This window comes from Triticum urartu, chromosome 6 (genome assembly GCF_003073215.2).
Source record: "Triticum urartu cultivar G1812 chromosome 6, Tu2.1, whole genome shotgun sequence".
NCBI lineage: Eukaryota > Viridiplantae > Streptophyta > Magnoliopsida > Poales > Poaceae > Triticum > Triticum urartu.
The window spans coordinates 211,887,788-212,031,966 of NC_053027.1; the positions used below are offsets into that span (position 1 = coordinate 211,887,788).

Genomic DNA, 144,179 nt, shown 5'->3' on the forward strand with positions numbered 1-144,179 from the left:
GAGGCGCGAGCGGCGCGCAGTGGTGGCGGACGGGCGACGCAGCGGTGACGCTCGAGGAGAGGCGTGGTCGGGCGGCGCGCAGCTCGGCCCAGATCGGCCCGGGGCGGGCCGGCCTTGGGCCTCGGCGGGCCGCAGCGCGACGAGGAGAGAAGCGCGGCTGGGAGGCGACGTGGTGGCGCGCTAGTGGCTTCGGGTGGCAGCAGTGCTGAGTTGGCACGACGAGATTGGTGGGAGTGAGGTGGCTGGGTGCAGCGGACATGTCCGGCGGCGCGAAGAGGAAGTTTGCTAGGGTTGGACCCGAAATTTGGATGGGGAGGATATTTTTATACTTGAAAGGAGGTGGGAGTGTCCAAATAAGGTGCGGTTTTCGGCCACGCGATCGTGATCCGACGGCGGAGGACATGAAGATGGTTTAGAAGGGTTATTGGGCCATGTTGGAGGGGTGTTGGGCTGCAACACACACGAGGCCTTTACGGTTCCCCAGTTAACCGTTGGAGTATCAAATGGACTCCAAATGGCACGAAACTTGACAGGCGGTCTACCGGTGGTGTACCAAGGCCGCTTGGAAAATCTCGGTCCATTCCGAGAACGTTTAACACCCGCACACGAAAAGAGACAAAAGGGGGTGCCGGAGGACGTAGGAGTGTCAGATTGCAAAACGGACAATGGGGAAAATGCTCGTATGCACGAGATGAACATGTATGCAGATGACATGCACATGATGACATGATATGAAATGCATGACATGAATGAAATGCAAAACAAAGACAAAACCCAAAGCCGAAGGGAATCTCATAACTTAGAGCCGAAAATGGCAAGAGTCGGAGTACAAATATGGCAAGTTACAACCGGGGTGTTACAACTTCAGCGTCACTCTGCCGGCCTGCATTGGCCGAGCCGTGTCACTACCTCGGAGTGCCGAACTCCTTGCTCGGACACCTCGGGCTTGCAGGCTGGGACCTCGGCCATGCCGTGGACTATGAACCTTGTCGGATCTGTCACAGATTCATGGGCGTCTTCGTCCTGCCACAAGCCCAAATCGCGTCATCAACGCCGAGCACATTAACCGGTAAAGTCGCTTTCATGCTCAAAAACTTTCAGTTTTAAATTTTGTTCGGTTCGACCAAGCATTATACTTTTTTCCAAAAAGTTGTTTGTGACAAAATTCCTTGTCAAAACTTTGTTTGTGACACACAAATTAAAATACCCCATTTATCTAGGGGCTTCCTTTATGAAGCCTTTCCTCTGGCATATGATCATACTTGTATGGCTTCGTTCCTTGTTCGTGTATTACGCCACAATATGCACCATGTTAACTTAAGTGTTTCGCAAGCTGGGTTGCCTGGCTCCTGTGCTTACCCCTACGTTCCCGATTGTTTGGCTAGGCGGTAAAGGGAGCACCTCTGTGATTGTTACTACCGGGTCATCTGAGTTAGTACCTCAGACTGGGTGAAGCCGAAAGCTAGCGCTCTTATTGTTTTAAATCATGGTCGGCACACAACGGAACTCACGAGTACAAAAAATCTATTGCACAAGTCTCATAGTAATAATGAGCAACCGAAGAAAGGTATCGGTGCGGCTACTATTTTCTTTGAATATGCTTCTTACACTTCGTTAGTAATATAGCATAAGTTCCCTGAGCGCGCTTTGTCTGTTACAGCCTTATGGCCTGATTGCCTGGTTATCGGAAACATCGTCGATATTCTCGACAGGTGGAGTACATAACACTTTTCGACCCTTGACCGAAGAGGGAGAAGCCGACGGTCAGTTAAGATGCGTTTAAAGTTCGGGTGAACACAGATATGATATAAGAACTTCGGTACATACAATCATTATACATAAAATTCTTTTACCCAAGTCACTTGGGGGCTCTTAAAAATTTTATGAGTTGTTTTATAGTAAATGTGTTTTCTTCTTGGTCGTCGCAAAGCCTTTTTCTACCGCTCCTTTTTTGACTCGAGTGTATGGTCAATAGCCGGATAGTCTGTCTTCTCTCTAGAAGCCACTCGAGTTTAGTTTGCTAAACTGACCTCGGAGAAGTACTCCGCCTTTGGGATAAGGAGCTTGAAGCCGTAGGTTAACCCGCGTGAAGTATTGAGATCGGATGTGTCATGTTAAAGCACGACAGAAGCACAATTGTTTTCCAACTTTCAAATTGGCACTGAACACTTAATCTTGTTCGAACGTCAAGTTTTTACTGACGTTTTTTGGTTTTCCAAGCTTATGGCACGTTTAAACTATTTGTGTGTTTCCAGCATAAGTCTCGCAGTGCAACGCCGGACACCTTTAGAGATTCGGCAAAAACAGAGTTATGAAGGCATCTTTGCGAGCTCGATTCACTCAACACAATGCATTGCATGACAAGATAAGCATACTACCAGCAAGAATACATGTTCATGAAGCTAACCATGGCAAGCACAATATCATAGCATGCATGGGTCAACTACAACAACCTTGGCAAAATTGATTAACATGTAAATAATCTGCCAGGAACATTTTATAGCAAAAGTAGAGCAAGATTAAGACATGCTAGGGCACTCCATAATTGCAAATAGGGACATGGATCGATAGAGCACAACCATATGTCCAAATCATCCTTACCGAAGATACTCAAAAAAGCATGGATCTCACTGTAGCAACAAGAATACGTGGCATAAAAATAACAGCAGAGCAAAGACTTAGTGAAAATCTAAGTCCCTGAAATCAGCAATATCACGAGGGCTACTTTGCATGCTTGTGCTAGTCACCACATTGATCACAAAAATACATGGCATACACCCCTGTAAAGATGGCATGGCATAGATCAAAACACATGTAGAGCTCATGCCCATATGCAGCACACAACAAATGAGACGAAAATGACAAATCCTCATACTCTGATAAGAATCAGCGCTAACAATTTATATCACTCTTGCATCAACGATTTGGGTGTCAAGATGGACTCAAACAAGCAGGTCACAATTGAATGAAATGAAGAGCACATCACGATGAACATTTTGATATATTATGCGCATGACACGGAGCTACGGAGATGAAGTTATGATGCGTTGAACAGAGAAATAAAGTATGAGGGGGGAAAGGACTTAGTGGAATTTTACCCTCGTGAGAACTCTACGCGGGACGAGGTGGTGCGGGATGAGAGGATCCGGGGTGCGGGGAGGCCGTTTGGTTTGGATCCCGATGGATCTCGTCCCACCTGGACAGATCTGACCGGATAGAGCTCCGGCGGACTCCGGGCGGATTCCGGTGATGAGAACTCCGGCGAGAGGCGAGGAGGGGCCGCGGACGACGGCGGCCTGCGAGTGCGGCGGCGGACGCCGGCGGGTGGCGGCGCGCCTGGCGATGCGGCGGCGGATGACGGGAGGCGGCGGGGCCGGCGAGCTGCGGCTCACGGCGGAGGGAGGCGCGGGCGGCGCGCCGTGGTGGCGGACGGGCAAGGCAGCGGCGACGCTCGAGGAGAGGCACGGTCGGGCGGTGCGCGGCTTGGCCCAGATCGGCCCGTGGCGGGCCGGCCTTGGGCCTCGGCGGGCCGTGGCGCGGCGAGGAGAGAGAGGCGCGGCCGGGAGGCGACGTGGCGGCGCGCTAGTGGCTCCGGGTGGCGGCGGTGTTGAGTTGGCACGACGAGATTGGTCGGGGTGAGGTGGCTGGGCGCGGCGGACATGTCCGGCGGTGCGAAGTGGAAGTTTGCTAGGGTTGGACCCGAAATTTGGACGGGGAGGACATTTTTATACCTGAAAGGAGGTGGGAGTGTCCAAATGAGGTGCGGTTTTCGGCCACGCGATTGTGATCCGACGGAGGAGGACATGGAGATGGTTTGGAAGGGTTATTGGGCCATTTGGGAGGGGTGTTAGGCTGCAACACACACGAGGCCTTTACGGTTCCCCGGTTAACCGTTGGAGTATCAAACGGACTCCAAATGGCACGAAATTTGTCAGGCGTTCTACCGGTGGTGTACCAAGGCCGCTTGGAAAATCTGGGTCCATTCCGACAACGTTTAACACCCGCACACTAAAAGAGACAAAAGGGGGGGCGGAGGACGTAGGAGTGTCGGATTGCAAAACGGACAAGGGGGAAAATGCTCGGATGCATGATACGAACATGTATGTAGATGAGATGCACATGATGACATGATATGAAATGCATGACATGAACGAAATGCAAAACGAAGACAAAACCCAACGACGAAGGGAATCTCATAACTTAGAGCCGAAAATGGCAAGAGTCGGAGTACAAATATGGCAAGTTATATCCGGGGTGTTACAACTTCGGCGTCACTCTGCCGGCCTGCATTGGACGAGCCGTGTCACTACCTCGGAGGGGTGAAATCCTTGCTCGGACACCTCGGGCTTGGAGGTTGGGACCTCGGCCATGCCAAGGACTACGAACCTTGTCGGATCTGTCATAGATCAATGGGCGTCTTCGTCCCTCCACAAGCCCGAATCGCGTCATCAACACTGAGCACATTAACCAGCTAAGTCGCTTTCAGACTCAAAAACTTTCAGTATTAAATTTTGTTCGGTTCGACCAAGCATTATACTTTTTGGCAAAAAGTTGTTTGTGACAAAATTCCTTGTCAAAACTTTGTTTGTGACACACAAATTCAAATACCCCGTTTATCTAGGGGCTTCCTTTATGAAGCCTTTCCTCCGGCATATGATTATACATGTATGGCTTTGTTCCTTGTTCGTATATTACGCCACAATATGCACCATGTTGGCTTAAGTGTTTCGCAAGCTGGGTTGCCTGGCTCCTGTGCTTACCCCTACGTTCCCGATTGTTCGGCTAGGCGGTAAAGGGAGCACCTCTCTGATTGTTACTACCGGGTCATCCGAGTTAGTACCTCAGACTGGGTGAAGCCGAAAGCTAGCGCTCTTATTGTTTTAAATCATGGTCGGCACACAACGGAACTCATGAGTACAAAAAATCAATTGCACAAGTCTCATAGTAGTAATGAGCAACCGAAGAAAGGTATCGGTGCGGGTACTATTTTCTTCGAAGATGCTTCTTACACTTCGTTAGTAATATAGCATAAGTTCCCTGAGCGCGCTTTGTCTGTTACAGCCTTATGGCCTGATTGCGTGGTTATCGGAAACACCGTTAATATTCTCAATGGGTGGAGTACATAACACTTTTCGGCCCTTAACCGAAGAGGGAGAAGCCGACGGTCAGTTAAGATGCATTTAAAGTTCGGGTGAACACATATATGATATAAGTACTTCGGTACATACAATCATTATACATAAAATTATTTTACCCAAGTCACTTAGGGGCTCTTAAAAATTTTATGAGTTGTTTTATAGTAAATGTGTTTTCTTCTCGGTCATCGCAAAGTCTTTTTCTACCGCTCCTTTTTTGACTCAACTGTATGGTCAATAGCCGAATAGTCTATCTTCTCTATAAAAGCCGCTCGAGTTTAGTTTGCTAAACTGACCTCGGAGAAGTAATCCGCCTTTGGGATAAGGAGCTTGAAGCCGTAGGCTGACCCACGTGAAGTCTTGAGATCGGATATGTCATGTCAAAGCACGACAAAAGCACAATTTTTTTTCCAATTTTCGGATTGGCACCGAACACTTGATCTTGTTCGAACGTCAAGTTTTTACCGACGTTTTTTGGTTTTCCAGGCTTGTGGCACTTTTAAACTATTTGTGTGTTTCCAGCATAAGTCTCGCACTGCAACGCTGGACACCTTTAGAGATTTGGCAAAAACATTCTCGGATGTTGCTATATATGCATTGGTTTCAAATTGTGTCTCCGGCCAAATAGTAGGGCTGCTTGGCTCCTATGCTTGCCTCCTACGTTCCGCTTTGTTCGGCTAGGTGTGCAAAGGGAGAACCACTGCAATTGTGCTTCCAGCTCGCATGGTTAAGCACCTCAGTGGAGAAAGCTAAAAACTGACTGTCACAATAAGTGTAAACTGGTCAGTGATCTGATGACTATATTAAATGACCGGCCGTTCATAACATTGGCCGAAGTATTTACGGCTTGACCTCGGCTGTCGCCGAACACTAACCGGGGGCTCGTAGCTAGTTTCCTTAGTTTAAAGCTCCTATGACTAAGTGAAAGTTATAAAGCCCGCATATCTGATTGCCTTGTTTCTACTAACACAACCGCCTTCGGGCACTGAGACGTCGGCTAAGGGTTGTCTTGTTATTGCGGAGACACACTGCGTAGTATCTATAAAGGGGTAGAAGCCGACAATGGGCCACTTTCAACTGATAAACGGTCACAACGGAGTCAAAATAAACATATCATCGTCATTCGTATTTAATATACAAGGGCTGCCTTCCGTAGTAATCGTTATAAAGACATATATATGCATCAATTTGACTTAAGATTTTTGCCAAGCTAGGTTGCCTGGCTCCTGTGCTTACCCCTACGTTCCCGATTGTTCGGCTAGGCGGTAAAGGGAGCACCTCTGTGATTGTCACTACCGGGTCATCCGAGTTAGTACCTCAAACTGGGTGAAGCCGAAAGCTAGCGATCTTAAAGGATCACATTGGTCAGCAATGACGGAAGTGAAAATTTTGGTTCATTAATACCATAGAGTTCGGGAACTTTCCCCGAACTAAATCGTCAATATTTTCCTGTCACATTGATCGGAGGTGAGGTTTCATGATCATGATAAGCATGACGACCCAAAGAAAGGAATCGATAGCAGGACTATTTTCCTTGGAAGATGTTTCTTACATTAAGTAATATAACATATCTCTCCGCGTACCTTTGTTTATCATATCGTATGACCAGATTGCCTTGTTTGTCATAAATCTTTGCTCTCATGAAGGCTTTATAAAGCAGGAAAAACACTCCCCGACTATTGGCCGAGGAGGTGGAAGCCGATGGTCGGTCAACAGAGTTTTGTACAATGCGGATCCGAGTATTAATGACGTAAAATACTTGGATACACAGGATCATAAATTGTGAGTAAATTTGATTTATTGCAGCTCATCTTTTAAAGATCAAGCGAGCAACTTACATAAAGCTCTCCTAAATCCCAACTGGCATCGATTTCCTATCTATTAAGCCCCTTGGGACCAACCTTGGCGTGCCCAGCTTTTGCTGTCTCTAGCTCCTTTAAGAGATCTTTATTCTCTTCTCGAGAAGTTTGTGTTAAACACAACAAAAAAAATTCACACAGATATCGATCCTTAATTCGGCCAACCGTGCCCACATTAAGGCTTGGGGGCTACTAGGCTTTGCGCTCATTATTTATAAATATTAAAGGGGCACATCGATCCCCTGATTTGGTGTTGCCACCCGACCAGTGTCTCGGGGGCTACTGTGTTGCCAGTTTAGTGTAGAAAATTCAAAGTGCTTAGTGTTGGGCTTGACCGAAATATGGGCAAACGCGTCTTTGGACAACAATAGGTACCATCTGGACCTATCTGGCGTCAACCTAATATATTGTGGCAACTTCTCAAAACCCTCTCTCAAGGGCCCGTTCGCCAATCACTATTATCTCTAATATATTACACTGCGTTTCTATCCCTACGTATGCTGCCGAGCTAGGAGTTGATTCTCAGGCCGATTTCGCAAATCGACCTGAGTCTCAGGGGCTACCAAGATCAGCAGTTCTATGTTTTCCTTCAGGTGCACCTCGGGTTTAGACCGACACACACCTTGAGGGATACTGGATATACATATACTGGCTATATATCTCGACAAAGAGTAAATTGCACCAATCAAAAATATTCACAAAAATCAGCCCGCGATCGGGGTGGTGCACCACCTCGTAAGCAGTCCGGCATAAAGCTCGGACCCCAGTGGCTAGCTCCATAGAGGGCATTTCCGGCATTAAGCTCGACTGAATTCATTCAATCTTTTAAAAGACTGAGGTAGTTTACGACACCTCGGACGCTGACCATCGTTGGAGCTCAGAAGTGGTCCGGCATAAAGCCCGGATTCGATCCTACAGAGTCTTCAACCTCTTTCACTATAAAGTGGCTGAAACTGTGGATGTGCGGTAAAATGAGACTAACGGCTCGCAAAGAGAGCACCTGCCAAATGTGCTAGATGAAGTCTCACCAAGTGAATCCATCAAGCTTGTGGGTACTAGAGAAATCATAACTTCAGAGGCACAGACTAAAGAAGAAATCATCATTTCTGCACCAAATCAACCCGAAGACATTGCTCAGCCTGAAGTCAATGCTGAAGATGAAGACAATGATCAGCAAGAGCAAAATCTTCATTGAGTTCATCCTCGTGTTGCAAATGAAGTACAGATTGAGAAGATAATTGATAGCATCAATGCACCTGGTCCACTGAATCGTTCAAGAGCAACATAGCTAGCAAATTTCTGTGGGCACTTTGCATTTCTCTCTATATCTGAACCCAAGAAAGTTGATGAAGCCTTCATGGAACCTGAATGGATACAAGCTATGCAAGAAGAGCTTCAACAGTTCGAGCTGAACAATGTTTGGGAACTAGTAAAGCGTCCTGATCCTCGCAAGCACAATATCATAGGCACCAAATGGATCTATCACAACAAACAAGATGAACATGGTCAAGTCGTCAGAAACAAGGCTCGTCTCGTTGCTCAAGGTTACACTCAAGTAGAAGGGATTGACTTCGATGAAACATTTGCTCCGGTGGCTAGGCTTGAAGCCATTCGCATACTACTAGCCTATGCCAACCATCACAACATCCTTCTGTATCAAATGGATGTAAAGAGTTCCTTTCTCAAAGGAAAAATTGAAGAAGTGTATGTTGCACAACCACCTGGTTTTGAAGATCCAAAGCATCCTGACAAGGTATACAAGCTCAACAAGGCACTGTATGGCCTCAAACAAGCCCCTCGCGCTTGGTATGACACACTCAAAGACTTCCTGAAGAGCAAAAACATCAAACCTAGTTCCCTGGATCCCACACTCTTCATGAAGACATATGATGGTGAATTGTTTTTGTGCCAAATCTATGTGGATGACATTATCTTCGGCTGCTGTCACAGCCCTAGAGTTTGACTGCAATTAGTTACATAAGCATCCTTGCATCATGTCTATATTTGTTGGAACTTGAAATGGGGATTGCCTAAACCCCTGGCATCAAAGGAATTCACTAGGTTCACCTAAAATATTTTCAGTAAATCCAAATGGCTTTCAAAAATGTTCATCATTTATGGAAAATGCTGTAAACAGTAACCAGAGGTTATGCACATTTTCCATGACCTATTTGGGCTCTGAATTAAATCATACTCTATTTTCATTTGGACATTTAAATGTCCAAATAATCATAAAATTAAATGTTTACTGTTGGATATATTCCAAACAGTGGGCTTGAGCAAGTTTCATGATTTTTAAGTGCCTAAGTATTTTTAATAAAGCCCTGACACTACAGAAGAAATAGAAAAACAAAAGAGAATTAGAAAGAGACACAGAGAGAGAGAGAGAGAACCCACCTCAGGTTACCTGCGTAGCCCACCTGGTGGCCCACTTACCTAGCCCAGCCCACCAGAGCCGCCACCGTCTCCCACCTCGCGCCAGAAGGACGCGAGGCGTGTGGTCACCGCGCACCGGCATGCGCCCGGCCACGTCCTCCCTCCCTGCCTGCATGCCTCCTCCTCGACGCGTCCGGACGATGCCACACGATCCCCAGAGCCGTCTGGCTCTTCCTCTCTCTCCCCCGAACGATCTCCCCCTCCTCTGTTCTCCTCACCGAACACGCCCGCCGCCGACGACGAGAAACACCGTGGCCACCGTCCACCCATCGCCTTGCCGAAGCACCCGGAAGGACCGGCGTTGTCTCCTTCATCTTCTACACCAGTCTGTTCGACCGCAGGAGCACCATATCGACGTTTCTGCCTTGTCTTCAACCTCGGGCACTCGAGCTCGCCTTCGGTCGATTCGGCGCCGCCAGGACCTCCCCGGGCTCGCTGACCTCCTCTTCGGCATAGCTGTGAGCTCCCGCTCCGAACCCCTCTCTTCCCCGCCTCTTTTGCACCGTGTAGCCCTAGTTTCACCGGAGCCGATAGCTGCTCGCCGCCGGCCATGCCGCCACCACGGCTATGGTCGTGCAAGCTCGCCTCCGAGCACGTCAACGCACTCAGGGAGTCTCCAGGAGCTCGAATCACCCGCCCGTTAGGCCTGCCCTGCACCGTAGCCGCAACCCCGTGCACACCCGAACTCCGGCCTCCGCCCAACTTGCTGTCGCCGCCGCCACAAACCACCCCAGGTCCAGCCACCACCACCATCGGATACACCCTGCTGCGGGCGTTCCAACACGCCCGGCCGTGCGACCTCTCGTCACCGGAGTTGGCCGGACGGGCAACCCCGCCGTGTCCCGATTAGCACCGGCGGCTAACCGCCGTTTTGGATGACGTGGACACGTCATTAGCGGCTAATTGACTCACTAACTAACCCCCTGGCTCGCTGACATGTGGGCCCCACTGCCTAACTAACTAGCTAACAAAAATAGTTTAAGTTTAATATAAACATAGTGGCCCCACACGTCGGTGTTGACCTCGCTGACGTGGCCGTTGACCGGACCCACCTGTCTGTGACACTAAATGTCATAGGGTCACTGACTAGTGGGTCCCACTGGTCAGGTTTGACCCCGACCGTGCCCCGTTGACCTGCTGACATCATGATGATGTTAGGCTGACGCAATAATCCTTCTCTGGAATTTAAATAAATCTTAAATGATTTGTATAATTCAGAAAATATCCAAAACTTTGAAAAATCATAGAAATTAATCTATATCTCCAAATGAAATAAGTTATATATGAAAAATTATCAGAAAAATTCAAGGAATCTGTTTATGGCATTTGCATGCATGTTTGAACAACCTAAGGTTGCTGTATATGGCAATTTGCATAATTGACATTTAAATAAGCACATATGGAGTTTGAATTTGAACCCTTGGTTCAAGCCAACTTCATTTAGTCTAGTTTCTAGTTGCATTAGCTCAAACCACATCATATTGCCATGTCATGATCATGCATCATATTGTGGCATTGCATTGATTGTGTTTCCTCTATGTTGCCAGTATTTGTCCCTCCTCGGTAGACGTTGTTCCGATGATGAGACCGATGACACCGATGGAGAACTATACTATCTTCAGAAGTGTCAGGCAAGCAAAACCCCCCTTGTTCATTCCGGTACAATCCCACTCTCTCGCTCCTGCTCTCTTTTACTGCATTAGGACAACAACGATTCAACTGTTACATGCTGCGGTAGTTGAACCCCTTTCCTCTGCATGACCTGTCATTGCCACAGTAAATAGATGAAACACACTAGCATGAGTAGGAGTTGTTTGAGCCCTGATGTGCCTACTCATTCATGCTTGTTGTCATACCTGCTACTGCTTAGAGTTGAGTCAGGTCTGATTCATCGGGGATGAATTGAAAGTTGTGAACATGTCCTATTGTTGAGAGCTAAGTGTGTGAACACGATTTGGTAAAGGTAGCGGTGGGAGGCCATGTAGGAGTACATGGTGGGTTGTCTCATTGTAGCCATCCTCAGGAACTGAGTTCTGTGTTTGTGATCCATGAACAGTTACTACCACACATTGGGTTCCAGTAACTCGACCCCTCTCGACTTATTAATCAACTCGATCTCTGTCCAGGAGTTGCAACTAGTTTCTGGTGTTTGTAGGTAATGTTAGTAGTCTACCAAGTGGCACCCGGTACAGGTGGACTTGGGACAGACTAGGCACAGTGGCGTGGTGTACCAAGTGGCACCCGGATGGTGGTCTTGGGAACCCTACTCACATCGTTTGGGGCCGTGAGCGACACCCCGGCCGGATCTCCTTGCGGATGGAACCCGAATAGGCGATAAACCTGGACTAGAGACTTGTCTGGTTAGTCAGGTCGAGGCCGACACCCTCACCCGGCTTCCTCTTGAAGGTTGTCGAGGTACACCCCTGCATGGTTATCATTATCTATTCGAATAGCCAGATTCCTCGGATATGGAAACTTGGACCCCTTGCATCGTTCATAGACAAGTGAAAGTGGATACTCTAAAACTCGCAAGATAAGCGTGAGTGCTATGGATGACCTTCTCGTAGGGATACGGGAGCGGATCCATAGTGGTGTATTGATATGGTGAATACGTGGACTCGTGTGCGCCACCTTAAAAGAGTTACTTGCGGTCATAGTTTAGGATAGCCACTGAGTCAAAGCTGGCTTGCTGCAGTCAAACTCCACCACCCCCTTTGTTGATACTGATGCATATGTAGCTAGTTCTGATGTAAGTCTTGCTGGGTATGATTGAAATGCATGGTATGTGTGGGTTCCAACAACCTAGTTGTTTATCCTTGGTAGCCTCTCTTATGGGGAAATGTAGTCTTGTGCTTCCATGAGCCATAGTGGTCCGCTACAGCCCGGTTCACCGGAGTCCTGCTAGCCCAGCACTACTGCTCCGGAACACTTGACTGGCCGGCATGTGATTCACTTTGTTCATGTGTCTGTCCCTTTGGGGAAATGTCATGCGGTGACATCCGGAGTCCTGCCTAGCCTGCTACAGCCTGGTTCACCGGAGTCCTGTTAGCATTGTGCTATAGCCCAGATTCACCCACTGCTGACCGACAAGCTTGATGTTGATTCATGTATGTCTTTCCCCGTAAGTTAGTGACACTTTGGGTTAACGACTAGTCATGTCGGCCCGGGTTCTCTGTCATATGGATGCTAGTGACACTATCATATATGTGAGCCAAAAAGCGCAAACGGTCCCGGGCCATGGTAACGGGACACCCGGTGGAATACCGTGCGTGAGGCCACAAAGTGATATGAGGTGTTACCGGCTAGATTGATGTGACTTGGAATCGGGGTCCTGACAGCATTGGTATCAAAGCCTGACTACCTGTAGGATTACCAAGCCAAACTAGTCAAAGTCGAGTCTAGAAATGTTTTAGTTATATAAGGGAATTGATTGTGGAAGGGAACATAAGGCTCTTTTTACTCCTTTACCTTATGCCCTTCTGATCTGAGTCATCTTCTTCCTTTCTACGGGGATTAAGAACTAGGCCTTCTCATCTATCTATCAGGATGGCGAGTTACTATGATAGAGACTTATAAAATTGATGGATTTAAGCCCTAGTTCAGTTTCTACTACTTCCGTGTGTTCATAGTTGGTCTCAGAACCTTGATATTGTGCTTCTGAGTGGTCATGCAACTATTTTGGAGGATGTCTCCAATATTTTTGAGCATGTACAGTCGTTATGCTGTTCGAGTCATCCCAGGTTTCTAGATAGTCTGATACATTTGCAAATTTCTTCTTTCCGTTTCCGATGTCCCTTTGGGCCAGTTCAACCACACTAATCGGTGAGTTGAGGTACTCTATTGCCTCTACATATATGTTGGAGCTATTATTATGACCCTAGGTGTTTTAGGGAGTCACCTAGTAATCTAGCCATGCTTTATATCCCCAGTGTGATGATTCTGCCCATTATTCCCGAAAGCATCCCGTGATGCCATTTAGTTAATATGCATTCTATTCTTGGGTTCTTGAAGCCGAGATTCATCCTACTTCATGTTGTTAGTATTTGCTAGTTCCTTCAGGATATTAGCAACCTTTGCGATAGTCCTCAAGGTCGATGGTATATCATTCTTCCAAATACCATGAACCATTCTTGGCAGGAGTTCTTTTGAACCAAAAGATCACAATCAGAATACTTTTGATGAGTTCTCCGTTCAATGTGACTCTGACAATCCTACCTCTCTGTACGGGTTATCCGGAAGAAACCTGTTGAACTTGATTCGACATACTAATCTATGCATCCACAACTCAGAAAGTTATATGTTCCTTTGAGTTGTCCCTCTTTAGTTGTATTCTGACCCTCGTCCATCAATTGATAGTCAGGAGTGGTTGTGCATTCATGTTATCGATGCTTATTATTCTTGTGCTCCGTCGAGCTGTTCTATTTTAGAATGACTAGGAGAAACAAACTCTAGTACCTCATACATATCTAGGATTGGGTCAAAGCAGTTGTATTCCGCAGATCAAAATGCCAATCCAGCTTTTGATTCTGTTCTACCCTGAAGTATTGCCCTCTTTATGTCAGGAATATCATAGGAATTGCAGAACCTCCTATGAACTCTTGATACAGTGATACTTCTCGCCATCATTATTCATTCCTCGGTTCCGTGTTGTTGTAACCGGATGCCGACAAATAAACTGTGATGTGTGAAATCAATACTCCTAGCAACCCCGTTGCTTGGTAGTTAATGGACAATAAACTCATTCTTAGCATATTGGTTATTGTTTTATCATTCTAAGATTGATCGTGCTTCCTAGTCCATATTTCTGGTGCACCCTTCGATTAATGAGTTAGGATTGTGTAGTCCATCACTCTCCTGATCACATCGTCTTGCCCTCAAAAGCAAGATTTTTCTCGATCTTAATAACATGTCGGTGGGTCGTGATTTTCAAAATATCTTCTTGGAAGTACCACCAGGTTGTCCCCTAACCGATATGTTCAATTTGTGATCAAGTTGGTTTTCCAATAAACCACTCTTTCTCCAAGAATCTGTGTTGCATACCCCTGAGCTAGTTGGTTAAGCCAAACAACAACTTGGAGAGTTGGAAGATAAAAGTTTGTCTGACTTAGTTCATGTTAGAGGATATCTTTTTTGTGTGTGTGTTGAAGAAAGATAATATCTTCATCGATTGGTCCTTGCAATCAGTTGTTGGACCTATTGTTGTATCAAAACTTTGATTTGAGTATGGTCTATCATCAAATCAAATCAGAACCAACGATGTTCATAATGTTGTCTTACTCGTGGTTGATCCCTCGAGCATACACCATTATATCTTTTGGGTATGACCAATGCTATCACTTGTTCACATAATTATGGAATTCCATCTCCATGGAAACTTGGATGAATTGTTGTTGAGCCCATCAGCAACACTGCTACCTTCTCCATGATTCGTGTTGAACATCCAGCTAGTATTGGAAACTTTATAAGCATTATCTTCGTGTTCTGTTCATGAAGCATATGTTTGGATGAAAGTAGAAACTTCCTCTAAATTTACGTGCAATCGATGCAAGTTGCCGCCGTGAATTTGAGAAAGCTTGTTTTTGCTTCCTCTGGAATCATCCCGAGTCATTCATGCATATGTGTGAAGTATCATGTTGTTTTGGAGACTTGCAACCTTCATTCCATATGTTCCCTAGCACCCCAAGCCACTGACTGACTTGTTCAAGGAAAAGAAGTCTAGCGCGTGTAAAGACTTCGAAATCCTTGGTGATGGATCCTAACCCGAACTCGATAGTGTTTTATTATAAGACTACTATGTGGTCATTCTTGTCTTGGGCAACATGTTCACATGTATGTAGCAGAACCAACTCATATTTTGGAGCTTGCTATCATAGTTCACTCCCCGAGAATCTCGCAACGTCATCTCATCGATTTGTGTTGCAAACTTTCATTTTTCTTTCTATACTTGATGAGTCTGGAATGTCCACCAACCAGATCTGAATCTCAGGAAGATATGATGGTTGGAACATTTCCGACATTTGCATTTTGTTCCCAGCTTGCACCGCCTTGTTCCAATCTCCCTTGGATTGCCCTTCTCAGCAATTGTTGTTCAGGATCATCTTCAGAGGTGGTCCTGCCATGGGTCCCATCCATCTCCGATGATAAGCAAAATCATCCATCGTGTTGTCTTCAACAAGGTAGTCCACATCATCCATTCGAATCCGAATATGCTATTCCTTTGAACTCCGCCAAACGATCGATTGTGATTGCCTTTGGCTGGTATAAAGAGTTTCAATGATCTAGACATCAAACGAAATTCTTTTTGCCATCTATGGGAATAACTCTACGAGTCACCTTCCCCAAGGTGCCCCGTTGTGGACTCATGGCAGTTAACTCCTCGCTACGTCGTGATCGAGCATGGATTTGTTGCCTACCTAGTGGACCTTCCTCATCTGTTACACCCCATCCCCCTCGAATGTATGTTTCGTGTCTAATCTCAAGAGATGTTTTATATCTCACCCTAAGAGTTGACCTTGAGTTGCCCGATCTTCCAGAAGATCGATTCCGGTAGAGTTCCTGTCCGTCGTCATCGTGTTGGATGAAGATCTTGAAAGGAAGGACGCCAAGATCAATCTGAAGCAATGGATCATGAAGATCATGTTAGCTTGTACCCCCTCTGTCTTCTTACTTCACGTCTTGAATCTCGGGACGAGATTCCTGTTTAGTGGGGGTGAGTTGTCACAGCCCTAGAGTTTGACTGCAATTAGTTTCATAAGCATCCTTGCATCATGTCTATATTTGTTTGAAACTTGAAATGGGGATTGCCTAAACCCTTGGCATCAAAGGAATTCACTAGGTTCACCTAAAATATTTTCAGTAAATCCAAATGGCTTTCAAAAATGTTCATCGTTTATGGAAAATGCTCTAAACAGTAACCAGAGGTGATGCACATTTTTCCATGACCTATTTGGGCTCTGAATTAAATCATACTCTATTTGCATTTGGACATTTAAATGCTATAAAATATTTTAAATGTCCAAATAATCATAAACTTAAATGTTTACTGTTGGATATATTCCAAACAGTGGGCTTGAGCAAGTTTCATGATTTTTGAGTGTGCCTAAGTATTTTTAATAAAGCCCTGACACTACAGAAGAAATAGAAAAATAGAAAAGAATTAGAAAAGGAGAGAGGGAAAACCCACCTGAGGTTACCTACGCATCCCACCTGGTGGCCCACTTACCTGGCCCAACCCACCAGACCCGCCACCGTCTCCCACCTCGCGCCAGAAGGACGCGAGGCGTGTGGCCACCACGCACCGGCACGCGCCCGGCCACCTCCTCCCTCCCTGCCTGCCTGGCTCCTCCTCGACGCGTCCGAATGACGCCACGCAACCCAGAGCCGTCTGGCTCTCCCTCTTTCTTCCCCGGACGGTTGAAATGCTTGGTATGTGTGGGATCCGACAACCTAGTTGTTTATCCTTGGTAGCTCTCTTATGGGGAAATGTAGTCTTGTGATTCCATGAGCCATAGTAGTCCACTACAGCCCGGTTCACCGGAGTCCTGCTAGCCCAGCACTACTGCTCCGGAACACTTGACTGGCCGACATGTGATTCACTTCATTCCTGTGTCTGTCCCTTCGGGGATATGTCACGCGGTGACATCCAGAGTCCTGCCTAGCCTACTACAGCCAGGTTCACCGGAGTCCTGTTAGCCTAGTGCTACAGCCCAGATTCGCATGCTGCTGACCGACATGCTCGATGTTGATTCATGTATGTCTTTCCCCGTAAGTTAGTGCAACTTTGGGTTCACGACTAGTCATGTCGGCCCGGGTTCTCTGTCATATGGATGCAAGCAACACTATCATATACATGAGCCAAAAAGTGCAAACAGTCCCGGGCCATGGTAAGGCGACACCCGTGGGAATACCGTGTGTGAGGCCGCAAAGTAATATGAGGTGTTACCGGCTAGATCAATGTGACTTGGAATCGGGGTCCTGACAGCTGCACTGACAAGAGATACAGTAATGAGTTTGGGCATATGATGCAAGAGCAATATCAGATGTCCATGATGGTTGAGCTGAAATTCTTCCTAGGTCTTCAAATCCGTCAGCAGAGTAATGGCATCTTCATATCACAAGAGAAATACATCAAAGATTGCCTGAAGAAGTTTGGAATGCAAGACTTCAAAGGGTACAGGACGCCAATGCCAACCAAAAGTCATCTGGGCCCCGACGACAATGGTAAATAGTTCGATCAAAAGGTATACTGCTCCATGATTGGTTCTTTGCTCTATTTATGTGCATCTAGGCTAGATATAATGCTTGACGTTTTCATATGTGCCCGATTCCAAGCGGCACCAAAGGAATCGCGACACTTAGCTGTCAAGCAAATTCTTTGATATTTGGCTTACACCCCAACTATAGAATTATGGTATCCAAAGGGCTCAGAGTTTGATCTAGTTGGATTCTCATATGCTGATTATGCTGGTGACAAGGTTGATCGCAAGTCCACATTAGGCACATGTCACTTTCTTGGACGATCTCTTGTTTGCTGGTCTTCTAAGAAGCAGAAATGTATCCCTCTCTACTACTGAATCTGAATAGATTGTTGTTCGATCTTGTTGCGCTCAGCTTCTATGGATGAAGCAAAATCTCAAGGACTATGGCATCCACCTAAACCAGATGCCACTCTACTGCAACAATGAAAGGGCCATCAAGATTGCCAACAACCCGGTTCAGCACTCGAAGACAAAGCACATTTAGACCCGTCATCACTTTCTCAGAGATCATGTCATGAAGATATTGATATCATACACGTCAACGCTGAAGAGCAACTGGCAGATATCTTCACAAAGGCCTTGGATCAGAAAAGGTTTTGCAAGTTGCGGTGTGAGCTAAATATCTTAGGATCCTAAAATGTCCTATAATTGGACACACATCCTAACACTTATGCATTGTCGCTGTCCTGGACTAGGGGTACTCACCACATCGTCTCCCGACCAGGTGGATCGGGCCGAGGACCCCCATGGCGGTTCACTCATGGGCCACTTCGGGCAGCCCATGCCGCATACAAGGAGTATTCCACTAGACTTGGTGATCAAGACAATGACTCCTCTCCACCAACATATTCGGCTAGGACCCTTGTTATCCTAGGCCTCTGGTGCATTATATAAGCCAAGGCCAAACTAGTACATAGATTATTATGATAATCATACAAGCTAGACTTCTAGGGTTGAGCCATTACTATCTCGTGGTAGATCAACTCTTGTAATACTCATATTCCTCAAGATCAATCAAGCAAGAAGTAGGGTATTACCTCCATAGAGAGGGCACAAACCTGGGTAAACATCGTGTCCCCTGTTTCCTGTTAGCATCGACCTTAGACGCATAGTTCGGGACCCCCTACCCGAGATCCGCCGGTTTTGACACCGACATTGGTGCTTTCATTGAGAGTTTCATTGTGTGATCGGCAAAGGATTGATGACTCGTTTGCAGATTAACTGCGACGTCGGCATCTTCGTCACCGGCTCGACTGGTCACCAATAGTCATGTTCGGATTAGGTCCTTCATAAACATCAACTCATATCTCTATCATGATTATGGAGGAATTATCCTCAGAGCTCGGGGGCTCAACGTCAACATTGCCCTCGGGCGACCGTGCTGTTTCTCCGAACAGCGAACTTCTATCCACTACCACCACCTCCTCGGGCATCACTTTCACAATTCCGTTGGTGGAATTGTGTGGAATTAAGTCTACAACAACCATGCAAAATTTTGTCGAGTTCCGATGGAGGAATCTCCGGCAATCTACGATATACCGGAGCCGTGTCAAATCTGGACGGGAATCTGGACGAGTTTAGGGTGTGGTCTCTAGAGCCAACATCGGAGGTCCTTTGGAAGATCCAACCATTCATCTGCTGCAGAATTCCCATATCTACCACCCCTCAAAATTTCATCTCGATCTGACGGTTCAAACTCCGGGTACTTTAGATGAGTGGACCAATTTTATAATCTGTTTTCTATGCGAGAACAAATCCGACCCAAGATCATCTTTTTTATGAACGGGATTTTAGACATCCTTTTTGAAGGAAGTTTTGTATGGGGTATTGTGTTCTGTTCTCAAACACATCCTGCTAATTTTAAATTCTTTTCCAATATGATCTTTGACGCATCGGTGTCAAACCAGCCTGACAACGTTGCTCCACGGCTGCCGACCTGCCCTAGACACATCGTCGCTTTGTTGAGCCGATCTCAACTTCTTCGGATCATCATCTGAGCAAGCCGAACAAGAGTTCGGCATCGCGAAGGATAAATCATCACCAACATCATCGCCCCACGGATTACACAGAGCGGGCACACCGGCATCGCCGCACGGTCACTTCATCAAGCCGGCATTGATTGCGTCACAAGTTACGACCTGCGCTGGCATGCCCGCACTATTGCTTTTTCAAGCCGACGTCCACCACGCCGAACTGCTTCAACACCTCGGCTGACACGGCAGCTGCAACGTCTCCTGACCGACCTGCTCCCTTCTTCAACCTACTCCGGAGACTTCAGCGTCGTTAGTCGACCAGCTTCGTCACATTAGCTGGACCGGGGGCTTTGCCTCGGCGAACCAACCTTTACCAGCATCGCCATACTGTCGCTTCACCGCCCAACAGGCAATGGGTGTGCGAATCGATTCCCAATTTTGGGGGTCACTTTTCTTCGGACTACTACAATAAATAAACAAGGTACTATTAATCCTAGCAACTTTTGCTTATTTCGATTTAATTTTCTCAAGGAATTATTACTCTAGTTTGTTCCATCATCGGTACACAGGTCTATTAAATGCCGGCCACATTAACGACGGTCGCGTGGTGGTTCGGTCAGTTTCCCTACGTAGTTCGGCGAACGCCGCATCCGGAACTCGGACCGACCTGTGAATTCAGGCTTTGCCACGCCTTTACCACATCACGTCGATGCCTTGCATCGACATTGACTTCAGCGCCAGGCCACATATTTTTAAATAAATTATCTTGCGTAAATTAATTATGCGAGGATTTTTATATATTTATATTATTATTGTCGGCCTACACTATTTTATATGTCCACGTAATCAACTTCGACTGTGTCATGTGGTCACTTCAGCAAGCCGACGACGTCGTCCCAATCGGCATAAATCAGCTCGCATGATCACCTAGTTGGTCGAATTGCCATACCGACATGCTCGGTTGCCTTGGGGACTTCGGCATCACTGAGAGAGCTCTACCTCATCGAGTCTTCCGCACACGAGCCATATTTCTTCTATTACTCACTTTGCACAAATTAGTAATTATGCAACGATTTTTATTTATTTATTATTATTACTATTATCTCCGGTTCGCACTATTTTCCGTGCACAGGTAAATGATCCGGGCAGGGTAGTGTTGTATCCTCGGCGTACTGACATACCACGTCACCTTGACTGGACTGAGGGCTTCGTCATCACTTCATTAACCCATGTTGGGGACTTCTGTAACACCCACAATGCGGCTATATCTCCCACATGTCAGGGCACGACTTAGAGGCATAACCGCATGGTAGGCATGTCGCAAGAGGGGTAATCTTTACACATCCCATGTACTGAATAAGGAAGGGATAAAGAGTTGGCTTACAATCGCCACTTCACACATTACATAATATAGCATACATCATCCAGAGTACAGTCAAGGTCCGACTACGGAACCAAAATAAAGAAAGACAACCCCAAATGCTAGATCCCCGATTGCCCCAACTGGGCTCCTCTACTGATCATCCGGAAAAGAAACATAGTAATGACCCGAATCCTCGTCGAACTCCCACTTGAGTTCGGTAGCATCCCCGGCACTGGCATCGTCAGCACCTGCATCTGTTTTGGAAGTATCTGTGAGTCACGGGGACTTAGCAATCTCACACCCTCACGATCAAGACTATTTAAGATTAAAGGTAGGACAGGGTAGTGAGGTGGAGCTGCAGCAAGCGCTAGCATGTCTGGTGGCTAACTTACGCAAAAGAGAGCGAGAAGAGAAGTAAAGCACGGTCCAGAAGCTAATAATGATCAAGAAGTGATCCTGAGACTACTTACGTCCAAGCATAACACAAGACCATGTTCCCTTCCCGGACTCCGCCGAAAAGACACCATCACGGCTACACACGCAGTTGATTCATTTTATTTAAGTTAAGTTTCAAGTTTACTACAAACGGACATTAACAAATTCCCATCTGCCCATAACCGCGGGCACGGCTTTCGAAAGTTCATAACCCTGCAGGGGTGTCCCAACTTAGCCCATCACAAGCTCTCATGGTCAACAAAGGATATTTCTTCGCCCAGGACGACCCGATCAGACTCAGAATCCCGGTTACAAGACATTTCAACAATGGTAAAACAAGACCAGCAAAGTTGCCCGATGTGCCGACAAATCCCAACAGGAGTCGCACGTATCTTGTTCTTAGGGCACACCGGATAGGTCAAGCTACGAGTAAAACCAACCCTCGATTTGCCCTGAGGTGGCCCCGCAGGCTGCCCGTTTCGGACCAACACTGAGAGGAGCACTAGCCCGGGGGGTTTAAAATAAAGATGACCCTTGAGTCTACAGAACCCAAGGGAAAGGGGTATATGGTGGTAGGTAGGCAAATGGTAAAACCAAGTTTGGGCCTTGCTGGAGGAGTTTTATTCAAAGCGAACTATCAAGGGGTTCCCATAACACCCAACCACGTAAGTCACGCAAAATCAAGGAACATAACACCGGTATGATGGAAACTAGGGCGGCAAGAGTGGAACAAAACAATAGGCATAAGGCCGAGCCTTCCATCCTTTACCAAGTATATAGGTGCATGAAAGTAAACAAGATATAATAATGATATCCCAACAATATCCATGTTCCAACATGGAACAAACTTCATCTCCACCTGCAACTAGCAACGCTATAAGAGGGGCTGAGCAAAGCGGTAACATAGCCAAACAACGGTTTGCTAGGAAAGGTGAGTTAGAGGCATGAAATGGCAATATGGGAGGCATGATATAGAAAGTAGTTGGTATCGCGGGATAGCAATAGAGCGTGCAACTAGCAAGCAAAGATAGAAGTGATTTCGAGGGTATGTTCATCTTGCCTGCAAAGTTCTCCGAGTTGACGAAAGCTTGATCCTCGTAAGCGTACTCAATAGGTTCCTCGATCATGAACTCATCTCCTGGCTCTACCCAAGGTAGGAACACAAGCAAAGGAAGCAACAATCAACCACGGTGCAATGCACAAACAACATGATGCAAAACATGGCATGACATGCGGGATGTGATATGCAATGCATATGCGTGCTTCGGAAGGAAAAGATTGATCAAGGCATCAACTTGGCAATCCAAGAGTGCCGCTGGAAAGATGAGATGATTTCGGTCGAAATCGATATAAAGATCACCGGAATTGGATGCACAGTTTGAAAATGGCAAGAAAAACAAGAATGGCATAATTCTGCGATTAACAGCACAATGCAATCTAGAATGCAACAAAAAACTAAGCTACTGCATTCCAACATAACATCAAAGTACATGGCAGTGATCTACTCAAGATGCTTGACAAAATATGAACACTGAGCTACGACTAATTCACAAAATAGAAGGTTCAAACAAACATGGAAAAAGTGCAAAATATATCAGCTTCACAGGCTTGGTGAAAATATCAACATGCCAGGAATTAACATCAGGAAGCCAGGTTTAGAGAAAGCAAACAACTTGCTACAGGAACATATCATAGCAAAACAAGGCATGGAATTAATCTACTCAAAGCATAGAACAAAAGTCCCTTACTGACCATGAGTCAAAAGTATCATAAGATATGATGGCACCCATGTAAACATAGCAAGTTTCGTTAACAGACTTAGCAGAAAACTGAGCCTGGCAAAACAGAGATATGAAGGCATCTTTGCGAGCTCGATTCATTCAACACAAGGCATTGCATGACAAGATAAGCATAGTACCAGCAATAAGACATGTTCATGAAGCTAACCATGGCAAGAACAATCTCGTAGCATGCATGGATCAACTACACAACCTTGGAAAAATTGATTAACATGTAAACAATCTGCCAGGAACATTTTATAGCAATCGTAGAGCAATATTAAGATATTCTAGGGCACTACATAATTGCAAACAGGGGCATAAATTGATAGAGCACAACCATATGTTCAAATCATCCTTACTGAAGATACTCAAACAAAGCATGGATCTCACTGTAGCAACATGAATACATGGCATAAAAATAACAGCAGAGCAAAGACTTGGTGAAATCTAAGTCCTTGAAATCAGCAATATCACGAGGGCTACTTTGCATGCTTGTGCTAGTCACCACATGTCACATCCCTAGCATCTGGTATGCACTAGGCTGGCTTCATGTGTGCATCATGTTAAGTTTCAAATGAACTTGAAATGGGGATTGTTTAAACCCTAGCATCAAAGGAATTCACTAGGTTCAACTAAAATATTCTCAGTGAATCCAAATGGCTTTCAAAAATGTTCATCATTTCTGGAAAATGCTAGAAGCAATAACCAGAGGTGTGGCACAATTTTCCATGACATATTTGGGCTCTGAATTAAATCATATAGTATTTGCATTTGGGCATATAAATGCTATTACATATTTTAAATGCTCAAATAATCATAAACTAAAATGTTTGCTGTTGGTTATATTCCAAACAGTGGCATTGAGCAGTTTCATGATTTTTGGATCTGTTTAAGTATTTTTTTAATAAAGCCCCAAACACTACAGAATAATAGAAAACAGAAACTAAAATAGGCAAAGCAGAGAGAGAGAGAGAAGATACCTTACCTGGCGTTTACCTGGCCTGGCCCAGCACGGCCCAGCCCACTGGCCTGGTGCCAGTGATCGCCTACCTCTACCAGTAGGCAGAGGAGGGACACCGCGACACGGCGAGCTCGCCACGCCTCCTCCTGCTTGCCGCCGACCGCCTGGAGCTGGCTGGAGACGCCATGCACCCCCCAGGCCCTCTCACTCCTCCCCCCGTCCTCATCTCCTCCCCTGTCCCTCTCACGCGCACCACCTGAGCGCAGCCGCAGCCGCCGCTCGCTGTAGCCATGGCCACCGGCCACCCCACACCTTGCCGACGCGCCCAGAAGCTCCGCCACTTCGTCCTCCACCCCCTCACCGAGCTAGGCCCCGCCGGAATCCCTGCAGCTTCGTCCCCGACCTCGTCTTCAACCTCTGACTGCCGGCGAACTCACCGGGGATTCGCGAGCTCCAGCCCCTCCCCGGCCTCGCCGTTGCCTCTAGTGGAATCGCCGTGAGCCCCTGCCCCTTTACCCTCTGTCCCCGTGCTCGTCCGCGCCTTCTAACCACCGTGGCCATTGGAGCCGATAGCTCCTCCCCGCCGGCCATGATGCCACCGCGGCCACGGCCGCGCAAGCACGCGTCCGAGCCCACCGCTGCACTAGCTGCACTCCCGCGGGTCGATCACGACCATCCACGGCTCCGGACATGGCTCGCAACGCACAAACCGCCATTGGCCGAACTCCGGCCGCCGCTGCGAGCTCGCTTCCTACGAGCTCGGTCCACCCAGCTTCTCCCGCTTGCCCCATTAGATGCGCGCGATCGTCAGCTCCCCGTAGAGCCTCTCGGTCGCTCATTTGGTCGCCTGAGCTACGGTTCCGAGCACCTCCGCCGTCTCTGGCGTCGCCGGCGACGAGCCGTGGACCAAGTGCAGCGAGGTTGACTCGTTTGACCTGGGGTTTGACCCCCCCCCCCCCTCCAGGGTCACTGACATGCGGGCCCGTCCCTGTTAATCTTTAGTTAGATTTAGATTAGTGCTAATTAACCCTGACAGTTAGTTTAGACACTGACCAGTGGGCCCAGGCGCTAATCAACCTAGGTTAGTACTAACATAACACCAACTACTCTGTTAGTTAGTTGTTACACTGACATGTGGGTCCCAGCCGTCAGGTTTGACCTGGGCTGGCGCCTTTGACCTGCTGACGTCACCCCGACGTCATGCTGACGCAGTTAACCTTTTTCTGGATTTATTCTTCTTTAGGAAATTCCAGAAAATAGCTAAAACTTCTAAAATTCGTAGAAATTAATCTGTAACTCGGAATGAAATAGGTTCTATGTGAAAAATGATCAAAATATCCAATCTATCCATCTGTACTGGTTTCATGCATGTTAGAACAACTTAACCTTGTTGTTTAGGTCAAACATGTTAATGCACTTGTATGAACCCATAACTTGAGTTTGTATTTGAATCTTTGGTTCAAATATGCTCAAAACCTTGTGGTTATAGTTGCATTATCCCAACACACTCATATTGCCATGTCATGATCATGCATCATGTTGTGCGTTGCATTGATTGTGTTTCCTCTCTGTTGCCGGTGGTTGTCCCGTCTCGATAGACGTATTTCGATGATGAGTTCGATGACACCGATGAAGAGCTATACTATCTTCATAAGTACCAGGCAAGCAAAACCCCCTTGTTCATTCCGATAAAATCCCACTCTCCCGCTCCTGCTCTCTTTTACTGCATTAGGACAACAACGATTCAACTGTTACATGATGTGGTAGCCGAACCCCTTACCCTCTGCAGGAACTGTCATTGCCACAGTAAATAGATGAAACCCACTAGCATGAGTAGGAGTTGTTTGAGCCCTGATGTGCCTACTCATTCATGATTTTTTGTCATGCCTGCTACTGCATAGAGTTGAGTCAGGTCTGATTCATCGGGGATGAATTGGAATGGTGATGAACATGTCCTACTGTGTGTGAGCTAGGTGTGTGAACACGATTTGGTAAAGGTAGCGGTGAGAGGCCATTTAGGAGTACATGGTGGGTTGTCTCATTGAAGCCGTTCTCAGGAACTGAGTTCTGTGTTTGTGATCCATGAACAGCTACTACCACTCATTGGGATCCTTAATTGACCCTCTCCACTTATTAACTGCCCTAGTCCTCTGTCCAGGAGTTGCAACTAGTTTATGGTGTTTATAGGATATGTGTTGGTGGCCGTGCGTAGCGCTGACCCTAGGGGTGGGCTATGATGCGGTAGATACACCGTGGCACAGTGTAACAGGCGCCCATTTGGTGTCTCGGGAACCCTGCACACATCGTTTGGGGCTGTGAGCGACACCCCGGACGGATCTCCTCGCGGATGGAACCCGAATAGGCGATAAACCTGGACTAGAGACTTGTGTGGTTAGTCGGGTCGTGGCCGACTCCCTCGCCAGGCTTCCGCTTGAAGGTTGCCGAGATACAACACGTGTACATGGTGGTAAGTGGCGAGAGCGTGTGTGAAGAAGTACACCCCTGCAGGGTTATAAATGATCTATTCGAATAGCCGTGTCCTCTGTAAAGGACTTCTGGGTTGCCTATAATAGTTCATAGACAAGTGGAAGTGGATACTCTAAAATGCGCAAGATAAGCGTGAGTGCTATGGATGGCGTTCTCGTAGGGAGACGGAAGAGGATCCATAGTGGTGTATTGATTTGGTGAATATGTGGACTCGTGTGCGCCACCTCAAAAGAGTTACTTGTAGTCGTAGTTTAGGATAGCCACTGAGTCAAAGCTGGCTTGCTGCAGTCAAACCCCACCACCCCCTTTGTTGATACTGATGCATATGTAGCTAGTTCTGATGTAAGTCTTGTTGGGTACATTTGTACTCACGTTTGCCTATTTTATGTTTTGAAGAGAGACGTCAGTCTCGCTAGTAGTTCTGTGTGGACTTCGATGTTTATCTTGATACCTCAGCTAGGATCTTGTGCCCTCAACAAGATCTGGTAGGTAGTCAGGCTTCTCAGCCTTTTTCATTTGTAGATGTCTGTACTTAGACATGTTAATCTTCCGCATGTGCTTTGACTTGTATGCTCTGAATGTTGGGTCATGAGACCCATGTTTGTAATATCTCGCTCCTCGGAGCCTAATGAATAAATATTTGGTATGTGTATGATTGAAATGCTTGGTATATGTGGGATCCGACAACCTAGTTGTTTATCCTTGGTAGCCTCTCTTATGGGGAAATGTAGTCTTGTGCTTCCGATACGTCAATTTTGCATCATGCTTTTATATCGATATTTATTGCATTATGGGCTGATATTACACATTACGTCATAATACTTATGCCTATTCTCTCTTATTTTACAAGGTTTACATAAAGAGGGAGAATGCCGGCAGCTGGGATTCTGGGCTGGAAAAGGAGCAAATATTAGAGACCTACTCTGCACAGCTCCAAAAGTCCTGAAACTCCACGGAAGATGTTTTCCAAATATATAAAAAATACTGAGAGCAAGAACTTCACCAGGGGGGCCACACCCTGCCCACGAGGGTGGGGGCGCGCCGTACCCCCCTGGATGCGCCCCCTACCACGTGGGCCCCCTGGTAGCCCTCCGGTGACCATCTTTTGCTATATGAAGTATTTCGATGGGAAAAAAATAATAAGCCATCTTCTCGGACGAAACTCCACCGCCACAAGGCGGAACCAATCTAGGGCTCTGGCGGAGCTGTTCTGCCGGGGAAACTTCCCTCCCGGAGGGGGAAATCATCGCCATCGTCATCACCAATGCTCCTCTCATCGGGAGAGGGCAATCTCCATCAACATCTTCATGAGCACCATCTCCTTTCAAAACCCTAGTTCATCTCTTGTATCCAATTCTTGTCTCCAAGTCTGGGTTTGGTGCTAGTAGGTTGCTAGTAGTGTTAATTACTCCTTGTAGTTGATGCTAGTTGGTTTAATTGGTGGAAGATCGTATGTTCAGATCCTATATGCATATTAATACCCCTCTGATTATGAACATGTTTATGCTTTGTGAGTAGTTACTTTTGTTCCAGAGGACATGGGAGAAGTCTTGCTATTAGTAGTCATGTGAATTTGGTATTTGTTTGATATTTTGATGAGATGTATGTTGTCTCTCCTCTAGTGGTGTTATGTGAACGTCGACTACATGACACTGCACCATTATTTGGGCCTAGAGGAAGGCATTGGGAAGTAATAAATAGATGATGGGTTGCTAGAGTGACAGAAGCTTAAACCCTAGTTTATGCGTTGCTTCGTAAGGGGCTGATTTGGATCCATATGTTTCATGCTATGGTTAGGTTTACCTTAATACTTTTGTTGCAGTTGCAGATGCTTGCAATAGAGGTTAATCATAAGTGGGATGTTTGTCCAAGTAAGGGCAGCACCCAAGCACCGGTCCACCCACATACCAAATTATCAAAGTACCGAACGCGAATCATGTGAGCATGATGAAAACTAGCTTGAGGATATTCCCATGTGTCCTCGGGAGCGCTTTTATCTATATAAGAGTTTGTCCAGGCTTATCCTTTGCTACAAAAAGGATTGGGCCACCTTGATGCACTTTATTTACTTTTGTTACTTGTTGCTTGTTACAAATTATCCTATCACAAAACTATCTGTCACCACTTACTTCAGTACTTGCAGAGAATACCTCGCTGGAAACCGCTTATCATTTCCTTCTGCTCCTCGTTGGGATCGACACTCTTACTTATCGAAAGGACTATGATAGATCCCCTATACTTGTGGGTCATCAAGACTCTTTCCTGGCGCCGTTGCCAGGGAGTGAAGCGCCTTTGGTAGGTGGATTTTGGTAAGGAAAAATTTATATAGTGTGCTGAAATTTACTGTCACTTGTTACTATGGAAAGTAATCCTCTGAGGGGCTTGTTCGGGGTATCTTCACCCCGATCAGTAGAGCAAAGAGTTGCTCCACAACCTACTCAACCTACTAAGAATGAAAATTAAAATGAAAATGTCTGCATTGAAATTCCTTCGGGTATGATAGAAAAACTACTAGCTAATCCTTTTTTAGGAGATGGAACAAAACATCCTCATGAGCATCTAATATATGTGGATGAAGTTTGTGAATTATTTAAGCTTGCAGGTGTACCCGGAGATGTTGTTAAGAAGAAGGTCATCCCTTTATCTTTGAAGGGAGACGCATCGACATGGTATAGGCTATGTGATGATATGGGGTCTTGGAATTACAAACGATTGGAATTGGAATTTCATCAGAAGTTTTATCCTATGCATCTTGTTCATCGTGATCGCAATTACAAATATAATTTTTGGCCTCACGAAGGAGAAAGCATCGCTCAAGCTTGGGGGAGGCATAAATCAATGTTATATTCATGCCCCAATCATGAGCTCTCAAGAAAAAATGATTATTCAAAATTTCTATGCTTGGCTTTCTGATAACAATCGCACCATGCTTGATACTTCTTGTGTAGGCTGTTTTATGATGAAGACTATTGAATTCAAATGGGATTTATTGGAAACAATTAAACGCAGCTCTGAAGATTGGGACCTCGACAAAGGTAAGGAGTCAGGTATAACACCTAGTTTTGATTGTGTTAAATCTTTTATGGATACCGATATTTTTCGTAAATTTAGCACTAAATATGGACTTGACTCTGAGATAGTAGCTTCTTTCTGTGAATCTTTTGCTACTTATGTTGATCTCCCCAAGGAGAAGTGGTTTAAATATCATCCTCCCATAGAAGTAAAAGTAGCTTCACCTATTAAAGTTGAAGAAAAGATTTTCACTTATAATGATCCTATTGTTCCTACTTCTTATGTTGAGAAACCACCTTTCCCAGTTAGGATAAAGGATCATGCTAAAGCTTCAACTGTAGTTCATAAAAGCAATATTAAAATGTATACACCTCCTGAGAAAGTTAAAGTTGAACCTAATATTGCTATTGTTAAAGATCTCTTGTCTGATAATATTGATGGGCATGTTATTTATTTCTGTGAAGAAACTGCTAGAATTGCTAAACCGTGTGCTAAAGACAAACCTAGACCTGTGGTAGGCATGCCTGTTATTTCTGTTAAAATAGGAGATCATTGTTATCATGGCTTATGTGATATGGGTGCTAGTGCTAGTGCAATACCTTATTCCTTATACAAAGAAGTTATGCATGATATTGCACCTGCTGAGATGGAAGATATTGATGTCACAATTAAACTTTCCAATAGAGATACTATTTCACCAATGGGAATTGTTAGAGATGTTGAAGTCTTGTGTGGTAAAACTAAATATCCTGCTGATTTTCTTGTTCTTGGTTCCCCACAAGATAGCTTTTGTCCCATTATATTTGGTAGACCCTTCTTGAACACTGTTAATGCTACCATAGATTGCAAAAGAGATGTTGTTACTATCAGTTTAGATGATATGACTCATGAATTTAATTTCTCTAAATTTAGTAGAAAACACCGTGAAGAAGAATTACCTAGTAAGGATGAAATTATTGGTCTTGCTTCTATTGTCGTACCTCCTAGTGATCCTTTAGAACAATATTTTCTAGACCATGAAAATGATATGTTTATGAATGAAAGAAGGGAAATAGATGAAGTATTCTTTAAACAGGAACCTATTCTAAAAAAAATTTACCTGTTGAAATCCTAGGGGATCCTCCTCCACCCAAGGGTGATCCCGTGTTTGAGCTTAAACTGTTACCTGATACTCTTAAATATGCTTATCTTGATGAGAAAAAGATATATCCTGTTATTATTAGTGCTGACCTTTCAAAGCATGAGGAAGAGAGATTATTGAAAACTCTGAAGAAGCATTGTGCTGCTATTAGGTATACTCTTGATGATCTTAAGGGCATTAGTCCCACTCTATGTCAACATAAAATTAATTTCGAAGAAGATGCTAAACCATTTCCTGACCATCAACGCCGGCTAAATTCTAAAATGAAAGAAGTGGTAAGAAAGGAAATACTAAAGCTCCTTGAGGCAGGTATAATCTATCCCGTTGCTGATAGTCAGTGGGTTACCCCTGTCCATTGTGTCCCTAAGAAGGGAGGTATTACTGTTGTTCCTAATGATAAAGATGAATTGATCCCTCAAAGAATTATTACAGGTTATAGGATGGTAATTGATTTCCGCAAATTAAATAAGGCTACTAAAAAGGATCATTACCCCTTACCTTTTATCGATAAAATGCTAGAAAGATTATCTAAACATACACATTTTTGCTTTCTAGATGGTTATTCTGGTTTCTCTCAAATACTTGTGTCAGCCAAAGATCAATGAAAGACTACTTTTACTTGCCCGTTTGGTACTTTTGCTTATAGACGTATGCCTTTTGGTTTACGTAATGCACCTACTACCTTTCGAAGATGCATCATGGCTATATTCTCTGAATTTTGTGAAAAGATTTGTGAGGTTTTCATGGATGACTTTTCCGTCTATGGATCTTCTTTTGATGATTGCTTGAGCAACCTTGATAGAGTTTTGCATAGATGTGAAGAAACTAATCTTGTCTTGAATTGGGAAAAGTGCCACTTTATGGTTAATGAAGGTATTGTCTTGGGGCATAAAGTTTCTGAAAGAGGTATTGAAGTTGATAAAGCCAAGGTTGATGCTATTGAAAAGATGCCATGTCCCAAGGACATCAAAGGTATAAGAAGTTTCCTTGGTCATGCCGGATTTTATAGGAGGTTTATTAAGGACTTCTCAAAAATCTCTCTGCCTCTAACCAATTTATTACAAAAAGATATACCATTTGTTTTTGATGATGATTGTGTAGAAGCATTTGAAGTACTTAAGAAAGCATTGATCTCTGCACCTATTGTTCAGCCTCCTGATTGGAATTTACCGTTTGAAATTATGTGTGATGCTAGTGATTATGCTGTAGGTGTTGTTCTAGGGCAAAGAGTTGATAAGAAATTAAATGTTATTCAATATGCTAGTAAAACCCTAGACAATGCTCAAAGAAATTATGCTACTACTGAAAAAGAATTCTTAGCAGTTGTATTTGCTTGTGATAAGTTCAGACCTTATATTGTTGATTCTAAAGTAACTATTCACACTGATCATGCTACTATTAAATATCTCATGGAAAATAAGGATGCTAAACCTAGACTTATTAGATGGGTTCTCTTGCTACAAGAATTTGATTTGCATATTGTTGATAGGAAGGGAGCTGAGAACCCCGTTGCAGACAACTTATCTAGGCTACAGAATGTTCTTGAGGACCCACTACCTATTGATGATAGTTTTCCTGATGAGCAATTAAATGTCATAAATGCTTCTCATACTACTCCATGGTATGCTGATTATGCTAATTACATTGTTGCTAAGTTTATACCACCTAGTTTCACATACCAGCAAAAGAAAAAGTTCTTCTATGATTTGAGGCATTACTTTTGGGATGACCCACATCTTTATAAACAAGGAGTAGATGGTGTTATTAGACGTTGTGTACCAGAGCATGAACAGGAACAGATCCTATGCAAGTGTCACTCCGATGCTTATGGAGGACACCATGTTGTAGATAGGACTGCACATAAGGTATTGCAATCTGGTTTTTATTGGCCTACTCTCTTCAAGGATGCCCGTAAGTTTGTCTTATCTTGTGATGAATGTCAAAGAATTGGTAATATTAGTAGACATCAAGAAATGCCTATGAATTATTCACTTGTTATCAAACCATTTGATGTTTGGGGCTTTGACTATATGGGACCTTTTCCTTCCTCTAATGGTTATACACACATTCTAGTTTCTGTTGATTACGTTACTAAGTGGGTAGAAGCTATTCCAACTAGTAGTGCTGATCATAACACTTCTATTAAAATTCTTCAAGAAGTTATTTTTCAAATATTTGGAGTCCCTAGATATTTAATGACTGATGGTGGTTCACATTTTATTCATGGTGCTTTCCGTAAAATGCTTACTAAATATGATGTTAATCATAGAATTGCATCCCCTTATCACCCTCAGTCTAGTTGTCAAGTAGAATTGTGTAATAGAGAACTCAAATTAATTTTGCAAAAGACTGTTAATAGGTCCAGAAAGAATTGGTCCAAGAAACTTAATGATGCATTATGGGCCTATAGAACTGCATATAAAAATCCTATGGGTATGTCTCCGTATAAAATGGTTTATGGAAAAGCATGTCACTTACCTCTCGAACTAGAACACAAGTCTTATTGGGCTATTAAAGAACTCAGTTATGATTTTAAACTTGCCGGTTAGAAGAGGTTATCTGATATTAGCTCACTTGATGAATGGAGAACCCAAGCCTACGAAAATGCCAAGTTGTTTAAAGAAAATGTTAAAAGATGGCATGACAAAAGGATACAAAAGCATGAGTTTAATGTAGGTGATTATGTATTGCTATACAACTCTCGTTTAAGATTTTTTGCAGGAAAACTTCTCTCTAAATGGGAAGGCCCTTACGTTATCGAGGAGGTCTATCGTTTCGGTGCCATAAAAATCAACAACTTCGACGGCACAAACCCGAAGGTGGTGAATGGTCAAAGAATCAAACACTATATCTCAGGTAATCCCATAAATGTTGAAACCAATGTTATTGAAACTGTAACCCCGGAGGAATACATAAGGGACACTTTCCGGAACGTTTCGGACCAAGAAAAGGAATAGGTATGTGGTACGGTAAGTAAACCGACTCCAAAACAGTTTTTAAGGAAATATTTCTCCGTTTTGGAATATTTAGAAAAATAAGAAGCAGTCTGGGAAGGACACGAGGCCTCCACGAGGGTGGAGGGCGCGCCCTACCCTACTGGGCGCGCCCCCCTACCTCGTGGGCACCTCGCGTGCTCTCCAGACTTCATTTTCGTACACGACACGTATTTTGGTCGGTAAAAATTCATTATATAATCTCCTGGGGGTTTTGACTCCCGTATCACACAAAAATCTCATGTCTTTGTTTCGAGCTGTTTTTCTGACAGATCTGGATTATCATGACGTCTCCAAGTGCTCCCAAGGACGAGGTCTTCGAGAAGGTCATCAACCCTTACCCTGCGGAGGTGCAGTGACACCCTCAAACCATTGAGATGCGTGATGGGTTGCTGCACATCTGTGATGCTGAGGGACCAAAGGGGACCGGGAGCATGGAGACGAGGCTCAAAGCAATGGAGCAACAAGTTTTCAAGTGTCAGGAGATGGTGGAGCCTGGACTCAACTCCAACCACATGATGATTGCAGAGTTCACCAACAAACACAAGCTGGATGCCAACAACATCGGGGAGACCATCTTCAAGCTTCACGAGAAAATCGAGCACCTTCCAGCTCAAATCTATGACCTGCAAAACCAAAATTGTGAGTATGAATATAGATTCAAAAGGATGAGTTTGGCTGCAGATTTGAGGATCCCAAAGACTCGGCATCCTTCTATGATGGTGAGCCTATGCCTTGGAAGAAGGACGACAAGCCTACGCCATCAACAGAATCACCACCGTCTCCATCTACAAAGAAGAATTGAGTATCTGGTATGGGCACTCCACTTGGCAACTGCCAAGCTTGGGGGGGTGCCCCGGTATCGTATCACCATCACTTTTATCTTTACCATTTTTTTTCTTAGTTCGATCCTTTTGGGTAATATCTTGATCTAGTAGAATAAAAGTTCTTAGTATGATCTAGTTGTGAGTTTTGCTTTATAAATCCTTCTATGTAATCGAGTCCTTGAGCTATATAATAAAGATTAGTGTTGAGTCAAGGGCTTGATTATTTTGCCATGATCCTAAGTGAATAAAAGAAAAGAGAAAGAAATAAAAAGAAACAAAGAGATCATGTGAGCCTTATGGAGAGTAATGAGCTCACATAGAAAAAGTATGATGAATAAAAGTTGTTGAGGGTTGACAAACATAGTTTTTGTCATCGCTGCAATTAATAGGAAGTAATAAAGAAAGAGAGGTCTTCACATATAGATATATTATCTTGGACATATTTTATGATTGTGAGCACTCATTAAAATATGACATGCTAAAGAGTTGACATTGGACAAGGAAGACAACGTAACGGGTTATGTTTTCTTACATCTGAGATAAATTATATTGTCATGGATTATCCAACATGGTTGAGCTTGCCTTTCCCCCTCATGCTAGCCAAATTCATCGCACCAAGTAGAGATACTACGTGTGCCTCCAAATACCCTTAAACCAGTTTTGCCATGAGAGTCCACTATACCTACCTATGGATTGAGTAAGACCCTCCAAGTAGGTTGTCATCGGTGCAAGCAATAATTTCTCTCTAAATATGTATGACTTATTAGTGTGGGAGAAAATAAGCTTTATATGATTGTGTGATATGGAAGAAATAAAAGCGACAGACTGCAAAATAATGGTCCATATCACAAGTGGCAATAGAAAGTGATTTTCTTTCGCATTAAGATTTTTTGCATCCAGCCATAAAAGCGCATGACAACCTCTGCTTCCCTCTGTGAAGGGCCTATCTTTTACTTTTATCTCCTACTTTGCATAAGAGTCATGGTGATCTTCACCCTTCCTTTTTACATTTTATCCTTTGGGAAGCACGGTATGTTGGAAAGATCCTGGTATATATGGCTAATTGGATGTGAGTTTTCATGAACTATTACTGTTGACATTACCCTTGAGGTAAAACGTTGAGAGGCAAAACTATAAGCCCCTATCTTTCTCTTTGTCTGACTAAAACTCCATACCCATAAGTATTGCATGAGTGTCAGCAATTGTGAAACACTATATGATAGTTGAGTATGTGGACTTGATGAAAAGCTCTTATACATTGACTCTTTCTTATGTTATGATAAATTGCAATTGCTCCAATGACTGAGATTATAGTTTGTTAGCTTTCAATGAAGTTTCCTATTCATACTTGAGACTGTGATTGAATTATTACTCTAGCATAAGAAATCATATGGCAAGAATTATATTAGTTGATGTTCTAAGAATGATCATGATGCCCTCATGTCCGTATTTTATTTTTATCAACACCTCTATCTCTAAACATGTGGACATATTTTTCGATTTCGGCTTTTTGCTTGAGGACAAGCGAGGTCTAAGCTTGGGGCAGTTGATACGTCCATTTTGCATCATGCTTTTATATCGATATTTATTACATTATGGGCTGATATTACACATTATGCACTACTAAAAAATACACTTCTGTGATGATACGTGTTTGTCACAGTAGGTCGCGTTTTCTGTCATGCATGTACATCCATGACAAATTTATGACGGAATCAAGATAGTCATACCTGTGTTGTCATAGAAGTGTTCCATGACATTGCCAAAATTATAATCACGGAAGTGTCCACTTCCATGACGATAAATCGCGCGTCACAGAAGTGCTTTCGTCAAGGGTGACCGACACGTGGCATCCACCGTAACGGAACACCGTTAAGCTATCGGGTCGGATTTTGGATCTGATAACCCGTTAACAGCCACGACCAATGCCGATTTTCCACGTGTAAAATTCTCATTGACGCCTCAGCTCCGAGTTGGCACAGGTGTCACTCATCCAACGGTCGACATGGGCCTATGATATGTTGACACGTGGACCGGCCCAAAAGTGGCCCACAAAGATTAAATGGGCCACCCCAACCGAAGGCCCATAAGATTTAGCAGACCATAATGGGCCGGCCCAGCTAAAGGCCCACAAAATTTAGCAGATCATAATGGGCTGGCCCAGCTAAAGGCCCACACGATTTTGCAGACCATAATGGGCCGGCCCAGCTAAAGGCCCACAAGATTTTGCGGACCACAATGGGCCGGCCCACCTAAAGGCCCACAAGATTCTGCCGACCATAATGGGCCGGCCCAGCTAAAGGCCCAACATTCTCTGTCAAATCGGCCCATCAACGGCCTATCCTAAACTTGTCATCAACGCGGCCCATGGTCACTTCTGGCCCGTTAACAGTCCGCTAAGTAATTGGGCCGAATTACGGCCCGGTGTATTTCCGGCCTGTTAAAGGCCCAGCTTCATTTGGGCCCATTTACAGGCCATCAAAACTTTCGGCCCATAAACGACCGTGAAGGATTTGGGTCATATTCGGCCATGTCTGACATTCGGCCTGTTAAAGGCCCACTATAGCTTTGGGCCACTTTCGGCCTGTTGTCATTTTCGGCCAGTTAACGCCGGACGTAAACCATGGGCCATATGTGGCCCAAAGTCATATTGGGCCCATTAACGGTCCATATAAAAATGACGATAATCTAGCCCGACCGAAGTTCCGGCCTGTTAAAGGCCCGTGTATTAGGTCGACGCATTTATGGCCTGTCCGAATTTTGGCCTGTTAAAGTCCAGTGGGTTATTTGGCACAATCAGGGCCCAATCTCACTTTCGGTCTATTAAAGGCCCATGTATTTTATGGGCTCGAGATATTTACACCAGTAAATGGCCTATTTTTACTGAGGGCCCAAATTATGTTTAGGCCTGTTAAAGGCCCACTATGGGCATAGGCCTACCAGAAAAATATGAAAGCTTATGCTGATTTAGGCCCAAATATTTTTAGTGGGCTACATGCCAATTTCGGCCCGTAATCGTTTTTAGCCCAATTGGAATGGTGCCAACGAATGTTGGCATGTTGGGCTCCTACGAAGCTTTCGGCTGAATACATTACTAAGATAAACCTACACTATACAAAAATAGCATCGTAATTACTACAGCCTGAGGCAGCATCATAAATGTTGTATCACAACAAAATAAATTCCAACCATACAACAAAATGCCTGTTGGCATAAAGTTTACAGTCCTTCCAGATAAAAGCACCATCAGATGTATAAAAGCACAAATCATTTGACCCGAGTGCTAATGTTTCAGGCTGTAGAATCTGATGGAGCAGCACGATCTCCACCTTTTTTCCGCCATTGCTCTTGAACAACGAAGCGAATGTCTAATAGTCTGGTTTCAAAACCATTCATATCTTGACAACATTTCTCAACCACTATTCTTGTTTCCGAAACAACGTCCATTGGGGATTGGACTTGTGTCTGGAGCACAGATATATCACTCTGTCTAGCAGGAAGATTTTGTTCAGTAGGCAATTTGGACGAGGTTACCTTGACAACCAACCCAGAATTACGCAGGAAGGTGCTTTTTGCACTGTTAGTGGAGAGATACTGACGCACTGCAGCAAGAGGTGACATTGTTCCTGTAGTAGCCTCGTCACCTTCAGGTGGTTGTGGTTGTTCAATCATTTGTTCCATAGCTTCCTGAAAGTTTGAACTTGTAGATTAGTGTACCAGATAAGTTACTAATGAGACAAAAACAAACAAAGTAGGTTAAACGTTTATACATAACTTATTTTGGTGAACTATTGTAATACATTAGCATGTATTGTAGTGCCAACTACATAATAAAATCACTTTCGGAACATATGTCCATGTAGCATGGCTACTGTATTGTCTATTTCCTCACATTCGTTGACATATAAGGATAAATAGACATGGTTTAAAGTAGGATGAACATAGTATGACATCATTCATATCATGGGCAAACAGATATAAAACAAATAGGCTATTTTATAATTGTGTGCGCACGTGAACATAACAACTAGATTGCAGATCAAGACCAAAAGAATATCCTTCATCTCTTTTAAACCATGTAAGGTGAAATGATACGTTAAGACAACTGTGAATAAAAGTGAACATAGTAACTGACATTGGCTGCAAACCAAGTAGTTAAATGAACACATCACAGTACCAATCAGTTCAAGGCAGGAGGAGTAAGGACTTACAACAGCGGCTTGAACTGGCGTGCTCATGCCCTTCATCTTGCTGGTGTGGCAATCCTTGAAGATTTGCACTGCATTCGGTTCAGGTTCTTTTTGGTCCGCACGGTATTTCCTCTGTATTTGGAACAAGTCAATATAGATACGATAATATGGCAAAAAAAGAAGGAAGTAGCAGCTATTTACAAGAGCCTCACGGTGTGCAATATAGCTATGAGATCATGTGGTCTGTTGGAATTTCACTTTAGAACGGTTGGTTTTGTCCTTCAAACAGTTAGCCTAGAAGAAGATACACTTGTAAGGCACATACATAAATACAAGTTCAATATGTTGTCTGATCTAATACATATAGCCTACCCGATACTTTGGATTAGACCAGTGTTTAATGAGGGTTGTCCAGTCTTCATCTGTAATATATTCCACTGGAGATGTTTGGGCGATTTCATTGTTAGCCTTGCCTTCAAAGTGATATTTTCTAAGGTGGTACCGATATTATCGCAGAGCAGACTGAAAAACATGAGTCCATGCTTGTCTAGTTGCATCATCTTTCGGATCCAACTTGAACCTCATCTGTTGAAAAAAGAATGTGAGTCTTATTAGGAGGAAGCTAGAAAGTATGGGACAGAGCAAGACAATATTACTAATTGCGATGAATAACATTACTTGTGGATAAATGGTCAAGGAAGGTGTTAAACTGGGTACTGTCTTTCTCATTTCTGTACTGGATCCACGTTGGGAGGATACGTGCATGACACCTAAAGGCAACGGCTGCCTCTGATACTAACTTGGCTGACTCTGTAGCATCACGTGGCCTTTTTAAACCTGCCTCAAAATGGATCTCCATTCTTCCTCCTTTAGATTTTGTTAATCTATCAAGCATTATCCCTGATGTCTGTTTCTGCTTGCGCCGTGGTGCTAGTTCAACAATGAATATGGAAAGTGTTAGTGTACATCAAACTGTGAGAGTACATATAAAGGAGCATGCAACTGTAACTTGACTCATTCAGGTACCGTCTTGGTGTTGATGCTCATGAGGTTCATCTGATCTTGCCAAGTCCTGTTGTGTCAGCAGTGCTTCGGAAGTAGTGTTAGGGTGAAGGCAGCTTGGGAACTGGCCAGTTCTGGAGCAAACGAACGAGTAACTGGTTGAGATGCTGGTACAGTTGAAGCGGATGTTGCAGCTGGTGGAGCAGGTGATATTGTGTTTGTAGATTTAGCCGGTGGACTTGGACCTTCTACTGCACTATAAGTACCAGCAGAATCTTGACGGCAGAACCTTTTCCGTTTCACCCGACGAGTAACAACACTCCCTATTATATTATTTTCCTTGCTCTTTTTTGACTTTGCCATGTCAAGTTGTACCCACAACACAAAAGAATAAAATCACTCTTCAGAACTCATTGATGCATGATACAGACAAGCAATACTTTGATGTAAGACAACCGTATGAGGATGGAATATGTAAGAAAAACAGGACGTCATGACATATTCATAGCTACGATGTGCAAACTAAGCAGAAGGATTTTCAAGAAAATAGAAGTAATGCAAGCTAGACACCATTTGAAAGATGCAACCAATATTACTCTGCCAAGTTAAAAGTGTCTTGTCATAAGTGGCAATTCGAAAAAATAGAAGCAGTACAACGTAGAAATCAATGCAAGATGCAACCACTATCAAACTGCCATGTTAAAAGCGTCCAATCATGAGTGACTGATGCGGGATACACAACAGCAGTACTTTGATGTAAGAACATGGTATGATAGATAGATGCAGTGTATTCTAGACACAGAAAGCCATGTCATATGCACATGTATAACATATAAAATGAGCAGGTGCAATTTAATCAAAATAGAAGGAATACAAGCTAGACAAATGCAACATGAAACCAATTATCTACCAACTTAGAGCAAGCACCTGTGATGGTGGAGTACGGGAGATGAACTCATCATGTAGACTTGGGACTTCAACTTCATTAGCAGTAGTAGTGGCAAATCTAGAGAGTCTCTGTTTGCGTCGATGCGGAGGACCACCAACATCCCCTAACTTACTCTTTTCCTTCCTATTTTCTGTTATTGCCTTATGAAGTCAAAACCACAAGAAGATGAATAAAAATAGCTCTGCATAACTGGTTGATGCATGATACATACGAACACTACTTTGATGTAAGGCAAGCGCAAAATAGGAGGATGGAATATATACAAAAAAAGACAGCGTTTCATATTCACACGTACGATAGGAGGATGGAATATGTATGAAAAAACAGTAAGCGGAATGCATTTCAACAAAATTAGAAGAAATGAAAGCTAGGCACCATATGAACATGCAACCAATATCACTCTATAAGGTAAAAAGTGTCTCGCGTAAGTGCCATTTCAAGAAATTAGAAGTAGTACAAGCTAAAAGACAATGCAAGATGCAACCTACATCACAGTCCCAAGTTAAATGTGTCTTATGGGTAAGTGATCGTTGTAGGTATAAGTTGTAAGCTACACAGATGCAATTCAACATAATCAGAAGCAATACAAACTAGACATCATACGGAAAACACAACCACGTATAACAGTTCCAAGTAAGAGCAAGCACCTGTGATGGTGGAGTAGGGGAGATGTGCTCATCATGTACACGTATGTTCTAGAAACAGGAACACGTGTCATATTCACAGGCATTATGTGTAAAGTAAGTATATGCAATTCAAGTTAGAAGCAATACAAGCTAGAAATCATATGCAACATGCAACCACATATAATAGTGTCAAGTTAGAGCAAGCACCTGTGATGGTGGAGTAGGGGAGATGTGCTCATCATCTACACAACTACGTTGACTGTCCAGCCTTGTGTTGTCTTGCGAATCTTTATGGGAGGATGGCGGAGTAGAATCTGTAGAGACCCCCTGTTTGAGTTGCTCCGAAGGACCACCATCATCCACTGTCGGACTAATTTCCTTCAGCTGTAATGATTTTGCATTGTGAAGTCAAACCGATAAGAAAAATGAATAAAATTCGCTCTTCAGAACTCATTCATGCATGATACTGACGAACGCTACTCGGATGAAAGGCAAACACAAGATGCGTGGATGGAATATGTATGAAAAACAGGATGGTGTGACATATTCACACCTATGATGTGGTAACTAAGTAGAAGGCATTTCAACAAATTAGAAGCACTGCAAGCTAGACACCATATGAAAGATGCGACCAATATCACTCTGCCAAGTTCAAACTGTATGGCGTTTCAACAAATTAGAAGCAGTACATGCTAGAAATCATATGCAAGACACAACCAATATCAAAGTGGCGACTTAAAGGTGCCTTATCATAAGATATAGTATGTACCAAAAACAGGAAAGTGTGTGATATTCACATGTATCATGTGTAAGCTAAGCAGATGCAGTTTACACTAATTAGGAGCAATACGAGCTAGACACCATATGCAACATGCAACCAGATATCACACTGCCAAGTTAGAGCAAGCACCTTGAATGGTGGAGTAGGGGAGCAGAAACTTGGACCTTGTAATGCACTATCAGTACAAGGAGAATCGGTACAGATGCTCCGTTTACATTGCTGTAGAGGACCACCATCATCGCCTTCCTTACTCTTTTCCTTCCTCTTTCTTGATTTTTCCTTGTCAAGTCGAACCCACAAGAAAAAAGGAATAAAATTTGCTCTTCAGAACTCATTGATGCATGAGACTGATGAACACTACATAACACACTACCAAGTAAGAGCAAGAACCTGCGATGGTGGTGTGGGGGAATTGCGGTGATCAACTAGAGAGCTACGTTGCCTATCTTCATTTAGCCTTGCTGTTTCTTGAGAATGATGTGGGGAGGATGACACTTCACTCTTTAAACGAGTATGGCGTCTCACAGAAACCCACCCGGGTGACTGTCTCATCATAAGTGATTGATGAGGGATACAAAAGAGCATTAGTTTGATGTACGAACATGGTTAATAGACATATGTAGTATGTATCAAAAACAAGAAGGCATGTCTTTATCAAAGGTATAATGTGTAAAGTAAGCAGATGCAATTTAACCAAATTGGAAGCAATACAAGCTAGACACCATATGCAACATGCAACCACATTTGATAGCACGAAGTTAAAGCAAGCACCTAGGATGGTTGTGTGTGGCAATTGAGATCATCAACTGCAGAGCTATATTTACTATCTCCAACTGCTGACACTGCACCCGTTAGAGTGGTAGAACGCTTAGTGCTTATCTTCGAATTACACTGGAGCGACTTCTGTCTTTTCTTTTCTGCATTCATCAACACTGCGTCAGAGTCTGAAATACCCATGCATAGAAAAACAATAGTGTGAGTATGGGTGAAGTGTGTGCACAATTATTACAATGTAAAGGTAGCAGATAGCAGGTCGGTGAGAAATAAATGACGGGAGACATATGATAGCTCTACAACATGCATGGCACACTAAATTACTACAGTATTCTATGAAAATAACAGTCGACTGAAAGCAAATAGGTCAGTCCATTTTTTCTGCACCGTTCGATGTACAAAGAACGGGCAGATCGCCTTCATCTACCTCCAGCGAGTCAGTGTTGACGATCTTCCTCGAAACGCCAGTGACCACCGGCCCAGTATTCCCCCCTGCCTGCGCCCTCCCCTCGACCTCACCGCACCACCGTGCTTGGCACCACCTCCCCGGCCATCCATTCATGCCCTGCCGACCTCCAGATCAGGCGCAAGCAGCTCCTGCGCCCCACACCCCTATGATAGACACCGATGCGCTGCTTCCCCGGGGAACAGGCGGACTAGGTGCTCCGCGCGCCTAAGCGGGTGCTGCTTCTTTTAATTGCGGTTTGACTGACCCTGAATTGAAATCCAGGCGGGCTACTGACCTCTAGCAAAGGTGAAATAGTAAAAGGGAGGAAACCTTGTGCATTTAGTATCACAAAGAAGATGCAGTAAGAAGCGCTCAACTAGTTTCTTTCATGGGATGAATACGGTGTGAGCGGAGACGTAAGATTTGCACGAATAAGGGATGAGGAGTACCTCTTTCTACTGGTAGTGTTGTGCCCTCCTTCTATTTTTCCAATGATCTTCTTGTTGTTCACCGGAAACCAGAAGTTGTGGAGGACGGTGCAGCCTTGGACAAACCCATGGCCAAGTTGTTGAGTGTGGTGCGGTGGCCGTCTGTCGGTGGCAGGGAAGCAGATCCAAGGCGGCGAACGACGGCGTAGCGGGAACAGCTCCGGTGCGGTGGACGGTTGCGACAGTGGAGCCGCAGCAGTGAGGCACAGGACGGCATGGTCGGAGTGGTTCTGGTACGGCGCATGTCGGCGTCGTGGAGGCAGCTCTGCCTCGGCTTCAGCTGCTAAGTCCTTGAGGGCGTTGCGGTCGCGGTTGCGTTGGACAAGGGCGTCGGGGTACCGGCTCTGGCGTGATGGAGGAGGGCGGCAGTGGATTGGCGTCTATGGGGTGGAGGACGGAGGAGGCTGGGGTTTCGCGGCTGGTGGAGAGGGCGTTTTCGCGCCCACGGAGTATGAATGGGGAAACGGAGGGAGGCGGGGAACTAAGGGGGAACAATGTTTCGGTTTGAGACACGCTTGTTTGAAATTTGGGGAAAGTTACAAACTTTCCCCCCATCTAAAATTTCGGACATATTACGGGTTGGGGGTAGGACAGTCATGTCAGGTGTCCCAAATGTGGGCGAGATAGATTTCGGCCGAGCGCATGGGTAGGCGCCCACGGCGTATGAATGCTTCTCTGGCGTCTTGGTGAAGTTACAAACCTACCCCGGTTTAGACCTTTGGACATCGGGCCGATAGGCTGCATGGGCCCGAGTTAGGACAGTAATTTCCTACCACCAAAACATTAGTCTCGCGCGGTTTCGGGTGACCAGAGGCCTATTTGGCGCTTCGTTCAATATTTGGGAGCAGAAGCATTAACGTTTTCGGTTCTCTTGAATTGAACTTTCAGGATTTGTTGAACTTCACAATTCTTTACTCTTGAAAATCCTAAAGCTGCGATTATTTTGGAATGGAGGGGGTACATTTGAATATACTTTGTACACGAGTATATATTAAAAAAATATGCAACTTACCTTAGTTCATGCATGGTTCCAGATATAATCTCCTTGGTTGCAAAAAAAAGTTAGATATGCGTATGAATATATATAGCATGTTCAAACTCACAACAAAGATTGATGCCCCCTTTTACATCTGATTTACAAATGACATTATCTCAGGTTCAAATAGATGAATGCACTTCCTATGAATTCGAATCTTCGAAACCCCCTTTATGTTGAATTCGACATGTATTCTATTTCGTAGCTAGCAATTTGGAATGTATCCATGCAAGTGACAAATGTATAAAGTGCTTCACACTAACAACATGGAGTGCACTAATTAATGTTTATATATGAATTGCAAAAGAATCCATTGCCTGTATTTCAAACCTCTCTCATTGTATGGATCGATAATATGAAATAAACACATGCACATGCTAGAATTCAATTGCAGTTGAAGAAAGAGCCTACTCCTGGTACTGTATATTAGTGATAGGGGTGTGTACAAAGTACACGTGAATACCAGGCATTGTGCGTGTGTGTATACTATCGACGAACTAGCCCCCAAGCTTGTATAACATATAAGGGCCTAGGGTTACGAATCATATATAGTCGGCTTATCACCAGTGGGGATAGAGTCCTCCGCGACACTGCTAGCTTCGTGTTGTACACCGAGTCCTCCACATGGGTCTTCGTATAACACATCTCGGTCCAACCTATCTGTGGCGTAGGATGGAACCGACCCATGAGTCTTCATATTGACCCACCACAACTAGAAATGATGTTCCCACCACACCACACACGCAATCGGCCACTAAGAAAATAAGCATATACAATAGTACAATGGTATCTTGCTCACGATACGTCTCCATATTTTGTTGATGACACTGACGGACTTTGCATTTGATGCGTTCTCCGTATTTTGTTGATGACACTTACGGTCATTGTATTTGAAGCAAAGCACGATATGGTCACTGGACTTCAGAATAAGCTCATCACAGTCACCACATACATTTTGTCGTGCTAACCAACATGTGGTTGGATGGTTAGAGGACAGTGGTTTCTCGAGCCCACCAAGGTTAAAGTCCCGGTGCTCACGTTTACCTTGTGTTAATTTCAGTATTTTCCGGCGATGTACGTTCAGTGGGAGGAGAAGTTCCACTCGACTACGAGGCACCTATGGTGACTTCGTAAAATCTCAAGATCATATATGCTGGCCCACTCTCTCGAAGGTGCTCATAGGGGTAGGATTCGTGTGTGTGTGCTTATAGCGGTGAGTGCTTGCGCGTATATATGAGCCCTTGCCTCTGTACCGTGTTAAACAAATACATATCATGATTATACGGTCACTGGCTCACCCGTACAACTCCGTATTTTGTTGATGACACAATCAATTGACCAGTCAAACGTTCCACGCGGCGCAACTAGTGTTGCACCATCGGGGCGCGTAACCGTTGGGCCCACCTGTCAGCCCGTATATGAAAGAAAGAAATGGTAGTTTGAGTCTGTACTGTGTTAATAAAATAGGAGTACATTTTAGGGTGATCATACGGTCACTAGCTCACCATACAGCTCCGTAATTTGTTGATAACACGATCAATTGACCAGTCAAACAGTCCACATTTAGCAGCGGACATTACCATAGGGCCCACCCGTCAGCGTGTATATGAAGGACATAAATGGTAATAAATTAGTGGTCGGTGGGTATTCGAAGTCGTGAGACCTCTGGTTGGCAGTCATCGGCAGTTGGGGGAGTTCATTGGGCGGTGGGGTGGGGATCCCCGGAGAAAAAGCTCGGTGGGGGGGGGGGCTAGAGGGATGGCCGGTGCGGCGGAGGGCGGGGGGGGGGGGGTGGTTTGGGGGGGGGGGGGCCGGCCGTGGGCGGCAGGGGCTGGCGGTTCGGCCAGTGGTGGCTGGCGGCTCAGGGGGGTGGAGTTTGATGATAAACTGGAGGCCCTTGATTTCGTATCCAACGGCTGGAAAATCTAATGACCAGAGATGAAAAAGTCAGTCGACTGACGTGTAGCCTCACCCCGCATGTACACATGCATGCATGCAAGACACGCACGCATGTAGGCGTGCAACACTGACACATACACACGCACGCATGCTGGCGTGTAACACTGACACGTACACATGCACTCACGAACACACGCACGTACGCACCCATGCATGCAACACTGAAACATACCCATGCACGCACGCAACACTCGCACGCCTGCATGCACACAGCACACGACGCAAGACACACGTTCAACCTATACGTGCATGCACCCTTTGTTAAGGACATGGATTGGTACAGGTATTAATCAATCTTATCTGTGATAAGCAGAACATTGATGTTTGCAGCGGTCTTTATGAAGCACAACGTATCGAACGGGCTATCAACATAGTAGGCTTGTCTGCATGAAAAAGATGACGTCACACTCAATGAACAAGCATCGGTTTATGAAATGCCCGCTTCTGACCGCCCTGGCCCACCAAAGGTTCCTCTGTTGTGCGCTGCCTACGTTGGGTCACTGACATGCATGCCATGCACCCAAAGAGCCCACATGTCAATGGAAGAACGGCGTGGTGTCCTAGGTCAGAGTCGAGGGCGCCACTCGCGGCACGCCCGGCTGAACACGCCTCCGTGCCGCATTCAAACACCTCCATGAAACCCGCCCGTGTGGAAGCCGAGAAACCCACTCTGGACACACGTCCGTTCATGACCGGGCCGGCATTAGACTCAACGCCAGCCGAGCTCCTCTCGTCCGCCATCTATTTAATCTCCTATTTAAACAAGGCCAAACACCGGCCAAGAATCGCACACCTCCGCCGCTCCCCTATCTCCTCCACCATTTTGTCCACTCTTACAATGGCTTACGAAGAGTAGTTATTCCACATCCAAGCCGGCTGGGTAGCCCGCCGGATACGAGCTATGCAGCTCGCTGATCCACCTCCCTCACCTCGCCCCACGGAGCCAGTTGCCGCCCCAAGCCGGCGCGCGGTTCAGCAACTCGCTGCTCCAGGCCAACTCGACGAGGAGTGGCCCACGGGCGTCGTTGCTGCCGTCCACGCCGCCGCCTCGTACCGCATCTCCCGTTTCTATGGCTGAGACTCCCATGCCGGCGGCCGCGCCATGCAAGCAGCGACAGAAGCCGGGTGCGCGGAGAGCGACGAGTCGGTGGCCAGTGCCTCCGCGTCTGCCGCCATCGTCGAGAAGTAGAACGCGGGAGGTCGCCGCCGCTTGGGTCCCACGAAGGCCACTGCGGAGGCGACGCCGGCGTACACAGCAGGTGTCTTGCCGGATCCTTTTTTGCGAGGACCTTCGTCGACCCCGCATGGGCTCCATGGAAGAGGGGAATGTTAGGATGAACTCGAGCCAGTGCCGGCCATGGCGAAGTAGTGGCCGGTGATGAACTCGAACTGGTGCCGGCCACCATCATCTTCGGCACCAACCAATGATATCAGTTGGGCAGTGGGGAAGCGAGCCGTCCTTTGCGCTGAAGCATATACCTTCGGGGCTCCCGGCAGTCCGGTGATCGTGCTGCCGGACATGAGGAACACAAATCGATCGGCGGGCGACCCTTTAGGCCAGGTATTATATACATGTGTTGTCTAGAACTAGCACCGCGTAGTTCCATTTGAATGTAATGAAATCCGTCATGTTTGTATGAAAATCCGGTATTTTATATGATTTCTGTCGTTGTTTATATGAAATATCAGTTTGTCTACGTGTTTGCGTGAATTTCGTCCGGTTGCTTGAGTTGCTATCATAATGTGTGCGGCTATGGTTGGATGGCGTAATTTGCGGGTTGCCGGTCGGTCTGCGGGCGGTGTTGTGGGACAAAAAAACATAGCTCGTGCGATCTCGTCTCCAATGTGCGTGCTGGAGGATGCATGACAACATGAGCACCCGAGCCATTCCTCGTTTATCGGTGGCAAAGGCACCGGTGGACAAAAGGGTCGCCAATATTTTGGCTACCCCGGGCAAGATCCAAACAGCCCCTCCCAATAGACTCAAATCCCTCGTTCGCCGTGGAATTTTTCCATGTGTTATTTTCATGGACTAGCAAGATGCCTGTGCATTGCACGGAACATCAAGATGCATTTTTTTTACAAACTCCCGCATGCATGCAAGGGATAATTAATGTCCTCCTTTGCTAGTACCACGAGGCAAACACCATTAATATTGCATCGATTAGTGTTAGTGGCCTTGTATATCTGCAAATTGTAATTTTGATAGTGGCCCCTTGTATATAAAAATGGAGGGAGAAAGATGAGAGATAAGGTGAGGAGGAGTGGGGCGTGGTGGTGACTGGTGGTCGGACTGGGCGGAGGCATGGGGATGGACGGCGCATTATGTCTAGGTTTGTATCTCTCTCACACACACCCACGTAGGTGGGGGACTTGCACAAAGAGAAGAGGTGCACGCACGGCGCACGTACTCCCGTCTCTTTCCCAACCACACCCGCGCAGGTACACCGTGGAGCTCATTTCCGTACGAAAAAGGCAGCCCACGTGGTAATTTGGCACGTGTACTGGTTGTCCACTTGGTGGAGGGAGGATCGTCTACCATGGGTGAACAAACAAATTGCGACTTGACGCGTTATGTTAAATTAAAAGAAGAGGCAAACCATGTGGGGCCTACCTTAGAGGCAAGGCTCTATACACTGGAGTACTTTTGATGTGTCCCGTCAACTCGCAGAACGAGGAGAAGCTTGCTTAGTACGCCGTCTCCCCCACCCACGGGCGCGGTGTCTTGTGGGATGAGGTGAAGCTTGCTTACTACGCCTTACGCCCGCTCCCTCGCCCACGCACGCGGTGGCTCGCATCATGAGGAGAAAATTTTACTACTCCCTCCGTTTACTCCTCGTCCCTACTACGTACTTTGGTTAGTACTCCCTCCATTTACTTATACAAGGCCACTATAAAAAAATACATTTTGCATCTATACAAGGCCACAAATAGTAATCAAGACAAAAGTTACTACTCCCTCCTTTCCAGTTTATGGCTCAATTTCAAACTCTCTCCAACCAAGGTAGACGGTGAGTGGTCGAATTAATTTCGTAGTTTGCACAAGTAATTAGTACGCTCATTTTTCTCAAGAAGTTATGTTTACCGAGGCATTAATTAGAATGAATGCATGAATGACCACTAAATTTCCATGAACTTGTACATGCATTGGTTAGTTTCCTCTTGACACTGCTTGCGTAGGGTGATCTAACACACCTCGAAATCCAACATGTAATGGTACTACTACTAGTATAGTAGAATTGTGACTTATCAAATGGAAAAATGAATGTTTTTTAGATGAGCCCTATAAACCCTAGTGGGTACGTACTCCGTAAAAACAGATTTTTCCAAAACTAAGTCGCTCCCTTTCATGAATTATGTAGTATACTCCTCCGTCGACGCTCCCTTTCATGAATTCTGTACTTCCTGTCGCCGACATGTGGGACATATAGCAACCGGGTCGACGTGTCAAGCACCAAATAACAGTGCAGAACAGCAGGGGGGACGCACCCCACTTGTACCGGCCCAGTAGTAGTAATGAGCAATGAGACGTCAAATCACAATGCCGCACTTTCCCAGACGGACAAAGCAACCATTATTTCACACTTCGGTTCGCCATCATCTCAAACCACGTACTAGTATTGCTTCTGCCTCAAGAGGGACAGGCGCATTGCCTTGGTACATCATGACACGTGGGACCGCATGACAGGCCATGCTCCCCCGCCGATCGCTCGGTAAAATCACCTCATGTCTACTATACTTCCTCCGTGTCGGTTTACTACATGGCATGCACGTCGTTCTAGGTTGAGAATTTAACTGGCTATATATGTGATGAACAGTACTCTAGCCTTTTAAAAAATGTATACTTTTGTACAGTAGTACTATCAATGGATTGCGCCATGGAGCAAAAATTGAAATTAAAAAAAAGGTGGTACATATAGAGAGCGCTCGTCGCCAAATTATGCATATAGTACTATTAGAAAAGCTAGTACGTGCTTAATTGGGGTGCTGAATTCTATTAAAGTAATACTAGTAGTATGTACATACTGAAGAGTTAAAGTAACAAGAAGAAACATAACATAGTTCTGCTGGGGGCTCAGCACAACACACCCCTCAAATTAAACTAAGCACACCTGAAATTAAACTATGCAACTAATCCGGTAAACACTGCATTAGAAGTTTAGAACCACCATGAGCAACGACACTTCCACCTTACTCGGAGTCCTCGTCCACGTCCTCGACTTTGTCCTTGTCCCTATTCATCTTGGCCGATACTTCTTTGCTTGAACCGCACACTTGGCTGTTGCTCTTCATCCAACCCTTTTAGATATTGAAACAAAGGTAGCCATCCATTACAGTGTAGTGGATGTGGTCTATATCTAGTACATTCTGCTGCCATGCATGATGATGAAACGTGTATGGAGGTTTCTCCAGTTTACCGTACGAAGGATGAACCATGGCTCCTGCCAGGGTCAGCATTGATGGCTGACGAGAGGGCACCAGCCGATTCTTCTAGAGGTCGAAGGGGTTGCCTACAACGAGGCCTATCCGACCCAGGACTTCTTCGTCATTCGTAAAGTCTACAGTAATGAATTTCACTGTTTTGTCCTTGAGGAAGTTCTTAAAATCCTGGCACTCAACGTCGGCATGGCATATGTGGTAGACCAAGAAAACGTTATGTACGCAAACCTGGATCACGGCGGGCTTCTTCCTGTCTTTGTCCTTTAGATCCTTCTCTCGTCCCAGGACTGTGGTGTACTCAACATCTAGCCCAGCGACCCACTCATCATCTGAGTTTTCGAACATGCGTCGGAAGCGAGAAAGGCATCCTTTCACCTTCATGGAAGAATGGGTGTAGATGACGTCGAACTCATCGTCGGTGATGGTTCTAACCTTGTGCTCACTGCCGATCGTGGAGATTTGGGACGCCATGGGTTTGGGAGGAGGGTTAGGATTAGTGGAACTGTCGTAATGTGAATGGACGGGGCGACTAGGAGCGAACCGCCGTAGTATTGAAGGACGTGCGGGGACGAGTAGGAGCGAACTAGCAGCGTGCGAACGGCAGGGTAGTGGCTTTCCATTCCCCCATGAGATCGAACGGTTGCATGGCGTGATTCTAGACCTATGTGTGAATATCCTATCCTGGAGGGTTATTCTGCAAATTTTCAGCAACTTAGCATGCGACCGTTTGATCTCAGATCTAAGGGCTGCCAGCAGCCCGTATCATGGTCGCGCCTACCACGACCATCGCGTCGCTCGCGCGGTCGCGCCCTTGGAGATTTAACACGGTGTGTTAGGCTATCTGATGTTGGCATGCCATACATAGTCATCACTTAGTCACTCATACTACAACAAGGTTGGCTATAAGTGTATTTTTTTACTCCTCTCTATCTCTTTCTTCGTACTCAAGGAAGAAACGGTGCTAAGCCCGTGTATTTATTGCATTTTCCAAGGAGTGACCTCTTCCAATGAAATGGTGTTGCTAAGTTTGCTTCATTTAATTAGCTATAGACTCAAAATTGTCTTTTCACCTAGGTACACACGCTTAGCACGGTTTCTTCCTTGGGTCACCAAACTAGTCTCTCTCTTCTTGATTAACTTGCCACATCAGACTTTATGCCTATGTGGCAAGCTTAAGCACCTTTAGGAGCAAGTAAAAGTAAGTACAATAGTGCGCTTTACATGGCATTTTTGCATATGTGGAGGAAAGAGAGGCAAGGAAGAAGTGGAGAAGTGGGCTCTCATGCAAGAGCCAGCCTCTAATGCATGGTGGAGCATTGGGAGAGGCACCTATATGGAGGTGGTCAGGAATCTGGGAGACTCACGCCGGTCGTAGCGCCGCAATTAAAATGATAATGGCAAGTCAAATCACGGGGCCCCACCTGTCTAGCAGTAACTCGCTGTCAAATCACACAGCCCTATGTTTGCAACAGCCTACTCCCTCGTCTTCTCATGTCTCTGTCGAACCGACCAGGTGGAACTGCCCCGCCGCCTACCGCGCAGGAAAAGCCCCTCCCTCGACTTTTAATTACAACTACATCCGCTTAAGAATCCAATGATATACTTTTTGTGACATAGTAACTCATAGTAACTCATATTTAGTTAGGCTAGGGGTCTCCACTACAGATCCTTTTTTTTGAAAGCGCCTCCACTACAAATCGTCTTCTCCCTCGTCCTCTTGAAGAAAACCGATGATGAGTGTGGCGGTAGGGTTTGTAGGAGTACTACGGCGTGCGGGGCCACGTCGTAGTAAACGGGTTCGAGCCGACGCCTTAAATATGTGTGGGCCGCTTGGTTTTACGGGAACGAGGCAGCATTTTGGGTTCGGGGACCAGTGGAGATATAGTACGTACAAAAAATTGTGGATGTAGGTTCGACCGAAAGGCAATGATGCATGGGCCCTGCATTTTGATATACCCGGGGCCGTGTGAAATTTGCTACTCTACTCAAAACTAGTAAGGTACACATGTATTGAACGCATGAGATTTCGAAACCAAATTATCAATAAATACACACTATAGCATGTAAAGCTTTGAGTCATATATGCATGATGTAGATGTTCGTTTGGTTCTTATAGTTCATCTCATTCAAAATCAATAAGTTTTATAAAAATCTTAAGATTCATGGGGTTGTGCATTGTACTCCCTCCGTTCCAAAATAGATGATCCAACTTTGCACTAACTTTGTACAAAGTTAGTGCAAAGCTGGGTCATCTATTTTGGAACGGAGGGAGTAAATCATAAAGTAAAAAACAAATAATGGCAATTCATTTAGAAAAAAATAATCAATTATAATACAGAAGATTCTGGAACAAAGGAGAAGTGCTTGTGTTTTGAGGTTTGTGCATTATGCTTAAGTTCAACCATGGAGTCTTCTAAATTGTACATGTGGCAGATCTGGTGGAATGTTGATGATATCCAACGGCCAGTAGTGCTCGGATTTGCCTATCTCTGCACTGTCAGGTTAGCTTCATCCAGCGGCCATCTTTCAAAGTTATTGGCACACTATATAGTTCTTGTGCCATAGTTGCATGTATTGGAAAAAAAAGCTACTAGTGGGTTGTGCTATCTATTTAGGAATAGAAGATGTATACATGGAAGTTGTAGGGAAAGAGATGACATGGAGCATCTCAATTCCTATGAGTAGGGATTGGAAAAGAGATGTCATTTGGTTCACATCATAGGAACTTTTCTATTGAATCTAGAGATGACATGTTTCTCAATTCCTATGAGGAGGGATTAGAAAAGAGATGTAATTTGGTTCATATCATAGGAACTTTTCTATTGAATATACGCTAATGTTTATTTTCCTTTGAAATTAAGGGAGTATAGGAATCCATTCATATGAACCAAGTGGCTCTAAAGCTATAGAAATGATATCATGTTTATTTCCTTTGAAATGTGGAGTATATGAATCTATTCCTATGAACCAATTGGCTCTAAAGGAAAAAAACCTATAAAAATCATATCATATAGAGTTCCTATGATATTCCTTGACACTAAAGGATGCTTGAAATTGTTGCGGGTGATACGATGGTTTTTCTTTATAGACACATCACCCAACTTTATAGTTACCTCTCGAAGATGAATGAAATGATATATACATGGTATTCTACATGTGCAATTTGGTACACGAAAACTCGGTAAAAGTTTGCGAGGTTTGAATTTTCAATAAAGCTATATACACTGCATTTTGGAACGGAGGGAGCATACGGCAGTTGCTAACACTCATGTGGAAGATTCGTGTGTAGGAGGAGTGGCTGTTCAGTTAAATGACATGGCAAAACTGATACTGTCGGATGCCGATCTAACGGTCCTTACGGCGTTCGTCAGGAAAAGGCTTGTGGCGAAAATTTGTTGGATAATGATTTACGGACACATGCATTGCATTGATACGTGCCCCCCTCTCTCTCATGCACACGCACCCTCACGAGTCACGACTCTCCCAAGTCCTCTCGCAGACTCGCACGTCGCACCCACCGTCTATCTGCAGGTAGACGTCACGCACATATGTGCTCTTCACACCCTACCCTCAGAACTTCTAAAAAACAAAAGATGGCGCGCCCATTTTATTTTAGCTCACACGTCACACACTTGTACTATTACTCTTGCGGCGAACGTTCTTTGGGCATAGTATATTGTACTCTCACAAAGAGAAGCGGTGCACGCACGCACTAGTTCTCTCACACCCACTCGCGGGTACATGTAGGAGCACATTTTTTTGAAGCTGCTACAACAAAATCACTCCACTATATATAAAAGCAGGAGCCTTAGCGCTTGCTTTACTAGGGTTCCTCTCGTTCACTCTCTCATGCTCTCTAGATCTAAGCAACACATAGGTGGCCACACTCTCTCTTAGCTCACGGCTGGTCACAAATCTGTAGGTGCATCGTTCATGCTGTCGTCGGCGGCGAGGGAGGAGACCAACGGCTGCCCGCGCGTCCCGATCGGCGGCCATGCCGTTCTCTCCGAGAGAGCGCCGGCTCGGGAGGGCCTCCGACCCCTCCTTCCTCCCTGCGGTATTGTGGCCAAGATGCGGCATCCCGACGCCGTCTTTGCGACATTTCGATGACCCTCAGGTATATATTCCTTCGAAACCTGCCTTGATCTACTGCCCCAGCTCCCTTCGTGTGGATCCTTTTCTACTTCCGTCCGCTATTCCAAAACCACCTAGACTTCTACTATTATTAGAAGTAAAGCTATTTCATATAGTCGACTCAAAGCGTTGGTTCAAACTGGGAAGAAAGTGGGAATGCTGTAGCATGAATCTAGGACTTGGTTCTAAGAGGAAACGGGGGAAAGTAGTAATATATGTCACTGTTTAAATAACCGTATTTCTTATTTGCACAAACAGGGATGTCTGTCTCCATATCGTTTCGGGATGTCTGTCTCCGTATCGTTTCTATCCGCACAATCAAAAGCACACACCTCAGTTTTAGTACAACTATGCAAAATGAGATGGCTATCCCTCGCTGCCGTCGTCTAACCTCCAGTCTTCAAGGTATCCCTACATTGGTAGTAACTAAGGTAGAATGACCAACGCAATCTAAAAGAAGCTGATTCGTACGTTTTACTTCCTGATTGCAGTGCAGGGACAAGTGAAAACAACTGCATCCTAGTCCGGAATGCACTTTCTACCAATTCATCCATGGACCAAGGACTAGCTGGCACGGCTGCATGGCAGTTTTTTGGACAGGTGCGCGGACAAGAGGCATTGTGGTCTGCTTATTTCTGCAAATAGCGGTGCTTAAATTTAGTGGAATGCACAAGCATTTCAGCTGGTCAGTACACTGCATGGTTTAGTTCAGCATTCCGACTGAGACCACAATTATAATTGGTTATTCTGGAATGAGAGAACCTAACCCTGAATGGTGGCAACAAGAAAAAACCAGAGTGAACTCCAGGAAATTTAAGCCTGCCGGAAGGCCCTTTGCTCAGAGACAAGCCTTGCTTGTTTTTTCCTGATTTGTAAATCTTCTCACAACTTTGTCTTTTGCTGTGAACTAGTATATGTTTGTTATGTTCTATGAATCATTGAGATGTATAAAATTTCTTAGCTTATGCTTTTCAAGTTTTTTATGAAGACGAGTTTAATGTGAGTGTTCCACATGAGCGCTGGACTAGCGTGTGAACGTTTGGAATTTATTACATTGTGGCCTCAATTAACTGCATGAACCACTGTAACAAGATACATAGTTGCTTATATGTCAGACAGCAGATTGTTGATTGTTAGCTGGTTGATAGCCTAGTGTTGAAGCGAGCTGAGCCAATGTGCTGTGTTTTGCACAACTGCTTACAAGTGGGGTAGCACCAACAGTGTTTACAAGTACATATGTATACGTCGGCGCACGGTTCTCGAACGAGTTCTCTATTTCATCAAAACACACACTGCTCGTATGATAAACCGTGACAACTTATGTCTTACCATGCCATATTCATGAAAAAACTAGTGAGGACGCATCTATTTAGGCAACAATTATGATGGTTCTCACATGATTCACGGGCACACAAAAGTAGCAGCTGTTCCCATAGACGGATTCAAATAGAGTACTAGCCCCAGAGGGGTCGATAACAGGCAAGGTTCGGATAATTAGACACAATCCAAACTACTATTAAACACTAGCTGGGGCAACTATTTCATGCCTCGATCTAATTTGGGTTGGACACAAGACGGACCTTGCCATGAACATCATCGAGGACGTCCCGCAGCAGCTCAATCATGTGAACCTTCATGAAGACAACCTTGTGGCCTTGCCACTTATAAACTTGTTTGTGGAGGCATGCCACGTCATCTTCCTGCGTAAGCTTGACAAGAACAGTATTCCTCACAAACGAAGGAGTAGCTTTGAACTTCTTGTTCTTCAGTACACTATGGACAACACGCCTGACAACAGTGAGGCTGGAATACAACTCTTCATTGGTATAACCGCAAATGGCTTCCAGGATCCAACAGCCTAAGAACTCTGTTTTCCCAATGCGTATATTCAGGTCGTCCGCCTCATAGCGAGTGACATGTACAACCACACAATCCTTGTCTGCATCAGGGCTCTAATTGAAACATAAACAAATTCTGAATTACTTTTCAGTATAAGAAACACAAGTTATTTAAACCACTACGTATACCATGGCATCGAAGCTAATAAAATTGTGCATTATTAATCACCACATGCTTCCTTTTCTAAAAAAATCACCACATGCTTAGATGAAAAACCACAATCGAGATCGGCAAAGAAGGAAATCACCTTGGGCAGCTCTGCGGGGGGCGGGGGGGACACATCCTCGAAGGGGGAAAACTGCTATTGCAGTGCCACGGGGGCTGTAACCTCAAACGGGGCGTTGACCATCTCAGTATCTGGGGTCGCCTCGGTGGTTGCCTCCATCTTCTTGGAGCTCTCTGTCTCATGGGGATTAGCCTCCCGCGTCTGCTCCAATATCGGCAGATCTTTGCCTGGTTCTCTGTGGTCCATCATGAAAATGACGAATACTAGGAGACCACTGAAAGTAAAACACAATCGCAATGACAATGAAACAAAAAAGAGAGTGAGGATCAGTTACTGCTTTGCAAAAGTTCTTTTTTTTTCCTCTGCACGAAAATATACCAACATCACGGATCCGCTTACCTTCCCTTTGGTCGGAGAGAAGAACAGTGGCAGATGCAAGTGTTGCCTTTCTTGAAGACAGTGAGGGAGAAGGGGATTCAGCGAAGAGTGAAATGATGGTTGCTTTGTCCGCCAAACCTAGACTGCGGGGAGGTGGGTTTTGTGATACGACGGCTCGTTACTGCCGCGCTACGACCAGGGTGACTCTCCGCCTGCATACTGCCTTCTAATTTGGTGGATGGCATTTGGGCGCGCGCGTTGCATGGCCTGCATGTCGGTGAACAAAAGTATAACGGCATTCAGTAGAGGGAGACGTTTCAATGACCTAGGATGAGCCAGAAGCGGTAGAGTGTCTCCACTGTACTAGTAGTAATTGTTTTTCTGGGTAGCTCTAGAGTGTCTCCACTGTACTAGTAGTAATTGTTTCTCGGGTCCCAAGACAAAACAGCCCATCCACACTAGTAAATAGTAAAATCAATTCAAAAGCCCATATATTTACTGAATGAGAGGCGCTACCCACACCCAGCACACCCCCCCCCCCAAAAAAAACCTGGGTGCTCTTCTTTCTCCTCGCTCCCACCCACCTCACGTCAGCTCGCTCCACTCATACCCCCAAATTCCTCACCTCACTCCTACAGAAAACCCCAGCTCCCCTTCTTCCTCACTCCTATAGAAAACCCCCAGCTCCCCTTCTTCTTCGCTCGCACTACAACTAGGCTCGTCATTCATTACTCTGCTCAAATCCGTGAGCGCGACGCGACGCCCTCGAGGAAAATGGAGTCGGCTGACCCCTCGAGGAAACGGGGAGAAGCGGCGACCCCGCCCCACCGGATCCCAGGAACCCGTAGAATCTCGGGTGGACCGCATCAGCAATCTCCCGGACGCCATCCTTGGGGAGATCATCTCGCTTCTCCCCACCAAGGATTGTTGCCGCACCCAAGTCCTCTCAATTCGGTAGCGCCCTCTATGGCGCGCCGTTCCCCTTAATCTCGACTGTTGTCAGCTATCTCTCTTCAATGATTTTGAAATCCCCAGAGCCATCATCTCCTCCCACCAGGGCTCCGTTCAAAGCCTCTGCATCCCATCATGCTACCTGAGTAAGCATACCATGCCCTGCACGGTGGACGCCTGGCTGGAATCCCCTGAATTCACAGAACTACAGCTGCTTGAGTTCTACTATTCCCCTGGAAATCACATACCACATACCGAACGCCATGAACTTGTGCCCTCAGCACCGATGTCCATCTCGGGGTTTTCGTCCTCTCTCCACACCGCCACCTTTGCGCAGTGCTACCTACCAGACAATCTGGTACTAAACCTTCGACTCCCATTTCTCAAGAAAGTTTCACTTGTGCGGGTTCGTATATGGGAGGCCTCATTGCACAGCATCATCCACTCCAGTTGCCCTGCGCTGGAGTGCTTGGTGCTTGTTTTCACATTTAGAATCGGTTGTCTCCAAATAAAGTCGCCTAACCTTGTAAGAATTGGAATTTGTTTTGACGGAAGGCAACTCATCATCCAAGATGCCCCTTCACTTCAAAGGTTGATCCTTGATTCTAGTTATTCACTGTTGCAAATAACCGTCCTCTCTACGCCTAAACTGGAGACCTTGGGTGTGATCTCTGTGCTCATTTCAATATGGTGTGTTTGGCTCCACAGTTCTTCAGGTACTTTATATTATCATCTACACTTGTAACCATAAGCTGCATTTTAAATTTCTGCGCATAATTTATATATCATCTTGGAGTACACATTTTGTACTAATATTATGTTCTATGCTCAATGAAGAGTTTCTCCATGGATGGCCTATCAATGGTGCTGGATTCTGTCAAGATCTTATATATCCAAATGAATAGTTTTGATCTGAACAAGATTATTGGCTTGCTGCAATGCTTTCCATGTCTGGAGAAGTTGTATATAAAGGTGATAATTTCACGCACATTGCAAGCCCGCATATAGTGTACTAGAATTAACCGTTCAGTTGGTGCTCTTTCGACACTCTTCCTTTAGACCTTAGCTGTTTTCAATCTTCATGTCTATTTAGGCAACAGGACGGGGTAAGAAAGTTATAACCAATCGGTGGATTCGTAAGCATCGGGATTTTCTCACTTCTCATGAGATTCGATTGAAGACAATAATGCTAGAACGATATGTAGCCAACCGTGCAAACACAAGATTTGTCACATTCTTCTTGCTGAATGCGAGGTTACTATTGTCCATCAGGCTTAAGTTTATCAGCAGCATGGTTTTGACGGATGGGTATGTCGAAGAGCAAAAAAAGGAGTTTCAGGTGGGCAAAAGAGCTTCTGAACGTGCCGGGCTTCTATTTACAACATATTGTGGTCATAATCCAGTAAATTTTACGACCCAGGATGTTCATTCTATGGACCTGACTGATCCATTTGATTGTGACTACCGAAAACAGTGCTGGAGTTAGATGTTGTTGCCCTTTTCAATCTGGTTTTTTTGTAAACCTGATGAAAAATTAACCCTCGTGCTTTCGTACAGTTTGTAAGTTGGAGTTAGATGTTCCTGCCCTTTTCAACTCGGTTGTGACTGTCATATTTTCTTTGAAACAAGGCAAATGGCTTGCCATTCGTTTAATTTAGAGTGAAATATTGTAACAAATCCAAATCAAGGGAAATAACATCACTCTCGCTGGCTGCTTGAGCTCACTGTGCATTACAGAAGCCAAGTGATTAGCCCCCACCAGCACCCACAAACTTATTTCGAACTAGCACATCAAATGGGCTGTAAATTTTCATAGGAAAGGTTGCATGACCGTGACAGATTTGGATTCTGACATTTGGGACCCACGAGGAAATAGCCTATCCAAGGTGGTGTCGACTTACTAGCCAGTCAACAAACGATTCTGCCTACCAGCCGTTGGATTGACATCCAACATCTGTCGTGTATCTTCTATCTCTTGTCTTCTTCTTCCTCCAATCGCCCAAACCAAACCACCCCGTCGGCTCCGCCTGCTCCCGCCTCCGCCGCCCTACCATACGTACCCTCCAACATTGGCCAGTCCCTCCCTCTATTCCCCCACACGTCCTGTTATTCTCCGGCGACGTCAGCCCCAACACGCACCCACGCCCGAACCAGTCAATCCTCGTACTCCCCTCCGCCTGCGACTGGACCGGCGCATCTTCAACGGCTCCTATTCGTTCCTTCCGAGGCCTCACCATCGTCCTTCGCCTTGCGGCCTTGGTTCGCTCTCCGTACGCGGTGCGCCGCCCTCTTGCGTTGTCAACGTCATCAACAACCGAGAGGAACGTGGAGAGGATGACAGTAGGGACCCACCAGCGTCATGGCAGTACGCAAGCAAGTGCCTCTATAGTACAAGCCCAAAAATATGGTTCCTCCTAATGGTTGGACATCTGGGGCTCACATCATTGTCAACATAGTCAATAAACGAGAGAATTACACTATGAGCGGTTGACACTAGGGACCCAGCAAGTCGTGCAGTTTTTTTGAGGAACAATCAGTTGTTATTTATACTAGTTTTAGCGACGGATCAGGGTAACAACGGGGCTATGCGGGGGCTGTGGCCCGTCTAGCCAGGGTTTTATTTATGTTTACCACATCATAAGCCCACTTGTGTTTTTTCTTGCTGAAAATGGCTAGCCCAGTTCTATTTTTCTTAAAGAAATACCCAAACAAGGCCTACTTGCTTTATCGGCCCTGCTGGGCTGCAAATCTTTCAAGACGAGGAGAGTTTCATTCGGTTTGCCCAGAAATGGGTTGTACATTTTTAAAACACATCAAACCGGGAATTAGTTTCAATTTTTTTTCATTACAAGATCTTAAATTCCATTGATTTTTATGCGTGGACAATTATTTGGATTTTATATTTAAATAAATTATTTTTCAAAGTAGTTTGAATGTGAATCGATATTTCTAGATTAAAAACAGTTAACTGCACCGAAATATGCAAAATTGCGTATACTTTTTAACCGTGGCCACAATATGGGGTGTGATGCTAACAAAAAGAAGATGGGCTCCAAAAAAATTCTTAAGAATTAGCAAATGGGATGTACATTATTAGAAATAATGGCAGATGGGTTGTATGCTATTTTCCACAGATTTGAGGCTGACTTGTGCGCCTACTACAGGTTGACGCGTATGCTTTCATAAAAAAAGGTTGACACACACGCAACGCCCTGTCAACTTAGTCAACACACGAGAGAAGTGACTGTTGGATGTCCATCCAATGGCTGTCGTGCTTCTTCAATCTCTGCTCTTCATGCTCAAGCCGCTCAAACAAGCGCCAGCGGGACTGCCTGCTCCCTCCTCCCGCGGCCGGCTATGCTGCTGCGCAGGCCTCACGGCCCCATCGTACTCCCGTCGCTGGCCTAGCCATCCCTCTACTCACCCACACATGCTGTTATTCTCCGGCGATGGAAGACGAACCAGTAAACCCTCGTACTCCTCCGCATGGGAAACAACTGCCAAGTATTCCCTGGCTTCGTGTCATTCCCTTCCTAGGCCTCGCCGTCGTCCACCGCCCTGGTGCTCTCGGTGCGGCCTGGTCAACGTGGTCAATGAACGACATCCATCGGAAGTGGACTGTACGTGGAGAGGCTGACAGCTGGATCCATGGCCGCATGCAAGAAATACCTCCTTATTACGCGCAAAATAATGATTCCTCCACCTGACATCTAGGACCCACAGGAAGGGCCTCTGTATTTCGCGGAAAAAATGTTCCCCCGCTGACAGGTCGGACCCACCAGCTATATCTTCGCACGCAAGGAAGTGCCTCCTTATTACGCCCAAAAAATGAATACCCCTTACTAGCTGGGACCCACCATATTGTTGACTTGTTGGCCTACTAAGTTGACAGGGACGGAGAGCTTTGTCAACTTAGTCAATACTCCAGTGACCGTACGATGTCGATCCAACGGCCATAGTGCTTCTTCAACCTCTGGTCTTCTTGCTCCAGCCGCCCAAAGCAGCGCCGGTCGTGCCGCCTGCTCCTGCCTCCCGTGGCCGGCTGTGCTACCGCGGCGGCCTCACCGCCCCCATACTACTCCCACCACTGGCCAGGCCAGGCCTCACGGCAGCCTCACACCGCAGCCGAACCAGTGAACGCTTGTACTCCTTTCCGCGTGGGCATCCACTACCGCGTCTTGCACGGCTCTGCATCGTCCCCTTCCTAGGCCTCGCCGTCGTCCACCACCGTGTGCTCTCGGTGCGGCGTGGTCAATGTGGTCAATGACCGACTTCCATCAGAAGAGTACCGTACGTGGAGAGGCTGACAGCTGGGTCCACGGCAACCGCAAGGAAGTGCCTCCTTTGAAAATAATTATTCCTCCACCTGACAGCAGGGACCCACCGGACGGGCCACCAGTATTTTGCGAAAAAAATCGTTTCCCCCTGACTGCTGGGACACACCGGACGGGCCAACGTATTTCACGAAAAAAACGTTCCCCCAGCTGTCAGCTCAGACCCACCGGAAGTTCCTCCTTTTACGCACAAAAAAATGAATACTCCCCCAGCTAGCTGGGACCCACCTTGCTGGGAGGCTGACTTGTGGGCCTACTAAGTTGACGGGGACGAAGGGCTTTGTCAACTTAGTCAATATGAACGATTCTAGCTCCAGTGACCGTACGATGTCCATCGAACGGCCGTAGTGCTTCTTCAACCTCTGGTCTTCTTGCCCCAACCGCCCAAAGCAGAGCCGGTCATGTCGCATGCTCCTGCCTCCCGTGGCCGGCTGTGCTGCCGCAGAGGCCTCACCGCCCCCTACTATTCCCACCGCTGGCCAGGCCCTACGATGACGGCAGCCTCACACCACAGCCGAACCAGTGAACCCTCGTAGTCCTCTCCGCGCGGGCTTCCACTGCCGCGTTGTCCCCTTCCTAGGCCTCGTCGTCGTCCACCGCCGTGGTGATCTCCGTGCGGCATGGTCAACGTGGTCAAGGAACGACTTCCATCGGAAGAGTACTGTACGTGGAGAGGCTGATAGCTGGGTCCACGGCCACAGCCCAGTTTTTTTTTGTGATTTGCCAAGTAAGTCGCTTTGTCAGGCCTGTTGGGCAGCAAATCTTTCAAGACGAGGAGATCTTTCATTCGGCTGGCCGAGAAAATGGCCCATCAGTAATGAGAAATGGGTTGTATATTTTTAAAACACATCAAACCGGCAATTAGTTTCAAATATCCTTTTTTCATTTCAAGATTTTAAATTACATTAATTTTTATGCGTGGAGAATTTGTTGGATTTTATATTCATATACATTTATTTTTAAAATCAGTTTGAATGTGAGTCGAAATTTCGGGATTAAAAACAGTTCGGACCAGACCGAAATATGCAAAATTTTGTATAATTTTTTAACCATTGCCACAATATGGGCTGTAATGCTAACAAAAAGAATATGGGCTCCAAAAAAACCTTAAGAATTAGCAAATGGGCTGTAAATTATTAGAAATAATAGCAGATGGGTTGTATGCTGTTTTCCATAGATTGGAGGCTTTCCTAAAAAAAGGTTGACGCACAAGCACTGACTGTTGGATGTCCATCCAACGGTCGTCGTGCTTCTTCAATCTCTGCTCTTCCTGCTCCAGCCGCTCAAACAAGCGTCGGCGGGACTGCCTGCTCCCTCCTCATCACGGCCGGCTGTGCTATCGTGCAGGCCTCACTGCCCGACCGTACTCCCATCGCTGGCCTAGCCATCCCTATACTCACCCACACCTGCTGTTATTCTCCGGCGATGGCAGACGAACCAGTAAACCCTCGTACAGTTGTACTCCCCTCCACGTGGGAAACAACTGCCGAGTCTTCCCTTCCTCCGTGTCGTCCCCTTCCCAGGCCTCGCCGTCGTCCACCGCCCTGGTGCTCTCGGTGCGGCGTGGTCAACATGGTCAAGGAACAACTTCCATCGGACATGGACTGTACGTGGAGAGGCTGACAGCTGGGTCCACGGCCGCAGCAAGGAAGTGCCTCCTTATTACACGGAAAATAATGATTCCTCCACATGACAGCTAGGACCCACCGGACGGGCCACTATATTTCACAAAAAAAACGTTTCCCCCTGACTGCTGGGACCCACCAGCTACATCTTCGCACGCAAGGAAGTGCGTCTGGGCAAACAAAATGATTTGCCCCCTGACTGCTGGGACCCACCAGCTACATCTTCGCAAACAAGGAAGTGCCTGACGGTCGGGACCCACCTGGTCGAAGCGTACGTAGCATTGTCATTCTGGTCGCAAACGTGTACGTACATATCGGTCAATGTAGAGGCGCGCACGTGTCGTATTAGAGGCGCACACGTAGCATGTACACATAAGTACAGCGGCCAGGGTGCAAGAAAGAAAATACGGCCACGTATGTGTACATATGGGCGGGGTCTCGAACGCTTAATCGCGCATACGTACGACCAGGGCTCATGTACATGGCTGGGTCGGAACGGAGAAACACCGTCGTCGTCGTGTTCATGGGGAGGCAACGGAATGCGTCGTGTTCATGGGGAGGCAACAGAACGCATGGGAGCCAACCGGCTGGGTCGGAATGGAATGCATGGTCGTGTTCATTGGGAGGGCTTGGACGGAACAGGCGATGGAAACGAGGCCTGGCGTACCGCACAACGGAGGAAACGGACCACCGATGTTCGGAACGGGGTCCTGTTGATCGGGAGGGGTCTGGCGTACCGCAAAATGGAGGAAACAGACCTCCTACGGTCGAAACGGGGGTCCTGTTCATCGGGAGGGGTGTGGCGTACCGCAAAACGGAAGAAACGGACCTCCTACAGTCGAAACGGGGGTCCTGTTCATCGGGAGGGGTGTGGCGTAGCGCAAAATGGAGGAAACTGACTTTTGTTGGAGTGCTACGGTAGAAACGGGGGTCCTGTTCATCGGGAGGGGTGTGGCGTACCGCAAAACGGGACTCCACAAGATACTGTTCATCTCCACCGTCGACCCCCTCCAGCCTCCACGAGCTACTGTTCATCCATCGTCGACCTCCTCCAGCCTCCACCTACGACTGTTCATCCATGGACTCATGTTCATCCAGCCTCCACCGCACGCTACTCCACCGGCTACTGTTCAACCGGCCCTCTCCACGGCTCCTGTTCAACCACCCCTCCACGGGCTACTGTTCATCCTGCCCTCCACCGTCTACTGTTCATCCAGCCCTCCACGGGGTGGTCCTGTTCATCCAGCCCTCCACGGGGTCCTGTTCATCTAGCCCCAACCGGCTCGATGACCGGGGTCCTGTTCATCCAGAGGCAACACCACGGGGTCCTGTTCATCCACCCCTCCGGGAACTGTTCATCCAACCCCCCCCCCCCGCAACGCTCACTGTTCATCCAAAGGCAGCATCGATCGGTTTCAGTTAGCAGCAGTAGCGAAAGAATCGCTCGATCGGGTTCAGTTAACAGCCATCGATCGATCGCTCGGGTTCAGTAACGCGTAGCCTGCAGTGCAATCGCTCGGGTTCAGTTAGAGCCCAACGCCTCGCTCGGGTTCAGTTAGAGCCAACGCCTCACACACACACGCGTACATGTATGAGAGAAACGCGCATCGCTCGGCCCCCGACCTCCCACCGTAACTAGGAACTCCCCGAAATTTTCCTTGCCCTTGCTTCTACCATGGTTTTTTCCGTCATGGACGGCCCAAAGAATGTCATGCAGCTGCGTCTCCGGCCCGCCCAGGACAAAAAGCCCATTTTATGTCATGATTTTTTGTCATAGAAGTAGGAGCCCACCACATCTATGATGATACCGGGTTTTGTCACAAATCATCATAGAAGTGTCATATGTATGACAGAAAAAAAATTCGTTCGGCCCAAAATGTCACGGATGTGTCTTTTTTTTGTAGCGATGTCACAATACTTATGCCTATTCTCTCTTATTTTACAAGGTTTACATAAAGAGGGAGAATGCCGGCAGCTGGGATTCTGGGCTGGAAAAGGAGAAAATATTAGAGACCTATTCTGCACAGCTCCAAAAGTCCTGAAACTCCACGGAAGATGTTTTCCAAATATATCGAAAATACTGAGAGCAAGAACTTCACCAGGGGGGCCACACCCTGCCCACGAGGGTGGGGGCGCGCCCTACCACCCTGGGTGCGCCCTACCACCTTGGGTGCGCCCGCTACCTTGTGGGCCCCCTGGTGGCCCTTCGGTGACCATCTTCTGCTATATGAAGTCTTTCGATGGGAAAAAATAATAAGCCATCTTCTCGGACGAAACTCCGCTGCCACGAGGCGGAACCTTGGCGGAACCAATCTAGGGCTCTGGCGGAGCTGTTCTGCCGGGGAAACTCCCCTCCCGGAGGGGGAAATCATTGTCATCGTCATCACAAATGCTCCTCTCATCGGGAGAGGGAAATCTCCATCAACATCTTCATCAGCACCATCTCCTCTCAAAACCCTAGTTCATCTCTTGTATCCAATTCTTGTCTCCAAGTCCGGGATTGGTGATAGTAGGTTGCTAGTAGTGTTAATTACTCCTTGTAGTTGATGCTAGTTGGTTTAATTGGTGGAAGATCGTATGTTCAGATCTTATATGCATATTAATACCCCTCTGATTATGAAAAATTTTATGCTTTGTGAGTAGTTACTTTTGTTCCTGAGGACATGGGAGAAGTCTTGCTATTAGTAGTCATGTGAATTTGGTATTCGTTCAATATTTTGATGAGATGTATGTTGTCTCTCCTCTAGTGGTGTTATGTGAACGACGACTACATGACACTTCACCATTATTTGGGCCTAGAGGAAGGCATTGGGAAGTAATAAGTAGATGATGGGTTGCTAGAGTGACAGAAGCTTAAACCCTAGTTTATGCGTTGCTTCGTAAGGGGCTGATTTGGATCCATATGTTTCATGCTATGGTTAGGTTTACCTTAATACTTTTGTTGTAGTTGCGGATTCTTGCAATAGAGGTTAATCATAAGTGGGAGGTTTGTCCAAGTAAGGGCAGCACCCAAGCACCGGTCCACCCACATACCAAATTATCAAAGTACCGAACGCGAATCATATGAGCATGATGAAAACTAGCTTGACGATATTCCCATGTGTCCTCAGGAGAGCTTTTCTCTATATAAGAGTTTGTCCAGGCTTGTCCTTTGCTACAAAAATAAATTGGGCCACCTTGCTGCACTTTATTTACTTTTGTTACTTGTTGCTCGTTACAAATTATCCTATCACAAAACTATCTGTCACCACTTATTTCAGTACTTGCAGAGAATACCTTGCTGGAAACCGCTTATCATTTCCTTCTGCTCCTGTTGGGTTCGACACTCTTACTTATCGAAAGGACTACGATAGATCCCCTATACTTGTGGGTCATCATCTTCCATGAGCCATAGTAGTCCGCTACAGCCCGGTTCACCGGAGTCCTGCTAGCCCAGCACTACTGCTCCGAAACACTTGACTGGCAGGCATGTGATTCACTTCGTTCTTGTGTCTGTCCCTTCAGGGAAATGTCACGCGGTGACATCCGGAGTCCTACCTAGCCTACTACAGCCCGGGTTCCCGGAATCCTGTTAGCCCAGTGCTACAGCCCGGATTCGCACGCTGCTGACCGACATGCTCGATGTTGATTCATGTATGCCTGTCCCCGTAAGTTAGTGCCACTTTGGGTTCACGACTAGTCATGTCGGCCCGGGTTCTCTGTCATATGGATGCTAGCGACACTATCATATACGTGAGCCAAAAGGCGCAAACGGTCCCGGGCCAGGTAAGGTGGCACCCGTGGGAATACCGTGCGTGAGGCCGCAAAGTGATATGATGTGTTACATGCTAGATCAGTGTGACTTAGAATCGGGGTCCTGACACCACATTGATCACAAAATACATGACATACACCCCTGTAAAGATGGCATGGCATAGATCAAAACACTATGCAGCACACAACAAATGTGACGAAAATGACAAATCCTCATACTCTGATAAGAATCAGCACCTAACAATTTATAGCACTCTTGCATCAATAATTTGGGCATCAAGATGGACTCAAACAAGCAGGTCACAATTGAATGAAATGAAGAGCACATCATGATGAACATTTTGATATATTATGCGCATGAAACGGAGCTACGGTGATGAAGTTATGATGCGTTGAACAGAGCAATAAAGTATGAGGGGGGAAAGGACTTAGTGGAATTTTACCCTCGCGAGAACTCAACGCGGGACGAGGTGGTGCGGGATGAGAGGATCCGGGACAGCGGGGAGGCCGTTTGGTTTGGATCCTGGTGGATCTTGGCCCACCTGGACGGATCTGGCCGGAGAGAGCTCCGGCGGACTCCGGGCGAATTCCGGCGACGAGAACTCTAGCGAGGGGTGAGGAGGGGTCACGGACGATGGCGGCCTGCGCGTGCGGCGGCGGACGCCGGCGGCTGGCGGCGCACGTGACGATGCGGCGGCGGATGACGGGAGGCGGCGGGGCCGGCGAGCTGTGGCGAGCGGCGGAGGGAGGCGCCGTGGTGGTGGACGGGTGAGGCGACGGCGACGCTCGAGGTGGCGGCGCAGCTCGGCCCAGATCGGCCCGGGGCGGGCTGGCCTCGGGCCCCGGCGGGCCCCGGCGGGCCGCGGCGCGGCGAGGAGAGAGAGGCGCGGCCGGGAGGCGACGTGGCGGCGCGCTAGTGGCTCCGGGTGGTGGCAGTGCTAAGTTGGCACGATGAGATTGGTCAGAGTGAGGTGGCCGGGTGCGGCGGACATGTTCGGCGGCGAGATTTTTGTCCGGCGGCGCGAAGAGGAAGTTTGCTAGGGTTGGACCCGAAATTTGGATGGGAAGGACATTTTTATACCTAAAAGGAGGTGGGAGTGTCCAAATGAGGTGCAGTTTTCGGCCACGCGATCATGATCCGACGGCGGAGGACATGGAGATGGTTTGGATGGGTTATTGGGCCATTTGGGAGGGGTGTTGGGCTGCAACACACACGAGGCCTTTACGGTTTGCCGGTTAACCGTTGGAGTATAAAACGGACTCCAAATTGCACGAAACTTGACAGGCGGTCTACCGGTGGTGTACCAAGTCCGCTTGGCAAATCTCGGTCCATTCCTAGAACATTTAACACCCGCACACAAAAAGAGACTAAAGGGGGCGCTGGAGGACGTAGGAGTGTCGGATTGCAAAACGGACAACGGGGAAAATGCTCGGATGCATGAGACGAACACGTATGCAGATGAGATGCACATGATGACATGATATGAAATGCATGAGATGAACGAAATGCAAAACGAATACAAAACCCAACGACGAAGGGAATCTAATAACTTAGAGCCGAGAATGGCAAGAGTCGGAGTACAAATATGGCAAGTTACATCCGGGGTGTTACAACACTCCACCACTACGAAAGGATCTCGTCCCGAGATCTAGGAAGGTCAACCTAAGTTGCTTCTTTTACAAACGGGTGAAACCAAGGAACCTTGATAGGTTGAACAAATTGAAAGAAAGAATACAACGGGGATGATCGAAGTTGAAAACACTCCGTTAGGAAAGAGGAACAAGGAAGAACAAATTCGGACAACACTCCGGTTGAAAAGAGATGTAAGACTTGATAAGGCGAAAAGAACTTGAGCAGAGGACACAACACTCCGGTTAAATGGATAAGCACGAAAAGAACACGATCCTCACAACTCGAGATGATGAGAGGAGAGAGCAACAACACAATGCCTCTGGAAGAAGAAAGAATTGAATGAAATGAACGGAGGGAAACAAGATCTTGAGAGAGCACGCTTACAACATATTCTCGAACGAAGTTGTTGGATTATCAACAACGAAAGGATAAGCTTGATGTGGGCTTATGGAAGACAACTCAAAATTATGAGATGAAATTCTGCCATTAACAAAAGATTGGATTGATATCAACAAGAAGACGAGAAGCTTATTTCACCGGGAGGGTAACTGAAGAACTTGGTTCATTTATAAGCACCATAAATAGCAACAATCCTTAGGGAAAAGCTTTAGGTGAAGTAAAACCCAAGATAACTCCCCGAAGAGAATGATGGGTTGAGAAGAGCTCATGCTTGAACAAATTGATGGGTTTAATTATCTCATACTTGACAACTTGCAAATCATGAAACATGAAGGGAAATTGTCAAGAATGACATAACACAATCCCAAAATATAAGGTAGAAAGAATTGCACTTTGGAATGCAAGATGAAGAATACTTGAGCTCCTTTGAAAAGAATCTCGATGAATACTTCGAGAAGGAATTAAATCCTTTATGAACCATCATGTAGAGCCTCCATGAAGAACACCGGTAATAAAAGAATGATCAAACGAAAGGAGGGCAAAGTTGAAAACACAAGGTGAATCCTTGCAATGATTTAGATGAATCTCCGTGGTGATATAATTGCGAGAGCTTGGAACTCTTGGAAAAGAAAAGATAAAGCATCTCGAACCGAGAATGTAATATGATGAACCACTCCGGAAAGCAGGAATTGAATTTACTCGATGAAACAAGAATAAGAATTACATTATGCTTATCCTTCACCAATTTAAATTGATGACAAGCAACGGATTTGGCATACTAATTATTCTTGTAGAAAATATTAAGATGGATATAGCGCAAACTGGATAAAAGTCTTCAACGATCCACCGATGGGATTTGGAAAGAACGACTGAATTGATATGATAAACGAAGGAAGAAGAATCTTGGAGGAACCACCGTAAGAATTGAAAATGAACGAATAAAAGATGAAGAAACACCGGGAAGGATTAGCAAATAAACGGAGATGCTTGAGAGAATTTAGATACATGAGAACAAAGAGATGACGAGCTGATTAGAGAACACTTGAACGATGCACCGGTAAGATTAGGAGAATGAGAGTTGAAAGCTAAGAATGAATAACTCTGAGATGAGGGCTTTGGATGAATCAGACTGAAAAGACTCCTGAATTTGCTCCGAATGAGTGAAAAGAATATCTCACAATTGAAAATAATTGTGAGGATGGCATCGAGCTAGAATCACGAATCTTTGAAAGAACGGATAAGATTTGGAGGAAAACTCTTCTTTGGTCTTCGAATCCGAGAATGACAACGAGAAACACCACCATGAATTGTTGAGATACTCCGGGATGAAAATTAGAAAGGTTGAATCAACGATGAAAAGAATTGAAAGATCTTAGAGAAAGGCATTTGCCTGATGATAACTCATTCTTTCGTCAAACTTTAAAAAGATTTTGAGAGTAACTCCAGGAAAATTAGAAGAGTCAGGTAAGATCCTGGGAAAAGGCATGTGGGTTAGGGCCCACTCAAAAGATACACCATTAAACAATTACTTGAAAGGGAGATTGTGCCGGATGAATTAAATGTCTTGAATGAGATAACAACCTCGAAATAGGTTGAATGGATCTTGAATGAAAAGACGAGCCTTCTGAGATATCTTGAACACTCCAGAACAAATAAATACCGAGAAGTGAATGATTAAAAGGTGCACCAGCATGAGAAAACATTTGGAACGAGGGAAAGGATATGATCAACAAAGCTTGAAATTAATCCACCGGAGAAGAAAAGAGAATGGAGAACGATGAACTAGTAGATCATCTTCATGAGAATCACCAGGTAAGAACTTTGAAGGAAAAGAATGAAGAAACTTCACATCAATACAATGATACTTGATTAAGGTATCTGAGTCTTTAAAAAAAAAGGGGGGGAGGGGGGGAAAAACAAAGACAACTTGGGAATGTATGAAACGAACAACGTTGACGAACAACATTGAGAAGACTTTGGGTTGATATTGCGGATGTTGAAAATGATTGGATCCACTTGAAGAGAAACATGACGGTTGAAAAAGGATTGACATGACAATCTCGATTATCAAGAAGGATTGGTGTTCACATAGAAGTATGAAAACACCGCTTAGGAAAGGGTATGGAATCAACACTTGACTTCGAAGCAACTCGAATACCACAAACCAAAACAAAACAAAGGATTGGCTTGCAGAATCAGCCGGAAACAAACATATGATAGATCCCATATCGTATCATGTGTCTGTTGGAAAGATTTTCTAGGAGCTACTTGAATTCCCACTTATAAACTCCCGAAACTTTCTGGTTATGCAATCAGCTATTGGGGATACAGGGGAAGCATAATATCTCACCCAAAACTAACAATTCCTACATCCAGCTGTATCCATCCTTCAACACATAACCAAGAAACCTTCAGAAATCACATACCTCAACCTTCAAAAAGCATCCGTTATACAAGTTATGGCAATACTCCTGAACTCCCGCCCAGTACTGGGTGGCGTCGAGGTTATCTCACCAATAACTGCATAAAGGAGATTTTCGATGTCGGCAAACTCAGGTATTCCAGAACTGCAACGATAAAATTGTGACGACAACACCTCAGAGCTCAACTCCCCGAGACACTGCCACAGCCCCTAAATGTCAGGAGGCACCAAGAACAATGTTCTCGTCACAAAACCATCGGAATGATTCCAAGATACCCGTGTGATCCTAAAAAAATTTGTGAAATTTGAGAAGAGAAGAGTCAAAACTCTACGTCAGCTGGCCTCACCAGAGCGACAAAGGGACTGAGGAGTAAAAATAATCCTACTCTACGATATATATAATCCTATAAGACTCAAAACATTTTCTTCTAGACTCAACAACGTCAGCGATTCGATCAAGCAGGGGGCTCCTAAGTCGGGGAAGGCTCTGATTACCAACTTGTAACACCCACAATGCGGCTATATCTCCCACGCGTCGGGGCACAACATAGAGGCATAACCGCATGGTAGGCATGTCGGAAGAGGGGTAATCTTTACACATCCCATGTACTGAATAAGAAAGGGATAAAGAGTTGGCTTACAATCGCCACTTCACACATTACATAATATAGCATACATCATCCAGAATACAATCAAGGTCCGACTACGGAACCAAAATAAAGAAAGACAACCCCAAATGCTAGATCCCAGATCGCCCCAACTGGCCTCCTCTACTGATCATCCGGAAAAGAAACATAGTAACGACCCGAATCCTCGTCGAACTCCCACTTGAGTTCGGTAGCGTCCCTCGCACTGGCATCATCAGCACCTGCATTTGTTTTGGAAGTATCTGTGAGTCACGGGGACTCAGCAATCTCACATCCTCGCGATCAAGACTATTTAAGCTTAAAGGTAGGAAAGGGTAGTGAGGTGGAGCTGCAGCAAGCGCTAGCATATCTGGTGGCTAACTTACGCAAAAGAGAGCGAGAAGAGAAGCAAAGCATGGTCGAGAAGCTAATAATGATCAAGAAGTGATCCTGAGACTATTTACGTCCAAGCATAACACAAGACCGTGTTATCTTCCCGGACTCTGCCGAAAGAGACCATCACAGCTATACACACGGTTGATTCATTTTATTTAAGTTAATTTTCAAGTTTACTATAAGAGGACATTAACAAATTCCCGTCTGCCCATAACCGCGGGCACGGCTTTCGAAAGTTCATAACCCTGCAGGGGTGTCCCAACTTAGCCCATCACAAGCTCTCACGGTCAACGAAGGATATTCCTTCTCCCAGGACGACCCGATCAGACTCGGAATCCCGGTTACAAGACATTTCGATAATGGTAAAACAAGACCAGCAAAGCCGCCCGATGTGCCGACAAATCCCGATATGAGTCGCACGTATCTCGTTCTCAGGGCACACAGGATAGGTCAAGCTACGAGTAAAACCAACCCTCGAGTTGCCCTGAGGTGGCCCCGCAGGCTGCCCGTTTCGGACCAACACTTAGAGGAGCACTGGCCTAGGGGGGTTTAAAATAAGATGACCCTTGAGTCTGCAGAACCCAAGGGAAAGGGGTATATGGTGGTAGGTAGGCAAATGGTAAAACCAAGGTTGGGCCTTGCTGGAGGAGTTTTATTCAAAGCGAACTGTCAAGCGGTTCCCATAACACCCAACAGCGTAAGGAACACAAAATCAAGGAACATAACACCGGTATGACGGAAACTAGGGCGGAAGAGCGGAACAAAACACCAGGCATAAGGTCGAGCCTTCCACCCTTTAGCTAGTATATAGGTGCATTAAAGTAAACAAGATATAATTATGATATCCCAACAATATCCATGTTCCAACATGGAACAAACTTCATCTCCACCTGCAACTAGCAATGCTATAAGAGGCGCTGAGCAAAGCGGTAACATAGCCAAACAACGGTTTGTTAGGTAACGTGGGTTAGAGGCTTGAAATGGCAATATGGGAGGCATGATATAACAAGTGGTAGGTATCGCGGCATAGCAATAGAGCGCGCAACTAGCAAGCAAAGATAGAAGTGATTTCGAGGGTATGGTCATCTTGCCTGCAAAGTTCTCTGAGTTGACAAAAGCTTGATCCTCATAAGCGTACTCAATGGGTTCCTCGATCACAAACTCGTCTCCCGGCTCTACCCAAGGCAGGAACACAAGCAAAGGAAGCAACAATCAACCACGGTGCAATGCACAAACAACATGATGCAAAACATGGCATAACATGCGGGATGTGATATGCAATGCATATGCGTGCTCCAGAAGGAAAAGATTGATCAAGGCATCAACTTTGCAATCCAAGAATGCCACTGGAAAGATGAGATGATTTTGGTCGAAATCGATATAAAGATCACCGGAATCGGATGCACGGTTTGCAAATGGTAAGCAAAACAAGAATGGCACAATTCTGCAATTAACAGCACAATGCCATCTAGAATGCAACAAGAAACTAAGCTACTGCACTCCAACATAGCATAAAAGCACATGGCAGTGATCTACTCAAGATGTTTGACAAAATATGAACACTGAGCTATGGCTAATTCACACAATAGCAGGTTCAATCAAGCATGGCAAAAGTGCAGAAGATATCAGCTTCACAGACTTTGTGAAAATATCAACATGCCAGGAATTAACATCAGGAAGCCAGGTTTAGAGCAAGCAAACAACATTCTATAGGAACATATCATAGCAAAACAAGGCATGGCATGAATCTACTCAAAGCATAGAACAAAAGTCCCTTACTGACCATGAGTCAAAAAGGATCAGAAGATATGATGGGACCCATGTAAACATAGCAAGTTTCGTTAACAGATTCAGACTTAGCAGAAAACTGAGCATGGCAAAACAGAGTTATGAAGGCATCTTTGCGAGCTCGATTCACTCAACACAAGGCATTGCATGACAAGATAAGCATACTACCAGCAAGAATACATGTAAACAATCTGCCAGGAACATTTTATAGCAAAAGTAGAGCAAGATTATGACATGCTAGGGCACTCCATGGATTTCAAACAGGGGCATGGATTGATATAGCACAACCATATGTCCAAATCATCCTTACTAAAGATACTCAAACAAAGCATGGATCTCACTGTAGCAACATGAATACATGGCATAAAAATAACAACAGAGCAAAGACTTAGTGAAAATCTAAGTCCCTGAAATCAGCAATATCACGAGGGCTACTTTGCATGCTTGTGCTAGTCACCACATTGATCACAAAAATACATGGCATACACCCCTGTAAAGATGGCATGGCGTAGATCAAAACACATGTAGAGCTCATGCCCATATGCAGCACACAACAAATGAGATGAAAATGACAAATCCTCATACTCTGATAAGAATCATCGCTAACAATTTATAGCACTCTTGCATCAACGATTTGGGCGTCAAGATGGACTCAAACAAGCAGGTCACAATTGAATGAAATGAAGAGCACATCATGATGAACATTTTGATATATTATGTGCATGAAACGGAGCTACAGTGATGAAGTTATGATGCGTTGAACAGAGCAATAAAGTATGAGGGGGGAAAGGACTTAGTGGAATTTTACCCTCGCGAGAACTCAACGCGGGACGAGGTGGTGCGGGATGAGAGGATCAGGGGGCGCGGGGAGGCCGTTTGGTTTGGATCCCGGTTGATCTCGTCCCACCTGGACGGATCTGGCCGGGGAGAGCTCCGGCGGACTCCGGGCAGATTTCGGCGACGAGAACTCCGACGAGGGGCGAGGAGGGGCCGCGGACGACGGTGGCCTGCGCGTGCGGCGGCGGACGCCGGCGGGTGGTGGCGCGTGTGGCGATGCAGCGGCGAATGACGGGAGGCGGCGGGGCTGGCGAGCTGCGGCGCGTGGCGGAGGGAGGCGCGAGCGGCGCGCCGTGGTGGCGGACGGGCGAGGCGGCGGCGACGCTCGAGGAGAGGCGCGGTCGGGCGGCGCGCGGCTCGGCCCAGATCGACCCGGGGCGGGCCGGCCTTGGGCCCCGGTGGGCCGCGGCGCAGCGAGGAGAGAGAGGCGCGGCCGGGAGGCGACGTGGCAGTGCGCTAGTGGCTCCAGGTGGCGGCGGTGCTGAGTTGGCACGACGACATTGGTTGGAGTGAGGTGGTTGGGCGCGGCGGACATTTCCGGCAGCGCGAAGAGGAAGTTTGCTAGGGTTTGGACCCGAAATTTGGATGGGAAGACATTTTTGTACCTAAAAGGAGGTGGGAGTGTCCAAATGAGGTGTAGTTTTCGGTCACGCGATCGTGATCCGACGGCGGAGGACATGGAGATGGTTTGGAAGGGTTATTGGGCCATTTTGGAGGGGTGTTGGGTTGTAACACACACGAGGCCTTTACGGTTCCCCGGTTAACCGTTGGAGTATCAAACGGACTCCAAATGGCACGAAACTTTGACAGGCGGTCTACTGGTGGTGTACCAAGGACGCTTGGCAAATCTCGGTCCATTCCGAGAATGTTTAACACCCGCACACGAAAAGAGACAAAAGGGGAGCCGGAGGACGTAGGAGTGTCGGATTGCAAAATGGACAATGGGGAAAATGCTCGGATGCATGAGACGAACACGTATGCAAATGAGATGCACATGATGACATGATATGAAATGCATGACATGAACGAAATGCAAAACAAAAGACAAAACCCAACGAAGAAGGGAATCTCATAACGTAGAGCCGAAAATGGCAAGAGTCGGAGTGCAAATATGGCAAGCTACATCCGGGGTGTTACAACTTCGGCGTCACTCTGCCTGCGTACATTGGCCGAGCCATGTCACTAGCTCAGAGTGCCGAACTCCTTGCTCGGACACCTCGGGCTTGGAGGCTGGGACCTCGGCCATGCCGAGGACTACGAACCTTGTCGTATCTGTCTCAGATCAATGGGCGTCTTCGTCCCGCCACAATCCCGAATCGCGTCATCAACACCGAGCACATTAACCAGCTATGTCGCTTTCATGCTCAAAAACTTTCAGTTTTAATTTTTTTCGTTTCGAGCAAGCATTATACTTTTTGGCAAAAAGTTGTTTGTGACAAAATTCCTCGTCAAAACTTTGTTTGTGACACACAAATTCAAATACCCCGTTTATCTAGGGCCTTCCTTTATGAAGACTTTCCTCTGGCATATGATTATACTTGTATGGCCGCGTTCCTTGTTCGTGTATTACGCCACAATATGCACCATGTTGACTTAAGTGTTTCGCAAGCTGGGTTGCCTAGCTCCTGTGCTTACCCCTACGTTCCCGATTGTTTGGCTAGGCGGTAAAGGGAGCACCTCTGTGATTGTTACTACCGGGTCATCCGAGTTAGTACCTCAGACTGGGTGAAGCCGAAAGCTAGCGCTCTTATTGTTTTAAATCATGGTCGGCACACAACGGAACTCATGAGTACAAAAAATCTATTGCACAAGTCTCATAGTAATAATGAGCAACCGAAGAAAGGTATCGGTGCGGGTACTATTTTCTTTGAAGATGCTTCTTACACTTCGTTAGTAACATAGCATAAGTTCCCTGAGCGCGCTTTGTCTATTACAGCCTTATGGCCTGATTGTCTGGTTATCGGAAACATCGTCGATATTCTCGACAGGTGGAGTACATAACACTTTTCGGCCCTTGACCGAAGAGGGAGAAGCCGATGGTCAGTTAATACGCGTTTAAAGTTTGGGTGAACACAGATATGATATAAGTACTTCGGTACATACAATCATTATACATAAAATTCTTTTACCCAAGTCACTTGGGGGCTCTTAAAATTTTTATGAGTTGTTTTATAGTAAATGTGTTTTCTTCTTGGTCGTCGCAAAGTCTTTTTCTACTGCTCCTTTTTTTACTCGAGTATATGGTCAATAGCCGGATAGTCTGTCTTCTCTCTAAAAGCCGCTCGAGTTTAGTTTGCTAAACTGACCTCGGAGAAGTACACCGCCTTTGGGATAAGGAGCTTGAAGCTATAGGCTGACCCGCGTGAAGTCTTGAGATCGGATGTGTCATGTTAAAGCATGACAGAAGCACAATTGTTTTCCAATTTTCAGATTGGCACCGAACACTTGATCTTGTTCGAACGTCAAGTTTTTACTAACATTTTTTGGTTTTCCAAGCTTATGGCACTTTTAAACTATTTGTGTGTTTCCAGCATAAGTCTCGTAGTGCAACGCCGGACACCTTTAGAGATTCGGCAAAAACATTCTCGGATATTGCTATATATGCATTGGTTTCAAATTGTGTCACCGGTCAAATAGTAGGGTTGCCCTACTCCTGTGCTTGCCTCCTACGTTTTGCTTTGTTCGGCTAGGTGTGCAAAGGGAGAACCACTGCGATTGTTCTTCCAGCTCGCATGGTTAAGCACCTAAGTGGAGAAAGCTGAAAATTGACTATCACAATAAGCATAAATTGGTCAGTGATCTGATGACAATATTAAATGACCAACCGTTCATAACATTGGCCGAAGTGTTTACGGCTTGACCTCGGCTATCGCCGAACACTAACCAGGGGCTCGTAGCTAGCTTCCCTAGTTTAAAGCTCCTATGACTAAGTGAAAGTTATAAAGCCTGCATATCTGATTGCCTCGTTTCCGCTAACACAACCGCCTTCGGGCACCGAGACGTCGGCTAAGGGTTGTCTTATTATTGCGGAGACACCCTGCGTAGTATCTACAAGGTGGTAGAAGCCGATGATGGGCCACTTTCAACTGATAAACGGTCGCAACGGAGTCAAAATAAACATATCATCGTCATTTGTATTTAATATACAAGGGCTGCCTTCCGTAATCATCGTTATAAAGCCATAAATATGCATCAATTTGACTTAAGATTTTTGCCAAGCTGAGTTGCCTGGCTCCTGTGCTTACCCCTACATTCCCGATTGTTTGTCTAGGGGGTAAAGGGAGCACCTGTGTGATTGTTACTACCGGGTCATCCGAGTTAGTACCTCAGACAGGGTGAAGCCGAAAGCTAGCGATCTTAAAGGATCACATTGGTCGGCAACAACGGAACAGAAAATGTTGGTTCATTAATACCATAGAGTTTGGGAACATTCCCCGAACTAAATCCTCAATATTTTCCTTCCACATTGATCGGAGGTGAGGTTTCATGATCATGATAAGCATGACGACCCAAAGAAAGGAATCGATAGCAGGACTATTTTCCTTGCAAGATGTTTCTTAGATTAAGTAATATAACATATTGCTCCGCGTACCTTTGTTTATCATATCGTATGACCGGATTGCCTTGTTTGTCGTAAATCTTTGCTCTCATGAAGGCTTTATAAAGTAGGAAAAACACTCCCCGGCTGTTGGCCGAGGAGGTGGAAGCCGATGGTCGGTCAACAGAGTTTTGTACAATGCGGATCCGAGTATTAATGATGTAAAATACTTGGATACATAGGATCATAAATTGCGAGTAAATTTGATTTATTGCAGCTCATCTTTTAAAGACCAAGCGAGCAACTTACATAAAGCTCTCCTAAATCCCAAGTGGCATCGATTTCCTATCTATTGAGCCCCTTGGGACCAACCTTGGTGAACCCAGCTTTTGTTGTCTCTAGCTCCTTTAAGAGATCTTTATTCTCTTCTCGAGAAGTTTGTGTTAAACACAACAAAAAAATTCACACAAATATTGAGCCTTAATTCAGCCACCCGTGCCCACATTAAGGCTTGGGGGCTACTGGGCTTCGTGCTCATTATTTATAAATATTAAAGGGCACATCGATCCCCTGATTTGGTGTTGCCACCCGACCAGTGTCTCGGGGGCTACTGCGTTGCCAGTTCAGTGCAGAAATTCAAAGTGCTTAGTGTTGGGCTTGACCAAAATATGGGCAAACGCGTCTTTGCACAACAATAGGTACCATATGGACCTATCTGGCGTCAACCTAATATATTGCGGCAACTTCTCAAAACCCTCTCTCAAGGGCCCGTTCGCCAATCACTATTATCTCTAATATATTACACTATGTTTCTATCCCTACGTATGCTGCCGAGCTAGGAGTTGATTCTCAGGCCGATTTCGCAAATCGACCTGAGTCTCAGGGGCTACCAGGATCAGCAGTTTTATGTTTTCCTTCAGGTGCACCTCGGGTTTAGACCGACACACACCTTGAGGGCTACTGGATATACATATATTGGCTATATATCTCAGCAAAGAGTAAAATGCACCAATCAAAAATATTCACAAAAATCAGCCCGCGATCGGGGTGGTGCACCACCTTGGAAGAAGTCTGGCATAAAGCTCGGACGCCAGTGGCTAGCTCCATAGAGGGCATTTCCGACATTAAGCTCGGCTGAATTCGTTCAATCTTTTAAAAGACTGAGGTAGTTTACGACACCTCGGACGCTGACCGTCGTTGGAGCTCGGAAGTGGTCCGGCATAAAGCCCGGATTCGAATGGCTCGTTCCATAGAGAACTTTTCAGCGTTAAACTCGGATAACCTCCTTCAAACTTTTTCAAGCCAAGGTGATCTATGACACCTCGGATATAATCCGGCGTTGGTGCTCGGCTACAAAAGGTATCTCGAATGCAGTACGGCGTTGGGGCTCGGATGCAAGAGGACACCGCCGCATGGGAACAACTTCATACCCGAGGTGTGACGTAAAAAATAATCCTAAGGCATTGATAAAGGCCGAGAATTTAAAGGGGCTCCTCGGATAACTGATGTGTAAACCCTTCGGATTCACTTGGGCGATCCTCAAGATCGAAGACGAGAAGATTTGTTGAACCAATTTTCAAGACTGACGACCGAAGATGAAGAACAGTTCGGAAGGATCGAGGAGCGTCCCTAACTTGAATACCAGTTCAGGGGGGCTACTGACGGTGTCCTGGACTAGGGGGTACTCACCACATCGTCTCCTGACCAGGTGGATTGGGCCGAGGACCCCCATGGTGGTTCACTCATGGGCCACTTCAGGCAGCCCATGCCGCACACAAGGAGTATTCCACAAGACTTGGTGATCAAGACAAGGACTCCTCTCCACCAACGTATTCGGCTAGGACTCTTGTTATCCTAGGCCTCTGATGCATTATATAAGCCAAGGCCAGGCTAGTCGATAGATCATTATGACAATCATACAAGCTAGACTTCTAGGGTTTAGCCATTACGAGCTCGTTGTAGATCAACTCTTGTTATACTCATATTCATTAAGATCAATCAAGCAGGAAGTAGGGTATTACCTCCATAGAGAGGGCCCGGACCTTGGTAAACATCGTGTCCTCTGTCTCCTGTTACCATCGACCTTAGACGCATAGTTCGGGACCCCCTACCCGAGATCAGCCGGTTTTAACACCGACATGCATGTTGATGACTTTGGTGTGCAACACACGAAGTAACGTATATCTTCAATCAATGAAGACATACACTCTAAATGTGAATACATTAACACGGAATTTAACTTCCGAGCGCCACGATAATTGTGCACCGTTCTGGGTCTTATACTTCCTATACAGTGGGTAACGCCACCACCAAAATCTTCTTTAAGTGTCTCATTTGGCGTCATGATTACATAGCCTTCGCATTTGGTTTGTCTTCAACATTGATTTGACCTCATGGTTTATCTTCACATTGTTGAGTTGGTCTTAGACATATATATAAGGTGGGTCTATTCTAACAACAACCCTTAAGACCTTATTCTAACAACACCGGCCTTATCCTAACACCACCCACCCGAACACAAAAAAACAAAACAAACGAACTGCACGCAGCGAACGGAAAAAAGAACCCGCCCACCCCCCTACCTTCCCCCCCCCCCACCCCCCCCCCCCCAACTTTCTTCCCCCGTGGGTTCCTCCCCAATCAGCACCACAAGCCTCGGCGTGCACCTGCCCCTTCCCACCTCTCCGTCGATCTGGCCCGCTTTCCGGTTTGAATCCGAGCCGTGGCTCGTGACGTCACGTGCGTCCTGATCCGCGGGCCAGAAAACATGCTTTCCGGTTAGGTCGACGGTGGCCGAGTAAATGCGATGGGCAAGCGGGTCTCCCTGGTTCAGTTGGTCGGCTGCGGAGGCTGAGCTCGGTGCCATTCGATGCGTACGAAGGAGAGGAAAACGATCCTTGAATATGGAGTTTCTCTTGCAGTTGATTAAGAGGTACGTATCTGAATTGCATGTGTGCGGTGCCATCTAATTTGTGGGATCCAAAAGCACAAGATCTAATCCTGTGGTTTCCGCCTCAATTTATTTGATCAGAAGAACCATCATGGTTCCTGGAGGAGGTTAATGCCAACGAGATTCCGATTGAGCTTCTGCAGTATCCAGTACTAGCACCTGCACCAGAATTGCCTGCGCAGTTGTCAATGGAGGAGCTGCTGCCTTGGCGGCGAACATCGGCGGGGGTCAAATCTGTGTGGCGGTGGGGGTGGCGGACGGTGAAATTGCACTCTAATAGACGCAAGCTTCAGAATAGTCTGAGTAGATCGGCCCAAAAGCGCCTAGATGGACACAAAGGTTTGGAGTCATCGTGTTAGTTCAGAATTTTTTTCAGAAAGTTTTTGGTGTCGTACAAGAGTGCAAGGATGATGGGATGAGTGCAGTGCGTGGCAACATGAAAAATGTAGATAAAACAGTGTTGGTCAGATGGATATTCAATCTCTGCACCCCTGAAAATACAGAGAACATATTCATATTCTGGCCGTTTTGAAATAGTTCAGATGTGTATGTTGTCTGTTGCATATATGCAGTTCAGTAAAAATGCTGATTCATTCTTGAACGGAACTATTTAGTAGCAACCTGTCCGGACCATGGGGAAGCTCCAGAACAAGCTGCTCGACCAACTTAATGCAAGAACTGTGGAGTAGAGGGTCAGCGACGAAACAAATGAAACAAAGCAGCGGAGCTAAGACTGAAAAGGGACTGAAAAATGATGCATGGTTGACGTAAAACAAAATGCAGGGGAACCAATGGAGCTAAGGCTAGAGAGCAGCTGAAATTTAGTTATCCTTTACTGCAATGTCAATTTGATGGCGTGTATAATTAGCAGGAGTGGTGCAAACATATTGTAACATGTGTGAGCATCATGCAAATCCGTTTGCGCTGAATAAACCTAGACTTTTATATAGTGTAACATCGACCTGACTTTTGTGTTAGATGCATGATGCAGTTTAGCTGCTCATATTTCTAAACATGTTATGCATGCCCTGAACCATATGAATAAAATGCAAGGACTCCTTTCCCTTCTGGACGCCCAGGTTTTAGTTAACCTTTTTTTGAAGTTTCACTTTGCTGGCGTGTATGATCAGAAGTGGCGGATCAAAAATACCGTGATCTACGGAGCATCATGCAAATCCGTTTGTACTGAATAAACCGAGACTAATATGTACTGAATTTTGTGTGAGATCCAAGATGCAGTCTAGCTGCTCGTAATTCAGAATATCTGTTTTTTTTAGTAACATTCGGAATATCTTTTTTTTGTAGGTTTATTTGGAACATCTTTTTTTCTGTTGGGGAGCGGCAATGGATCTCAGCGGCCTGGAATGTAGGGGATGGGCTTGAGTCCCATCGGAGAAGATTGGTTGGTACAACCGTGCGATCCGAATAAATCTGCTCACATGACGCCGTCAGTCCAGAATCAGAGAGATGCTGGCCCATATTGTTTCCTTCCATCCGAGCCACGCGGAAACTGACTGACGTCGTAATACTTCGTTGTTGTCAGTTGTGGGTCATTGGTTCTGCATAAGATATCAGTACATTAACTATACCTTCCAGAATACGTGTTGCATTGGCTATCTCGGTGCGAGGGTACGGCAGAGATATCGAGACTACGTGTGCTCGGGCTAACAACAACACTTTCGAGAAACTAGTTATTACTTTCTTGGTTAATAGAAGTGTATACACTTTAATATTTATAGATTCAGATTGTCGGAACAAGTTCTCATACACGCCTTTTGGCTCTGTTACAACTTTCTAAAGGGTTAGAATGTTATTGGTGTTGGAAAAATATTAGACGCTCTCAACTGAATAAGAAGTGTGTAGCGCATGATGAAGCTATGTACCTAGGGTAGGGTCATGGACCTGTCCCAGTTGCCCTACCCAAGGACATCTCAAGAAGAAATCACCTATCAATCGACTTGAAGGTGTTTCACTCGACAGACTCGAAGACACTCGACCAAGAAGTAATCACTCGACCAAGGTCCAATTACTCGACGGCCAGGAGACCTAAAGACACTCCGCACGCTAACGGTCGGTTATTAAGTAGCCTTTATGGTCATCATAGCACTTTATTAGAGGCATTACCAGTAACGCCCAACTTTAATGTATTTAAGACCCTACACAACTGAGGGCCGAGGGGGGCCGGCGAACTCTATATAAGCCACCCCCCTCCTCAGTGTAAAGGGTTCGCACCCCTGTAATTCAAACACGCATAATCCAGTCGACCGCCTCCGGGCTCCGAGACGTAGGGCTATTACTTCCTCCGAGAAGGGCCTGAACTCGTAAACCTCGTGTGCTTACAACTTCTCCATAGCTAATATCTTGCCTCTCCATACTTACACCCCTACATCACTGTCAGACTTAGAACCACGACAGTTGGCGCCCATCTTGGGGCGGGTGTTTTAGCGATTTGTTGGAGTTGCGATCTTTTCCGATCCAAATCATCATGGTTTCTGGCGGAGTTTTGGTGGAGGGCCGCGAGATCCGTCTCGACGCGCTCACGTTCATCGCCGACGAGTCCGCTTGGCTTCAGGAGTCTCCGCTCGACGTGGATGCACTCCCTGTCCGCGGGGCGACGCACTTTCGCGCGTGCGTCCGTGGCGTCCTCTTGTGGCAACCGTCGACCCACTATCGGTCGGCTCCTGTGCTGTCCTCCCTCCCTGTTTCCCGCCGGCGCAAGCGCTCTGGTCGGTCGAGACTTCAGCGGTGGGTTAGACACGCGGTGGCACGCCAGTCGGCCACCCCTCAAGTCACGGAGATCGAGCCCGACGAATCCCTCTATGGCCTGTTCGACCTGTCGACTGGCTCCGCAAAGACCGCATCCGAGTGCGACAGCAGTGATCCGGCGGTGGAGGTTCTGATGGTCGACGGACCACCCAGTCCTCCCGGTTTTCCCCGCGCTGACGGAGGCGCCGGTGGAGGCGACCCATCGCATCCCCATGAGGAATATCTCCCCGAGCCTCTCACGTCGCTGCAGAGAGAAGAACTGCGTCGCCGGAACATGGATGCACTGCACACTCCTATCATTGGAGAAACCCCTGAGGCTCGTGCCTTGGAGGACGCACGCCTGGCAAACTTGGCCGAGCGCACTCGACTGGAGAACCTCCAGCGAGCACTCGACGAGCGTGCGCGACAACGGGTTCCAGAATCCAGTCGACGTTAGCTCTTTCCACCCCCGCAGGTATATCGAACTTCGATTCAGAATTTAGCAGCTGCAGCCCGTATAGCAGAGTCGATTCAGCCTTCCCAGTCGGAGGCTGGCAGAGGCTTGCTGCAGATCAGAGCGTTACTTCGGGCAGCAGGAGACCAGAATTCCGCTGTTTCTCAGTCGCGGAACAGGATTCATAACAGATCCGTTGCTGCAGACACAGTCTAGTCGGCTCATAGCCCAAGATCGCCCCGAGGCGTGAGGGTCGTGGGGACCGGCGCAATCTGTACGGGAACCGTGAGCAGTACGATCACCGATTCAATCGTGATGATCGACGTCGAGGGCCCACCCCTCCCCCCGAGGAGCGGGTCGTATGCGCCTCGACAGCAGGATGACAGGCGCCCTCATAGTGTTGGGCGAAGGATTCCAGTCGACCCCAGGGAGCCAGGCTTTGATGCGAGATCCATTCTCGTTCAAGGTTTGGTCGATAGGAACAGAGCTCACCGAGAAGGTCATGACAGGTATGCACCTACCATCAGCAGAGTACATGTTTCGGGGCCAGAGTGCTTTAGTAGATCCATCAGGGCCGCTGTGATTCCTCCCAACTTCAGGTTGGCGACTGGAGTCAGTAAGTTCACTGGTGAGTCCAAGCCCGATATTGGCTTGAAGACTATCGAGTGGCCGTCCAGATTGGCGGCGGCAATGATGAAGTGGCCATGAAGCACCTGCCTCTCATGTTGGAGGGCTCGGCCAGAGCGTGGCTGAACCAGTTAGCACCCAGCAGCATTTACACTTGGGAAGATCTCGCCCGAGTGTTTGTCACCACATTTGAAGGAACATGCAAGCGACCGGCAGGGCTGACGGAACTGCGGTCTTGCGTGCAGAAGCCGAATGAAACTTTGAGGGATTACATCCAGAGATGGATCACGTTACATCACACGATAGAGAATGTGGCTGACCACCAAGCAGTCTGTGCCTTCAAAGAAGGCGTCAAGTACAGAGAACTGAATCTGAAATTCAGTCGAACCGGAGATATGTCTCTGAATCGGATGATGGAGATTGCCACCAAGTACGCTAATGGTGAAGATGACGATCGACTCAGGAGTGGCAAGCTCAAGTCAGTCGCTCAAGAAACCGGAGGAAATTCCAATCGAAAACAGAAGCGGAAAGCCGAGCCAGCTGCTCCTGGGGAAGCCTTGGCTGTAACTTAGGGAAAGTTTAAGGGGAAACCTAAAGGATCTTGGAACCCCAAGAAAGTCAAAGATCAGGACGGAAATGATGTGTTGGATTTGCCATGTCACATCCACACCAAGAAAGATGAAGAGGGTAATTTCATTTACCCGAAACATACCACTCGATAGTGTCGACTCTTGATCCAGCAGTTCCAGGGCAAGCAGCCCAAAGATAAGGAAAAGGAGTCGGACAAAGTTGAGGACAAGGAAGATAGTGACGATGGATACCCCCAGGTCAATTCCACCCTGATGATTTTTGCCGATGTTGAAAGCAAAAGTCGACTAAAAGTTATCAACCGACAGGTGAATATGGTTGCTCTGGCAACACCCAGTTATCTGAAGTGGTCTCAGACTGCCATCACATTTGACCGATCAGATCACCCAATGCACATTGCCACCCGCGGGAGGCAAGCTTTGGTGGTCGACCCAGTTGTTGAAGGCACTCGACTGACCAAAGTCTTGATGGATGGTGGCAGTGGTTTGAACATACTGTATGCTGAGACGTTGAAAGGGATGGGCATTCCGATGTCCAGACTCAGTACCAGCAACATGAGTTTCCATGGAGTCATTCCTGGGAAGAAGGCTGAATCACTCGGCCAGATTACTCTTGATGTGGTTTTCGGTGATTCCAAGAATTACCGCAAAGAAAAGTTGACGTTTGAAGTTGTAGACTTCCAGAGTTCCTATCATGCTATTTTGGGCAAGCCGGCTTATGCACGCTTCATGGCCCGACCATGTTATGTGTATCTTAAATTGAAGATGTCTGGCCCCAAAGGTGTGATCACTGTTACGGGCAATCGGAAGAAAGCAGAAGAATGTTTTCAGAAAGGTTCAAAGATCGTTGATGCTCAGATGGCAGTGGTGGAGCTGCAGGAATACCAGAAGACTGCAGACCCGAGTGATTTGTTGCGAGCCAAGAAGCCCCCTACAGAATCAGCTTTTCAGTCGTCTGAGGAAATGAAGACAGCTCACATTCACCCGACCGATCCCAGCGCTGCTCCAACTCATATCTCAACGACACTCGACTCCAAATAGGAAGAAGCGCTCATCAGTTCCTCCGTGAGAACTAGGACATTTTTGCATGGAAGCCTTCTGACATGCCGGGTGTTCCCAGGGAGCTGGCTGAGCACCGCCTAAGAGTCAACGCAAAAGTAAAACCTATCAAAGAGCATCTCTGACGGTCCGCCGTCCAAAAGAGAAAGGCTATTGGCGAGGAGGTGGCTCGGCTCTTAGCAGCAGAGTTCATCCGAGAAATCTACCACTCCGAGTGGCTCTCCAACGTTGTCATGGTCCCCAAGAAGGACAAGTCACTTCTCATGTGCATTGACTTTAAACATATCAATCGGGCCTGCCCGAAAGATCATTTTCCTCTCCCCCGCATCGACCAGATAGTCGACTCGACTGCGGGGTGTGAGTGACTGTCTTTTTTAGACGCCTATTCCGGGTACCATCAGATCCGTCTGTATGGACCTGACGAGATCAAAACAGCTTTTATCACTCCATTCGGGTGCTTCTGTTATGTTACCATGCCGTTCGGCCTCAAGAATGCCGGAGCCACATTCATGAGGATGATTCAGAAGTGTTTGCTCACTCAAATCAGTCGGAATGTGGAAGCATACATGGATGATATTGTGGTCAAGTCACGGAAGGGTTCCGACCTGTTGACTGACCTTGCTGAAACCTTTGCCAACCTCAGGAGGTATGATATCAAGCTCAATCCATCAAAGTGCACATTCAGAGTTCCTGGCGGAAAATTACTCGGTTTTCTCGTTTCCGAATGGGGAATCGACGCCAATCCAGAAAAAGTCGGTACAATACTCCGAATGAAAAGTCCTGTGCGAGTGCACGACGTCCAGAAGCTTACTGGTTGCTTGGCCGCTTTAAGTCGATTCATATCTCGTCTCGGTGAAAAGGAATTGCCTCTTTACCGATTGATGAAGAAGTCCGACAAGTTCAAGTGGACTCCCAAAGCTGATGCAGCGTTTGCAGAGCTCAAAGCTCTGCTCTCCACCCAGTCGGTGCTTGATGCCCCAATCAGCAAGGAGCCTTTGCTGATTTACATTGCAGCCACGTGACAAGTCGTCAGTACGGTACTTATGGTCGAGCGGGAAGAAGAAGGAAAAGCCTTCAAAGTTCAGCGCCCAGTATATTATATTTTTGAAGTTTTGACCCCGTCGAAGCAAAGATATCCTCATTATCAGAAGCTTGTATATGGGATTTATATGACCACAAAGAAAGTTGCTCACTACTTCTCTGATCATTCCATTACAGTCGTCAGCGACGCTCCATTGTCAGAGATCCTGCATAATAGAGATGCAACTAGTCGAGTGGCAAAATGGGCGATTGAACTCCTTCCTCTAGATATCAAGTTTGAGGCAAAGAATGCTATCAAGTCCCAGGCAATCGCATATTTCGTCGCCGAGTGGATTGAACAGCAACTGCCGACTCAGGTTCACTCGGAGCATTGGACCATGTTCTTCGACGGTTCCAAGATGCTGAATGGTTCCGGTGCCGGAGTGGTGTTGGTCTCCCCCCGAGGAGATAAGCTCAGATATGTTCTTCAAATCCATTTTGATTCCTCCAATAACGAGGCAGAATATGAAGCACTTTTATATGGGTTGCGCATGGCCATTTCTCTCGGCGTCCGTTGCCTCATGGTCTATGGCGACTCAGATTTGGTGGTTAATCAGGTGATGAAGGAGTGGGATGTCAGAAGTCCAGCCATGACTGGTTATTGCAATGCAGTGAGAAAGCTAGAGAGGAAATTCGAGGGGTTAGAACTTCATCACATACCCCGACTGAAAAATCAAGCAGCTGATGATTTGGCAAAAATAGGTTCCAAAAGAGAAGCCATTCCCAGCAATGTGTTTTTGGAACACATCCACACACCATTAGTTCAGGAGGATCCCTTCACTGAAGAGGCCCCGCAGCCAAAAAGTGCCACAGATCCGACTGAAGTTGAAGTTCCAGCTGTGGTCGACCTGATCATGGAAGTCTTGGTCATCACTCCCGACTGGACAGTACCGTACATCGCGTACATCCTAACGAAAGAGCTATCAGAAGATGAAGAAGAGGCTCGACAGATCGTCCGTCGATCCAAGACCTTTACAGTCATAAAAGGACAGTTATATAGAGAAAGCGCGACCGGAGTCAGTCAGAAGTGTATTACACCAGAAGAAGGTCAGATGATCCTTGATGATATCCACTCGGGGACATGTGGCCATCATGCGTCCTCTCGGACCATTGTGGCTAAAGCATACCGAGCGGGATTATACTGGCCAAGAGCGAATGAAATGGCGAAAGAGATAGTCGACAAATGTGAATGATGTCAGTATTACTCCAATATGTTGCACAAGCCCGTGTCAGCCCTGAAAACCATTCCACTCGTCTGGCCCTTCGCTGTTTGGGGGCTGGACATGGTTGGACCACTGAGAACAGGCAGGAGCGGCTTCACTCATGTGCTAGTAGCAGTTGACAAGTTCACCAAATGGATTGAAGCTAAGCCTATCAAGAATCTTGATGCTTGCACTGCTATCAGTTTCATCAGAGAGTTGATATTCAGATATGGAGTTCCGCACATCATCATCACTAATAATGGGTCGAACTTCGATTCCGACAAATTCAGGGCCTTTTGCGCCTCTCAGGGCACACGAGTCGACTACGCTTCGGTCGCTCACCCCCAGTGGAATGGACAAGCGGAAAGAGCAAACGGCCTAATTCTCAAAGGACTGAAATCTCGATTGATGCGCGATCTCAAGCACGCAGCACGTGCATGGGTCGACGAGCTTCCATCAGTCCTTTGGGGATTGAGGACAACCCCGAACCGATCGACCAGAAGAACCCCATTCTTTCTGGTCTACGGAGCCGAAGCAGTCTTGCCGAGTGACCTGCTTCACAACGCCCCCCGAGTTGAGCTCTACTCTGAAGATGAAGCAGAACAAGCCCGGCAGGACGCAGTCGACCTCCTGGAAGAAGAAAGAGAAATGGCCGTGATCCGATCGACCATCTATCAGCAAGACTTGCGTCAATTCCATGCCAGAAATGTGAAGAGTCGAGCCTTCCAAGAAGGAGACTTAGTCCTCCGAGTGGATCAGCAGAAACCACACAAACTCGCTCCTACCTGGGAAGGCCCCTTCATAGTCACCAGAGTCCTCCACAATGGAGCGTACCACCTCTATAATGTCGATCGCCAGATTGATGAGCCACGAGCCTGGAATGCGGAGCTCCTCCGCCCCTTTTATACTTGAATTTTCACTCGGATGAGATGTAATAAGAAAAACTCATGTAGTTTATTTATCAAAGACAAGAGCGTTATAATTTTCCCAGTGATTGTTATTGTTTTTGTTTGCGTGAGAAACCCCCCAGTGGATGGCTTAGCTGCGAATCTGTTTCGCCTAAGTTTGTAAAAATAATTTCCTACCAAGTGGTGAGCCAGCCTCCCACTCGGGGGCTTAGCTGCGACCCCATTTCGCCTAAGTATTTGGAATTCCTACCGAGTGGTGAGCCAGCCTCCCACTCGGGGGCTTAGCTACATTCCAGTACTCGCCTAAGTTTGAAAAATCCTACCGAGTGGTGAGAGACCCTCCCACTCGGGGGCTTAGCTGCAGTCCAGTACTCGCCTAAGTATTTGAAAATCCTACCGAGTGGTGAGTGACCCTCCCACTTGGGGGCTTAGCTGCAGTCCAGTACTCGCCTAAGTTTGAAAAATCCTACCGAGTGGTGAGCGACCCTCCCACTCGGGGGCTTAGCTGCAGTCCATTACTCGCCTAAGTTTGAAAAATCCTACCGAGTGGTGAGCGACCCTCCCACTCGGGGGCTTAGCTGCAGTCCAGTACTCGCCTAAGTATTTGAAAATCCTACCGAGTGGTGAGCGACCCTCCCACTCGGGGGCTTAGCTGCAGTCCAGTACTCGCCTATGTTTGAAAAATCCTACCGAGTGGTGAGCGACCCTCCCACTCGGGGGCTTAGCTGCAGTCCAGTACTCGCCTAAGTTTGAAAAATCCTACCGAGTGGTGAGCGACCCTCCCACTTGGGGGCTTAGCTGCAGTCCAGTACTCGCCTAAGTATTTAAAAATCCTACCGAGTGGTGAGCGACCCTCCCACTTGGGGGCTTAGCTGCAGTCCAGTACTCGCCTAAGTTTGAAAAATCCTACCGAGTGGTGAGCGACCCTCCCACTAGGGGGCTTAGCTACGGTCCATTACTCGCCTAAGTATTTGAAAAATCCTACTGAGTGGTGAGCGACCCTCCCACTCGGGGGCTTAGTTGCAGTCCAGTACTCAGCTAAGTTTGAAAAATCCTACCGAGTGGTGAGCGACCCTCCCACTCGGGGGCTTAGCTGCAGTCCAATACTCGCCTAAGTTTGAAAAATCCTACCGAGTGGTGAGCCAGACTCCCACTCGGGGGCTTAGCTGCAGTCCAGTACTCGCCTAAGTACGAAACACATCGCCAACCCGCAAGGACGATGAGGTGCAAGTCGACTGCCACCTTCTCCTTGGGAGCTTCGCCACAAATACAATGTGCGCTCCATCCCACTCCGCAAGGACGACGAGGTGCAGGTCGACTGCCACCATCTCCTTGGGAGCTTCGCCACAAATACAACGTGCGCTCCATCCCACTCCGCAAGGACGACGAGGTGCAGGTCGACTGTTGCCTTCTCCTTGGGAGCTTCGCCACAAATACAACGTGCGCTCCATCCCACTCCGCAAGGATGATGAGGTGTAGGTCGACTGCCACCTTCTCCTTGGGAACTTCGCCACAAATACAACCTGTGCTCCATCACACTCCACAAGGACGACGAGGTGCAGGTCGACTGCCACCTTCTCCTTGGGAGCTGCGCCACAAATACGAAAGTTGTCTCAAGTGAAGAACGATTTCCACAAGACGGAGGACTCATAAAGATATTCAATGATAAACCAAGTTCAGATAAATCCTAAAGGTTTCGGACCACATATCGAAGTGCTCGGGCATTCAGCCCGAAAGAGTTTAACGGTTACAAAAACCACTCGGCATTTCGAGGCAAATTTAAGGTGAGGCATAAAAGTTTGTTCACTCCGCGGGAGGAGGACTGGCAGGCTCGACGAACTCGTCTAGGTCGACGCCGTCGGCGACCCGAATTGCTGCAGCGATGAAAGTCTCCATAAAAGATCGGAAGTCATGCTTCTGGGTGTTGGCGACCTTGATTGCTGCCAGCTTGTCTTGTCGCACCTCCTTGCAATGGACACGAACCAAAGACAGAGCCACATCAGCACCACACCGGGCAGAAGATTTCTTCCACTCCTGCACTCGGTCAGCGATCTCATTAAGTCGAGTCATCAGAGACTCAAGATCATTCTGGAGCGTGGCCTCTGGCCAAAGTGCCGGGTCAATCCATGACGTGGAGACCTTCAGTCGAGCCAAGTAGTCCACAACAACGTCGATGCAGGATTCCAGTCGGAGCAGATTCATGGCAGTTTCATCTTTCACGGGAGAATTGATTGGGTCCAAACCTGGCTCAATCCGCCCAGTCTCCTCCTCGAAGTTTTGGCGAAACTCTGCATTCACGATCCAAGGATAAGTCAATTTTCGTACGCTGAGTCGACAAAAAAATCAGTCGGAACAAAATGTGTACCTTCAAGCTTGCTGAACAACTTCTTAGCAAGGCTCCATAGATAGCCCTCCAGATCATCCCTCCTGCGAGCGATGCTTTCCATCTTCTCGTACAGATTGAGATTGTCTTCTTTAGGCCCGTGCACTCCTTGTTGGCTTCGTTCGGAGCAGATTTCATCTTGGTATTCTCTTCTTCCAAATGGCCGACCGAAGCCAGTTTCTGTTCAGCTAGAGCGGTTCTATCATCAGCTTCCTTTCGAGCAGCAGCCAAATCCCGATCCTTCTTCGCCAGAGCTTTTCTCAGTTTTTCTGCAAAGAAATGATGATCGATTCAGAAAGAGCAGAAGGGTACTCAAGCCTAAGACAAACCAGTCAACAAACTCATCTTACCATTGGCACCGTCCTTGGCCTTTTGCATCTCTCTCTTGGCCAGCTCCAAGTCAAGGTTCAGTTGGATCTGCTGTTTCTCCAAGTCAGCAAAGCGAACTCCAAGATCACAAGATTTCTGGAATCAAAGAGGAGAAGTTATTTTACAGCGGAAAACGACAAAGACAATAAGTACTAAGACTATGGTCGACTGCCCGCAGTCCACCATAGTCTCGGGGACTACACCCAGTGGGTGCACTTTGCGTGCCCCCACCAGTTTTGATCCCACTCGACCGGCCTGCCGGAGTCGAGTGCAGGGAGTAAAAAAAAGGAGAGAGAAAGAACTCAGACCACAGTCGACTGCCAGTAGTCGACCGCGGTCTCGGGGACTACACCCAGTGGGTGCACTTGGCGTGCCCCCACCGGTTCTGATCCCACTCGACCAGACCGAGTGGAAGAGACAAACTACCAGTTCGGTTTACACTTGACAAAATACAAAGACTACAGTCGACTGCCAGCAGTCCACCGTAGTCTCGGGGACTACACCCAGTGGGTGCACTTAGCGTGCCCCCACTAATTCAAAAATTCAATCAACGCACCCAGTGGGTGTACAGATGCAAAGATTTTCAGAAAGTGTCTTCAGATAGCATATCCTAACAGAACAAGCGGCGACCAACTAACCTGAACATTGCTTTGGAGAGCCGAGCTGGCGTCGTAGGCGGCCTGACTGGCGTCCCGCACCATCTTCATCTTCTCCATCATGATGCCCGCCTGGCGTATAGCTTCCTTGGCAGCATTCACTTCGTCCTTTGGGACATGATGGGTCGCAAAAACTGAAGGTGGGTCGAGAGGGGCCTGAGCAGTCGACGAAGAAGGCAAGGCACTCGACAGTGGCACGGCGAAGGTGACAGAACCCCGATTGGCGTCGCCAGTGTCCTGAACGACTGGTTCGGCCCTCGGCGTCGACTGTAGCACCTTGCTTGCAGGAGCTTGCCTATTCTTCCTCGTCAAAGGCCTCTCAGGCTCTTCATCATCATCAGGGAGGTCAATAATGTTGGGAGCTGTGCAAAGTTCAATCGCCAAAATCACATCACCCAATGGTGCACATTGCAGTTGGGTCGACCAAACAAAAATAGAATGGCAGAAATCATACCCGGATTGGAAGTGACCACATCCTCCATCACCTCATCCTCGTCCCTGTAAGCTGAGGTCCCGGAAGTAGCAGCACTACCAGTTCCAAAGTTCGTCTGGTTAAAACAAGAAAAACAAACAACGCGGGGCGTCGAGTGAATACAAAGGGAGACACTCACGCGGAAGCGACGGGGATGTCAATCTTAATCTTCGGCAACGCCTTCCGAGTCTTCGGCTCTGCAACTTTGGGATGCTTTAGCGCTTTTTCGGCTGGGGTTGGTGAAGAGATCCGAGGACGCTTTGAAGACTGACCAGCCTGAGCAGTCGCCTGTTCGCGGGAGCTCGGTCGTTCTTGGTCAAGCTTGGATCGCCTCTCCCTGCGAGGAGGCGACTCGACTTCTTCTTCGTCACTTGGGTCGTCGCTTTCTCCGTCCCCTTCACCGTCAGAAGTCCATTCGCCACTGTCGCCGCCGCTCGCCTCGCCTTCCAGATCTTGCTCTTGCTCTCCGTTGGGCATTGAATACATTTCGATAAGGGCCTGAAAGAAAGCAGGAAGAATAAAGTCAGTCGATGTGGTATAGACGGCTGCGCGAGTGAATTCAGATTACAATCAAAAGCTCAGAATCGGACCTTCTCTGGTACATGGGACTGGTTGAATGGAGGAACTCTCCTGGCTCCCATGGGGTTGTCCTTGTTTCCGGTCATGCCCGACAGCCACTTCTCCAATGTGTCGTCGTCGACCTCCTCTGGATGAATCCGAGTGGAGTCATCAAGACCCGAATACATCCACATCGGATGGTCTCGAGCTTGAAGAGGCTGGATGCGCCGCTGAAGGAAGACCTCCAAGAGATCCATACCGGTGACCCCGTCACGGATAAGCTGGACCACTCGCTCGACCAACACCCTCACCTGCGCCTTCTCCTCCGGGAGCACCTTCAAAGAGGAGGGTTTCCTCACTCGGTCCATGGTAAAAGGAGGGAGGCCGGTCGACTGCCCTGGCGTCGACTGGTCTTTGCAGTAAAACTAGGTCGACTGCCATCCGCGAACCGAGTCGGGAAGAATCATGGCCGGAAAGGAACTTTTCCCTCTCATCTGAACACCAAGACCCCCGCACATCCGAATCACTTGAGTTCTCTCGTCACTCGGATTGGCCTTTTTCACCGTCTGAGAGCGATAAGTGAAAATGTGCTTGAAAAGACCCCAATGAGGCCGGCAACCCAGAAAGTTCTCACACAAAGAAATGAAAGCGGCGAGATAAACGATTGAGTTGGGAGTGAAGTGGTGGAGTTGCGCCCCAAAGAAGTTCAGAAATCCACGAAAGAAAGGGTGAGGAGGCAAGGAAAGTCCACGGTCGACGTGGGTGGTGAGGAGAACGCGCTCACCCTCCTGAGGTTGCGGCTCGGATTCCTTCCCCGGAAGCTGCGCCGATTCATGGGGGATCAGCCCTCCTTCGGCCAGGTCGTCGAGATCCTCTTGGGTGATCATCGAGCGGATCCAGTCCCCCTGGATCCAGCCCTTCGGCAGGCCGGTCCGCGAGGAAGATCCGCCCCGACTGGTCGCTTTCCCCTTCGCCTTTGCCGTCGCTTTATTTGCCCGCTCCAGAGCCGCCGTCTTCTCCTTCCCTATCGTCGCCGGCGAGACGCGTACGGAGCAGTGGTGCTGGGGCGAGAGCGAGTGCGACGAAGGAGGTTGAAGAGGAGAAGAGATAATGGGGACGCACTGTTCAAGAGACCCTGGTTCAACGCCTTATATGAGGCCGCTTCCGAGTGGCTGACTGGTAGGCCCGGGCGGTCCTGTCAAATCCCGTAACAATCGCGCACGCGGTACGTGGCCAAAAAGGTGGCATGGGGATCGAGGCGGCTCCGCCCTATCCCATCCGATTACTGCGGCCTTCCCCGTCCCGCGCGCTTCCCAAAATTCGGATCCCGCGAAATCTGCGAGCAGCAGAACAACTTGTCAGACCGAAGATCTCCTCCACACCGTCACTCGGAGCCTCTCAAGTAAGGAAACTCACTCGACAAAAAACTAAGAATGGATCAAGGCGACCGAAAAGGAAGTTTCTGTCATCACTCAGGTTCATTGATCCGAAACAAGATATGCTCATAGCATGAAAAATGAGTCGGAGAAGTGCTCAACTCCTTCCCCACTCAAACCTCGATCCATTCGGGGGCTAATGATGAAGCTATGTACATAGGGTAGGGTCATGGACCTGTCCCAGCTGCCCTACCCAAGGACATCTCAAGAAGAAATCACCTTTCAATCGACTTGAAGGTGTTTCACTTGACAGACTCGAAGACACTCGACCAAGAAGTAATCACTCGACCAAGGTCCAATCACTCGACGGCCAGGAGACCTAAAGACACTCCGCACGCTAACGGTCGGTTATTAGGTAGCCTTTATGGTCATCATAGCACTTTATTAGAGGCGTTACAAGTAACGCCCGACTTTAATGTATTTAAGACCCTACACAACTGAGGGCCGAGGGGGGCCGGCGAACTCTATATAAGCCACCCCCTCCTCAGTGTAAAGGGTTCGCACCCCTATAATTCATACACGCATAATCCAGTCGACCGCCTCCGGGCTCCGAGACGTAGGGCTATTACTTCCTCCGAGAAGGGCCTGAACTCGTAAACCTCATGTGCTTACAACTTCTCCATAGCTAAGGTCTTGCCTCTCCATACTTATCCCCCTACATCACTGTCAGACTTAGAACCACGACAGTGCAAGTTCAGGTATAACTACTGCAAGAGTTCAAAAATCTCAATGAACAAAGCTCTAACCAAAGTTCAAGAATTGTTTCCTTCATAAATTAGTTTTCTTTTGATTAATTTGTTGTTCTAAGCAGTACAGACGAAGAGTCTTGTGTAGTACATGTGTGTATTGTACATTGTATATTGTTATCACTTACCATACCATCATGGAAAGAAATAAGAGAGATACATGGAGTCATTCTATTAATCAACTTGCTAGCAACACTAGATACATTTCATCTTTGCAAATATGTGATATATTTGGTGCAATTTATGAATGATTTGATTTCGATTTTGAGCTATCATGCAACTTAGTTAAAACATGCATTTTAGTTCAAACACTAAGTTTTGGACCACAGAGTTCATGTTTTAAAAGTTTGTACAAATTGCAAACAATCTGTGTAAATTCCCATCGAGTAGGTGCGCGTGTTGAGCGGCTACTGAACTTGTGCGGCTGCTGCTTTTGGACTGCCCAGGAAGCACGTCATTATAGAAGGCAAAAATATGTAACCTATATAACTCCTATTTGTTCTGACTTCTTGTTTCTCTACAGAGGCCAAATCCCAGCACACCTGATAGTTCAAACTTACACCTGGCCTGTGACCAACTGTGCTGCCTCTATAAGCTCCTCGGGAATGACTTGGTAGTAGCTGGGATCCCCCTACAGCGGCAAAATAATTCAAGAGCAATTAGAGGAAGTGTCAGATACATTCTCGGTGTAGTCATTTTTTGAACTCTTTGCTGCGAAATTCTTACGTTTTGAATGGAATGGTCAGCATGCATCCAGGATTATGTATAGCAAGATTGTATGGTGTTGGAGATCACAAGAACGCATGCACTGTAGTGTCCACTTGTTGGCACTTCCCATCTCCTGTATTTTTCCGTCTCTAGCTCAGTTGATTGTGCCTTTATGTTTACACAATATACATGAGGGTGTGAGTTGGGTATGTTTACAAATGAAAGATATGTGTCGAAGAGTTCACTTCATCTGTAGAGCATTAGATTCCCAAAAAGTAGAATGGTTGAGCTAGTTCAGTTTTTCAGCCATCTTTTGTTTGCTATTCGGTTCATCTAATTCCGAATCGTAAGTACAATTCCCTTTATGTTTTGCATCTTCATATAACACAAAACAGGCACCGGAGGATAAGGTGAGAATATATACTAATAAAATGTGTGGTGGCATTGTCCACATTTTGAATTTAAACCACTAGGTTTTTATACAGAAGGGCTTGTCCTGGGAGAGCCCTATATAGGCATGAGCACTACTGCTACAAACTTTAATCCCCCATTTTCTGGCTTGCAGAGCATTAGAAAAAAGTTCAATTTTTGAAATTCATTCAATTCTCTAGTTAGTAAGCTAGTGGTTCATCTTGCTAAATCTTGTGGTTTAAAGTTTCTTTTTTGTTACAACAGTTCAATGTGTATTTTAAGAAGAAAAACCAACAATGGCGGCTGCACTGGAGCCGCAGGACTACTATTGCTGATAGGTTTGTGAACTAATAAACATTCTTTTTATGTTCCTGTGATGTTTCATATTTTTGTGAACTGATAGTTGATGCTCTTTGTGGACTGATAGCTGATACTTTTTGTTAACCGATAAACTGAATAAATGAGATGGATGTATTGTCAAGCCGTGAAAATGATGTAAAAAATATGTGCAGTTCAGCGTTTGAGTATTATGTATGTCCTTCTAATCTGAAGGTAGTGGCACCACTAAGAAAAACAAAATAATCAGTTTTTCTGTAGCCACGGAATGGACATTTGGCTCAGTAATCTTCCATTGCTAGAGGTACTGCCTCTTGAGTTAATTTATGAAACTGAAATCATCCTTTTTATGTTTTCGTGTTGTCAAATAAAACCATTTTTTTGGACATGCAGCGCTCAAGCCGTTCACCCTTACCACCACAAGCCGTTCACCTCCGCCACACGAGGCCGTGCGACGACGCAACTATTAGAACATTCACCTCTGCCATAGGAGGCCCATGTAACGCTAAGAATATTTTGTTCTTTTTCAGTACATGTTTTGTATGCTTTTTAGTACACCTACTTAACGATTCTATGTCCAATTTCCCTTGTTTAAGTGTTCTTCCTATAGCACAACAGGAGTTGTGTGTTATTCTTAATAAGCATTTGAGAAAACCTTGTATGGATCAAAACTAGCATATGTTCTGTTCTATTCTTGTAAATGAAGCTCCACTTTTGTTTTGTTTGAGGTTACTTGACATAAAAATTAGTATATGTTCTATTGTAAAAACATATCTAAAATGTCATGATGCATGCTAGCAGAAATCTAAAAATACACTCTCTTCAGTTCCTATATTTATTTCAGTTCAATTTAGAACTATTTGCAATTGTTCAGACTCGAGTGTTCCTATATTTTATTTCAATTCAATTTAGAAGTGTTTACAACTGTTCAGACTTGAGTTTACAACGGAAAAACATTTGGAAGTTTAGCGAGCGAAAATACTTGTTAGATTCATTAAAAAGGTGTCGTATAGTTCAACTTTTATATATAATAAATTCATAATGAAATGTGGGAACAATTCAATATGTGTGTGTGTTAAAAACATAACAGTACAGAGAAATTTGGTACGTACTCGTCGAAAAAAATCGCATCAGTTCGAGAGGCACGGACAAGAAAATTTGGTGCCAATAAAGTTCGAGGGAAAAAACAACTTTAAAAGGAAACGTGAGAAGGTCACAAATTAATTCTGTGACATTGACGTCCAAGTTCTACAACTGATCCATACAAACAAAAACGGTGGTCCGTTCTACAAAGGAAAAATGGTTTAATTAAAAATATTGATCAGTACAAGTTAAAAACGGTGGTCCATTCGGAATAAAAGAAATGACAGAAATTCAAATTGTAAAAGTTCAAGCAAAAGAAAACTCCATGCAATTCAAATGGTAAAAGTACAAGTCATAAAATAAGAAAAGTCCAGAACATCGTTGTAAAAAATGTTTAGTTCAAAAAAAAGAATAACAAAAAAATTCTTTTTGAAAAAAATATCATTCAGTTCGATGATATAAACCATGAAAGTACAGGGCCGACATACAATAACATTCAGTTCAACAATATAAACCATGCAAGTTCAGGGTTAGGATATAGCAAACCGTTGAAAAATTACGAGAAAAATATTACCCAAAAAACAGAGCAAAGTCTAGTTAGTGAAAACTTGCTTAGTACAAACCCATGCAAGCATCAGTACAAGTACCCTTTTTCGGAACCATTCAAAATTACTCTACAAAAAATAGATCAGTACAAACATATATATATATATATATATATATATATATATCAGTACGACTATTCTGTTTTTCACACGAGAAAACAGTAGGATCCATCATGTCGTATTCAAAATTACTCTTAAATGGTTGCAAAGTAGAGAAAATGTTCAACATGACTAAGTTTCACATTTTCGATAGCTATCCAACTGTATATTATTTGCCATATTTCGACAAACTTTTTAAAAAAATCGCGTTCAAATTCAAATTTGACCGTATTCAAATTCGTTTTTAAACCGTAAGGAATTAGAAAAACATTTCTATACGAAAAAGTTGCGCATTTTACATAGCTTTCCAACGCCATATCATTTGCGTTAATCCGACAAACCGTTTGCAAAAAATCGCGAAAATACGTTTGCCCAGAATTTCACCATTTTTCAAATTACTTTTAAATCATATAGAATTAGAAAAAACAATACATATATGGAAGATGCGGATTTTCAGCAGCTTTCCAACGCCATCTTATTTGATCAATTCCGACAAACCATTTGAAAATTGAGTCCAAAATACGATTCACGTTTTCGGTTTTGAAAAAAATGGTTTTTTCAAAACTGCTCTTAAATCATAATGATTTTGCAAAAACGTTCAATATAATTGAAATATGGTTGTCAAGAGCTTTCCAACGATGTATTACACGCCACGTTCCGACAAAAAAATTACAAAAAAGTTTTTGAACTAAAGAAGACGATCTGTTAAACACAACTGAAAGCATCAGTTCAACCGCTTCGAAAACATTAGTATAACCATCTGAAACCGTCAGTTCAAAAAGGGTAACAGAATAATATTCTGTTACTAGTAACAGAATAGCCCAGATGTGTGTGTGTGTGTATATATATATATAGTGTTATTATTCATCACCCAGGGTGCAGAATAAGTTATTCTTCACCCGAGCTAATCTTACGATCATTTCATAATTAAATTACGTTTCGAATTCAAATAGTTACATTCGTATTGATCCACTACGTAAAATATGACATAAGAAAATTAAAAATATAGGTCATAAGACAAGAAAATTTACAGTTTATGTGTATTTTAGACTATGTTTTTACGTTTGTAATTTTACATAACATAAAATATTTTTTACGTCGATTATATATTTTCTTACGGTCCCTTTTTGCGTCGGAAACAAGACAAAACTTACGGAACGTAAAATTACGTTGCATTGATGGTAAAATCGAGAGGGGTCACGCTATTCGTCACCCTAGGTGAGGAATAGTTATTCTTCACCCCTCTCGATTTTACCATCAATGCAACGTAATTTTTTCCTCTACAACATTCATTTATAGCTATGCGTGTTCTGTCCTCTACAACATTCATTTATAGCTATGTCTTCATACTTGAATTTTTTCTGATGTAAGTGAATGTGATCGGACCCTAACCCACTCTGTGCTTCTACCTCAAATTCTATCTATTTAAGTCATATGCATTTTGTTGAAACCTGTCAAATGTCTTCACTCAGTCCTTGACAACAGAAGACACAGAGACAAACATTTAAATCTGTTTTTAATGCCATATCCCTTTTGCCTGAATACCGGAGAAGCCAGAACGACCACCCGACAATCCAGGCATGCATGGGAACATGGAACAACTTCCAATAAGTTGCATGCAAGCCACGTGTCCTCTAGATGTGAACCGCCAGGGGCACCTACGTAATTATGCTGTGCAGTCCCTTTTCTTATAAATACACACACCGCGCGGTCATTATCTCTTCTTCCGCCACGCCACCTCGCTCAAACCCTAGCGCCTCCGCTAGCTCGCATTGACGCCGGAGATGAAGCGCTTAGCTACCGCGACTTTTTCGATGCCGTCCTCATGTCGGCCGCGGACCTCGTCCTCTCCGCTGCCGCCATAGGTGTCTTCCGCCGCCAAGTTAGGGCACGGGAGATTGAACTTCTCGGCTTCTAACTCCGCCTAGTCTAGCAGTTCGTTAGCGGTAATTAAATCTTACTTTTTACTTTGAACCGTCAAATCCATCCACTTCAACCAAAAGTGGTTTCTATACTTCCAAATATGGATCTGTCTTTATCTACATCTCATATCATGCTAAGAATAATCACTTATGCTTCATAACTAGTTAGATTCCTCACTTGTACTTATTCATGGATTCGTATAAATCTGGAACCAACTCCAAATAAGTGAATGTCTTCGCTCTATGAGGTCAATGTCTTCAATCTGATTTATCTTCAAAATCTTCTGAGAATGCATATGACCTCTTCCCCTTCCCTCGCACCTCTAATGCTGTCACAGGTACATGTTTGCGGGAGAATCCCTTGGTTCTCATAGTATGCATTCATTTGCAGAGTTCTTACAGCATCATATTCACTCCCCAGAAGCCAGTTATCGTCTGACCAGTAGACAGAAGCCTTTCACCATTCTGAAGCCAATCAGTCTGAATATCATGGCCACAGAGAAATCAGCAAGGAAAGGTGGCAGGCAGCGTAGAGGGAACATAGCTCTAGATCTGCCTCCGTGAAAGCGCTAGTTATCGACTAGAGGGGGTGAATAGGCAATTTTTATGAAAGTCTTCAAAACACGGGGGCTTTGAAGACAAACGATAGAAATGAACCTATTGATATGCAGCGGAAGGTAGAGTACACTAGACAAGCCATAGTCAAGTAAGCAATGAAATGAAAACACGAAGACTATCAGCAGGTAGGTAGTATGGATCAGGATGGAAGATAGTATGAAACCAAACAGTAAAGAGTCTTCACTCAGTGAAGTCAATCAGATCATACAGGCATGCAATGACTTCACAAAGACAAACTGTAAAGTAAAGGGAAGTGTAGGATAGAACCAGCAGCTTGATGAAGACAAGGATTTGGTAGACCAGTTCCAGTTGTTGTGACAACTGTACGTCTGGTTAGGGAGGCTGAGATTCAACCCAGAAGACCGAGTCTCCACCTTATTCCCCTTGAGCTAAGGACACGCAGTCCTCGCCCAATCACTCTGGTAAGTCTTCAAGGTAGACTTCCAAACCTTCACAGACTTCGTTCACCAGCGATCCACAATGACTCTTGGATGCTCAGAATGCGACGCCTAACCGGATGGAGGATTCACAGTCCTCAAGTGTAACAAGTCTTCAGGTAACGCAGACAGAAAGACGCCTAACACTCTTTGGCTCTGGGTGTTTTGGGCTTTGTCCTCACAAGGACCTCTCTCTATCAAATGCTTCGGAGGTGGGTTGCTCTCAAACGACAAAAGTCATGCACTAACTCTGAGCAGCCACCAATTTATGGTCTAGGTGGTGGGCTATTTATGGCCAGGAGGCAACCCGACCTGATTTGTCTGAAATGACCCTGGGTCGCTAAGGAACTGACACGTGTCCAACGGTCAGATTTCAAACGCACGCGGCAACTTGACTTGGGCTACAAGTAAAGCTGACTCATCCAGCTCTGGATAAGATTTGCTCTCATTGTCTTCGCTCGAAGACATAGGATTTGGTTGAGCATCACATCAGTCATTCTAACTTTGTTCACTTGGACCCCACTTAACAACGCGGTAGTTCCTATGACTCAACAAAGAAGAAAAGGAAACTACGAAACAACTATGCCTTCACACTCCATAGTCTTCATGCGATGTCTTCTCATGTCATAGTCTTCAATGTGAATATCTTCACAGACCACCACTACCTTCAATGTCTTCACACATTTTTAGGGGTCATCTCTGGTAGGTAAACCGAATCAATATGGGACTACTACCTGTGTTATCCTGCAATTCTCACAAACACATTAGTCCCTCAACCAAGTTTGTCGTCAATACTCCAAAACCAACTAGGGGTGGCACTAGAGCACTTACACTCCGGGTCTGTATGAGTTGTACAAGTCAGATCTTGAGGAAAGTTATGGTCAACGCAAGACCCGGATACAGTGAATCCGAAGATATTGGGCTAAACAGTGGTTCAAGTACAACTTCGTCACTGCTGAGTATGCTGAGAAGAATGCCATCAAGTGCCCATGGGGCAACATACTGTACAGGAATTTGCAGCCAAAATCAAAGCCTGAAGCTATTGCCCAAGGCTTCTACCCATGCATAGTCCGTGGACCAAAGCCTGAGAATGCCGACCCATCATCTATGTTATGGTGCCGCGAAGACAATCTCTTCAAGCTCAACTATCAGTTTGCCAAGGAGTCAGCCGCCAAGAACAAAAAGGATCTTGGACTCAACTTCAACCCCGGTCCTTCTACCCCAAGACAGGATGGCACACATGAAGCTAATCCCAATGTCATCGGCCCCTTCACCACATTCGATGGGCTACTCTCTCACATAGTTGCTTAGAGGGCCACAGTGGAGCAATCAGCTGATGATGCAGACTTCGAAGATGCGCCAGCTTCACCAAAGCAGAAGAAAAAGAAGTCAAAAGCTTTGAAGCCATCCGCCGCACCAAAAGCTTCAAATGTGAATCTGTTGAAGACTGCACCTCCTGAACCTAGTGTGTAGTCTGAAGATTTGTCTCGTGTCTCCAAGAAGACCAAGAAGACCAAGCAGCCCAAGAAGATTTCTAGGCATGAATTGACTCCTTCTGCCGTTCTGTGCAACGAGGAAGACACCATTGATCTGTCCAGCGATGAAGATCTTGGTGGTGAAGCACTTGAGATGTTGATCAAGAGCAAGCAAGAGGAAGCGATCTTCAATGACTGCCCCTCTTTGATGTTGATATTCTGAACAACTTCATTGATAAGTGGTTTGATGACCAAAGTATTAGTATTGATGATCTTCAGCTGCACGTGGGCATAAGCGTCACGTTTCACGGATCCATTGCCAATGAGTTGGCCCTGGCTTAGGAAATCGTCGAACTCAAGAAAAAGATTGATCATGAGAAGGCGCATTTCAAGAAGAATATGGCCAAGCTCAGTGTGGCTGATGTGCAAATCTTCAAGAAGATGTTGCATGATCTTGAGGAAGAATTCCACAAGAAGCATGAAGAAGCAAAAGGCTCGCGGGAGCGCATGACGTACTTTGCACATAAATGTGTTCAAGCTCATAATGAAGCTAAGAAGCGAAAGGCTCTTGGGCATCCTGGCATTGACCCTAGGATGGCTACCAAGCAAAAGAAGAAGTCTGCTGCGGCCCAATCTGAAGCAACACGGCAGAAACAACCTCGCATTGTCTTCCCTGCCAGCATGACAGGCTCGAAGCCTAAGGTCACCTCAGCAACTTCAGAGCTATAGAAAACAAGGGCAGTTAAAGACGAAGCCAGGAAGCGCAAGCACAAAGACACTTCAGATGTTGCTCCATCAAAGAAGAAATTAAAGACCAAGTCTTCAAAGAAAGATCGTCCTGAAGCCTCAGAACCCCTCAATGTTGAACCCATTTCTGTTGCTCCTCCTGCCTCGACCAACCAAGAGTGTCGTCCTGTGATCCATGAGCCTTCTTCCACAGAGGCTCATGCAAGTGAAGAAGTTCCAGTTGCTGACCCCAACACAGCTGAAGACATTGGTCATGAAGACAATGTTGATGATAATGTAGTCCTTCCTCAGCTCAAGCCTCAGTCGGTATCATCGCCTGCTCCGATGAGGAGTGAACTTATCAGCATTGGTCGTCCATTGATGCCAATCGCTCAGGATGACTCATCGGCCGAGCGCCAACAGCAAGAAACCCCAGTACAAGATGAGACATTAAGAACACCACCACCTCCAGCCACCACTCCGGTGCTTGATAATGACAACTACATGGTATAGACCACCCCCTCACCAAAGGCGTCGCCAGCATTTCGCAGGCTTCGCAAAGGCCCCAGGCCACAGGTAACCATGTCAAGCATTCTAGAAGGGGAATTGCCACAAAGCTCAGTCGCACGTCAAGTGTTTCCTGAATCCACCCCTACTGCGAATGCCTCTAAGTCTGAAGCCAAAGTAGCTGAAGACATTTTGGCTACATCAGCCGATGAAGACAAAGAAGAAGAAAGAGTTGTCACACCCCCAGCTAGTAATCAAGTCATTCTCGAACAGAATGTGATTGTGCCCGACCCTCCAGTTCTTGAACAGATGGAGGTTGAAAACACTGAGGCTGCCACCAACAACACCACTGAAGCCAATGACACTTCATGGCTGAAGACAATGTGGAGCCTGAAGCTAATCAGAATGCTGAAGACACTATTCCTCCTCCAAGGCCTCAAACCATTGAACAAGCATTCAATCAGGGTGTGTTGGTAACTGTCAGATGGCCCATCATGGTTCCACCTACTGCTCCTGGGCCACAATATGATTATCATGTGGAGCATAGGCCTCAAGTGCAGAAGCCAAAGCCCAGATTGCCAAGGCTTCCAAGTGCTGCCACAACCCAGGAATCATTTTGTGTGCAAAGCTTCAGGGAGCATAACAATTTCTTTGACAGCGCCAAGAACCCATACACGAAGCCCAAGATCTCCTTAGATAGATTTTGGAGTCATCTGCAGCGAAGCTATTACTCGTGCATCCTCTACAACCAAGATCGGATTTATCCGCACAAGTTCTGGATTGCGATGCCATGGCTGGGCTGTCCTGTCTTGAAGAAGCTCTTGACTGCTTTAGGGATGTTGGTCTTCTACCTTTTGTGACTGACAAAGAACATCGGAATGAAGAACTTCTCCTGCAGTTTTATTCTACCCTCCATGTTCACGGCTACAACAGGGATCCAAAGACTTGGGTCCTTGAGTGGATGTCAGGTGATGTACATCACAAAGCCAAAGCTCAAGACATTATCGAGCTTACTTCCCTGCCCACTCCAGGTGAGTTCTATGAACCAGGTTGTCAGCGTAATAGAGATGAAATGCAGAGTATCTTTCAGAGGCCCGAACCAAACATGAGTCAGATGCTCAGTATGATGAAGCCATTGACTCAAGATGCCGAATACCCAAAGGAGTTCTTTGTGAAGGACCTCGAGTACTTGCCACGCACAGTATACCATATTCTGAGGCGTACTCTATGGACGATCAAGGGACATTCTTCTGAAGCTAAACTTGAAGGAGCCATGAAGACTTTGGTATTTTATATAATCAATGGCATCAAATTCAATACTCAGGATTTCTTCATCAGACAACTAGCTGCTTCTAGGATTGATCTGTTTGGCATGAAGTTCTATGCTTCATGGGTGATGCGCATGATGAAGTTTCATTCCACCATTGACTATCAGCCCTCAGCGCGCAACCACATTTTTTCTCTCCCTGAGGTTGATCTGTCTATTGAAGCCATCTACCCCGAGCCTGCCAAGAAGCCCTTACATCTTCAGAATGCTGAATATCAAAGCTTCTCTCAACCAATCGAAGGAACTCTTGTTCCAAATGCTGCAGCCCCCACTTATCCTTTGGCTGGAAACATGAGAGTGCCACACCGTGCTAACACTGAAGCCACTGCAAGTACGATTGCCCAAAGGCCTCGGAAGTGTTCTCCCGTAATCAATGACCTAGAGCTTCTTGTGGCATTGCATCAGAAGCAGGATAGGCATCATGACTGGCTAAAGCTTCAGATGTAGAGTCTCTTGGTGGATGTCAATCGCATTCACAACTTGGCCACCAAGAACTCGTTTGTTGCACATGAAGCCTGTCGGCGGTCCTAGAAGAGCCTCACAATGCTCTGTCCTGAAGACGATCTTCGCGAAGATGACTTCACAGAGCCTTTCAAGTTTGATTCCAAGCCTCCTTAGAATGCAAACTGGCATCGCACTCCGTCTATTGAAGAATCTGAATATTCGTGTTCAGCTGCAACTGTTGTTGCGGGAGTCGTCAATGAAGAAGACGACGCCACTACATAGACCATGTCCGCACTACATCATGATACTGCATCAGGCCCGTCTGCATCAACAAAATCCAACGTCGACCCTGCTCCATCATTGACTCCTTCTGGGAATGAGTAGATAATCTATGTCTTCAAACCTTTTTGGTCATTACTGACAAAAGGGGGAGAAGCGTATGAGTCGATAGTCTTCAAGCGAGTCATTATGGGTGGTTGCATTTTTTTCCTAAGTCTTTACAACTCTTGTCTTTTGAGCAATTTGGTATTTGAGTTGTAACACTTAAACGACGATCGTCTGCTATCTTGTGATGCGATGATAAATTCCGCATGAACTCATTTTGCAGACGTCCATTTTTCATTATGCATGTCATTATCTTAATTATCTCTTTATATGCATGATGAATTGTCTTCATAGGTTGAAGAGGATCTCCACTAAGTAAAACCTGCCATGTGCATTTGCATTCAAAAGCAAATTACTTATATGCACATCTTCAGGGGGAGCCTTTTTGCTACATATGAAGAAATTTCTTATTCCTTAACATTCACATACTTTTATACCCATTGAAAACTTCAACTAGTTTGTCATCAATCACCAAAAAGGGGGAGATTGTAAGTGCATCTGGTATCACCCCTAGTTGGTTTTGGAGTATTGACGGCAAACTTGGTTGAGGGACTAATGTGTTTGTGAGAATTGCAGGATTACACAGGTAGTAGTCCCTTATTGATTCGGTTGACCTACCAGAGATGGCCCCTAAAAATGTGTGAAGACATTGAAGACAATGGTGGTCTGTGAAGATATTCGCTATGAAGACTATGACATGAGAAGACTTTCACATGAAGACTATGGAGTGCGAAGACATAGTTGTTTCGTAGTTTCCTTTTCTTGTTTGTTGATTCATAGGAACCACCGTACTGTTAAGTGCGGTCCAAGTGAAAAAAGTCAGAGTGGTTGATGTGATGCTCAATGAAATCCTATGTCTTCGAGCGAAGACAATGAGAGCAAATCTTATCCAGAGCTTGATGAGTCATTTTTACTTGTAGCCCAAGTCAAGCTGACGCATGTGTTTGAAATCTGATCATTGGACACGTGTCAGTTCCTTAGTGACGCAGGGTCATTTCAGACAAATCAGATCGGGTTGCCTCCTGGCTATAAATATCCCACCCCCTACACCATGAATTGGTGGCTGCTCAAAGTTAGTGCACGACTTTTGTCGTTTGAGAGCAACCCACCTCCGAAGCATTTCAGAGAGAGATCCTTGCAAGGACAAAGCCCTAAACACCCAGAGCCAAAGAGTGTTAGGCATCACTGAAGTCTTTCTGTTTGCACGACCTGAAGAGTTGTTACACTTGAGGACTGTGAATCCTCCAGCCGGTTAGGCGTCGCGTTCTGAGCATCCAAGAGTCATTGTATATCGCCGGTGAACGAAGTCTGTGAATGTTTGGAAGTCTACCTTGAAGACTTACCAGAGTGATTAGGCGAGGACTGGGTGTCCTTAGCTCAAGGGGAATAAGGTGAAGACACGGCCTTCTGAGTTAAATCTCAGCCTCCCTAACTAGACGTACAATTGTCACAGCAACTGGAACTGGTCTACCAAATCCTTGTCTTCACCAAGCAATTGGTTCTGTCCACCCCTTCCCTTTACTTACAGTTTGTCTTCATGAAGTCATTGCCTACTTGCATGATCTGAGTGTCTTCGCCGCTTGAAGACTGTTTACTGTTTGGCTTCATAATGTCTTCCATCCTGATCCTTACTACCTACTTGCTGATAGTCTTTGTGCTTTCACTTCATTGCTTACTTGACTATGGCTTGTCTAGTTTAATCTACCTTCCGTTGCATATCAATAGGTTCATTTCTACTGTTTGTCTTCAAATCCCTCGTGTTTTGAAGACTTCCATAAAAATCGCCTATTCACACACCCCCTCTAATCGATAACTAGCACTTTCAGGTCTTTTCTTGATCAGGTTGAGAAATAGGTATTTGTGAAATACCAGAATATCCATCAAGGAAGGAAAAATGTGTGTGCTTAGACAATCTTTCAAGCATTTGATCAATAAAAGGTAGAGGGTAATGATCTTTTCTAGTTGCTTTGTTTAATTTTCTAAAATCAATTACCATTCTATAGCCTGTAACAATTCTTTGTGGAATAAGTTCATTCTTACCATTAGGAACAATAGTTATACCTCCTTTCTTAGGGACACAATGAACAGGACTTACCCATCTACTACCAGCTATAGGATAGATTATACCTACTTCCAGAAGTTTTAAGATTTCCGTTCTTACCACTTCCTTCATTTTTGGATTTAACCGATGTTGGTGATGAACAACGGGTTTAGCATCAGGTTCCATGTTAATTTTCTGCTGACATAGAGTCGGACTAATGCCCTTTAAATCATCAAGAGTATATCCAATAGCAGCTCGGTGCTTCCTTAGAACTTTCAATAATCTTTCTTATTCATGTTCTGAAAGGTTAGCACTAATAATAACAGGATATATCTTCTTGTCATCAAGATAAGAATCTTTCAAAGTGTAGCAATTGTTTTAATTCAAACACAGGATCACCTTTAGGTGGAGGAGGACCTCCTAGAGTTTTAATAGGCAAATTGTGTTTAAGCAGAGGACGTTGTTCAGAGAAAATCTTATCTATTTCATTTCTTTCATGCATATGTAAATCATTTTCATGGTCTAGCAAATATTGTTCTAAACGATCAGTAGGTGGTACATCAATAGAAGCAAGAGCAATTAATTCATCTTTAATAGGCAATTCTTTTTCATGAAGCTTTCTACTAAACTTGGAAAATTAAACTCATGAGACTCATCAGCAAAGATAACACCGACAATTTGTTTCTTACAATCTATTTTAGCATTAACGGTGTTCAAGAAGGGTCTACCAAAGATAATGGGACAAAATTCATCTTGTGGGGAACCAAAAACAAGGAAATCAGTAGGGTATTTTATTTTGCCACACAAGACTTCAACATCTCTAACAATCCCAATTGGTGATATAGTGTCTCTATTAGCTAGTTTAATAGTAACCTCTATGTCTTCTATCTCTGCGGGTGCTATGTCATTCATAATTTCTTGATATAAGGTGTAAGGAATAACACTCACACTAGCACCTATGTCACATATACCATGATAACAGTGATCTCCTATTTTAACTGAGACAACAGGCATGCCAACAATAGGTCTATGTTTATCTTTTTTATCAGGTTTGGCAATTCTAGCAGCCTCTTCACAAAAGTAAATAACATGCCCATCTACATTTTCTTCCAAGAGATCTTTAACCATAGCAGCACTAGGTTCCACTTTAATTTGGTCATCAGGTTTAGGTGTTCTAATATAGCTTTTGTTAACCATAGTTGAAACTTTAGCATGTTCCTTTATCCTAACAGGGAAAGGTGGTTTATCAATATAAGCAGAAGGAACAACTGGATCAACATTGTAAAGTATAGTTTCTTCTTTAACTGGTATCGGTTCTTTGATTTCTTCTTTAATAGGTGGGCGATATTTAAACCACTTCTATTTAGGGAGATCAACATGAGTAGAAAATGATTCACAAAAGTAGGATACTATCTCAGAGTCAAATCCATATTTAGTGCTAAACTTTTGAAAAGCATCGGTATCCATAAAAAGATTTAACACAATCATACTTAAGTTTAATACCTGACTCTTTACCTTCATCGAGTTCCCAATCTTCATAGTTGCATTTAATTTTTTCCAGAAGATCCCACGGGAATTCAAGAGTCTTCTTCATAAAAGAACCAGCACAAGAAGTATCAAGCATTGTTTGACCATTACGAGAAAGCCGATCATAAAAGTTCTGGATAGTAATTTCTCTTCAGAGCTCATGATTGGGGCATGAATGTAACATTGACTTAAGCCTCCCCAAGCTAGAGCGGTACTTTCTCCTTCACAAGGCCAAAAATTATATGTATATATATATATATAATTCTGATCACGATGAACTAGATGAATAGGATAAAAAAATTGATGGAACTCCAATTTCAAACGATTCCAATTCCAAGATCTAATGTCATTGCATAGCCTATACCGTGCCAATGCTTTTCCCTTCAAAGATAAAGGGAAAACCTTCTTCATAACTTCATCTCCGGGTAAACCAGCAAGCTTGAACAATCCACAAATTTGTTCTACATATATCAAGTGCATATCAGGATGTTCGGTTCCGTCTCCTGCATAAGGATTAGCTAGCAGTTGTTCTAACATACCTGAAGGAATTTCATATTCAATAATTTCAGTAGGTGCAGTAGGTTGAGGGGTAGCTAATTGTGGATTGTTCTCCATAGCAACAAGTGACAATAAAATTCAGCACACTATATAAATGCTTCCTTACCAAATTCCACTTACCCAAGGCGCTTCACCCCCCGGCAACGGCACCAGAAAATAGCCTTGATGACCCTCAAGTATAGGGGATCAATTGTGTCTCTTTTTGATAACTAAGAGTGTAAAACCGAACAAGGAGCAGAAGGAAATGACAAGTGGTTTTCAGCAAGGTAATGTCTGCAAGTGCTGAAATTATAAGTAGCAGAGTAGTTTGATAGCATGGTAATTTGTAACGAGCAAGTAATGATAGTAGTAAGAAAATTGCAGCAAGGTAGGCCAATCCTTTTGAGGCAAAGGACAGGCCAAAACGGTCTCTTATGATAAGCAAAGTGTTCTTGAGGGTACACAGGAATTTCATCTAGTCACTTTCACCACGTTGGTTCGATTTGTGTTCGCTACTTTGATAAATTGATATGTGGGTTGACCGGTGCTTAGGTGCTGTTCTTACTTGAACAAAAGTCCTACTTATGATTAACCCTCCCGTAAGCATCCGCAACTATGAGAGAAGTATTAAGAATAAATTCTAACCATATGATTAACCTTTTGGATCCAATCGGTCCCTTACGGAATAGCGCATAAACTGGGGTTTAAGCTTCTATCACTCTCGCAACCTATCATCTAATTTCTACTCCACAATACATTCCCTTAGGCCCAAATATGGTGAAGTTTCATGTAGTCAATGTTCACATGACACCACTAAGAGAATCACAACATACATACTATGAAAATATTGAACACATATCAAGTTCACATGATTACTTGTAACATGATTTCTCCCGTGACCTCAAGAACAAAAGTAACTACTCACAAATGATAATCGTGCTCAAGATCAGAGGGGTATTAAATAGCATATTGGAGCTGAACATATAATCTTCCACCAAATAAACCATATAGTAATCAACTACAAGATGTAATCAACACTACTAGTCACCCACAAGCACCAATCTATAGTTCCGGTAACAAGATTGAACACAAGAGATGAACTAGGGTTTGAGAAGAGATGGTGTTGTTGAAGATGTTGATGAAGATTTCCCTCCCTAAGATGGGAGAGTTGTTGGTGATGATGATGACGATGATTTCCCCTTCCGGGAGGGAAGTTCCCCCGGCGGAATTGTTCTGCCTCGAGACGATGGCGCTCCGTCCTGAAAGTCCTCCCCTTATTTTTTCTAGGTCAAAACGACCTATATACCAGAAGATGGGCACCGGAGGTGGGCCTGGCTGAGCACAACCCACCAGGGCACGCCTGGGCTCCCTGTCACTCCAGGTGGGTTGTGCCCACCTGGTGGGGCCCCTCTGGTGGTTATTTGCTCCAATATTCATCATATATTTGATAAAAAATCTCCGTGAAGTTTCAGCTTGTTTGGAGTTGTGCAGAATAGGTGGCCTGACGTAGCTTTTCTAGGTCCAGATTTCCAGTTGTCGGAATTCTCCCTCTGTGTATACCTTGCATATTATGAGAGAAAAGGCATTAGAATTACCCCAAAACACATTATTACGGATAAAAACATCATAAATAATAGTAAGAAAACATCATGCAAAATGGGCATATCAGGAACACAATAGAAACGATCAGCGAGATCAATGTGTGTGTGATATACGACACATAGCTCACTCGAATGAATTGTTTTCCATTAGGCAACACAATAGAATTGGTTCAACTTAACAAGATGTGCGTGATATATGGCATACAGTTCACATAGATGAACTGTTTGCTATGACCCAAAAGAACACAAGTGATTCATGTAAACAAGATGTGTGTGATATATGACAAACAACCCACTTGGATGAACTGTTTGCGATGAGAAAACATAACACAGACGGTTACTAGAGTTAATTCGTGTGTGATTCTATGTGTAGAAAAAACTTTGGAAAATGCAAACTAGTTGCTTGCAATGGCTAGGAGTATCTCACACGATGTGTGTGCGAGTACTCGTGTGCGATGATTAGTAAGTTATATATATATATTTCCTTATGTTAACACGTGCGTGATAACATGTGACACCGCATACCGTAATCGGGTTGTGTGCTCCACTTAGTCTTCCTGTGCTCCAACGAAGGCTTCCCGCGCTCCACATGGGTGAACTGTAAAGTCCCCAATCCCCTAGCCAGTTGCTAGCTATAAATTACCACAGCAATGGCTGGCAGCAGCGACTCACTACTTATGCACTTGCTATCTAGTTACCCACACATACCGGCATACCCCCAATGGCCTACGACGGGGTGGAGTTGCGCGAAGGCGGAGTCGAGGCTGAAGTCGTGATGGTCGGCTTGGCGGCCGACGGCCATGCCACCGCCTCTCTCGACGATAGCCAGAGGAAGCAGGAAACACGGTACAAGCAAGCCGCTAGGTTAGCCAGGGTCATCCTAAAAGCGTACATGGTTTGCCAGCGAGCGATACTGTTGGCTCGGTGGAGAGTGCAACGGATGGTGTGGGCGCTGGAGCAGGAACCGCGACGACGCAAGGACTACTACAACAGTGGCGACCACCACACGAGGCGCAGGCTTATGTCCCAGAAGAAGGAGGGCACAGCACTGAACATCGTCGGGGCATGCCTGGGGGCCGTCGTGGCAGCCCTTACGAGAGCCAACGTCATTTGTGGACATCACCGGGGCAGACCCGATGGTCACGGTAGCCGTAGTGAGCACTGCGCCGGAGGCAGTACCGGCGATCCCCGATGTTGTGTCTGCCCCAGCCTCGATCGATGAAGGTGTGTAGGTCATCGGCTTGGTGGCCTCCGCTCCCACTGATCCCATGATCGACATGCTGATGGACGATGGCTACTGTGTGTGCTGGGTTGGCGTCAGGTGCGCATTAGCTCTTTTGTGCGCGCGCGGTTTGTTATATTCTTGTAAGTTGGCGATATATATGCTCGATTGATTTCGTCATGCATGTCAAATATGTCAATTGTATGGTATGGCCTATCTTTATATTATCTGAATTTGCAATATGGACAATTAATATGCAGTGCCTTCCAGACATCGGTGTTGATCACCACGTCGAAAACATGGACATCCGATACTCTAACGGGCACACGCTTAAACTGAATGAACTGTGTACGATACTAATACTTTCCATGCAAATTTAAGGAACTTGGCTAATAACATTTGAGTAACACATATATATATATATAGTGGTGACACTATTCGACAAAAGGCGGATCTTGGTAACACGGTACTTAAAGATTTTGACAACCATATGGTCCATATCTACATACTTAACATAGTAAAAACTAGCATATTTTAAGAGGATGAGGGCCAACAACCACAACTATCCGCTGGAAGCAGCTTGATCATGGCGACTGGCATCTCGTCAATGAAAAGGAAGAACCCTCATGTGCCTTGGTAGGCATGAGTAGAATAGTGTCTCCAATTGTCCAATGTGGATGCATTGCTACAACAAGTGAGAACTTGTAAATTTGAATGGTTCCATTTATGCGGCAAATGCAGTACCTTGCAATCACTTTGGCATTATTACCAGGCACAAGTGTAATTCGACCACGCTGGGAAATCGATTCAGGAACAGCTGCAGTGGGCAATTTCTGTTGCAATGTAGAATAAAAACCAATTGTAACATATCGTTGAAGATATATATATATATATTACGAACATCAACATAAAAATAAGACTTTGTACAAGCGTTTTGTGCACACAATTGGTCTTGTTCAATGTGTGCACCATAGGTAGATTTAATCCCATCCAAAATCTAGCATTCATACGTTGTGCTATCTCTGTCAGATTATCAACAAATTTTATGACATGCTTCACTTATTCCCAGTGAAATTTGGTACGCTGAGTAACATACAGATCATTAACTATGCATCCAACATATCATCCTTAAAAGGTGGAAAGGTATTATTTATTCACAACATGGCAAAAGAATATATAGCGAGTATAAATTGGTAAATAGAATTTTTTACTGTATAGGAAGGGAACTGGAAAATGAAATCACAATTGGTTGCTTAAATAGTGATCAAATAGTCAGAACAAATCCCCCGATTTTGCTAAGTAATATGCCAGCATGGAGAAATTTGAAAGAACACTAACCTCGATCAGACTGTGATCGGCTAATGATGTTGGGGAAGTAAACATCCATGTTAACTAGACCAGGCTGTGGTGCACACACTAAAATTTTATTGCTAGCTTTCAGTTCATAAAACTTCGAATTTTTTCTCCAAAAGTCCGCATCAAAATAGGAGTGACCATCTTTATCAAGTTTTACGCTAACTGCCATTGTAAATCCATGGTGTGTTGTCAATATGACATCCATGGAGTCATCAACAAAGTAAAGCCCAAGATTTCCTTCTACTCGTGCTCTTGCAAAGCAAGGGATGTACTCCTTGAAATGAAAATTAAGACCATAAATTAGATATATTGAAATAATAGAGCAACATGCAAATACGGGAGTAACTGAGAGAAAAGAACAATATATACCTGAAAGAAAAGTACAAAAATATATAATTAAAATAGATAATGTAACAAAGATTTGATGCAAATATGAGAGTAACTGAATGAACAATACATCCTTAATCAGCCTAATTTAGAAAAAAAATCATCTTCGACACCTAGGCTACATGTGGCACCGTACCATTTATCCAAATGTAGAAATATATGGTATATGTTCATAAATTTAGGTCATGCGACCGTGGTAGGCTGAGATTGAACTTATCGGGCGCTCCCTGAAGTCATATGGAATGGTGAGATAGAACTTTATTTCTGACTGGTCGCGACCACACTTGCCTCATTTGTGCTCGGACTATGGACACTTGAATGAAAACTCTCAATCAGCTAGAAGAAAAATGAATTCATAGCGATTTTCGCCGGTTGATTAACAGCGATGGACGGACTTCGATAAGAGATGAGTGAATATTATGCTAAATTAATTACCTTCTCCATGAGAAAAATCCCCGGCCCAATCCCGCAGAAAACCCCAATCGACCACTGTCCAGAAAGTCAGTGCAAGTCGATGTAGATAGGCAGCGGCAAGCGGTAGGGGTGAAATCCCGTGTCGTTTGGAGCATGACCTCTGCCCGCCGCTAATAGCCGTCGAGCTTAGGGTGGCCGCTGTGATATAAGTTGATGAGGAGCAGAGTTGCAGAGGAGTGCGCGGCAAGTGGGTGGGGACGAAGTGGGAAGGGGTGAGGGTTTTCTTTTTTCCTTTTGGATGTGTGGGTGAACGCACATGGTTCGCAGAGGCGGCGGAGATGAATCGTGTGCAATTGTAAATCACCGAGATTGATTGGGAATCAAAATATCCTTCCTAGTTTGTCATTCAGTTTTTTTCTACGATCAACATACCCCCTCCAATCCAACATGTTCAAATTTGGCATTTTTCGGGCTCATTTACCATACTTAGGCAATTATGTGCCTTTTCTAGTAATTAATGCAAAAATTTATCATGCCTTTTACAAGGAATGGGCAGAGATTTCAAGGATATCTGTGGCAAGAGTCAACCATAAACGCGTCGTTTATTGGTTTTTTAACTATAGAAAAATGAAATACATGCTTTAAAAACATGACGTATGGCATGGTGCCATGGTATGGCCTCACCATGCCCTGGTAAAAATTTGAGAAGGTTTGGCTTATGTCATCACGAATGCCCTTCATAAATCGAACCATCACCGAGGAAGTTTCATGGTTTTGAGAGTGTCGGTGCAACAGACCCTGTGTCCGTTTCCCAAACTGTGCACAGCCACGGGAGCAAGATTGAAGCACCTGCCCAAGCCAGAGTACGAGGGACTAAGAGATTTGAAGAACCAACATACAGATCAGAGGGACCAATATCGAGCTAGAGGAGCAATATATCGACAAAAGAAGGGCCTCCTTTGCCGGGCAGGCGAGCCCGGCAAGGGGCGAGGCCACCACCAGAAGCGGGCGACCAAGGCACCCTGACAAGGTCTACCGGGGCTCGTGGGGGGAGAACCACCCCACCAACCACTCAAGCGCGACCCACATCGTCAATCAGTGTGGTGTCAAGCCGCAAAGTGTTTAAGTGGCAGTCATTCGCCACATGGCAGCCATTTCCTATAGAAGAAACCCACAGATGACACCCGTCCTGCGGCTTGTCAAGAGAACAGGCGCGGAGCTGGCAAGATAGCCTGGCAAGCCTTGTCGGGCAACCAGTGATGCGACACTAAGCGGTGCATTTAATGCACCTTGTCAGCCCGCAGAGTTAGGTATGATAGCACTGTTTGCTATCATATCAGTGGATAATGACTACTTTGCCAATGTGGTGACCCCTTAATCTATAAAAGGAGGCCCATGGCACCCGTAGGAGGGGTTAGAGGGTTGGAAAGTTGACACACCCATACCCTCATATGCGCGTAGTCACAACTACCCATAGGTAACCCCTGCCGGGAAAGTGTACTACGCTTCACCACCTCCATTCCACCATCAATCCACCAAAGCAGGAGTAGGGTTTTACACCTCGCGGCAGATCGAATCTGGGTAAATTGCTTGTGTGCTCTATGCCATGCTGTCATGCACTGATCTGCTCTTTGTGCAACACGACGCCCCCTACTGAACCAGCAAGGGGCCTCCTGGTCCCATAGGTGGCCGTGGATATCCCGCGACATTTTTGGCGTGCCAGATAGGGGGCTCGCTTGTGCGAACTTGAAAGTGTGCGCAGCGCGTCATCTTCATCACCATCTTCATCTTCGACGACGCAATCGACCATGGCACCTAAGAAGAAGAAGTCTGGCCATTCAGCCCATCCATCCACCTCGAAGGCTCCGCCGCCCGTGGCCTCTAGTTCCTCGGAGGATGCGGGAGCGAGCGAAGACGTGAACGGTGGTGGGGGCACGATTGGAGCAGGTGGTGCCATTGCCGCTCCCCCCACGGACGGCACGAGGGCTGGAGATGTCGAAGGAGAACAGCATCAGCAACGCCTTGGCGGTCATGCTCCACGAGGTGCGGGCGAGGGGGTCACTCCGTCTGCACCCCCTCCTCCCACTAATGGGCATAGCCACAGCAACGACGAACAGTCCGGGGTGAGCCATCGTCCTCCGGGCGGCCCCACTGCAGGAACGACCACATCCCATGCACCTCCTCCCGGATGAGCCGACCGGACCGCTGCGCCCGACGGAGCCTCTAACCCTCAAGCACCACCGTCGCGCAACCACGATGCCCAGGTGGTCATCCCACAGCTGCGTGGACGCAACACCACAACCGTCGCCGCCGTTGCCACTGCCAGGAGCCAGGCGACGATGTGGTCGACGTCATCAACATCTATGCCAAGCACAGCCTCGGAGGCTATGGCGCGAGCTCAGTTGCTACTGAGGTTCCCGCCAGTGGCCGAGCAGATGGATGAATGGCGTGCCACCATCCAGAGCCTGCTCGGTTTCGCCGAAGTTGGGGGCTCACGACGAGCTGGCCCGCCACGACCTCCCCAAGTGAGAACGACCGCCCGTACCGCTGGTCGAATGGAGGGGGCCGTCCCCACGGTGTAGTCCCCACCACGGCAGCTGACGCGGGCGCAACTGAATCAAGACCCCAATGACGTCTTGATGCCTCTTCTGACCCTCGAGCACGTCCAGGCCAACGTCGAGCCCTGGAGGATAGGCGGCGGGGAGACGCGCATGTCGTCACCAATCGGTGCCATGATGACCCCCGCCAGACTGATAGGGCGAAAGCCTCAACATTGATGAGACTGCGCTCGGTGTTGGCGGGTGCCTACCTTTCGAGGTCGGCTGCCCTGCCTTTACACGAGAGCTGCGGCAAGTCTGGTGGCCGTCCGTTCGCAAGTTCAAGCTAGAGATACCTGAGAAGTACGACGGGAGGCTGAACCCGGCAGAGTTCCTAAGAATCTACACCATTGCTATTCAAGTTGCCGGGGGAAGAGATGAGAAGGTGTTTGCCAACTACTTCCCTTTGGCACTCAAGTCCAACGTCAGGTCTTGGCTAATGCACCTGCCGGAGAACTCCATTTCATCATGGGCAGACCTGTGCCATGAGTTCATCGGTGCCTTCATTGATGGCCACTATGAGCCCGGCAGGCCCAGCGACCTGCAAATTCTCCAGCAGAAGGAAGGAGAAACTCTCTGCAAGTATTTACAGAGATTCAGTAAAGTTCGTAGGAATATCCCAAATATCCATCTGGCAGCTGTTATAGCAGCCTTCTAGTCCAATGTGCGCAACTATCGCATTTGTTCTAAGATGAATGTGCAGTTACCCTAGACTGTGAAGGAGCTATACACATTGGTGGATAAGTGTGCTCGGATGGAGGAACGAAGGAAGTTTCCCGAAGAGGAGGATTGCATCCATGTTGACTCAGAAGTTGAAGATGAATCAACCAGTCAGAGAAAGGGCAAGAAGCATAGAAGGAAGCCAAGAGATAAGGCAGTGATGACTGTAGAAGGTTCAGGCACACCTAGTACCGGCAAGAAGGCCAAGGCTGAAGCCCTCGGCAAGGAAGTTGCCACTTGCATAGCCTGCCGGGAAGCCGCTGCCGCTGAGAAAGCTTGGAAAAGCAAGGGCACGTATTGCAAGATGCACCGGACCAAGGGCCATGAACTTCAGGAGTGTTACCAGGTTGAGCAGCTTGTCAAGAAACAGAGAGCAGAATATGATAAGCATGACAAGGAAAAAGGTCAGAATGCCGCTAGCTGATAACCCACAAGTATAGGGTACGCAACAAGTTTCGAGGGTAGTGTATTCAACCCAAATTTATTGATTCGACACAAGGGGAGCCAAAGAATATTCTCAAGTATTAGCAGCTGAGTTGTCAATTCAACCACACCTGGAAACTTAATATCTGCAGCAAAATGTTTAGTAGCAAAGTAATATGATAGTAGTGGTAACGATAGCAAAAGGTTACGGTAGCAAAAGTAATGTTTTTGGTATTTTGTAGTGATGATAACAATGGCAACGGAAAATTAAATAAACGAAGAACAATATATGGAAAGCGCGTAGGCAATGGATCAGTGATGGAGAATTATGCCGGATGCAGTTCATCATGTAACAGTCATAACCTAGGGTGACACAGAACTAGCTCCAGTTCATCAATGTAATGTAGGCATGTATTCCGAATATAGTCATACGTGCTTATGGAAAAGAACTTGCATGACATCTTTTGTCCTACCCTCCCGTGGCAGCAGGGTCCTAGCGGAAACTAAGGAATATTAAGGCCTCCTTTTAATAGAGTACCGGACCAAAGCATTAACACATAGTGAATACATGAACTCCTCAAACTACGGTCATCACCAGGAGTGATCCCGATTATTGTCACTTCAGGGTTGCCGGATCATAACACATAGTAGGTGACTATGGACTTGCAAGATAGGATCAAGAACTCTCATATATTGATGAAAACATAATAGGTTCAGATCTGAAATCATGGCACTCGGGCCCTAGTGACAAGCATTAAGCATAGAAAAGTCATAGCAACATCTATCTCAGAACATAGTGGATACTAGGGATTAAACCCTGACAAAACTAACTCGATTACATAATAAATCTCATCCAAACCATCACCGTCCAGCAAGCCTACGATGGAATTACTCACGCACGGCGGTGAGCATCATGAAATTGGTGATGGAGGATGGTTGATGATGACCACGGCGATAGACTCCCCGCTCCAGAGCCCCGAACGGACTCCAGATCAGCCCTCCCGAGAGAGTTTAGGGCTTGGTGGCGGCTCTTTATCATAAAATGCGATGAATCTTTCTCCTTGATTTTTTTTTCTCCCCGAACAAGAATATATGGAGTTGGAGTTGAGGTCGGTGGAGCTCCAGGGGGCCCACGAGGCAGGGGGGCGCCCCCCCCACCACCCTCGTGGCTAGGGTGTGGGCCCCCTGGCCTTGATTCTTTGCCAGTATTTTTTATTATTTCCAAAAATAATCTCCGTGGAGTTTCAGGTCATTCCGAGAACTTTTGTTTCTGCACATAAATAACACCATGGCAATTCTGCAGAAAACAGCGTCAGTCCGTGTTAGTTCCATTCAAATCATGCAAGTTAGAGTCCAAAACAAGGGCAAAAGTGTTTGAAAAAGTAGATACGACGGAGACGTATCGCTAGCGGAAAGGGCCGAGGCGGTGAAGCAAATCGCCCCGGAAAACCCTTTCGGAACCAAGGAAAACCCGCCATGGGTCAAGAGAAGGAGGTTTGTGATGATGTGAGTGATAAAGGGAATGAAGAGGAGACCGGTGAGTAGGAATTTCAGAAGGCCACTGACTCCCTATGCATTGATGGGGGTGCATCTTTGCATGCCTCCCACCACCAGCTCAAGCGATGGGCACGAGAGATCAATGTTGTGGAACCAGCGCCAGAGGCCCAGAAGCCGCTCAAATGGTCCCGCATGCCAATCATCTTTGATGAGGAGGATCACCCTGGCCGCACCATCGCGGTAGGATGCTTGCCATTGTTGGTCTCCCCGACAATTCGCAACCTTAAGGTCACAAAGATGCTAGTGGATGGTGGAGCCGGGTTGAATTTGATTTCCCCAGCAGTCATCAACAAGATTTAGATAGGAGAAGAAGAGCTAGAGGTTACTGGCATGTTTCAAGGAGTTAAACCCGGCAGGAGCCATCCTAAAGGGAAGATTACGTTGTCGGTGACATTTGGGGGAGAACTGAACTACCGGACAAAGAAAGTTGTGTTTGATGTGGTTGATCTCCCCCTGCCGTACAATGGGATTCTTGGGCGCCCGGCCCTGGCCAAGTTCATGGAGCATCCCACTATGCTCCTAACACTTTGAAGGTGCCTGGGCCACTGGGAGTCATCACTATCCCATCGGATGAGAAGGGTGCAATTATCTGCTTGGACAGGATATACTGGCATGCAGTCGCAGTAGAGGATGCGGTAGCAAAAGCTCCCGCCAAGGAAAGCAACGTAAAGAAAAGGGATTGTAGGACCTCCGGCAAGGAGTCTGGGAAGTGTGCCCCCTCCGAGTGCACGGCACCCATTGACGACGTCCCGGAGAGTTCCAACAGCAAGAGATCCAAGTTTGCTGCACCCCAAGTGAAGAAGATCCTGGCAGGGCTTGCTAGCGTTGGGGGTACTTTCACCATCAGCGCCACCCTTGATGAAAAATAGGAAAGTGCGCTCGTTGCCTTCCTGCAGGCGAATATCAATGTGTTTGCCTCGCAACCATCTAATATCCCCGTGTTCCTAGGGAGGTAATCGAGCACCACCTTGTTGTCTGCCCACACGCCCGACCTGTGAAGCAGAATGTCTGGAAGGAGTCCTTGGAAAGGCAGTAGTTCATTGCCGAGGAAATCAATAAACTGGAGGCAACTGGTTTGATCAGAGGAATACTGCATCCTACATGGTTAGCAAATCCAGTGGTAGTCCGAAAGGCAAATGGGAAATGGAGGCTTTGCATTGATTTCACAGATCTCAATAAGGCTTGCCCGAAAGGACCCATTTCCCTTGTCGCATATCGACCAGATTGTGGATTCCACTTCTGGGTGTGATTTTCTCTCCTTTCTGGATGCGTACTTCGGATATCACTAGATCTTCATGTCCAAAGAAGATGAAGAGAAGACATCGTTCATCACCCCATGTGGTACATACTGCTTTGCCCGCATGCCATTCGGACTAAAGAGTGTCGGGTCCACTTTTGCAAGAGCAGTTCAGATTGGTTTTAAGCCACAGTTACACAGAAACATAGAAGCCTATATGGATGATATCATGGTCAAAACCAAGGATAAGACCACTCTTATCCAGGATTTGGAGGAGATATTTGCTAATCTACGCAAGATCAATTTGAAGCTTAATCCGGAGAAGTTTGTGTTTGGAGTCCCCGGCAAGCTGCTTGGTTTCTTTGTGTCCCATCGGGGGATCGAAGCTAACCCCGACAAGATCAAAGCCATCGAGCAGATCCAAGCACCAAGGTCAGTTAAGGATGTGAGGCACTTAAGGGGATGTGTTGCCGCGCTAAGCAGATTAATTTCCTTGTCTGCCGAGCATGCCCTGCCGTTCTTTAAAATTTTGAAGAAGGTCGGTCCTATGAAGTGGACCCTAGAAGCAGATGCGGATCTTGCAGGAGTTGAAGGCCTAACTATTGACTATGCCTACCTTGGTTGCACCCAAACCCCAAGAGTCGTTGTTGCTATACTTGGAAGCAACCAACCAAGTGGTCAGTGCGGCCTTGGTAGCATAGCGAGAAATGGATAAGGTAGAAAGTGGGCAGATTACGGCAGAGTCAGAAAAGGATCAGGACAACAATGAGCACGGTAACGAGAGCAACCCCAAGGACACAGCAAGGAAGAAAGTGGTGCAACACCCAGTGTACTTTGTCAGCTCCTTACTACAAGGGGCTAGATCGAGGTAATCTGGCGTGTAAAAGTTGATCTTTGGTCTCATTATGGCCTCAAGGAAACTACGCCACTACTTCCAAGCCCATGAGATCACGGTTGTCACTCGTTTTCTGTTGCAAAGGATACTCCGATACCCTGAGGCTACTGGTAGAATAGTGGAGTCGGCTTTGGAGTTATCCAGCTTTGGTTTGAAGTTTGAGCGCACATCAACTATTCAGAGCAGGGCGCTGCTAGAGTTTATTGCAGAATGGACGCCAACCCCTAATGAGGAAGTGATAGAGACAGCTATCCCTGGCAAGGAATCGCCCCAAGAATGGATTATGTATTTTGATGGTGCTTTTTCCCTAAAAGGTGCGGGGGTTGGCGTGCTTCTTGTTGCCCCCTCCAGGGAGCACTTGTGAAAGTGCAACTATCCCTAGGTGGTTTTGGTAATTCATAACAACATATAGCTCATTGAGCTAATGCTATTCCAAGATGACTATTTCAGGAAAGCTCAATGATTGGCATGGCATGGATGTGAAAGTGGAACCCTCAAAATGCTAAGGACAAAGGATTGGCTCAAGCTCAAAAGCTCAAGACTCTTCCTTTCATATTTTAGTGATCCAAGATCACATTGAGTCTTTAGGAAAAGCCAATACTATTAAGGAGGGATGAGGTGTTGCTTAATGAGCCTCTTGCTTCATGTGCTTAGTGATATGCTCCAAAACCCTCAACTACTTTCCCATATCCACATATGACCTAAACCCTAAGCCAAACTCGGTCCTACCGAGTCTTTCTATCCGGCGCCACCGAGTTTCACTTGTCATAAGCCACTGCCAAACCCTAGCAATTCGGTTCTACCGATAGGGATCTCGGTCTCACCGAGATGGGATTGCAAACTCTTTGTTTCCCTTTCGTAACTTTTCGGTCTCACCGAAAGAGCGAATCGGTCCCACCGAGATTTCAATGTAAATTCAGTGTTTCCTTTTTGTAACTTTTCGGTCTCACCGAAAAAGAAAATCGGTCCCACCGAGTTTGCCTGACCAACTCTCTGGTTAGCTAATTAACAAATTCGGTCTCACCGAGTTTGTGTAATCGGTCCCACCGAGATTACGTTATGCCCAAAACCTAACCATATCGGTCCTACCGAGTTGCATGTCAGTCCCACCGAAAATCTCTAACGGTCACTAGGTTTACATTTTCGGTCTGACCGAGTTTGTTGATTCGGTCCCACCAAGATTGGAAAACTGTGTGTAACAGTTGGATTTTGTGTGGAGGCTATATATACCCCTCCACCTCCTCTTCATTCGTGGAGAGAGCTATCAAAACACATACACAATTCCTACTCATATGTTCTGAGAGAGAACCACCTACTCATGTGTTGAGACCAAGATATTCCATTCCTACCATACGAATCTTGATCTCTAGCCTTCCCAAGTTGCTTTCCACTCAAATCTTCTTTCCACAAAATCCAAATCCTATGAGAGAGAGTTGAGTGTAGGGGAGACTATCATTTGAAGCACAAGAGCAAGGAGTTCACTACCTACACACCATTTGTTACTTCTTGGAGAGTGGTGTCTCCTAGATTGGCTAGGTGTCACTTGGGAGCCTTCGACAAGATTGTGGAGTTGAACCAAGGAGTTTGTAAGGGCAAGGAGATCGCCTACTTCGTGAAGATCTACCGCTAGTGAGGCAAGTCCTGTGTGGGCGATGGCCATGGTGGGATCGACAAGGTTGCTTCTTCGTGGACCCTTCGTGGGTGGTTGCTTCTTCGTGGACCCTTTGTGGGTGGAGCCCTTTGTGGACTCGTGCAACCGTCATCCTTTGTGGGTGGAGCCCTTTGTGGACTCGCACAACCGTTACCCTTTGTGGGTTGAAGTCTCCATCAACGTGGATGTAGGATAGCACCACCTATCCGAACCACGGGAAAAACATCCGTGTCTCCAATTGCGTTTGATTTCTCCAAACCCTTCCCTTTACATTCTTGCAAGTTGCATGCTTTACTTTCCGCTGCCAATATACTCTTTGCATGCTTGCTTGAATTGTGTGATGATTGCTTGACTTGTCCTACAATAGCTAAAATCTGCCAAGAACTAAAATTGGGAAAAGGTTAAGTTTTTATTTGGTCAAGTAGTCTAATCACCCCCCCTCTAGACATACTTTCAATCCTACAAGTGGTATCAGAGCTTTGGTCTCCATTTGCTTTGATCTCCATAGCTTTTGGTGGTCATAGCCTTGGTTTCACAACCTACGAGAGTATGGCGTCTAGCGAGGGAAATTATCACCGTAGAGGTCCTTACTTTGATGGTACTAATTTTGCTATTTGGAAGCATAAAATGAAAATGCATATTCTTGGACATAACCCCACCGTTTGGGCTATTGTGTGTGTTGGTTTGCAAGGTGACTTCTTTGATGGGAAAGAACCAAACCGTGAAGCTACCGCTGATGAGTTGAAGATCTTGCAATACAATGCTCAAGCTTGTGATATTCTCTTCAACGGATTGTGCCCCGAAGAATTCAACAAAATCAGCCGTCTTGACAATGCAAAGGAAATTTGGGACACTTTGATTGATATGCATGAAGGTACCGACTCCGTCAAGGAATCCAAGTTGGATGTGCTTCAAAGTCAACTTGACAAGTTCAAAATGAAGGATGGTGAAGGTGTCGCTGAAATGTACTCTAGGCTTGCTCTCATCACAAATGAGATTGCCGGCTTAGGAAATGAAGAGATGACCGATAGATTCATCATCAAGAAGATTCTAAGAGCCTTGGATGGAAAATATGATACCGTGTGCACATTGATCCAAATGATGCCCAATTACAAAGATCTCAAGCCAACGGAGGTGATTGGAAGAATTGTTGCTCATGAGATGTCTCTTAAGGATAAAGAGGAACTTCACAACAAATCAAGTGGTGCCTACAAAGCCTCGTGTGAAGCCCCTACATCATCAAGTGAGAAACAAGACTTCAATGAAGAATTGAGCTTAATGGTGAAGAACTTCAACAAGTTCTACAAGAGTAGAAGCAAAAATAGAAGCTTCAAGTCAAGGTCCTACGATGACAAAAGATCTTCTAGTCGAGAGCGAAACTGCTATAGTTGTGGAAGACCCGGACACTATTCCAATGAGTGTACGGCTCCCTACAAGAGAAGAGAAGATTCTCCAAAAAGAAGAAGCAAAGAATCACCACCAAGAGAGAGAAGGAGTAGAGATGATCGCTATGAACGAAGATACTCACGGAGAAGCAAGTATTTGGATAGGAAGGAAAAATCATCAAGGAGTTACACAAGACGAAGACATCAAGCTCATGTTGGTGAATGGCTATCCGGCTCCGACTCCGACAGCCACTCCGAGAGAAGTTATCACTCCGACTCCGAAGATACTCAAGATGAAGGTGTTGCCGGTCTAGCACTTGTGTCAACCAACTCCTACGACATATTTGACTCACCAAATGAAGGAATTGGAAGATGCTTCATGGCCAAAGGTCCTAAGGTAACACACCCCGAGTATGTTGATTTCAATAGTGATGAAGATGACTTGTTAGGTGATGATTTGCTTGTTGACAACTCTAGTGATGAATACTATGATGAAACGTCAATTAATCATGCTAATCAAGATAAAACGAATGACAATGATAAGGAGAAGATTGAGGCTCTAACTAAAGAACTAAACACTCTTAAGTTAGCTCATGAAACTATCTTCGATGATCATCGAGAACTTTTAAGAGCTCATGAGAAATTACGCTTTGAAAAGCTCAATCTTGAGCAAGAGCATGAGTTCTTAAAAGCAATCAATGATGATCTCCGCAATAAAAGTTCTTCTCACATTGCCAAGCATTTACTCTTATCCACTTACATGCCTCAAGTCAAGTCTAATAACAAGAACAAGAAAGATTCTTACTCTAGTAGTAACAATGATCATGCTAAATCCAATATTGTTGCTTCTAGTCGTTCTCTTGATTCCACTAATGATTCTCTTAGCCAAGTTACACTTGAGCAAGAAAATAGCTTATTGAAGGGAATTATAGAGAAAGGAGTGTACAAAAGCCTTGCCGGGAGTAAGCAATTCGAGGAAATTGTGCGCAAGCAAGGAATGCACCGGAAGAATCAAGGTGTTGGTTTTGAACGAAAGTTCAATGCCAATGGAGTTGAGTGGGAATAAGATCAATACCCCAAGACAAAGTTTGTTCCTCAACAAGAGAAGTATGATACTTCCTTCAAGGGGACACAAGCTCAAGATGATCTTCCACCACAAGACTACAAGCAAAAAGGCAAGGACAAGCTTCAAGAGGAAATTGATGCATTTGAAGAAGCTCCTAAGACCTTAGTCAAGTGGATTCCCAAGACTACTTCAAGTTCCACTTCATCAAGTACGACTACAACTCCAAGGATTCCCATCAAGATGGTGTGGATCCAAAAGAAGAAGAACTAGAGAGTTCTTGAGGGTGACTCCGCCAACATACTTTACTCTTATCATTTTGGCAAGAACAAGTGCAATCAACTTCCACATCTTGCACTAGTTCAAGGAGTCACAAACCCTATTGTTGGTAAGACAAGGGACAAGGTAACCTAAAAGTTTTCATGGACATCATCTTGTGTGTGCATCACTCTATGTCTATGGATATCCTTGTTTGTTCCTTGTGGGACTAACCCATGTAGGTATTGAAAGTGCAATTCACTCAAATGGATAGCTCCAAGTGATCTACATCAACATTGAGCATCCACATCTTCAACATCTACATGAAGTCATCATCGACAAAACCCGAGGTTAGTTCATCCATCTAAGGGGGGATATCACATCTAGGGGGAGCTTTACTCTAAGACTTGAGCTAAAGCAACTCTAAAGATGTGAACACAACAATGCTTTATGTAAAAGTGGTAACCCCACTTGAGCTTAAATGATGAGTATGACCTATGATCAAGTGTTCTCACTTGACTCCTAAGTCAATATACTCATATATAGATGACCTAGTCATCGCAAATTGCTTGGTAGATGCTAGAATTGGTTGTGCATGCCTTGTCACATATTTCATTTGCCATCTTATTGTGTGAGCATGTTGGTTGCATATTTTACTCATTCGAGGACATCCACTTGTTGTTTTGATTGTTTGGTTTTATTTCCTTTTGCCAAGTGGATGGACAAGAATGCCTAAGAACCTCCTCTAGCTATCTATGCTTTTCTCGTCTCAAACTCTATTCATGCTGCATCACAAAATTTGATCAAGTCAGATTCGAACCATTCTGTGTGAGGAGCGCTCAGAGTCCCCGATTCGTCATAGACTTAAACTTCCAAAACCTCTTTATGATTCTCGGTCTGACCGATACCCCACTTTTGGTCCTACCAAGATCATTAAGTTGATCTAGGTTTTCGATCTCGGTGCAACCGATTTGAACATTTCGGTCACACCGAGTTTCAGTAACTGCTTGCAGTTATGAATCTCAGTGCCACCGAGTTGTTCCACTCGGTCACACCGATAGGGTCGGGCTATATATAGTCACGGGCAAAATTTTGGAAATTTCTCTGAACCCCTTCGCCCGCGCGATAGCCTACTCTGCCAACGTGGTCTCCGAATCGTCTCCTCACCGCCAGCCGCCTCCAGTCGCTAGTCTCCGTCGCCGTCAACGGGAATTCTACCCCACCGTTGCCTCCGTAGCGAGTCTCCGCCGAACTAGGGTATGGACTCGATCTTTGTGCTATTCTCCAATCTGATTCTTAGCACATTGTGATCATCATGATTCTTGCCACGATTGAAACACTCCTGTCCAGTCAATGCGTTCATAGATTAGGTTTGATTCGAAAATTTTAGGGTTAGGTTTCCGCCGAAACCATCTCGGACCCACCGAGTTGAAAAACTCGGTCCCACCGATTTGGCTTATGCCATTGCACAAGTGAGACTCGGTCTGACCGAGAATTACTTATCGGTGTGACCGATTTTGGAACTCTGTGAAACCCTAGCAGTCTCGGTGCCACCAAACTGTGACTCGGTCCAACCGAGTTCACTAGTTTAGGTTCCAAAACTGCTTCGGTATCACCGAGTTTGAAAATTGATAGATCCAAGATGATTTCAGTGGGAAACTAAAACTAAGTTTTTGGATCATTCTTTTTGCAAAGATCTCTGCATTTTGTGATGCTCATCCACTCTACCTCATCTATAAACTATTCACAGGGTCAGCAGTCAGCTTGTTCAACATGTCAGATCAGAGTGACAGCCAGAATGTGTCAGAACAGCAAGTGGTGATGAGTGAGGGCACTAGTCCCTCCAGCTCTTCAGATGATGGAAGCAGAAGTACCCCAAGCAATCTGCCAAAAGCTGCCACTAGACAGAGGAAGAAGAGAACTTCAGATTCTGAAGATGAAGATTATGTGGCAGAGGAAGAGGCCACATCAAAGAGAGTTGAGCCAGCTCAAGGCACAAAGCCAGGACTGAAGATCAAAAGGCCAGCAGGCAGGCAGCCTATGTCAAAGGCTAGAGCTTCAACTGAAAAGCCTGCACCCATAGAGCCAGTTGCTGCTGAAGGCAAGAAGAGGAAGGAAAGGGTCAAGAAGAGGAAGAAGAAGAGGTAGCTGCACCAGCACCTAAGGCACTCAAGCTGATGGGTGATGCCATAAGATCAGGGGCAGCTGCTTCCAAGGCCAAGCCAGCTCCAAGTCCAAAACCAAAGAGAAATACAAGAAGCATCCCAGCTGCTGAAAAGAACAAGGCCCCAGTGCCTGAAGCTGCAGAAGAAGAGGAAGAGAATGTTCTTAGAAAGCTCAAGCCCAAGATCCCAGACCACAATGATGCTCATCCTGTGGCTGAAGACATGAAGCTCAGGAGAGACTCAGGGCTGAGGAAATGGAGAGAAGCAGATCCGTATGCTTCAAGGAGAAGGACTGTTGTGGATTACAGATTTCACACCAAGGAACAGCAGGACTTCTATGAGACAGTTTTGCTTGACAAGAAGCCAATAGTTTGTGACATGAGATGGGTCGACTGGACCTACATGAAGGAAAATGAGGAACACTACCCTGGAGTGTATGACAGCTTTAGTGCGTGTGGAGTTGCAGACTTTGTTGGGCAGAAGCTCACAAAGTGGAACGAGGAGCTAATCATGCAGTTCTACTCCACAGCACACTTTTACCCAGATGGAAAGATCACATGGATGTCAGAGGGTACGAGGTACCAATCTACTGTTGCTGAGTGGGCACAGCTCATCAATGCCCTAGAGGAGCATGAGGATGACTTGGATATCTATGCGAAGAAGAAGATGGATCATAACTCAATGTCCAATATGTACAAGGAAATTCCCAATGAAGCTCTTGATACTTTCAAGTTTGGGTCTGTGCATTATCTTCTGTCAGGGCTGCCTACTATAAATTGGATATTGAGGCACACTCTCTTGCCCAAGTCTGGAGATCACAAGATGATCAGAGGCCATGCAATCAATTTGCTTCATGTATTTGATGTACCTCAGAAATTCAAAGTCATGAGCCTCATAGTAGAGACTATCAAGAGGACTGCAGCAGACCAGAAGAGGAGCTGTGGGTATGCCCCACAAATTCAGGAGATCATTAACTCCAAGATGGGCATGGGCATATACTTGTTGGACAAGGAACACTTACCCATCCGTCCAGATTTTGAGGACAATCAAGTTGTGATGACTGAAAATGAACCATCATCTGCCCAAGCACAAGCAAAGAAGGAGAAGGCAAGGAAGGAGAAAGCTGCCAAGATGCCAACTCAAGAGGAGGCATCTGAGTATTTCTTGAAGACCAAACAAGAGCAGCTTGGTTACCTGATTGCATCCACCCTGCGGATTGAGAAAGGACTAGCCACCCTAACTCAAAACCAGGGAAGCCTAGAGAGAATCATGGAACAAAAGTTCTATGACTTGGATGTCAAGGTGACAGAGATTCAGACTGCAGTGGAGCAGCTCCAGGATGACATGCAGGAGAGGAGAGGCAGGACTACCACTCATGCCTTTGCTAGAGTGCCACGAGGTCCGAGGTCGTCTGCCGTGCCAGTTGCTGACACCAGAGCCACCACTTCAGCACCAGCTACAGCCTCAGTTCCACCAGCTCCAGCATCTACTTCAGCTCCAACTCCAGCGTCTACTTCAGCGTCTACAGAAGCCTTCGTCCTTGGAGTGATCCGGACTCCACCACCACCAGAAGATCAAGCCTGAGTGTCGATCTAGCACTATGCATTTTCTAGGAACTTTTTGGTAACTTGTTGCCAAAGGGGGAGAAAAATGTATAGATCATAGGCTTCGAGAGAGAGAGTGTTGTTTTTTTTTCTCTCTTGCTTTATTTGGTGGTTTTTCGAACTTTGTTTGCTTTTGAGTGCTTGAGATACTACGTCATTATCTGTTTGATCATAAGCTACACTTAATGTTTGCTTAATGCTATTATCTTATCTATCTTATGTGATCATTCACTATTCTTGGTGATGAGTGCATGTATTTCATTCTTATCATTTTAAGCGCTCCACCAAGATGTATGTGACAAGGAAGAGTAACCCATGACTCTAACTCTTTGTGCATTTGCAGTCCAAAGAAAATTTTAAATATGCACAAATTTAGGGGGAGCTCTTACTTATCACATACTTCTCAAAGCGACGATATATTTCATGCTTATTATCATTTGTCGAAGCTTTGATCTATATGTTGTCATCAATTACCAAAAAGGGGGAGATTGAAAGTGCAACTATCCCTAGGTGGTTTTGGTAATTCATAACAACATATAGCTCATTGAGCTAATGCTATTCCAAGATGACTATTTCAGGAAAGCTCAATGATTGGCATGGCATGGATGTGAAAGTGGAACCCTCAAAATGCTAAGGACAAAGGATTAGCTCAAGCTCAAAAGCTCAAGACTCTTCCTTCCATATTTTAGTGATCCAAGATCACATTGAGTCTTTAGGAAAAGCCAATACTATTAAGGAGGGATGAGGTGTTGCTTAATGAGCCTCTTGCTTCATGTGCTTAGTGATATGCTCCAAAACCCTCAACTACTTTCCCATATCCACATATGACCTAAACCCTAAGCCAAACTCGGTCCTACCGATTCTTTCTATCCGGCGCCACCGAGTTTCACTTGTCATAAGCCACTGCCAAACCCTAGCAATTCGGTTCTACCGATAGGGATCTCGGTCTCACCGAGATGGGATTGCAAACTCTCTGTTTCCCTTTCGTAACTTTTCGGTCTCACCGAAAGAGCGAATCGGTCCCACCGAGATTGCAATGTAAATTCAGTGTTTCCTTTTTGTAAATTTTCGGTCTCACCGAAAGAGCAAATCGGTCCCACCGAGTTTGCCTGAACAACTCTCTGGTTAGCTAATTGCCAAATTCGGTCTCACCGAGTTTGTGTAATCGGTCTCACCGAGATTACGTTATGCCCAAACCCTAACCATATCGGTCCTACCGAGTTGCATGTCAGTCCCACCGAAAATCTCTAACGGTCACTAGGTTTACATTTTCGGTCTGACCGAGTTTGTTGATTCGGTCCCACCGAGATTGGAAAACTGTGTTTAACGGTTGGATTTTGTGTGGAGGCTATATATACCCCTCCACCTCCTCTTCATTCGTGGAGAGAGCTATCAGAACACATACACAATTCCTACTCATATGTTCTGAGAGAGAACCACCTACTCATGTGTTGACACCAAGATATTCCATTCCTACCATACGAATCTTGATCTCTAGCCTTCCCAAGTTGCTTTCCACTCAAATCTTCTTTCCAAAAAATCCAAATCCTATGAGAGAGAGTTGAGTGTTGGGGAGACTATCATTTGAAGCACAAGAGCAAGGAGTTCACTACCTACACACCATTTGTTACTTCTTGGAGAGTGGTGTCTCCTAGATTGGCTAGGTGTCACTTGGGAGCCTCCGACAAGATTGTGGAGTTGAACCAAGGAGTTTGTAAGGGCAAGGAGATCGCCTACTTCGTGAAGATCTACCGCTAGTGAGGCAAGTCCTGTGTGGGCGATGGCCATGGTGGGATGGACAAGGTTGCTTCTTCGTGGACCCTTTGTGGGTGGTTGCTTCTTCGTGGACCCTTTGTGGGTGGAGCCCTTTGTGGACTCGCGCAACCGTCATCCTTTGTGGGTGGAGCCCTTTGTGGACTCGCACAACCGTTACCCTTTGTGGGTTGAAGTCTCCATCAACGTGGATGTAGGATAGCACCACCTATCCGAACCATGGGAAAAACATCCGTGTCTCCAATTGCGTTTGATTTCTCCAAACCCTTCCCTTTACATTCTTGCAAGTTGCATGCTTTACTTTCCGCTGCCAATATACTCTTTGCATGCTTGCTTGAATTGTGTGATGATTGCTTGACTTGTCCTACAATAGCTAAAATCTGCCAAGAACTAAAATTGGGAAAAGGTTAAGTTTTTATTTGGTCAAGTAGTCTAATCACCCTCCCCCTCTAGACATACTTTCGATCCTACAACTTGCAGTACATCGTCCAAATGCACTTTGTCCGGGAAGAAGCCACCAACAATGTAGCTGAGTATGAAGGGCTCCTTGCCGGGCTCAGAATTGCAGCAGAATTGGGAATCAAGAAGCTAATCATATGAGGAGATTCACAGCTTGTTGTGAGACAAGTTAACAAGGCTTATCAAAGCCCATTGATGGAAGCATATGTTGAGGAAGTAAGGAGATTGGAGGAGCACTTTGACGGGTTGTAGACAGAGCACGAACCACGTGCGGAAAACAGCATAACTGATCACCTGTCAAAGTTTGCTGCGCGGAAGCTTCCTATGGAACTAGGAACTTTTGTTCTCTGTCTCTCTCAGCCCTCCGTATCACCAGCCACAATGGCCTGAAAAAGGAGAAAGTTGGACTACGGTAAGCCTCTCCTGGTCAAGCCGTCCGCTCCCAGCAGAGACCCTGCCGGAAATAACTCCTCACAGCCTGCCGGACGACCTCCTCCAGCCAGGCCTATGGACCCCGCGAACGAGGCTGGTGCTCCCACAGCAGAGGAGGTGCCGTTAGTCCTCGTTTCCGAGCCCTAGGCTCCAACTTGGGCAAGGCACATCGTCCGCTTCCTCCAAACCGGAGTACTTCCCGATGACCAAGATGAAGCTGAGAAAGTCGCCCGGAGGGCTAGTATGTATCATTTTGTCGATGACACTCTATACAGAAGGAGGCCCAATGGTGTGGAATTGAAGTGTGTCTGCCTGGGGGATGGAAAGGAACTGCTGGCTGAGATTCACAGAGGAATGTGCGGCTCACACATTGGATCAAGGGCATTAGTTGGGAAAGCATTCCAGCAAGGATTCTATTGGACCACAACCCTCCAAGATGTGGTCGAGCTCGTCACGACATGTGAAGCCTGCCAGTTCCATTCCAAGAGAACACACCAGCCTTCCCAAGCCCTTCAGACAATCCCTTTATCATGGCCATTTCCGGTCCGGGGGCTTGATATCCTCGGCCCCTTCCACCGAGCAATCGAGAGATTTGAATTCTTGTTCGTCGCTATCGACAAGTTTACAGAGTGGCCAGAAGTGACTGCTGTGAGAAAGGTGACTGCTCAGTCAGCTATCAAGTTCTTGAAAGAGTTGGTGTGTCGTTTTGGAGTTCCGGCAAGGATCATCACTGACAACGGCACCAATCCACGAGCCATGCCTTCATGCAATGTGTACGTACCCTCGGATGCAAAATCTCATTCGCCTCTGTGGCACGCCCCCCCTGGAGCAATGGACAAGCTGAGAGGGCGAACACTAAAGTGCTATGTGGACTCAAGACAAGAACTTTTCATACGCTGCAGAAGCACGGCATGCAGTGGTTCGAGGAGCTGCCAGTAGTTCTCTGGTCCTTCAAAACGACACCTAATCAAGCTACCGGGTAGACTCCCTTCTCCCTAGTCTACGGGGCAGAAGCAGTTATCCCCACGAAACTCATTTATGGGTCCCCTCGAGTGCTTGCCTACGATGAAGTAGCGCAAGATCAGCACCGGCGTGATGACGCTATGCTAATCGAGGAGAACCGTCACTGGGTTGCTACATGTGCTGCACGCTACCAGCAAGCCCTGCGCCTCTATCACAGCCGCAGGGTTCATGCCCAGTGTTTTGAGGAAGGTGACCTTGTCCTTAGGCGACTTCAGTCTGCCAAGGGTACAAATGTAGCGACCTGACCCGAATGGATCAAGTCTCTGTGCTTAAGTGTCATCCCTGGATCGGTATGCTGACACACACAGTACTCGAAGGATTTATAACAGAGGTAAATCACATGTATAAAGTAACGTAAATACTATTACCTCAATCCATAAGCGGAAGCAACAAGGTTGTGGATTCCCATCAACACCAACGGCAAAGTTGAGTGTAGAAATCGTAACCCTAACGTATCACTTACTCGTCGTAAAATAATCCTGCAACATGAGACGTTGCAGCCCGAAACGGGTCAGTACATTGAATGTACTGGCAAATTCACACCATAGAGAAAATGATGAACAATGGCTATCACTATATGAATATATGGCTGGTGGAAAAGCTCTATGGTTATAAGGTTTTTGCGAAAAGCCAATTTTCCCCTACTGCAAAGGAATACATTTTAATTAACTATCATGGTGGTTGTTGAACATTGAGAATGGTTGACAGCATTCTCAATCCCAATTAAGTAACATCATTAAAACCCAACAATATTCATTTAAAGTAACATGATGAGATCAACAGGATAATCCAAGAACTAGATACTCAAGATGTCCATAACCGGGGACACGGCTAATCATGATTAGTTTATACACTCTGCAGAGGTTTGCGCACTTTTCCCCACAAGACTCGATCGCCTCCGTTGGATTTCTCGCACTACATGGTGTTTGAGAAACGGATGACCGAGACATAGTCTTTCAGAAGCGCTAGCACCTTACGATCGGGTAGACCGGTACACCTACATCCCCTACATCTGCTAGTCTACCACTATAAGAGTTCGCACAACTTAGTCAACTATGCCAGAGCCCATAATGGCTTGTGGCTGCACACAGAAGTTTCTAGTATGAATAATCTCATGATCCCTTTGGGCCTGGGTGGCGGTCCAATAAAAACAGGCAAGTCCTGATAGACATCAGGTGCCTCAATCCACCCAGATGTGTGTTTAAGTTGCCACCTTAGGTAAACCATTAAATTATCAATCTCACATCTGTCATGGATATCACTCACCCAATCCACGTCTACTAGCATAGCATGGCATAATAAGCAAGCGTATAAGTAACTCCCAAAGGTTTGATAATAAACTGGTAATAGGTACTACCTCATCTACTTCCCATCCCACAATTTAATTAGATCCTACTCATGCAATGTGTGAGGATTGATCTAATGCAATAAAACTGGGTTGTAGAAAAGGTATGATCAAAGTGTGAACTTGCCTGCAATGTTGATGAAGATGATTCACACTCAAACTCTTGATAGATCTACTCGTCACACTCCGGTCAATCTATCGTAAGCACACAATAGTAACCACACATAAGCAATCACTCAAAAGATCAAAAAGAAGGAAGAAGACGATTCGGAAACATCAAAACCAAGCAAATAACTCTTGCAACATAAAACAATTTCTAACAGTACCAAAATTATGTGAATTTGGCCTTATCAGAATGTTTAGGTCAAGAGCTTCGATTTGCAAAAAGAATCAACTAAAACGGAGCTACGAAACTCAAGTTATGATCAAACGAAGTTTGAATTCAAATCTGCTCTAATTCAAATTTTAAACTTTTCAAAAACATGTTTGAGTTGGTTTAATGGATAGAGGAGATCATAACGAAGAAGTGGGCGTTGGTTTCGTTGGATTTGGACTAACGAGTAAAAAGTTGTGCTTGCTTGAAGTATAGGGACTATTCTGTAAATAAAGTATTCACAACTAGGTCCCTGGCCGAAAAAAACAGAAAACGAAAAATCTAAATAGCGAACATTCGCTACCGAACACTACCAAACGAAAACCGTTCGCTACGAACCCTAACTAACGAATAGTTCACTGAATAACTAGACTTTAAAAAAATAGATCTAGGTTTTTTGTAGAAAACCGATCTAGGTTCTTTTTTAAAAAAAATGAAAACCAAACTGGTGAACCGGGGCGGTCAATTACCGGTTCGGGGCGGCAGTGCCGGCGGTTTCCGGCGCAGCGGCGACGGTCGGCGGCGGGCTCCGGCGAAGCGCGGCAGAGGCGAGGCGAGCAAGAGGCGGCGCGACTTCGCGGCGAGGGGCGAGGGCGGCGAGGGGCGAGGGCAGCGCGGGGAGCGGTGCGGTGGCACAGGCGAGCGGCTGCGGCGGTGATGCGGCGCGGCGGCGGCAACGAGATGCGCGCGGCGGTGGCAGCGGGATGCAGCGCGGCGAGGCGAGGAAGGAGAGGCGGGGCTCGGGGCCGCGCTATATAAGGGGAGGAGAGGAGGTGGCGTGCAGGAGGGGTAAGGCGGCGGCGGCTTCCGTGGAGGCCACAGCGCGGCGGCGTGCTGGCTCGGGAGTCCCTCCCGAGCTCGGGGACGATGAGGAGGTGGGCTGGGCCGCGGCCTGGGAGCTGGGCCGGCCCAGTCGGCGGGAAGGTTTTTTTTAAAAAAAACGTTTAACAGACAAAAGAAATAATAAAACGATAAGAAATAAAAACAAACTATAGGCATACAATATACCAAAATTTGCAGAAAATGATTTTCTACGACATGGACATTTTCCTAGCACCAAATAAAATACACACAAATTCAGATAAATCAAAGAGTGCTACTGGTCTATTAAAATCCAACAAAAATCATTTAAAAAAATACCAAAATGATTTCAAATTAATTTTTCTCCAATTTTCTAATGTAGGGAATCATGTTACCCTAATTTCCATATAGTTTATTTTTGGAGAAAAATAATTTGAATAAAACTCAAATAAATCCAAATTGAAAATAAATTCAAAAGAACTTTGAATTTAATTCTTTGAAACTCCCAACTCATATTTCATATAATTTGAAGAAGTCATTTTATCTTCTCTCGTGAAAATCATTGAGTTGCATAAAGTTTCAGAATTGGAAAATATTTCCCAATGGAATTCAAATATTTTTCAAACACCCTTTTCATTTTTAAATGGAAGAAGTCATATCATCTTCACTCAAGGGTTTTGTATTTGAAAAGAATTTGAATTCATGGAGATCAGAAAGCAAATATGAAAGTTTGGGAAAGTCCTTTTATTCCCTCTCATTTAACTTTCAAAGAGTTTCGAATTCACTCACTTTCAGTCAATCAATCAAACAATCAATCAAATCTATCTATTTATTATAACATTCCAAAATTTAGAATTTTGGGATGTTACAAACCTACCACCCTTAAAATGAATCTCGTCCTCGAGATTTGGAGAGGCTAGCAAGAAAAAGTTAGGGTTTGGGGGTCTCCTCAAAATCCATCAATCATCCCAGGGGTCTGGGGTGCTACCACCCTTAGAAGCATGGTTACAGCTCCATCGAAACTCATATACTTCATCCATATTGTTAACAGTGTCGGTCTTCTCAAATACTCGGAAAATTCCTTCTCTGGCTCTTCCGGTAGTGGCATAACCTTTTCCTCAATTCTTTTGTCCTTTCCTCTTGGTAAGGTTATTCCGAGATTGGGACTTCTTAGCTGATGGGTCGGGCACCAAAACTAAACAACTATCGATATCTCATGGTGGTCAACAATTTATGGTTTCTCCTGCAGGAAATGGGTTTGGGTTGATCCTCACCGTATAACCTACGGTTGGAAAAAGCTGCCTTGTACAAGGGAAAAAAATTGCTATACCATTCTAAGGTTTAAAGAAGGTTTAATATCGTCGTCACTCTACTTAGGTAAGTCACTCAGATTTACCATCCCACATAGCAAGGCGAATAATAAGAGTAAGTCGGTATGGTGATCAATCCATCCCGCACCCAAATCATTACCTTGTATATGTTTTAGCGAATCTCGCATTCTAACACTCGGTCATCCTCACAAGCATTGCAGAATTTCTCTTGTCGACGAACCAAGTTCGAATATATCCATAGATTCTGCAAGCCAGACAAACATCTATCGTTTCTTCACAACTCTCAGGTTTTGCGTTACTCCTATAAGATCGTCTGTCGACAAAGGTATCTCCACTTCCAGGGTTCTTCCTTCAGCAAGAATGTGCTTGCTTCTTGGCAGGTCCTGGGGCCTGTGGGTTATGGCCCATCTCATCACTTGTAAACCTTGAACTCATCATCGGGGCAACTGATCATTATTCCAACATCCAACATCCAACTTCCAGCTTCCTAGCATACTACAATCCATCCAATTGTAATGTCTTCCTTCCTTCTATTAGCTCCAAACTAAAACGTGATTACTCAAACTCATCATGGAATTTCCATTGATCCATATTCGAACATCATATCTCCTTTATATCCAATAGTAATTCATCTCTTCATCCTCGTGGGATATCCCTCATACCGAGATAAAAACTTATACTTATGAAGTCCATATTCCACTTCGTGGAACATCATTATCCTTTTCCACGGTCAAGCGTCCTTACAAGGGAATATTGGCCATCTCTGCATGGCACTTCTTCAACTGGGAAACGTGAAACACATCTTGAACTCCTGACAGTCCTTCGGGTAACTCAAACTTGTAGGCCACTTCTCTCATACGCTTCAAAACTCGGTATGGTCCTACAATTCTCGGGGCTAACTTTCCTTTAACTCCAAATCGTTTAACTCCTCGCAGAGGGGGCACGCGAAGACATGCTCTGTCTCCAATTTCATAGACTACCTCCTTGAGTTTTTGAGTCTACATAACTCTTCTGCCTGGACTGAGCTACCTTTAGTCTATCTCGAATCAAATTAACATTCTCTTCTGACTCCTTGATCACATTAGGTCCAAACAACTGACGGTCTCCAACTTCATCCCACATACTCTTGCGGTATCACACATATCGAGACAAAACTCGTATTCATTTTGTCCGAAATCCACTCAGTGGAGTATCCTTATCTTTTCCAGGGGTCAATGGTTCTTACAGGGTACTACCACCCTTAAAATGCACAAACCTTCCATAGACCATATTTCTCATATCCAAAAAAAGGTCAAAATCCTTCTTCATAGAGTAACAACTCATAAAATCCATATCAGTACCAACGTTGCTACTTTATTCATTCTCCAATGATTACAATCTCTTGCTTTTCCATTACAAGTCTCAACTCAACACCTCAATATAAAAGAAAATGTTCTCACTTCTACTACTCCATTTCTTTTGTTGCAAACTCAACTATCTAGCACAAGTTTCCTTCTCCTTGGGGCAATCTCTGGCAAAGTGCCCTGCTTTATTACAACGGAAACATATTACTTCTGGAAAGTATCGAGGTTTCCTTTTTGGGCAACTGTTGAGGTAGTGCCCTGACTCCTTGCACCTGTAACAGGTGATATGACTCAGGTCCTTCCTAGAATCCAATCGGTTTCTCTTCCTGGACTTTTCCATTCCAATCAGGGCTTCTATTTCCTGTGGGTCATACTCTATTTCGTCCGTCGGGAATTCTACTAGATCCCCATTCAAACAATTTTGGGAGATGTGTCCTTCTTCTCCACATGAATAGCAAGACTTAGTGCAGGGTTTACTCGGGTCCTCTTTAGATGTGTCCTCCTTCATCACAGTTTCTTCTAAAATTTCCATGAGGGCTCCTTTCATTTCTTCTTTCTTCTGCTGGGTGGTTCGTTGTACCATGGGGTAAATGTGACACTGAGCAGGATAGTGGGTAGTCCCTTCACACAAGAAACAAGTAATCTTCCTAGTTGGGCATTCTTCAACTGGGTGACTTCCTTCACAGTTAGGGCATTCATCCTTGTGTTCTTTATGGGTGTATCCTATTTCTCCACAAATCTTGCATGCACAAGGTTTCCTTATATCCTTTCCACAAGACTTCAACTTCTGGGACACAAGGTGAGATCTTTGCAGAGTCAACTTAAATTCTTTCCAAGTGGTTACTCTTTGCCATCCATTGATGGTTTGGTACATCCTCCACCAAGTAGCAGCACCTCTTTCAAAGCACTGTAGAGCATGCTGGGTCATATCCTTTTCGACTATAGGGTTATTCTCCATGTGATCCTCCATGTTTTGAATACATCGATCTGTCTCCAACTGACTCATCGGTCTAGAAAATACAAGCTCATCTTCATTCATCCATGGGTTTGGG

At 45.7% G+C, this 144,179-nt stretch overlaps 1 long non-coding RNA gene across 1 annotated transcript; it reads left to right on the top strand.

Moving 5' to 3' along the window:
* The first annotated feature begins 82,892 nt into the window (after positions 1 to 82,892).
* On the top strand, positions 82,893 to 83,806 carry LOC125515959. Its single transcript, XR_007287190.1, has 2 exons — positions 82,893 to 83,225; positions 83,325 to 83,806. It is a non-coding gene; the product is annotated as an uncharacterized LOC125515959 (long non-coding RNA).
* The last annotated feature ends 60,373 nt before the right edge of the window (positions 83,807 to 144,179 follow it).